Here is a 144,179-nt window from a genome sequence, read left to right as displayed (position 1 = left end):
TCATAAATAAGCTAATATGGAAGTGCTCACCTGTCTCCTATTGACCTATTTGCAGTTGGTCAACCCTGAAACATTGCCACCCCACTCCACTTCTGCCAATATTCTATACCTTTCCTATGATCATCTTCACATAATCTTCAATCCAAATTGGCCTTTTTCCGATTGAGAAGGGTTCCTCCAAGCATGAATTGTAATACCTATACTCAGCGTCAGCAGAACTGGTGCCAGGCATCATACTGATTGCGCAGCACCATAATGTCTTTACATGAACGGAAGAGGCCACCTATCGGTTGCACTCTTCAAATCCAGCGAATAACTTTCCTTAAAACCAATCAGCCTATCTAAAGGCACCGTTTGATTAAACGTTCCATCAATAGGGATCCGGCGCAAGACCGCCATCAACCACTTATGATATGGATATAGCAATTGATGTTTAATGTAGTTGCCAATCTCAACGCAAACTCTTGCATACGTCAGTCTTGACCTCGACATCGTGAGCTCGTCCATATACAACGGTTTGCCGACGGAACTCGCTATAATTCCGATAATCGTCGGAATCCACCAGTTTGAGCCTCGGGTTGGATAGTCTAATCCAAGCCGGAACCGAGCTTAGAAGGTCCTTAACAAGTGGGAAACCCGGGGACCATTGATGAAAAAGAAAAGGATGCTATTTCATAGTGGTAGGGAAAGTCGTCCCAAAGCGCAACCAGACTATTGTTCTTCCTCTTCTACGGCCAAAGTAATAAGCAGTAGCATGATCTGACGAACCGGCCCGTATCGGCCGGTTCGGACCGGTCTGGCCTGTAACCAGTACGCCGGAGCAGTGGAAACTGGCACAGGCCGAACCCAGCCGGAGTCGAGAAAAACGAAGAGAAGGAGAAAGAAAGAGAGCGGGGAAGAGAGGGAGGGCGAAGAGGCCTCCGCCGCCCGGGGAGGGCCGCAGGGGGCCGGCGGAGGCCTCTTCACTTACAATTACAAATCCCTAAATTCTTTTATGCGGCCGCGTTCCCTGTTTCTTTCAAATAAATGAATTTTTGTTCGACGTATATTCTCGTCTAACTCTGGTCATCGAATCAAATTAAACCTTAATGAATAACTAATTGATTTCTCTTCTTTTAGTCATCCTTTACCCCCCGTCAATTAATAACAAAACAGATTATTCCAATATATAAAATAGAAATTTCAATGGCTTTTGCTACTATGACTTTTCCCAACCACGATTTTTTATTCCTTCCAGGCATTTCACTTGGAAATAAGAAATTCTAACGATACCAAATAAAAAAAATAGTGGGTTCCATCGTTTCGAAATAGGAAACGCGGCCGCGGAAAAGAATTTAGGGATTTGTAAGTGAAGTCGGCAAACCCCTGCAGAGGCCGAGGCCCCGTGGCCTCCACCGCACCCTTGCAGGCTCCTCCGCCGCCCCTCGTGGCCTCTCCTCTCTCCCTCCCTCCCCCGCTCACTCTCTCGTTCTCTTCTTCTTCCCCGGCTCCGGCGGAGAAGAGTGTTCCGGTTCGGTACCAATTTAAACCAGTCCGAGCCAGAACTGTGCCGGTCCGGTAGGCGATCAGTACACCTACCGGTACCGGTACCGGTACGGCGAACCATGAGCAGTAGTTTTTTGTAGGAGGTTGCTTCTCTTAGCGAAAAGTGCGGGTCTTGTTGGGAATGAAAGTCAAGGTCTTGTGCTGCCTTAAGCTACTTGTTATTTTGAATTCCTTTTGTGCTGCCTCCGATGTCCAACGTCCTCCTCAGTGGCGACTTGGAGTCTTGCTTCACCGACTACGGCCTCGTCCCCTAGCTCCTCCCCTCCCCCGATGACGACGACCACCTCCCCTCCTCCTCCTCCCTCTTCTACTACGCCTCGGAGACCCGCCATCCCCGCTCCTTCACCCCTCACTCCGACGTCTACAGCTTCGGCATCCTCCTCGAGCTTCCGACTGGCAAGACCCCCTTCCACGACCTCGTCGAAGAGCATGGTGCCTACATCCCCCGGTGGGTCTCCTTGGTGCGCGAGGAGGAGACAGAGCGAGGATCTGGTCTCCTCGGGGAACAAGGCCTCGGAGGAGAAGCGGGCGGCTGGTAGGCCTCCAGATTTAGGGCTGCAGCATGTAGGCCTCCAGATCTAGGGCTACGGCCTGCGGGTCTAAATGGGTAATCCGAGTTAGAGTCGGATCGGATCGGGTCTTCTAGTAAACGATCCAAAATTGACCCTAAAAAACGGGTCAAGTCGGGCTCAGATCGGGTCCGGAATTGGGTTGACCCAGACCCAACCCGAAAAATAGAACGAGTCTAAATTTAGGACATGACCCGACCCCGCGGGTCCTAAAATTCGGATCGGGTCTACATGGGTCGGGTCGGGTCGGGTTGCCGACCCATTTGCAACCTTAAAAATGCCTCAAGGTTGCCTAAATTACTAGATTATCCATACATGTTCTCAAGCATTAGCCCTGAAATTTTGTCCACATTATGGTACTTGCCATTCGTACCTAAAATTTCCACCAGCTGTAATGGGTTACTTTTGAGGAAAATCTAGATCATTCATCATCAAACGAGTGGTAAACAAAAATAAAAGATTTATTATATTTAACAAAAAAGGTCACAGTTTCAGCCAAGCCACCAATATCCATCCTAAAAGGTACCAAACTTGCATACCAATCTTGTGAATTGACTTCAAGCATTTTATTGGAATCATAATGAAAAAGGTAGGTTAAACTTATAACGCGAAAGAAGCCTCAAAGGAAAACAATAAAGTGAGCAATGAAAGACCTATAAAAAAGGAGTATTAAGAGCAATTAGTACTCCAAGTGAGCAACTAACTGATTCCACCGAAAAGGTTCACACAAAACCATATATACTAAAAGATCAGTCTGTTTACAATGTGCTGATTCTGTTCTTAGATTTATCAATTTTAATCTCCAATTTTACAGTTGATCAGCAAACTTAATTATCAAGATTTTGACATGATAGGTCTCGTACAGATGCCATCAAATATTGGAATATGGTTGATGCATTATCAATTCGACTTAGATTTAGCACGATGAAGAAATGAAAACTTAAATTTTGATATTTCTCGGATATGGTCATGACATATAGAAACCTAAAAATTATCTTTTAGAAAATCATTTCTAGTAAATGGCATTTTTTCTAGTGTTGTGTTATCTAAAATCTTGGGATTTGGATCCCTGAGACGCTATTCTTTCTTCTTAATATTTAGTCCTCTTCACTCCATGGGCCAAATTACAAATACTGGCTTCTAAGTCATGAATTCCACCAAGATATGCATTCTTGCAACCTTTCTATCACCATATATGTTAATATTAATATCTTAGTTACGGCAAACAAGTCAATCATCATTAACCTTCACATGACTCCATAATATCGCACTCTCTTAGACCATTGAATAATGAATACGTAGGTTGTCACTCTTCTTGATCATTTCAATAACAGTGACATCATGAAAACAATGAGATTTGCTACTCTGGCGTCAATTTCGATGCAATCGGCTTCAAGACATTATTTTACATCTAGTTCCTCTAAAGTGAAAATGATTCAGTTGTAAAGAGAAGATAATGGTCAAATCAATATAGGCAAGTCCACGCTCGGATCAGGCCTTAGAAGCAGAATAGAAAAATCCAAAGGAAAAATGATTATTTTATTAACGTTCTTGTTAAGGTCTAATAAAAGTTGTGCTGTTTCAAATTAACTTTGAAAAAAGATATATAAATTTCAAGATAAGAATCTTTATATCATGTTACTGCCAAAATGGGTGATTAATTTTAAAAAAAAATGCATCAACTCTAACCAGTGTTTGATTTAGACTCGTCAAAGACTTCTAAAATAGAAGTTAAAGGAAAATGGATGATTTATTAAAAACTTAAATAAAGAAAATCTGAAATCCATCACTAGTCTTAAACTTAGATCATGGTTATATGATCTGACACACAATTGTTTTTTGAGAGAAGCTGATACACAAACATGTAGAAATGTTAAAGCCCAATTAGACTCACCAATTTCCATTTATGGCAGATTTTGCTACAAACCCACATAGCTGAGATGAAAATAAGTGGATATCAAAGGTCCCCTTGTTGGAGGCCCTTGCTATATTGAAAGAAGGTATAAAAACTAAAATGCTATTTAACAAAAAAAATTTTTTTAAAAAAAAAAAGATATTACATGATGAGGCTACTCAACTGATCTACCATTCTACCGAGATCCAACTTTTTCTTATTTCAACAATTTACCACAATTAGATAGATCAAAGTTGTAAAATGCTCTCTCAACATGCACTTTGGACAAACCCAGATTCACTAACCCAAAAATATACATACATACATACATACATACCAAAGTTTACCTTTTTACCAGTGTCACTGCATACACAACTTAAAATTAAAAAAAAATAAATCATTGGCAGTATTTGTTTTTCTAACTTATTCTACATGTGCATACATACATACATACGTAGGTTTACTCTTTTACTGAGTGTCATTGCATACACAACCAAAAAGAATCAGAAGAAATCATTGGTAATATTTGTTTTTTAACTTATTGCACTCTAATTATGACAAAATGGATTTTGCAAAACCAATATACTCATTTTGACAGTTCTGCAAGCTCTACTTAATGGATTAATAGGTTTACAATTCTTGTTAAAGCCTCCTTGTCTTTCAGAATGAGAAAATGGAAGTTAGTTTAAATGGGTTGTAAGACTTTAGAATAGCATTATCTGAAAGTTCCCACAATATCATCTTTCAAAATGTCACTTAATTCAGGCTTTCTATCCATGCAACTTTGGAAACTATGACCATCATTTCCTTCTCCATCTCCCAGGGTCCATCCTGTGTTGTGACTACAACTCCAATAAGTCAAATCCTACCAGTTCATCTTAAAATAATCACTTCTCCTCCCTAGACAAACTATTGTAGTATCCCACCTTTTTTATTTAATGAAGTCTCCTTAACCTTTCTTTTCCCCATCAACGTCGATCTGTCTTACTAACCATCATAAGAGAAACTTCATTCTAATTCTTTTGCTAATGAAATCATTCTTACCTAACTTTTCTTGTATATTATACAATTTAGCATAACTTCTTCTGAGTCTCTGTTTAGTTGCCAACTCCTTTAGGCCAAGGCTCCTAGTTCTGGTTCTCCAAATCAAAGTACTTTTGTACCTTTTGTACTTCATAGTCTTTTAAAAAGTCCTTCTCAAGCCTTTACCCAGCAATCTCAATGATATCATTGATAATTTCATCTTCCACCTATTCTCTGTGGGTTTTTTGTTTTCTTTAAAAACTTGATCCTTAAATTAAGCTAAATATTTGCTGAAAACAGACATTTTTTTCTTTCATGAATACCCTCTTGAATTTTAAATATTTGGTGCCCTAGTTGTCTACAGCTTGGCTCTGGAAAATTTTCTTGGGCAAAAAAAACATAAAAAAAAAAAGAAGAGCTTCTTGTTTCCAAGCGGAGCTCTATAGTGAGCTTGAGAGGAAAACTCTAGCAATAATTAGCAATTTTCAGCCACTTATGCATAAGTGGAAAAAAGATTATCCATAAGACCACTCCTTCGTAAGAGAAAAATTAGGGAGCCATGCCTGATCCCATGCCTTTTAATAGGCTAATCCAATCGTGGAAATCAGTGGGAGATGAGAGGAAACCAGCCTCTCCAATTGCTCCAGAAAATGGGAACAGTCTTTCAGACATACCCACATCTCTTTATCCCAAGTGCCTCTTGCCCAAGTTCCAATCATCATTCCCCATTTAATATGAAAGGAAAAGAAAATCTTAGTTGCCCATCTCACCAACTAACCCTTTGCAATCTCAATCTCCATTAACATATCATTCTACCTTTCCTCCCTCTTCTTCTCTGTCCTTCCCAAGAATCAAGATCGAGATCCACCTTCCAATTCGTCTCATTATAGCATCACTTCCATTTCTTTTCTTGGTAAGGCATCATTTCCATTTCAAGAAACCATCCATCTCCTTCATTCCATATGCAAAATTAAATCCATTTAATCTATCTTCCATGAATAAAATGCTCTTACCACCAAGGAGGAGAGAAGGCCATCTCTTGATTTAAAAGATGTCTGGATGAAGGGAATTCAGTGTGATAAGCCCTAGGGAACCAGGAGAGAGAATGGGAAGACATTGAGAGCAAAGAGATGAGCAAAGTGGAATTAAGGAGGTGGATGCACTGAAAATTGGGGATCTAGGAATCCTATATTTTTGGGAGATTAGGAGTCCTATTCCTCCACAGAAGGTAGAATAAGAAGCAGCAGTCAGAGTCTGTGAGGATTGGGGTGCAGCTAGCATGGTTAATAGCAAGATGGCGAAGTAGAAAACGAGGGAAAGTGGTGCAAGTTTTGAGGAATGGTTCAGGAAAACGACCCTGTTCCACTTTAGGAACTGGAGATAGCCGGTCTCTGAGATACGGTGCTAAGACATGGAAAGCTAGGCATGGCTCCCTAGCTTTCCTCTCTTTCTAATAGCACAAACATATTTCGTAGTTCCTTCCTCGTATTTTTGCTGCCTTCTTCGAATACTGTCTTAAAGGGCACTATCACCTCCTAAACCGAAGCAACCCCCCCCCCCCCCCCCCGCGCCCCGCGCCCCGCGCCCCGCCCCGCGTAGATCAACCTATAATATATTAAATTCTGGCAAATCCTTCCTCAAAATGTGAGGGTGAAGCTGTTTAATTCTAAGTTATCGACCTAAATTCATTCACAACTGAAAACACTCAACATGTGCACACAGCAAACTATCTATTTTTGACTCTGATTATATCCCAACTTTAAATTGCAAATAATGAGAAAAATGAATCAGCAGCGTAGGCAATATTAAGATTTTACAGTATAGGTCCAAGAAACAGAACCAATCAACAATCAATAGCAAATTAACAATGTTCATCCTACATCTGTAAAATAAATAAATAAATAAATACATAACAAGCGAAGAGACTGGTCAGAATTCTTCAAGAAAAAAGAATCTCAAAGCTACAAAAGGAGGAGAACTAGTCTCAATCCCAAAATGATACCTGAATGTTGCTCGTCTCTGCAAGCTTCTTGGCGGCATCGTAGTACGACATCCGCAGCATGTAGTCAACAAGGATGCGCTTCAACCTCGTGTTGCTCCACTCCGTCAAGTTATCGGCATCAATTGAATCCAAGTGGTCCAGCCGAGCCCGGCATCTCTGGGCCTGCAACTTCTCGGTCTTACTCCCCTCTTCCAACTGAAAAAGAAAGTAAATTACTCACAAATCCAATGCAAGAAAGCAATAAATGAATACAGAAAGAAAGAAGAAAGAAGATGGTTCCAGTTAGGAGAGGAAATTGGGCTACCTTGCGCTTGAGGCCCTGGAGGCGGGAGACGAGGGATCTGAGGTGGTCGGCGGCGTCCTCCCGGGACATGGCGTCGGAGCGGTCGGCAGAATCGGCGACGCTGGAGAGCACGGCGGAGATCTCCTTCTCGGCGTAGCGGTGGTGGGAGCGGATCGTCTTCTTGAATTGCTCCAGGGGGGCGCGGAGGAACTGGTGCTCGAGCTTGAGCGACTCAGCGAGCTGGAACATCCTCGAGGAGGGCGGCGCCACCGCCGCCACCACCTCGGCGGGGGTGGAGGCGGCGGAGGAGTCACCGTTGGCCAGCGATGAAGGCGACTCGCCGGCCATGTCCATGTCTCCAAGGAGGGGGTGGGAGGCAAGAAGAAGAAGAAGCGATCGGAGAGAGGGAAAGGATCAGTATTGATGGAAAGGTGGATCGACGGCCATTCCTGCGAGACGGTCGGGGTGGATATCGCGTTCCTCAAATCAGATCTGGCTGAAAGCAATCATTGATTGCGTTTCCTTAAATTGCGTTGGTCCTCTGCAAATTAGGTCCTGTTTGAAGGTGCTTTTGGAGGGCCAAAAAGTACTTTTAAATGAAAAACTGTGTTTGGTAAATTTTTCAAAAAGCTATTTCAGCTTTTGCGGGAAGCTAAAAATAGCTTTTGGGAGGAAGCTCCAATTTGAAGCTTTTGGGAGGAAGCTGTTTCAGCTTTTTCGGAAAGCTGTATTTTTGACAAAAATGCTCATATTAAAATAACATAATTACATAGTTTGTCCTTTTATAAACCTAAAAATCTGCTGGAGCCAAGAACCCTAGCCGTCAGACTCCCTTCCGTAAGAAAAAGTATTTTTCTTTTCAATTTTTGTATGCATCTCTTGAACCACATTTTAGAAGAAAAAAATTTTAATCCTTTTTCATACCTTCCAAAATCAATCTATTGTTTTTTTTTAATCATCAACCTCGCGGCCCACGCTGAGGTCCTCCTCGAGCGTGGACCACGAAGAAGAGCCCCTGGACCGCGAGAAATTATTTTATGGGAAATTATTATGAAAAATTATTTTATACTAATAATTATAATATTTTATATCTTTATTTTTGTATTATACTATAAATATAATATCATATTATATTATATCATAATACATTAATATGTTATGTTAAATAATTTAATATTATGTTATATTATGGAAAATTAATTTATACTAATAATTATAATATTTTATACCTTTATTTTTGTATTATACTATAAATAAAATATCATATTATATTATATCATAATACATTAATATGTTATGTTAAATAATTTAATATTATGTTATATTATGGAAAATTAATTTATACTAATAATTATAATATTTTATACCTTTATTATTGTATTATACTATAAATATTATATTATATTACATTACATTATAATACATTAATATGTTATTTTAAATAATTAAATATTATGTTATATTATGAAAAATTAATTTATAATAATAATTATAATATTTTATACCTTTATTATTGTATTATACTATAAATTTTTTATTATATTACATTACATTATAATACATTAATATGTTATTTTAAATAATTTAATATTATGTTATATTATGAGAAATTAATTTATACTAATAATTATACTATTTTATACTTTATTATTGTATTATACTATAAATATAATATATATTACATTATATCATAATACCTTAATATATTATGTTAAATAATTTAATATTATGTTATATTACCAAATATTAATTTACTCTAATAATTATATTACTAGTATGCTATATTAACATAATATTATTTTATATTACAATAATATTATACTATATCGTATATTTATGTATTAATTTATGTTATGTTTTATTATGTTCTGTTGTATAATACTATGCAATGTCCTTTATGGTAATTTTGTCATATAAAGTACTTTGTCAGTTTGTTTACCAAACACAAAACAAAGTACCACAGCACTTTACGAATGTAGTTACCAAACAGCAAACAACTTTTTATAACAGCTCTACTTCAAACAGCTCTACTTCCAACAGCTCTACTTCTAACAGCTCTACTGCCAACAGCTCCTCCAAACAGGGCCTTAGGCCCTCTTTGGAAAAGCTATTAGTTGTGAATTTTTGAAAGTAGAGCTGTTGGAAGTAAAACTATCTTAAGCAAAACGTTTATAAAAAGCTGTTTGCTGTTTGGTAACTACATTTCTAAAGTGCTGTGGCACTTTAACATATATTTAGTAAACAAACTGAGAAAGTACTTTTGTGTGACAAAATGACTATAAAGGACATTACTAGTATTATACAACAGAACATAATAAAATATAATATGTATTAATATATAAATATATGATATAATATAATATTAATGTAATGTAATATAATATTATTATAATATAGTACTATAACATTATGTATTATAGAATAATAATTTAATATAATATTAAATTATTTAACATAACATATCAATGTATTATGATATAATGTAATATAATATTATATTTATAGTATAATACAATAATAAATATATAAAATATTATAATTATTAGTGTAAATTAATTTTTTATCCTTCTAATGACCATTTATCTCTCTAACAAATTTTCTAGTTAGGTGATAAAATTAGTTAAATAATTACTAATATATTTATTTATTTATTTATTTAGATCAGATTATTTGCCACTCACTCATTATTATGATGATGATGGGTAGTGGCCGGCATGGTAGGTGCCACCGTGGGCAGCCACGAGCTCCTAAAACAAAAAAAAAAGAAAAAAAAAAGAAGAGAAAGAAGAAACAGAAGCGGCGGCGTTGAGAGGAAGAAGAAGATAGATAGGGAGAGGGAGAGGATGGGTGAGAGAGAAAGAGGTGGGATGAGGGCTTTAGGAAAAAAAAAGTGATATTTAAATGGGGATATTTTGGTCCCAAAATAGCTTCCCGACAAAGTTGAAAACAACATTTTCGAAAAGCTCTAAATTGGAGCTTCTCCCCAAAAGCTATTTTCAGCTCCTGCAAAAGCTGAAACAGCTTTCTGAAAATTTTACCAAACACCATTTTATATCTAAAAGTACTTTTGAAGGGCCGAAAAGTGTTTTTTGGCCCTCCAAAAGCTCCCCCAAATAGGGCCTTATTGGATTGACTCCTAACACAACCTGACTCAATTTAGTTGGATGGCTATTTAGACTCGACTCAATTTATTTTAAAAAAATTATAGAGCTGAGTTGGATTCTATAATTGGATCTGTTCTATTTTCTGAGTCGAATTTGAGTTTACTAAATTCAGATTGACCCATCTAACCCGGCCTATTTAAATTTTGGATAATTTTAGATTTCCAATCTTGAAGGTAGCACTAAGTTGATTGACCATATGCGTTCAAAATTGAACTATTCAAATTAAAGTGTGAATTAGTTAAATTGGTTGGTTAAAATTGTTGGATGCTATATATTCTTTTGTAGGGAGCTTTCAGGTCTACTTCAGTAGCAGAAAACTGGTACTCGAAATGCTTCGATGGTATCAATGCACTACAAGTACTGATATCACTAGTGTTATGCCGTCACTCAAAACTCTTGACATGAGGTGTCTAGTTGCCAGATACATAAAGATATAGCATGAAAATTAACAAGAAGATAGGACACAAAAAAGGTCTTCAAGAATAAAAATCTCTAATTCCATTATATTAGAAAAGTTTTGGATCTAACTGCAAAACCAAATATATAAATTTGTGAATCATAATTTGTTGTTTCAAAATTTAAAAACACATCACAACCTGCCTATCTTTGTTCGTCTATAAAAGATGCTAACTAGCATAAGTTTTATTAATTAACTTACTAGCTTTGAAAAGCATTAGCAAATCAGCAACCGAACTATAAAAGTTTCTTGAAAGCTTCTCTTAGCATCTCCAAGATAGAAAAAGAGATTTCTAATACTAACAAATATGAAATTCCACATCTACTTAGATTTTTATATAGTAGTTGTTGTTCTTGTTGTTGCCGTCCTACTCAAAAATTAATGAGTTGAAACATTTCGTTACATTCCTGTTGCCATTTTTTAAGTTCTTCAAATCAAAGCCTTTTTCAATTCTCAAGAGCCAAAAACATGTATTGATAGAAATTTCTTGCACTTTTTATATATAGTATAAATAAAAGTAAAGTAAGTTCTCATTGTTTAAGCGAAAATATGATGATGGATGGTGCTAATACCTCTTCCCCATGTTTGTTAAATGAATAAACAAGTTCTAAAATTTGTTCCTCCTTTTAGAAAAAGTGAAACAAAGTTTCTCTTGCAAGAACCTTGAAAGATCTGTTTAGAGTTTCATGTTCCTACTATGATTCTAAGTCCCAAACTAATGAGAAGTAGGGCTCCTATAGGTTTTAGCACCAAGAAACAGCTCAGATCCAATAGCTTTAAATAGTCCTGACATGGCTTCAAGAAAATAAAAATCCCTCAATCTCAAGATGGAGGAAAGATTGGAATCAAAAGATTTCATACGAGATACTAATGATACTATAAACTCATTATGCAATCAAAAACCTATTCTTTTTATAATTACTTGCAGTAAGTCTTTTTTTTTTGGTAAAAACGGCAATTCATATAGCTCTAACGTGAGTACATCCTGCCAAATCAGAAGAAAACAAAAAATACAAATCAGTCGGAAGCTCTACTGTGGATGTCCAGCAGAGCTCCCCAGAATACCGTGCAACATAGGAGGCAACCCAGTCTGCTATCCTGTTCGCCTTCCGAAAAACGTGTACTGCCTGAAACTCATCCATCTCCATAGCCAGCCTGCGGGTCTTCCGAATAAGTGGGGGACCATCTCCATACTTATCCGCACCCCGGATCCAGGCTATCACAATAGAGGAGTCCCCCTCAAGATACACCCGCCCAGCCCAAAGCACCCGCCTCGCATAGGATATACCGACCCAGGCCGCCCATAGTTCTGCTCCCGCAACCGTAAGACCTGTCGTACCCCGGCCACCCGCTGCAATCAGCCTCCCAAAATGGTCTCTGATAACAAAACCAACCCCTCTTGACCTCCCATCCCTCGCCACACTGCCATCGAAATTCACTTTGAGATAACCAAGGGGTGGGGGCACCCAAGAAACAACGGCAAACCTCGGCGCTGAAACAGCATTACGGGTACCCCAGATGTCCCTAGTCATCCCAAGTGAAAACAAGGCCGTACAAGAGAGAACCTCCTCAGCCTGAAGCACAGCTCTCTCCACAACCATCTCTGCCGAGAGCCTCCTGCCCTCAAACAGTCTAGCATTCCGGTCCAACCAAATATGGTAAGCCAGATATGCTCTAAGTATCCCAGCCTCCGCGAACCTAGGGCTCCGCACCGAGTCTCGCAACAAGTGCAGCAAATCCTATACTGTGTCTACCGAGTGGTGGATAGGCACGGGAGACCGCCTCCAAATCTCCCTCGCCCTATGGCAATGTAGCAGAACATGTCGAATAGTCTCCTCTGCATCCGGGCACACCTCGCACCCCTGAGGGATCCGAATATCCCGCCTGACTAGCACACTCCTGGTGGGGAGGCATCTCCAAGCCACCTTCCAAATAAAAAGCGCCACCCGCGGATGAATCCGCATCCGCCAGATCCAACCTCCCTCAATCTATCTCTCTGGCTTCCCACTGAAAAGAGTCTGTAGATCCCTAGCTCGCACCTGTGATCGGCCCGACGGTGCCCAAACCAGCCTGTCAGGCTCCCCCTGAAAAGGCACCGGGAGGCCCAAATGAAGGAAAAAAAAAATTTTCCGAGTTGTCCGATAAAATCGAACGCCAGGCATGAAAAATCAGTTTTAATTTTTTTATTTTATTTATAATAATTATAAATATTAAATTTAACTTTTATGTAAAATTACCTCAAGCCCGCAGCTGAAGTTGGTCGAGGTAATCTGGATCTGGATCTGGATCTAGATCCCTGAAGGTAGCTTTGCTAGGCCTGGATTTGCAAGCCCTCTACTTCGCACGCACGTCAAGCTTCGCAAGAAGGTTGGATGATGTATTTACCCGTGCAAAACAATCTTTTGCAAAAGGACCCTTGGAAGAAAGAAAATCCAGAAAAAGGACTTTCCCTTTTCTGTTTCTTTCTTTCTTCTCTTTCTTTCTTTCTTCGGTTTCTTTTCTCCCGTTTCTTCACAGCACGCCTAGGCCGAACAGACACCCGTCTCTTGATCCCGATCACAGAGGGAATGGAAGGGAGGAGAGGACACCGGACCTGGGCCGAACTCCAAACCACCAGAGAGAGAGGACTCCTTCCTCACTCTTCTTCTTCTTCACAGAATCAACCTATCTCTCTGTCTCACGTTTTCTTCCCAAGAAAAATTCTCTCTCACCCCATTCGAGAGGAAACGGTGGCCTACAAATAAGCCAACGCTGAGAGGAGTTAAGAGGCGTAAATGGTCTAGCGTTATTGAATTCATTCATTATCAAATATGAATGAATTTGATAACGATTGTTTCAAAAACAACCGTGGAATAAAACAGCGATTAATGTCAATTATTGCCGGATTTCAAAAATCAAACTGAACTGGAATGTTGGCGATTCAAAACCGCACATTCCGGTCCAGTCGGCCGTCTGGCCGGAGGCCGGTTGGCCGCGCAATCGCCGGTCCAAAGGGTCACGGACGCGTGAAACAGAGCTTCTTTGTTTCATGCATCCCAGCCTCCCAGGTGAGAGTCGCGGCTCACAAAAAAGAAAGCTAATGGTCCATGAGGGGAAGCGGTCCACGGGTCCATGAGTACCATTCACGGTCAGTAGCCACTCTAAATGGGAAAAGTCAGCTTGTGATACAAATGGGTTAGCCCATTTGATCATAAGTTAGCCTATTTGGTTCTAAACCAAATTTGCAGCCCATTTGAATGAATTTTTGATCCGGAAAAATTCCACATGAGTCTGACTCATGGGAGATTCAATTGGGTCTAGTTTCGGCTCGATCCAAGTCCGACATATATCAGAACAAATATGAAATTAAATCCCAATTAAATTATGATCGAGCCCAATTACACTAATTTAGACCCAATCAAATCCAATCTCAACAATTGAGTCCTAATCAAGTTCAATTTCATTAATTGAAACTTGATTGACCCGAAATACAGACTTAATTAGTTGTTCATCCATGAAATTTAGCATGTACCTCATGTTCAGTGCTAGCTGAACATAGACAGAACCAAATTCCAAATGACCCACAATTTACACCAAGTTAATTAAATTGAGTCAAGACCTTCCTACTTAACTTGACTAATGTGCGTGACTCCGATAGGTTCGAACACTAAGCCGGTAGTACATGGACTACTCCATGCACTAATCGAGGTGACCATCTAGCAATGATACCCGACGTCCGGATAGGTCGAATATGCGAAGCAACATTCAAGAACCTAGACGTATGGTTGTTGCATAATTCATCCCTATGACCATCGATGCTCAAGATGACCTCAGAGTGGACTGTCGAACTCTGGGTCCGGTCATCCATAGTGTATTTCAATTAATCAAATCAAGTGACCATCACTTGGTTTACCCTGGCCAAGGTTTTACTGAATTGAAATACAGCGAGACATCAACTCCTATAATCTGGAGCGGTCAATCCCATCTTGACTCGTACACAGACTTCGCGAGTACTTGACTGCACCCAGCATCCTTCCGATCCCTGAATTAGAAATTCAGGTCATCTAGTGCCTAAGTACAGTGAGTTGCTTGCAAGTCACCGTGACAGTCTCAGGTCTAAGGGGTACTTATGCCCATACGCTTTGCGAGCTAACTCCCGACAGTGGAGTGCTACGCAGGTGAGTCACTGTTCAGTGATGATGTACTCCTACATCTCACCTGTATGCCATACAGTGTCTCCACACTTCTTGGTTTAAGAGGACAACCAACTAAATGACACACAACGACCTATACTTGACATAGCTATTGTCCAATTGACAGCTCATCATTTGGTCGCGAACTGGTTTAAGGACTAAATGATAAAACCTCTTTGTCCACTAAATTTGTCCTAAGGACTTCATCACAATACACAGGAGTTCAATTTGAAGATGTAACACTTGTGATGAATAGAAAAATTGCCAGAATAAATTTTTATTCATTTTAATAAAATATATACATAATCCAATTTCTAACAATTAAAAATTGGCTTTGGGACACAATTCCAACAACTCCCACTTGGACTAAAGCCAATTTGTACAGTATCTTATACCCATCTTCGATTTGTGATAATCGAACTCCTTTACAGAAAGGACTTTAGTGAATGGGTCAGCTAGGTTCTCCTTTCCATCGATCTTCTGAAGATTGACGTCACCTCGTTCCACGATCTCTCGTACAAGGTGGTAGCGATGCAGAATGTGCTTGGTCCTGTGGTGAGACTTTGGCTCCTTTGCTTGTGCAATGGCTCCAGTATTGTCACAATACAAAAGAACTGGACCGTTGATTGAGGGAGCAACACCAAGTTGATTTACAAATTTCTTGATCCAAACAGCTTCCTTTGCCACATCTGATGCAGCAACATACTCTGCTTCGCATACGGAATCGGCTACTGAATGCTGCTTGGAACTTTTCCAGCAGACTGCTCCTCCATTCAGGGTAAACACAAATCATGACAAACTCTTACTGTCATCATGGTCTGACTGAAAACTAGAGTCCGTAAACCCCACAAGTTTTAAGTCAGATTCTCCATAGATTAACCATTGGTCCTTAGTATTTCTTAATTTCTTAAGGATGGTTTTCACCACCTTCCAATGGTTCTCACCCGGATCAGACTGATACCTACTCGCTACTGCTAGTGAGTAAGCAACATCCGGTCTTGTACATGTCATGGCGTACATGATAGAACCTATTGCAGAAGCATATGGGATTCTACTCATATGCTCTCTCTCTTCGGAAGTTGTCGGACAATCTTTCTTAGAGAGAGAAATTCCTTGGCCTATCGGAAGATAGCCCTTCTTGGAATTCTCCATGTTGAACCGCTTCAATATAGTGTCGATGTACGTGGATTGGGACAATCCAAGCAACCTCTTAGATCTATCTCTATAGATTTTCATCCCTAGGATGTAGGATGCTTCTCCCAGATCCTTCATGGAGAACTATGATGACAGCCAGAGTTTCACATTTTGTAATGCAGGAATGTCATTCCCAATTAAGAGAATGTCATCCACATACAACACAAGAAATGTGATCACTGAACCGTTAACCCACTTGTAGACACAAGGTTCTTCTTCATTCTTAACGAAGCCATATGTTTTGATAGTTTTATCGAAACGTATGTTCCAACTTCGAGAAGCTTGCTTAAGTCCATAAATGGACTTTTGTAGCTTGCATACTTTGGACTCGTCTATGGATGTGAAACCCTCAGGTTGTATCATATACACCTCTTCTTCCAGCTCTCCATTTAGAAAAGCTGTTTTCACATCCATTTGCCAGATTTCATAATCCATATATGCTGCTATAGCTAGCATGATCCGAATAGATTTTAGCATTGCCACAGGGGAAAAGTCTCGTCATAATTGATACCATAACGTTGACGATACCCCTTGGCAACCAGACGGGCTTTATAGGTCTCCACCTTTCCGTCTGTGCCTCTCTTTCTTTTGAAGATCCATTTGCACCCTATGGGTTTTATCCCTTCGGGTGGATCAACTAGTGTCCATACACTATTGATTTCCATGGATTTCATTTCGGATCTCATGGCATTAAGCCATAACTCAGAGTCGGACCTTTGCATAGCATCCATATAGGTAATCGGATCCTCATTGTTCTCATCAAGCTCAATGGGATCTGCGTCTTGGACCAAGAAACCGTAGTATCTGTCCACTTGACGCGGTACTCTACCTGATCGCCATAATGGTGCTTCTACATTGGGCTCCGGGTTTGATCTAATCGAATCCGGTTCTGTGGGTTCAGTAGTTTGTGTTAAATCTTCCATCTGCTGAGCTTCATTAAGTTCAACCTTAGAGGCAACAATTCCTTCACTAAGGAATTCTTTTTCCAAAAAGGTTGCCTTAAGTCCTACGAACACCTTTTGTTCATTAGGAAGGTAGAAGTAATAACCCCTAGTTTCCTTGGGGTACCCTACAAAATAACACTTATCGGATCTAGGACCAAGTTTGTCAGTTTGAGAACGTTTAACATAAGCCGGACATCCCCAAACCTTAAGGTATGAAAGTGTCGGCTTACGTCCAGTCCATATCTCATATGGAGTCTTCTCAACAGACTTACTTGGAACCTTATTTAGTATTATACATGTAGACTCTAAAGCATAACCCCAAAAAGATATAGGCAGACTAGTAAACCCCATCATGGATCAAACCATGTCTAACAGAGTTCGATTCCTCCTTTCGGATACACCATTATGCTGAGGTGTTCCTGGAGGGGTCCATTGTGAAAGAATCCCATTCTCCTCTAGATAAGTCAAGAAATCACCAGAAAGGTATTCTCCTCCTCGGTCTGACCGAAGGATCTTAATACTCTTTCCAGTCTGTTTTTCTACTTCATTACGAAATTGTTTGAACATTTCAAATGATTCCGACTTATGCTTCATCAGTTAGACATACCCACACCTGGATAGGTCATCTGTGAAGGTTATGAAGTAGGCATAACCACCTTTGGCACTTACGTTCATAGGTCCACATACATCAGTATGTATGAGGCCAAGAACATCGCTGGCTCGTTCACCCTTTCCAGAAAAAGGTGACTTGGTCATCTTACCCAGAAGACAGGATTCACAAGTTGGCAATGATTCACAATCATTGATTTCTAAAATGCCCTGTTGGGCTAACCTGTTTATCCTGTTTTTATTTATGTGACCTAACCGGCAATGCCACAAATAGGTTTCATTAACATTATCTAACTTAGGGCGTTTATTAGAGGTGTACATTACATTCACAGGCAGTGATAGAGTATAAATGCCATATTTCAATTGTCCACGAAACATTTTAATACTATTCAAAATGATATCACAAAAATTTTCTTTTATTGATAAACAATAACCATTTTTGGCCAAAAGGCCTACAGAGATGACATTCATTAAAAATGTTGGACAATAATGACAATCATCTAATATGACTACTCTAGATTCAAAAACAAGCTGAATGACTCCTAAAGCTAGGACTGGAACTGATCTTCCATCTCCAACGTTCAGAAATCTCTCGTCATTCTTGAATCTTCTACTAACTTGAAGTCCCTGCAACGAATTGCAAATATTAATTGGACTTCCGGTATCCAATACCCAAGTGGTAGAATCATAAATTGAAAAATTACAAGGAGTTATCATATAATTACCTTGTGCAGCAACTGTTTGCTGCTTTTTCTTCTTAGGCCTGTTTGGATCAAGGGACGCTATGTAAGCCGGACAGTTCCGCTTCCAATGACCCATCTTCTTACAGAAGAAGCACTCTGCCTTGCTCTTATCGGCTTTACGCTTCTTAGTCTGGCTGAGCTTAGAGACCCCAGCACGAGCTTTCTGCACCTTCTTCTTCTTTCCTTTCTTAAAGGAAGAAAGTCCTGCAGAAGTCCCACCTACTACATTCACCGACTCCTTTTTGAGTTGGTGATCCTTCTCATAGGTCTGCAGTAAACCTAGCAAACCATGATAGGATACTTCAGGTTTAGTCATTCTATAATGACTAAGGAAGGTCAGGTAGGACTTGGGAAGTGAATTCAAAATGGCATCCTTGCCTAATTGCTCGTGCAAAGGAAAGCCAAGTTTACTTAGGCGATCGATTTGTTCGACCATGTACAATACATGATCGGTGACCGATGCTCCTTCCCTCATGCGGGCATTGAATATAGCACAGGAGGTCTTATGTCGTTCAACATCATCAGGTGTGCCGAAAGACTCCTTCAACATTTGAAGGATTTCCACTGGCTGCGCTTCCTCGAATTTACGACTAAACTCGTCATTCATCGAGGCCCTCATGATGCAACGCACTGTAGTGCGATCGTTGAGCCACTTCTGATAAGCATCTCTGATTGCACGTGGTGCATTGGCTGCAGGTTCCTCAGGTGCAGGATCCGATATCACATACAGGATCCGCTCACGCTCTAATACTATTTTCATCTTTCGATACCAGCTATCGAAGTTAGGTCCATTAAGCTTATCATTGTCTAACAGTGTTTGGAGGGATAATGAGTTAGCCATATCTGAAAAATAAAGAAAAAACCCAACTAATCAGTATATGATTTATTTAATCCTAAAGACTTGGACTTTATTCTAAAGTTTTCTCCCACTATTTTAATCAAATTAATAGCCTCTACCTTTAATTCGAGGAATTACTTTAATTCCCTAGTGGGTACTAGAATCCGCATAGACTGCATACGGGCCCGAGGAAGGCTCGGCCAACCCATGTGCATCTAAGGGTAGGTACATTACCAATTATTTCTCTAAACAATTTCTAGCAATCAATTTTGCCCCAAGTGGTAATCAGTAGGCGGAGGCCTCCACTGAAAATCCTGGTTAGGTCCAACCATTAATGAACTAACTCGATGACACTACCTAATGTATGATCAGGCCCGAGGAAGGCTCGGCCAACCTAATCACAATTAGATAGCTCAAAAAGCTATCATATAATGAAAGATAATTCCAGTATTCAGAGGAACACCAGACGGAAGCGTCCTGCATGTTCAACTGTAATATTGGACCCATTATCATTCACCTTAATGGGAGGCTATGCTCTAGTTATCTATATAACTTTATCATTTTAGGACCTAATAATTTAGAGGATTTTAATTGATATGTGACACTGACTGATAATACTAAATCCTCCCACTGACTTCACCAAATCATATAGAGGACTAGCTCTTATTGGTCTATTAGACACCTAAATCAGTCACACTGATTTCCCTTAATGGCATGGGTGAGTGCCAAGTCTCAAGGTACCTTAATCAAAACTTGATTGACCAAATTGGCCAGGTAAGAGAGATCATGGGAGGGTTACGCCATTAACCTCTTTCCTAGATACCAACTATGTTGGCCAGGTAAGAGGTAGCCCCAATTAAAAACCATGATCAAATGCCGACTTACCTAAGACACCAATTGGTTGATCAAGTTGATTTAGGTTATCCTTGGGAACTCGGGCTCGACCACTGAGCCATAATCAGATCCAGTTGAAATGTTTGGATATGATAAACTACAACTATTGAGTTTGATCATTTTATAAACCTTAATTTAGTCTAGTTCAACTATTGATTAGATTAAATCATGTTTCTTAAGTTAGTCCATTTCAATTTGATTTCATGATTAGGTCTAACCTAGTCAACTAATCTGTTTATGCTAACCCATGCCCCAAATCTCATGTTCAAATTTAAATTTTAATTCGAATTTCAAATTTTTGAATTTTAAATCTTTATTTGAAATTCAAATTTTAAATTTTAAATTCAACATTTAATTCTTTATTAAATGTATTATGATCATGGATTCAAGGTGTCAATTTATTCCAAATATAAACAATTTATATTTAAACTTTGTGGTCATAATAAATTTAAAACTGAAATTTCATAAACATCAATTATGCATAATTTCACAAAAATAAACTATTTATTTTATGATACAAATTAATCTCAATTTTGTGCTTAGACAACCTTTTCACTATAAGGGGTTAACCTTACAGCAGGACAACCTTATAATTCAGCACAAGATTGATATTTTATGAATAAATCTAGATCTAATCTAAATTTAAAAATTAAATCATGCATAATTCTAGATATTATAGGCCAATTCCATCGGCCAACCTGGCTCTGATACCAGTTGAAGGAAAAAAAAATTTTCCGAGTTGTCCAATAAAATTGAACGCCAGGCATGAAAAATCAGTTTTAATTTTTTTTTATTTTATTTATAACAATTATAAATATTAAATTTATTTTTTATGTAAAATTACCTCAAGCTCGCAGCGGAAGTTGGTCGAGGTGATCTGGATCTGGATCTAGATCCCTGAAGGTAGCTTTGCTAGGCCTGGATTTGCAAGCCCTCTACTTCGCACGCACGTCAAGCTTCGCAAGAAGGTTGGATGATGTATTTACCCGTGCAAAACAATCTTTTGCAAAAGGACCCTTGGAAGAAAGAAAATCCAGAAAAAGGACTTTCCCTTTTCTGTTTCTTTCTTTCTTCTCTTTCTTTCTTTCTTCGGTTTCTTTTCTCCCGTTTCTTCACAGCACGCCTAGGCCGAACCACCCGTCTCTTGATCCTGATCACAGAGGGAATGGAAGGGAGGAGAGGACACCGGACCTGGGCCGAACTCCAAACCACCAGAGAGAGAGGACTCCTTCCTCACTCTTCTTCTTCTTCACAGAATCAACCTATCTCTCTGTCTCACGTTTTCTTCCCAAGAAAAATTCTCTCTCACCCCATTCGAGAGGAAACGGTGGCCTCCAAATAAGCCAATGCTGAGAGGAGTTAAGAGGCGTAAATGGTCTAGCGTTATTGAATTCATTCATTATCAAATATGAATGAATTTGATAACGATTGTTTCAAAAACAACCGTGGAATAAAACAGCGATTAATGTCAATTATTGCCGGATTTCAAAAATCAAACTGAACTGAAATGTTGGCGGTTCAAAACCGCACATTCCGGTCCAGTCGGCCGTCTGGCCGGAGGCCGGTTGGCCGCGCAATCGCCGGTCCAAAGGGTCACAGACGCGTGAAACAGAGCTTCTTTGTTTCATGCATCCCAGCCTCCCAGGTGAGAGTCGCGGCTCACAAAAAAGAAAGCTAATGGTCCATGAGGGGAAGCAGTCCACGGGTCCATGAGTACCATTCACGGTCAGTAGCCACTCTAAATGGGAAAAGTCAGCTTGTGATACAAATGGGTTAGCCCATTTGATCATAAGTTAGCCTATTTGGTTCTAAACCAAATTTGCAGCCCATTTGAATGAATTTTTGATCCGGAAAAATTCCACATGAGTCTGACTCATGGGAGATTCAATTGGGTCTAGTTTCGGCTCGATCCAAGTCCGACATAGATCAGAACAAATACGAAATTAAATCCCAATTAAATTGTGATCGAGCCCAATTACACTAATTTAGACCCAATCAAATCCAATCTCAACAATTGAGTCCTAATCAAGTTCAATTTCATTAATTGAAACTTGATTGACCCGAAATACAGACTTAATTAATTGTTCATCCATAAAATTTAGCATGTACCTCATGTTCAGTGCTAGCTGAACATAGACAGAACCAAATTCCAAATGACCCACAATTTAATTCTTAATTAAATTGAGTCAAGACCTTCCTACTTAACTTGACTAATGTGCGTGACTCCGATAGGTTCGAACACTAAGCCGGTAGTACATGGACTACTCCATGCACTAATCGAGGTGACCATCTAGCAATGATACCCGACGTCCGGATAGGTCGAATATGCGAAGCAACATTCAAGAACCTAGACGTATGGTTGTTGCATAATTCATCCCTATGACCATCGATGCTCAAGATGACCTCAGAGTGGACTGTCGAACTCTGGGTCCGGTCATCCATAGTGTATTTCAATTAATCAAATCAAGTGACCATCACTTGGTTTACCCTGGCCAAGGTTTTACTGAATTGAAATACAGCGAGACATCAACTCCTATAATCTGGAGCGGTCAATCCCATCTTGACTCGTACACAGACTTCGCGAGTACTTGACTGCACCCAGCATCCTTCCGATCTCTGAATTAGAAATTCAGGTCATCTAGTGCCTAAGTACAGTGAGTTGCTTGCAAGTCACCGTGACAGTCTCAGGTCTAAGGGGTACTTATGCCCATACGCTTTGCGAGCTAACTCCCGACAGTGGAGTGCTACGCAGGTGAGTCACTGTTCAGTGATGATGTACTCCTACATCTCACCTGTATGCCATACAGTGTCTCCACACTTCTTGGTTTAAGAGGACAACCAACTAAATGACACACAACGACCTATACTTGACATAGCTATTGTCCAATTGACAGCTCATCATTTGGTCGCGAACTGGTTTAAGGACTAAATGATAAAACCTCTTTATCCACTAAATTAGTCCTAAGGACTTCATCACAATACACAGGAGTTCAATTTGAAGATGTAACACTTGTGATGAATAGAAAAATTGCCAGAATAAATTTTTATTCATTTTAATAAAATATATACATAATCCAATTTCTAACAATTAAAAATTGGCTTTGGGACACAATTCCAACACCAAAACCATCTCAGCCAACTGTACCCCAAACGCCTCACGAATCATCCCCTCCCTCCACCTGCCCTCCTCTGGGTCCAACAGGTCGCTGACCCTCTGGCCTGCTAAGCGCACGGAGTCCACCATAGTCGGCAGACGACTGATCGGCACTGCAGTAACCCAACAGTCCTCCAATACATCAATAGAGCGGCCGTCACTAATAGCCCATCTAATCTCTGGTAGGATCACCCCTGCTCTGGCACACATCTCCCTCCACATCGGAGAGTGGTGGCGGGCAGCTCTCGCTCCGGGCACCAAAGCCCCATACTTGGCTCTCATCAATGAGGACCACATACTGTCGGGCTCTATAACATATCTAGCAACATGGTGGGCCACTAAAGCCTCCCTCCGCACCAGCAAGGACTGCACCCCCAGTCCACCGCATCTGGTAGGCTGGCACACCACCTCCCATGCCAACATATGAATACCACCTCTACCGCCTCGCCTACCCCAGATGAAGTTCCTAACTAGCTGCTCAATCTTCCTCAAGACCGACACTGGAATGAGAGAATGGGAAAGTAAATAAACAGGGATCGAGGAGAGAACTGACTGAACCAGAGTGATCCTCCCCATAATAGATAGAGAATGCATCTGCCAGCCCTCCATCCTCTGCTTGATGCTAGCCTCTAAATAGGAACAATCACTCTCGCGTAACCGCCGACCAGAAAGTGGAACCCCCAAGTATCTCATAGTGCCAACCTGCTCGCCTACCCCTAGGATCACCCTAATAGAATGTCTCACCTCCAGTCTGGTCGACGGGCTGAAGCACACTGCAGATTTCGAGAAATTAACTCGTTGACCAGACATAGCACAGTAATCCCGCAGAACTCTACCAAGAACCAAAGCATCCCGGCAAGTCGCTCGGGCTAGCAGCAAACAGTCATCCGCAAAGAGCAGAAGCGAGATCGACGGGGCATCCAACACCGGCCTGTAAGCCTCCAGCTCCTGAGCGAGCACAGTCTGATGCAAAGCTCGAGATAATGCATCCGCACATATAATAAACAGATAAGGGGATAATGGACACCCCTGTCGTAGCCCTCCCGTAGACATAAAGTAGCGAGAAGGCGAGTCATTCACCAGGATGGCAAAAGAAGGAGCCCTGACACAACCCATGATCCACTGAATCCATGCCCCAGGAAAACCAAACCCCAGCAGAGACTGGCGTACATACTCCCACCGCATTCTATCATAGGCCCGCTCCATATCAAGCTTGATTCCCATCAAGCTTCTCCTCATCGGGGCCCTCCCCAAATCAAACATGAACTCCTGGGCTATCATAATATTGTTGGAGATGCTCCGACCACCTATGAAAGCGCCCTGCTCCGGACTAATCAGCCTCGGAAGAACGTCCCGCAACCTAATGGCTAGGATCTTCGCCGTAGCCTTGTACAAAGTGGTGCACAGGCTAATCGATCGGAAGTGACCCAGCTCAAAGGCATCCTGCCGTTTCGGTATCAAGGTAATGAAGGTCCGCTGCCAATCCGATGACATCACTGCCGTAAAAAAAACTGCTGTATGGCTGCCATCACGTCCCGTCCCACTATCATCCAATACCTCCGAAAGAAAAATGGTGGAAAACCATCTGGTCCTGGCGCCTTGTCCCCCTCAAGGGACCATACCGCCTTCCGAATCTCCTCCACCGAGACCGGCCTGATCAACACTGCAGCCTCCTCCTCCGAAACCCTTGCCCCCGACGTCGGCAGCTCCACTCGGCCCCCCTCTCCACGCTGCTCCGTCCACCTCGCTCTGAAGAAACACTCCACAATCCTCCGGATCAAACCCGGGTCATCTGATAGCTGGCCATCCTCACCCCTGATGACTCTGATCCTGTTCTGGTTCCTCCTGATCACCGTCGACTGATGAAAGAACTTGGTATTCCGGTCCCCCTCCAAAATTCACTGAACCCTGGACTTCTGTCTCCATAATGTTTTCTGATGTCTAAGAAGGGAATCATGAAATGCCAAGTGAGATCTGAGCTGCCTCATCTGCTCCTCCGATAATCCTCCCCTCTGTGCCTCCAGAGTTTGTAAACTAGAGATGGCCTCCTCCTCCTCTTCTGTCCTCCTGAAAATGTTCCTCACTTCCTCCTGTTCCACCTTTTCAACCTCCGCCTAGTCAACTCCAACCTTCGGGATACCCGATACATAGCATCACCCCTAACCAGAGAGCTCCATGCCTCCCTCACCATCTCCCAAGAGCGAGGATAGCTAAGCCAGAACTTCTCAAATCTGAAAGGGGAACGAACGGGAATGTGTGTCTCAGAACTCACCAGCAGTGGATGATGATCCGAGGCAATCCTCGGTAGGTGTCTGACATGATGATCTGGAAAGCACTGGACCCACCCAGCTGTAGCACAGACTCTGTCCAGTCTCTCCCAGACTCGAGCCCGCCCCTGCTGATTATTGCATCATGTGTACCTGGGCCCTGAGAAGCCCAAATCAATCAATCCATTGGCTGTGAGAAAGTCCTGAAACTTCCTGATCTTTCTATTGAGGGTGAAGGGGTTCCCCCCATCTTTTTCCGAGCATCAACAATACAATTGAAATCTCCTGCCACCAGCATGGGGTGACCATGACTAATCAACTGAGAAGCCTCCTCCCATAGGGTCCTCCTGACCCTATAATCAGTGCTAGCATAAACTGCTGTGAGAACCCAAGGACTCCTATTGCCCTCTGAAATCACCATGATCACCTCTTGAGTGCAAACATTAAAACACTCCAATGTACAGCGACCCAAACCCCATGTGACAATTATACCTCCCGACAATCCTCGAGATTCCATCGCATAGAACCCCCACGATCTCGGAATAACCCTTCTCACCTTCTGCAAGCTACTACCACAAAGCCGGGTCTCAAATAACATACAAATATCCGGGTTGTGCTGTTGCACCAACCTACGAAAAGCCGGGGCAAAGGAGGGTTTCCCCGCACCCCGGCAATTCCACAATAAGATCTTCATAAATCACCCAATGGTCCCGCACAGCTCTCAACCCCAGAGCCGTTGCTACCCCTGCCACCTCATCCATACACCCTGCATCTCCTAGTAAATCACTTCGCACCCCCTTTGCCGAAGCCATTAGTTGAAACAAGATTTGAAGATGCTGCCCTCCACTGTGCCATATGGCACACACTGTCCACTGTGCCAGAGCCATTAGAGCCATTCTCTCCACACTTCCTTGTAGATTCAGAAATCTCCTCCCCTCCACCATCAGAGTCCTGAATCCTTGTTTCAGTAACCACTAATTTCCCTTTCCCCTTTGATGACTTTGATTCGCAGCAAACCCGTGCCATTTGGCACGGACTATTCATCATCCAGGTCGCACGCCCATCCGAGCCACACCCAGCGCCACTGTCATCGCCGGCCTGACCCGTCAACACCACCCTCGGCGGTAACTCCTGCACTGCCGTCCTTCCAAGCTTCGGCAGATCCGCCGCCAAGGACAGCAATCGAGTCAACCGATCGCTTGAGTTCACGACTGGATCCGGCCGTTGGTCACTGCCCACCGAAAACTGGTCCACTTGAGGAGGTCGACCACGTGCTGGCGCGAGGGGCGGAGGTGAGCTCCAACTCCTCTACGGAAACCCGCCGCCGGCCGCCGACCTTTCACCTAGGCGGCCGTCTTCCCCCCACCCGAAGTCACCGAGTCGCCCACAGTCGGGCCACCTTCCACAGCACTCTTGGGCGGGCTCCGGAAGCGCTTCAGCAGGCTCTGGCCCGGGCCCCCCGGTCGAAAGCCCCCACTGGAGCTGGGCCGCCCTTCAAACCGGCCCAAACAAGGACTCTCCCGGCCCGGGTCCTGTGACGCCTCTGCACCTGAACCGGTACCCACTCCGAGTTGACTCGGTCCGCCCTTCGACCGGCCCGCACCCGCCTCTGATACATCTTTCTCCGGCGTCCTCCGGCGGGCCACCTTGGTTGGCTTTTGCCACCCTTCAAGATTGATTGGAGAAGCCGGCCCATCCCTCGTCCGGCTCAGACTGGGACCGGACGCCGCACGCCCCGTCGTCTTCCTTGCCTCAGGTCCCGGTTTCTCCTTCTTCCGAAACGCCGACGAGGTTGGCCCGATCCTATTTGTCACAAGCCATGGACCAAAGGCCCCTTCCTCCCAGAGCCGTTCCCCTCCACTCTCCGCTTGCTTCGGGACCTCCGTTGCAGCTATCCCATCACGGGCATCCTCAGAGCCACAATTCACCTCCATCGGATTCGACCTTCCCTCTGCCGGAGGCAGAAACTCACACACCACCACCGTGTGGCCGATCCACCCACATCTGGAGCACGAGACTGGTAGGTTTTCATAAACAAAGCCCTGCCAGAACTTCACCTCTCCATCCGCCGACCTCCCACACACCCACGTTCCGGGCACAAGCGGGGCAGAGACATCCAATTCCACCTTCACCCTTGCGAAGCTGAACCTCCATCTCTGCTCTGTGAAGCCATCCAGAGCCAGGGGGTACCGGCCCTCGCCGCAACCCTAAATATCGACTCCTTCTTCCAGTAATCCATTGGCAGTCTGGGAAGGCGAAGCTATACAACCACCCGCCCAAAACACCCGATCCCCGGAATAAAATTGGGACGCCACCGGTCCATGGCGAGCACCTGTCCAGCCACCATCCACGGACCGATCCGCATCACAGCCTCCCGGTCATTCTCATTAGCAAACCTGATGGCGATGACACCGTCCGACAGGGTGAAGCATTCGACGTCATACTCCAGCTTCCCGACTCGCCGTATTTCCTTCACCACCCAGTCGGCCGGTAAGCTCCTCCCCAGGCTCCTCACGAGGACAGTGGTACTCCTCCACTCTGACCGCACATCCTCCAGTTTTTCTTCCGGCACTTCGACGACCTCCGGGAACCTATTCTGCAATTCTTCCAGTTCAAGGGAGGGGGTCCGATGGCAGGTCCACGCCGGAGGCTTCGGTACACCACCCACCACCTCTGCCCACGAAGGACGTTTGGCCGCATTCCTATTTGTTGGTTTACTTTATTCACCCACCTTCCCCGACACTGGCGGCCCCCCTCCAGCTTCGGCCATAACACCCCGCCAGCAACTGTTTGTCAGAATGCTCGAAAGATCACCCCCCCCAAACACAGATCTCAAAGCACCCACTCACCCGCTCACCCACTCACCCGCTCACCCCGCAACCTTACTACCCATCCCCTCCAAGTGCTCTTTGCTCAGAGCGGTAGTGGGGTTCAGTAAGTCTTTTGTTACACCTCTATTTTCTTAAAACCTTAACGCTAGTTCCAATATTCACTTTGCTTCCATCTACTTAGAAACAATAAGATGTGGCCCCTTTAATTTCTCCTTGAACTTTTTTTACTAGCAATAGTTGTAGACAATGTGGTCATGAAAGAAGAAGATTTGGAAATCAAGAGTGTCACAGGAGAGTTTCCTATTTCTGGCAAGAAGAAAAAGACATTACTTGTGGATTATCAAGAAGAATAAATGTAAACAATTAAGAAGATAAAGAGGATAGTTGTCATAAACATCAACAAACGACAACCATTGACAAAGAAACCTAGGTATTTGACGAGGAGAATAGGTTACTAATAAGGGTTTTGAACTGGTTAACATGGGAATAGCAAATAATCTTCAATTATCTCAAGTTCCACAAAGGCTATCGCATCATCAACCATAGTCAGGAGAGGTTTGTAAAGAGTAATAGAGTGGAGGTTCGCTAGACTTGTTTTTAAGATTTTAGAATGAGGTGGTGTACTTGAAGAGGGTGTTGGTGAGGAGTAGGGGTGGCAATTTATGACCTGACCTGCAAATTAGTTACTTTAAGTGGGTTCGAATTTGATATAAATGAGTTTGAGTTATAAACAGATCAATCTATCTAAATTTATTTGCTAAATAGGTCAAGTTCAATTAGACTTATGAACCATTTAGCTTGTTTTGTTCTGCTTAATAATTAGGTAAGGTAATGAATCAACCTATTTAACTTGTTTAAGACTTGTTTAATTCATTTAAAACTTTCTCAACATGTTGATATCCTATTTGACACGACTTGCTTAAGTTTAAATCTATTTAATATTTTAATGACCCACTTAACCTGTTTAACCCATTTAACCAGACTTGACCTGTTTAATAAACAGGTTATGTGGATCAAGTTGGATTAACTATTTAATAAACAGGTCGGGTTTAGATCTGAATTTTTGACTTATTTAATAAACATGTCAGGTTTGGATTAACGAATTTTTGACCCGATCTATATCCAATCCGATATGTATTCCACTCGATCTGGCCCCATTGCCACCCTTAGCGAAGGGAGGATCAAGAATAGAGAGTCCAAACATGTAATATTAAATTATGAGAAGAAAAATGCTACAACACATGTGTATAGTTAGATGGATTATGAATCGGCATATTTTTGAATATTTTGACTATTATTAAGGAATGTTAAAGAGAATGTTAATGTATTATTGTGTTTGTGTCAAAAAATGCATTTATACCTTTTCAAAAAATTATCATTTTGAATTTTATTGAACTATGATATCTCTAACCATGTAACTATATATATACATATTTTTTCAAGCATGCTTTGGTTATAATGTGTACATCCATTAGCAATACATGTGCATCAACTCAGATGAATGTATATTTTATTTGATGTGGATGACATAATTTTCTAATAAATCCAAGATGAATTATTGTTACAAAAAATGATATTTTTTTCAAATATTAAAATAAAAAAGTCTTTTCCTTACCAATTCTCCTTCTTATTATCCATGTTTATAGTAGGTCCTTGGTTACAATCTCAAAGGGATTTTTTGCCTATAAATATTTATAGATATACTAATTTTCATTAGATGATTAGACAAATATATCTTTATTTTCCTTTTTCTCAGATATCCTAGGTTATAGTGTTTGCTTATTATAACACTTGATTTTAGAAAATACCCTTTATCCTCAAAAATAACAGTATAAATAATAGGTGGATAAATTTTTGGGGTTGTTAATTGAAGATATCAAATGATTTATTATGGTTGACTTTAAAGTAACATGTTACAAATAATGGAATATAAATAGAAAACTTCTAATTTAGTAGTGAAAAGCTATTCTACAAATAAATATGTCTCATAGAAACTATTATTTATTTTATATTTTACTTTTTTTTTAATCATTGTGCCTTGTAGTGAATTACTCATTGAAGTTGTTCGCTATATAAAGTTTATTATTCGTCCTCCTAAGCCCTAGATGATATGTTTTTCTAATAACAGAATTATTTCATGAAGATAAAGATTGATAATTGTATGCTAGTAGTTAATCAATAAATGAATCAAAGAATAAATTGGTACATGTAAGAAAATTATAATTTCTACTCACAGTTTATTTTATCTTAGACTTCAATATGCAACTAAAAAAAATGAAACTCCTTTCACTTAAAAATTGAGCAACTAATCATGTAGGAAAGATATTATATGTATGTGTTGAAGGCTTGGAATCACTAATATGTTAGACCATAAATAGCACATTGAACAACATGTAGTATTATTGTAGGTCACATGTACATAGCAACTTAAACACAATTTTCTTAAAGTATGAAAAACAACCTTATTTGTAATATCTTTAAAAGAAAATGAGAATTAATGAAAAATAATGTCTTATGCCAATCTGTCATATAGGATAGCTAGCTGCACCATAAAATAAGGTAGCTTGGGCATGCTTTATTTTAATTGTTTGTTATATAAACAACTTTTTTTCTTTTTTTTTTTTTTTTTTTTAATTGGCATCAGTTGAGCTTAGATTAGTTGGACTAGTTTTTATCAACCAGGGGCGCAAACTTCTTTATTTAAGTATATTTAGCCTAAAAGCCTACTCGTTGTTATAGTAAGCATCCTACCTCAAACCTAGCATAACTTAAAAGCTTAATCAACCTTATCCTGTAATACATGGTTATTAATTACCCTATCATATGTGCTAATGATAAAGTTGGTAAAGTTTATAAATGCTGAAACCAGACCCGATAATATAAACTGAAACATCTCTAGATTGAGTCTTAACTGTTGGTAAAGCAGTCATGCTTCATCTAAAGGAGAACTTGATTTAGCAACTCCTTTTCAAAAGACACGAATGATGCAGCAACAACAACAACAATAAAAAAAATCCTAGACAAGTTTCACGATCAGGATTCTTGTTAATAGAAATCTGTTGTCATGTTTATGAAAATGGGACATTGCACAACTAGTAACCAACCATCTTTGATCAAATTAATATACATAATGATTAGTGAATACTTCGTCGCTCAAATGTGCACGGGGACCCAACAAACATTCGATGATAGAATAATAACTCATTGGGAATTTTTCTTTCCAGCACCATCTTTACGCAGACACATGGAATTGGATGGTCAAAAGTCTAAACCCAACAAAATGAGATTAAACCAAACCAACTTGGCGCCCAAGGAAAAGGACCAACCAAACCCTGTCCACTGATGCCTATTTTTGTTTCCTTGGCCAACAAGTATCAACCAACGGCCTCCGCCCTGAGGCAGGCCGTTGGACGCTAAGCTTCTCATCTTCTTACCTTAATTTCTAAAATAAAATAACACCGATCAAACCTGCGCCCCTTGGACGGCGCCCTCAAGCTTCAAGTCTTTGACATATGATCCTGGCCCAACTACTAGCCCAACTGATTTTTTTTTTTTTTAGTACAAGGCAGCTCACACCCTACGGATGTGAATACGACCTGTAAGGTCAGAAAACAAAAGGCTATGCAGAGGGTCCAGCACAGGCGCATAGTCTGTTCAGATAAACCCTCCAAAGCAATAAAAAAAGCAACGCAATTAGCGGCACAATTTGTTATCTTGTAAATATGCGGTTCTTGGCTTCTGCATGAATTTACTCACGACTCGTGGCCTAGTGGAAGCTACTCTCTCAATAGGCTACGGATGTCGTGGAGTAACCTTTCCTCAGCAGCGCACCCCAACTCCAAACCCATTTGATCATTGTGGACGAGTCCCTCTCGAGGAGGATATTGTCCATGCCTATTACCTATCTTGCAAAGGAAACACCCTTCTATGCAGCACTAAGCTTGACTCATACAACAAACGTGTTAAAGATCTGCTGCCCCTGCCGCCGCCAGTCTGGTTCAACTTACTAGTCTGGCATCGTGGCCTCTAATGCTCACACCTCTACCTCTATAGCTCCCTAGAAGAATGAGTGCACAACTACTGGCCCAACTGATACTCTAAAAGAAGCGAATCAAAGACAAAAACCCTAGGTGGAAATAAAACCCTGCTCCCCTCGTTGCTCTCGCTCCTCGCGCCGGCCTCCTCCGGACCCCCAGCCATCCAATCCATCCCCAAATCCTCTTGCCCTCCACCATGGACGACGTCTGCGAGGGGAAGGAGTTCTCCTTCCCTCGCCAGGAGGAGCGCATTCTCCAATGGTGGAAGGAAGTCGCCGCCTTCGAGACCCAGCTAAAGCGCACCGAGTCCATGCCCGAGTACATCTTCTACGATGGCCCCCCCTTCGCCACCGGCCTCCCCCACTACGGCCACATTCTCGCTGGCACCATCAAGGACGTCGTCACCCGCTATCAGTCCATGGCCGGCCACCACGTAACCCGCCGCTTCGGCTGGGACTGCCACGGCCTCCCCGTCGAGTTCGAGATCGACACCAAGCTCGGCATCCGCTCCCGCGACGACGTCCTCGCCATGGGCATCGATAAATATAACGAGGAGTGCCGCAGCATCGTCACCAGGTACGTCAAAGAGTGGGAGGAGATCATCACAAGGACCGGGCGGTGGATCGACTTCAAGAATGATTACAAGACCATGGATCCGTGGTTCATGGAGAGCGTCTGGTGGGTCTTTAAACAGCTTCATGATAAGGATCTCGTCTACCGAGGGTTCAAAGTAAGAAAAAGAAGACCTTTTAATGCTTTTGTGGAATGATTGTCGACTTGGTTGTTATCGTCCATCTCATTGTCATGCAGGTTATGCCCTACAGCAGTGGCTGCAAGACTCCGCTTTCGAATTTTGAAGCTGGTTTGAACTACAAGGTGAACCAAGTCCCTTTTTGTTTTGTTTGTTCTCATTGTTTCCATATTTTTCCTGTCGTCTAAACTTCTTTGGTTTGTAGGATGTGCCGGACCCTGCTATCATGGTGTCATTTCCTATAGTTGGTGATCCAGACAATGCGGCTCTAGTTGCATGGACGACGACTCCATGGACGCTTCCCAGCAATCTTGCTCTCTGTGTCAATGCCAATTTTGTTTATGTGAAGGTTGGTTACTTTATTTCTGGATGCTTGATCCAAAAAACACTGATATGGATTTGAAAAGATCGCTTATTGCGCATGCCCATTCCTGGTGCATATATTTGACTAATCAAGGCGTTTCCTATGAAACCAAGTTTAAGTGATGAATTGATTCTAAAGTACCTGCGACCATGCCAAGTTCACAAAGCAAAAAGTGCTTAACGTTTATCTAGGTTGTGAAAAAAACCTAGGGGGGACTATTCGATGGGCCCCGTGTATGGCCTAGGCAGGTTTCTAGGGGATTAGGCAGCTGACTGGGGAGAGAAGGCCTACAAGGCTGTAAAAAAATGCATGCTATGTCTATGTTTGTGAATACGCTCTAAATAAATTCACATTCAAAACAGTCCATATATCATCAAATCTCAGAAAAGCTAACAAAACAAACAAATAGATAAAATGATTTAGCAATGATATTAAGAATGATGCATAAGGCTATAACTACAAGCAAATAGCAATCAAGCATGCAAGACAAAATGGAAGATAGTACCAAATACTGATAAGCCAACACAAAATGAACATAGATCATAATCATGACTGCAAAAGGACCTAGGTCATAGTAGTTGGGGAAACACATGCCACAAAATAGGATGCCACTTAACCAACATCAAATACAACCAAAGGGTCTAAAGCATAGGTATATAATCAAAACCAACAGGTCCAAATTATCTATAGAAAATGATGGTCATCATCAATCCTCCATGTGGATTTTCATCTCTTCTTCCTTCATCCAATTTATGGAAGTTGGTTCCTTGCAACCAACCCAAGGATCATCCCTCAGAATCCTCTTCTTTTTTTTTTAATATGCTTGTTCTCGTGTTTCACTTTCTATAGCAAATTCCCCCCTTCGATTATTGGAGCTGGTCGCCAAGATGAGGAAGATGCAGCTTTTCCTCTTTCACTCCTAATAGCAATTGTAGATGCACTTGACCTTCTAGAGTGCCTTGTATTTTAAAGTGTATTCGAAGACAAGGTTGTTAAAAAGCCTAGGAGGGGCTAGTCGACAAACCTTTTATATGGCCTAGGTAGGTGCTAGGTGGCCGTCTGGAAGAAAAAGCCTACAAAGTTATTAAAAAAATGCATGCCATGTTTCCATTCACATTCAAAACAGTCCAAATATCATCAAATCTTAAAAAAGCTAAGAAAACATGAATTAAATCATGAACTTGTTTGACATTGAAAATTATATTAATACAGCTTGATATAGGTACACAATATTACAACCACTAGCAACTAGCAATCAACCATGTAAGATAAAATGTAGGATAGTATTGAATCCAAATAAACCAACATAAAATGAATATAGATCATTGTCATCATTCCAAAAAGACATAGTCATGTTATTGGTAAAACACATGCCACAAACTAGGATACTACAAACCGAAGCAAAATAAATCGAAAGGTCAAAAACATGTATATAATCAAAATCAAGAGTTGCAAAATGTCTGTAGAAAATAAGCTTGTTGCCTGCAACAGCAACCAGCAGGTTGCTGCATGCAGGGCTTGCTGGCCCAAAAAGTTTGCTGCCTACAACAGCAATGGCACTAAGCAACAGCTTGCTGAATGCAGGGCCTGCTAGGCCCAAAAAATGGCCACAGGTTGCTGCCTGCTGGGCCTGCTGGGCCTGCTGGCAAAAAAAGCCCTAAAAATTATAGTCATGGAGTAAAATTGTATTCATTTAGTCAATTAGACATCTACTATGCAGGAAAAGAAGATTAAGTAGCAGTTGCCAACAGGTAATATTGAATGCCCCTGCTGGCATAATAAAACAACAAACAATGATTTGGATGGGCAGTCATGCAAGAGAAGTAAAACAAGTAGGAACAAAGGAACAACCCATGTTGGGATAAGTAAAACAAGAAACAAAGAGGAAGAGGAAGAAGAATATGAACAAACAGATAGAAAGGGCAGTCAGAGCAGCAGCACAAGAGGAAGAATGAGAGGAAGAAGAAGAAAGAAGATGACGAAAGAGGATGGATTGATGGATGGAAGAATGGAAGGAGTAGTGGCAACGAAAGGAGGAGGAGGAGGAGGAGGAGAGAAAGAATAGGAACAAACAGATAGAAAGGACATTGGGAGCAGCAGAACAAGAAGAAGAATAGGGGGAGAAAGAAGAAGATGATGAAAGAGGACAAATGGAAGACTGGGTGGAGCAGCAGCAAGCGGCACAGGAGGAGAGGAGCAAACAGATAGAAAGGGTACTAGGAGCAATAACGCAAGGAGAAGAATAGGAGGAAGAAGATGATGATGATGAAAGAGAACATATGGAAGATGGAGGTGCAGCGGTAACAAGAGGAGGAGGGGAGGAGGAGGAGGAGGACAAAGAAAAAGAAGAATAGCAACAAACATACAAATGGCACTAGGAGCAGTAGGACAATAAAGAATGGGAAGAGGAGGGAGAAGAAACAAGCTTGGGTTGCTCTAGTGATTTATCCACAACTGCATGAGTTAGTGCTACTCTTTGCTGATTGAATTGGTGGTTGTAGGGGGTATATAAAGAACAAAACAAAGAAAAGAGCTAACAGAAAAGAACGTGCATTGAGGAAACAGTTGGAAAGTGAATTGGGCATCTGAAGTGGTTTGTTGCCTAGATAGGCGCAACCAATAAACGCGCCAATGCAAGCGCCTTTAACAACACTGCTTTAAGCATCCAAAAATACATCAATTGGTGCCCATGTGAGCCCATCCTATGCATCATCACTAGAAACTAGGGGCGTGCACAGTTCAGTTGGGTTGGTTTAAGGATGTTTTTGGAACCGAACTGACCTAAATTGGTTTCGTAAAAGCAAAACCGAAACCGAACCAATGTCATGGGAAAACCAGTTCAAACCGACCCAATTATTGGGTTGAATACTGTTAAAACTCTAATCTATAACCAGAAAACAAAATTTATTGACTGTGGAACAAATATTCTCCAAGGAAACGAATTACCATAGTCTTGCTTTTGGCCAATGCTTGGACCATGGTGACCGCCTTCATTGGCTTGAACACACCGCCGACATCGATCGCCACCTCGATCCACTGGTCCGGCAATTAGAACGCACTGGAGAACAATATCCAACCCAATTTTACAAAGGAAACCCATCATCAGAAAGGTGAAGAAATCTTAAAATAATACATGAGAAAAATAAATCAATCCATCAGACAAACAAATTGAATAATCGAAGAACTAAAGGCCCAAATCAAACCTAATCGTCGAGCATATGAAGCAGTGTGGTCTTCCCGGCATTATCGAGCCTGAGAAGCAAGATCTTGGTCTCCTTCTGCTAGAGCTCGAGTGAGGCGAGCATGCCATAGAACTAATCTATATGGAACATAGCTACTAGAGCCTTGATTCACCCCCGACATGATTAGATTGGTTGAGATCTTGCTGAAATTTGGCTGTAAGAGATCGGATCCGATGATCTTTGGCTGTGCTTCTTCCCAGAGATGATACGATTCAAGGACCATTGAGACATAGTAGTCTTTGGGGTATGTGGCTCGGATCGTTCGAGACTCACCATGGGACAAGCCAAGGTGGTGTAGGAAGTCGAAGTGCTCGAGGAGGAGCACCTTATGGCCGCACTTCGCCACCTCATAAGCTGTGGCCATGTAACTCCCCGTGATCCTGGCACTAAAGACGATCACATCGAACTCATCACCCTAGACCTCCATCATTCTTGCTCCTCTCTTTAAACCAAAGGGGATGGACAACTGAGGGACAGGCGTGAGCACGAGCGTGAAGCCACGAAGGGCAGAAGGGGGTGACTAGGGTTGAAAGGGCCGGCTTAGGTTTTTTTTTTTTGATGATCGATGGTTGTTGATATTTGATTAGAATGATAGGATCCAATAGGGCCGAAGAGTGCTGGTTCTATTTAGTCCTGCATCGACTATTTACACGAAACTTCCTCCTTTTAGAACAAAATCCTTATGAGAGAGGGCAAACCAAGCGAGTTATGCTACTGGGCCAGGTAGGGTTGGCTTTGGGTATTAGGGTGCGATTGGTACACTAGGCTGGCTCACCCATTTCTAGTTGTGTAATATATATATATATATATATATATAGGTCTTTTTGGTTTAAGCCCTTTTTTTTGAAAACTTGAACTGAAACCAAATCGATTTTGTTTTTTTAGTTCCAAACAATTTTGAACCAAAACTAGACTGAATGTGGGAAAATCCGATTGAAACCGAACCGAAAAGACCAGTTTGGGTTGGGTTCGCGGTTCAACCAGTTTTTTGCACACCCCTACGACAAACACATTCTTTCTCCAAATTAGGTTTTGAAACAACCACTTGTTATGCCAATCCAGCTCATCTTAACAAATAGGGTCAAAAGTCCTGATTGATTATTTTTTCTTTCTCCGAATTGATCTTGAAGCTTTTGATTGTTAACAAAACAAGATTGCTCAACTTTTTTTTTTTGGGCTCAAGGTTTTTCTTTTCTTGTATATATCTAGATTCAAAAAAAAATCTGCAACATAGATACTACTTGAAAATAGAATATCCAGAACTTCTATTTATTAACACACTGATATTTTAATATTCAAAAACTAAACAATTATACATAGCAATAGTTTTATTGATATAGCAATAACTAATCAACTAGTTAGGGTGATAGGCCGATAATCTTTTCCTACATGCTCAATACTCCAATAATGCTTGCATTTGGAGGCACTACATTTCACACCAAGAATTTCAGTGCAAATTACCTTAAATTAGTTGTCTCCTTTCCAGCACCATACATATCATACCATTTGGCTACAATTTAAATTTGTAAAGTCAAAATATCATAATTCAGATTTAAAGATAATAGTTGTATAAAACTGAAACTGTTTTAGTTCACTTACTTTGTATTTTGATATCCTTTGGTGAATGTCTATTTCTTCCCTTAACACTCCCAATGCATATGCGTAGAATTTGATCTGTTATCTCATCTTGTAACTATTTATCTGGTACCATCTTCTCCAAACATTCTTTTAACCCATATTCTATATTGCCACATTTTTCTCAGCCTTCCCATGCTCAGCATAATACATGGCATGATAAAGAAAATATGCAGCAATATGCAATGGATGGCTCACATGATCATTCCATCGATCATCAACTATCTTAGGGATAGGACTATAATTCCGTTTATTGTGCCTGAAATTAGAGATAATCATCTGACGGGCGTCCATCATTGACTTGTAAATATAGTCCATAGGAGCTTGATTTGTATGCTCCATCAAAGGACTGACATTGCCTGTGATACTAGTAAAACTCTCTTCACCCTTTCTAAAACATATTAGACATCTCTATTTTCTCTACTTTTTGAACTTCATTTTTCTCTGAGCATTGACTTCTATGCCGCTCATGTGAAACAAAACATCATCTCAAAGAATCTGATTGAGTGCTTTATAATGTACATGATCTCATCTGCTTCAACGCTTTATAATGTAACTGTTACATGGAGATTTATTTTTTGAAAACCACAAATATTTCATTAAGTTGCTTGATAATTAATCCCACTTTTGTGTTTTGGTTATCATGCTTTTTTTGTGCTGTTGGTGCCTCTTTCTATGATAACATTTGTCCTGAAGCAAAAAAGAAATCACTTATGCTAGTGATTCAGCACCATGACTTATAATGTCGTGATGCCAGATTAGTGTAGACCAGACTGGTGGGATCTGGTTAATAGATTTAGATCTCATTCTAAATAAAATTGTAGTTTCTGTGAAGAAACTCAGAGGCCTAACAAATCCATAAGTGAGAGAGGTGGATGTCAAATCCCATTTCCTAATTTATTTGGAAATCAGAGTGCAGGATGCAATGAAGGTGGAAGAGAAGAAATTTTCATTGGAAATTTAGTTCATAACTACAGCATGCTTTTTCTTTTTAGATGTTAGGTCTACCATATATTCTTTAAGCTAGAGATTGAGAAAATCTATTTTTTTAGTTTTGGTGATCTGGTATTCATCGATTAGTAATATCTGCCTTCATAACCATTGTATCACATTAGGTTTGCAAAATGAAATTCTACCGATAATCCACTTTTTGTCCCAAAAAGCTTTTATCTTGTCTGCCCTATCATACCACAATCTCTCCACATATGGCCATTACCTTGTGGGGTGGATTCTCTTGTTAGTTTGCTAGAATAGACTTTACCTTTTGCAAAAGTGTTTTATGCCTCCTGAGTTTGTCATAACTAGTGCACTGCTTTTTGTAAGCCATCAACTGGATTCCCCTCATGTTGACAAAGATTTTATGGTTTGCTTTTGTTTGATTTAGTAATTTAAATACATTAATTTCCTGTCTATTGTTTATACGTTTCGGACAGGAACTCTTGATCTAATATGATGTACCCTATCTATTAAGATAGTGTAAGGACAGAGAGGAGGTTGTACCCGACTGTTCGGAATAAAATTTGTACCTCAACATTTGGAGGGAGGATGTGATTAATCTGTCAACAGATTTAAGCTGTGAATGCAGATTTCATTTGTATATCGGATATCTGAATCTTGCAGATCTTTCAGTCTTGTGGGTCTTTTGAGACCTTCATTGTTAGATGTAAAGGTTGAGAAGTTAACTGTAATCATTTTGAGAGGAGGTCAATTTTACTATAGTGAGATTTTGAGTTTGCTGCATATGATTCCCTGGACTAGCCATTTCAATTATACTTTCTGATGACCATTATGTAAGTTTCTAGCACCTGCGTCTTTATTTAGTAGTCATTATTGGTCACAAACCTATGTTTGCATAATGTGATGCGACATATCATGTTTCTTTGGCATAAACTAGAGATTTGACACACCATCCTATCATTTCATGTGACTTTTGTATGAAAATCCAGTATATGAGATTATCTTTTTTGAATGGATAACAAACATCAGGTTGTTGAGAAAGGAAAATTTTGGGATGAATGGGGAAGCGGTTAGTGGAACCATAAGAAGAAAGGAACAAAAAGCGGAATCCTCTGCAAAAGGATACTTTGACTTCTTAACATCAATAATATTTTCAAATCCAGATTCCAGATCTTAGGCAGAGCAAACCTACGAAACAACATACAAATAATCTGTCTTTATTACTTATGTAATTTGATCAACTCATGACCTATGCTTAAAAACCATATCATATACTCTAAATTGATCTTTTGTCCTTGTCCAAGACCAAATCAAATACGTAGATGGATGTAGATGAGGTATATGTCCTACTCACCCATGACATGCACTGATGGAGTATGAATTGTTGCTATTTTTTGCAATACCATAATGAGCTCATTTGAATATTCCTTATTGATGCTCATCAGCAATATATGATATATGGCTGTATTCTTATTTTTTTCCTTCATTTTTAAGTTGCTTTCTGAAGGTTGTTCTTTATGCATGACATATAGCATATGCAACTGAGCTTTCTTTTACTAGCCTTAAAATGTCATATTGTTGAGTCCACTATGATACTTTTTATATTATCTCCCATGTGCTTTCCCCACACCCTTTCTTTCTTGGGGTTTCACATCGCCTTAAAATCATCAGGTTCGTGACAAGTTTTCCGGGACAGTCTATATTGTTGCGGAGTCTCGATTATCAGAGTTGCCCAAAAGGAAATCAAAAGCAGACGGACTAGTTGCATCCATGCAAGATTTAACCCTCTCAAACTCTAAGAGTAAAGGAACCAAGGATGCTAAAGTTAAGAGTGAACCAGATACTGGGTCATATGAATTGCTTGGGAAAATTGCAGGCTCTTCCCTGGTGGGCTTAAGGTACATATCTGTTTGTGTTCTTGTATCAAGGATTCTATGTGAGTAATCATAATATCTCGCATATCAGTATCTTTTTGTTCATTCATTCTTTTATTTGTTGAAGATCAATATGCTTGATATGAAAATTAGACTACAACTGAATAAAAAATAATTCCAAATGTGGAAGAGAAAAACCCATGTAAATGTAAAGCTCTGATAGGACAAGTAACCTCATCACCCTTTTACTTATAATAGTTACCCATTCATGTTGATCTGTCACAACTTGGAAATGACCTAGCTAGTGGCATCTTCCAATGCCAAAGTTGTTAACAAACGAATCTTGTTTATGCTATCTAGGGAATGAACAGAAATTTTAATTTAGTGTTAGAATAACTTGCTCTCAGAAGAAGCTACACAACCTTTGATGGTTTGGCCTTTGATTTGATGCCGCAATGAACCTTGTAGCACTCATAGTGAGTTATATATGTATGTTGGGAAAGAGACATTCAGCCCTCCTGAGATTTTCTTGTCTCTTTCTCTAAGGATATTACGTTCTCCTAAATATAACCACGACTACTCATCACAAATCTTTGAAGGCCAAATTCTTGTAAATTTCATAATATCTGCTGTGCATCCTATAACTTAGCTACCCTATTGTGTGGCTCTGCAAGCTCCTTGTTAATGAACAAGATGGAAGGCGCCATCTTCTCACTACATCCTTTCACAAATTTTATTTTTTTATTTATATTTGAAGCAATTCTACTTTGTCGTAGAGAGCACAATTTGGATTTGACAAGTGCTATATCGGAGAACGTGGCAAGATTGATTTTCTTTTCTATAAAAAATAGTAGGACCTTTTCAAACTCATGAATCATTTACAAAATTTCACTCACAGAATCCTGATCTTTGTTTCTTTAGTATCTATTCACAGACAAGCTTTTTATTTAGTGCACAAGATATCTGCCCCTTTCAGTTATTAAATCTTATCAAGAGATGTTGCGCGAGTGTCAGTGTCAATCTTCCAAATATTTGGCACCAAAAAATCTTCAGAAATTTGATACTTTTGCATTTCTGAACTTCTTATATATTATAACTATTTGCATATAGACGTGTGTATACTGTTCAATAATTGGAACAGTTGCTGCGGGACTCAAAGATTTGACAACTTGGAGCAATGTATATCTGGTGCTGCTCACAAGAAATTGTAGCATCTACATGGATTATGTTGACATTGTATGATACTGTTAAGCATCAATGAGTGTTGGTGAGTTAAATCGTCTCAAGAGTTAGATGCTTCAAGAGAACCAAAGGTGGAGTGCATCGGCCAGCATGTTTGATAGGTTTATATAATATTTAAGCATGATCAACTAGCAAAATGTTACTTGAATAAACTATAATATGCAAATATCTCTTTTTGCACCTGAAACAACTTTGCATTTGTTTTCAGAGCCCTTGTTCTAGTTGTATGATAATAAATCATTAAAGTTCATGCCTTTCAACTTAATAAGATAATGTATGAATTTCCTAAATAAATTTATGATGCTATCATCCTTTTAATGTTTTTTATAATCTTGTTTCATGTTTATCGTCAATAAAGTAGTATATTGACTTACAAAGAAATTTTAATGCAGATATAAGCCACTGTTTGATTATTTCTTAGAGTTTTCAGAAACAGCATTCCAGGTGGTTGCAGACAATTATGTCACTGATGATAGTGGAACTGGTGTTGTCCATTGTGCTCCTGCATTTGGTGAAGATGATTATCGTGTTTGCGTTGCTTCGGGTATAATTCAAAAGGTTAGATCCTTAGACATTTATGATACATGCCTTGTATTTAGGAATTCATGACATCATTTACTATTTGTCGAAGCATGCATGCTAGTGAACAAGAAAATTCACCCGACATTTTATGCCTTGTAGTAGGGTATCATTATGGGCATCACTCTCCCTCTCTCTTTGGCTACACACACACACACACACACACGTGTATATATGCATGTCTATACGAATGCAGACAAACAGATATACACATAAAAGATTATATATTTGTGCATGTAAAATATGCCTGTACATGATGTTTATGTCTGCACTTTGGTATGTACATATATAAATGTATCTGTGTGTCTGTGTGTGCATACGTTGTGTATATATTTTTTACATACAAGGATTTACTTAAATATCTTTAAGACATGACTAACATGCCTCAGGTGTAAAAATGCATAGTTACTCATCTGTCCAGAATGTTCTTTGGAATCCATGTATCTTCAAACATATATGTTCCAAAGTCAAGTGGTTTGGAGACTCAAACCTCGATTAAAACAAGCCATCAATCCTGTCATTGAAAATTGCCTATTTTTTAACCATCACTTGGTTTTGATTATATGATATATGCTTTTGAAGTTTCCAGAATGCTGTTGAATGTTGGTTGCTGTGGGAAGTATGGATTGGATAGCCAGCCATGCACATCTGACTTGAGAGTAAGCATGCAAAATATGCCTTGGATAAATTACCTGTAGAATGTGAGCTTTGAAAGGAAAGAAGCCTTAGGGGTTGAGATACAATTATTCTTCACACCTTCTGTATGCTTTTGTGTAGGGTACTTGAACTGTGTCTTATTCTTTTCCACATCAACATCTTCTGGTCTTGAATGATACTCATGGAGGCCTCCTCAAAGGTCTTGGCTAGAAGCTTGGATTCTACCTGCAATATGATATTCCTTTGCTATTTTTAGGCCCAACAAGCATTTTTCAGCTTCTGTGACTGGATTTTGTCTTCTTTGCTTTGCCCATGGATTAGAAATGTGGTAGGTTGGTATAGTACCATTACTACCAATACTGTTCCAACACGAAATTGGCACCTGTATGGGTGCCAAAACGTTGAAACCATCAACTTTTAATGCATGTACTGATCCATTCTGGTGTATTTTGATTGTCATTGGTATCGATTTATTTTCAATATTTTTGGTGATGTCAGTTTCATTACATACCATTAGTACCGGTACCGTACGGTTCCAATGAAAAAACAGTACAAGTTTCAGTACCAATGTTTAAACCTAAGCTTTGCCCTTGCTAAGATTTATAATCCTTTTTAACAGTGGATAACACATCACCTGGTTCCTTGCTTTTCCCCCCTTTCTTCTTTTCTTTCCTGCATGGAAGGTAAACAATTACATGGTAGTTACATTGATCATGGGGAAGTGGTGTGGCACCTGAACAATAGCAGCAACCTTAAGAAGTTGAATAGGAAAATTGCCCAGCTTGTCTGCCTTGTCTCCATGGGCTAACCATGTTTGGAGAGTCAATCAACAAGTTGAATGGCCTCCCCATAAGCTTGGCTGACTTAACCGTTGAAGGTTGCCACAAGAGATTACTGAAGTTAGCAATAATGGTATTTGGTGTGGTGGGAGATGCATTGTAAGTCTTGATCTACCTAACTACAGTGCAAAAGTTTTCTTGTACCCAAGGAATGCTAAACCGGCCCGTACCGGCCGGCCGGTTCAGCCTGTACTGAATCGGTACCGGCTCTGACCGGTCCGGTTCGGTGTTAAAAATTTATACTAGACTGTACCGGCCCGTACCAGCTGATCTTATCGGCCCATACCGGTCGATACCGGTCCGAACCGGCTAACTGTACCGGCCTATACCGGTCGGTATCGATCTATACCGGCTTGAACCGGCCAACCATAATGGCCCGTACTGGTTTCAATTTTTTTTGGGACTTTTGGATGTATGAACCAAACCGAACCAGTGCTACCGGTCCGAACTGGTACCAGCACCCACCGGTACATCGATCGGACCGATACCAGCACCCACCGGTATGTCGATACGGTCGGTACGGCGGGCTTGAGTTATACCTACAGTTGCTCGGCCTTGATTTTCATGGTACCTTTTCAACCCATGCAGCACTAGAGACAGGGGAGAGCAACCAACAACAAGGCTCAAGCCATCAACTTCCTGTATAATGTCTTAACCCACCACATTGATCTTGGGGATTCAAGGCACCATCCGACTAAGAGTGCATGATAATCTACAGATTTTCATCTGAAAAAGCTAAGGATATGGTAAGACTGTAAGAGGCAACAAGCACCAACACATCCTAGGTAATTGATCCATGTTACATTGTTTTGTTTTAGTCCCATCCTCGGGGAACTCAAATGCTACTTGGCAAGGATCTTAGCCAGCCTTATAAAAGATGATGGAGAGTCCAGCTTGCCTTGGTATAAGCACTTATACCACACCTTCTGGACCATTCAGACAAAACAGCACATCATGGTTGTGGAAAGGTCAGAAAGGGACAAGTTCCAAAGAAGGCATCTCCGCAGCAAAAGGCATAGCAGCCCAATATCCAAGAGGTTGCTGCATTTGTGACTGGTTGCCTCCCCTAATAGGGTGTTGAACAAAGGGAAGGAGGTCGTGATGACCTTCCTTTCAGGGCTTGCTATAAAACATCTGCACCTGGGTACTGGCTCTTTATTTTCTTGTTGACTGAACACCATTCTGATCTTTCATATTTTCTGGTATCATTCTGCGCTATATCATTTGCAATGTAACTTCTAAAACTAACATCTGTTAAAGGTCTGACTTAAGTATCAACACTTTATTTTATCAATAAGGTCGAAGATAGATCTAAGATAATGAAAATAGAAGATCATTTCGGAGTCTGTCCTCGGCATAAGTTTTGGCTGAAGTCAACATATTTCTCATTTTATTATGATAGGTATGTAAACTTTAATTTCCAAAGCTGTACTTCATATTTCTGAAGTAGCATTTGCTGCTCATCAGTATGTGCTTTCCAGAGAGCACACAAACCTTGTGGTTCTAGATTGAATACTAGCATTCTAATCATCTATAAATATTCTTTATGTCCAATATTTCACCTTATGATCTGGAGAGTTCCTTAATCATATATATTTAAGCCAACAAATAGTTGGGTTAAGGCTGGTTGGTTATAGTTATGGTATCTTGAGAGTTGTTAGTTTGCTCTGAATACATAACTGTCTTTTGCATATTGTTGACAGTTTGTTTCTGTACTAGTTTTATGTTGTAAATGAAGAAGGTAAACTTGTAAACTTTCTACAATGTGCTGGCCATCATCCTACAAGAAAGGTTGTGAAAAACATGTTTTGATGTTATCTCCATTTTTTACAATGAGTTTTTATTACTTATGAGAGATATATTGATGGGCATGTCTTTGTCTTAGTGTTTGTTTTTCCTCTTCAACTATATCCTTGCAGCCAAAAGAGAACTGAACTATATCCTTGCAGCCAAAAGAGAACTGATATTGCTTTGTATTTAAAATTCTGACGATCAGCTTGTGATTTTCATTAATGTTCCATTGTCTGGTCATCCACATATTAGGATGAAGATCGTATTGTGGCAGTTGATGCCGATGGTTGCTTTACTGAGAAGGTTTCTGACTTCCATGGGCACTATGTCAAGGATGCTGATAAGGATATCATAAATGTGGTTAAGGCAAGAACTGCAGCTGACATCCATATACTATCTTATTAAAAATTTCATTTCTGTTTGTTTACATATGCATGTCTCCCTTTTTTTTTGTTGAACTGCAAAATTTACAAAGTAAGATTATATGCAGTATGAGCTATAGCATTACTTGATACATATGCTTCTTTATCTAACTTACAGATATGTTAAATTTTGGATGGTTTGAATTAAGTTTGCCTCAACTAGTAGTAGTGTAGTACAGTGCGTGGTAGCACCATAAATGCTTCTCAGAAACTCTTCTGGAGTAGTAAAAAATATCTCAGGGTTTATGAATTGCGGTTGATAAACTTTTTACATATTTTTGCTATTGTTCTGAATTTTCGGTTAGTTTTTAATTTTGTATTGTTTCATATCTGTTGCAAAAGAAGTCACTTTGCTCTAATTTGATAAATTCTAAAACTAACAACCAAAAACGATGACATGCTTTAATTATACTTGGAGTAATGAAACACATGCAACAGAAAAGTAAATTATCTTCTATAATGGACGTGTTGCAATAGTAACAGATTTTCATCACCTTTTTTAATTTTATTTGTCATGTCTTTTTTGTGCTTATGAAAGTATGGATGTGATGTTCAAATAAAAGAGACTGCAGAAAAGCTATCAATACTTTGCTTTTCATCCTTTCTTGAATGAGATCCAAGTGCAAGAGTTTCACATACAATGAATCTCTTACTATTAGACTACAAAAAACAAATCTTGCTGTGGTTTTTGACCAAGAAGATCTATCATGCATAATGTGAACCATGGATACCCAAGAACATGCAAGGAATACCTCTTTGCGGACAAAAAGTTGCAGCAGAATCCTATCTTAAAGGGTGCTTCCCCTGATTAATACATGAGTGTAATCCCTTTTATGGATAAGAATAGAAATGGTCTTTTTGTAGTTCTTTGCTCTAGCAAACATCATAATAAGTGGATTGTTCAAAACATACATTTTCGAACATGAATAATTACTACTCCACCAAAAATTGTAATGATCAACCTTACACCCTTTAAAAACTTGAATCTAAAATTGAACTCAGGACGTAGCTGTCCATTTCAAAAGTGTTTGCATGAAAGGAAGGATTCATACATAGGAAGAATAAGATCGGCATTCCTAAAGGTTTCTATTTGCGCGGAACATGAAATGAATGAGAAACTTGTAGGCAGTAACGAAAACTATAACTCGGAAAAATCGATTTGAGTTTCTCGGTCTATATAAATTTTCAAATACTAATGTGCATTTTTGGTGGTTGTATCTTTTGTAGGAGTTATTTAGTGTATATTTTTTTGAAATCTTTTAGAATTATTTAACAACCTCCAATCCATGGTCTGTCGTACCAACCTGTACTGTATTGGGAGGAAGCCGGTATGAAACTTAAATTTCAGTTGGTATAAGTCCCGTACCGAGGCGTACTATCTCATATCGAGGTGTACCGATCTATACTGAGGCGTACCGAAGTGCATATCGGCCCGTACCGAGGTGTACCAACCTGTATCAAGGCATACTGAGCTAAAGATTGAGAAAAATGGTTAGAGTGTTATTTCGGTACATAGGTGTACCGTACCAAACCGATAAGGTATCAATATTGCGGATCTTGCTCTAATCTTTATAAAATCTCAACAATTATGACTCTTGTTTGTGTTTTTCAGTACCCATCTTAACCTAGTATTATTTAGGGCTAGTTCATCGATGAATTGACTTATTTCATCATTATTAGATGGAATACTTTACCCATGGGCATAAATCTCCGAATTTTGAACCTGCACCCATTTTCCTAAGCGCTTCTTATTCAAAATCTTTCTAAAATATTTGCTTCCCGCATATCTTCTCCTGATTTTGGTAACTGAGATTTGGTCCTTGAAATCTCTCACATTAGAATTTTGATTCTCTCTTTTTTCACCAAAAAAGTAAATTTTTAGTTTCCTTTGTACCTCATTCCCTCCATTTCCTCATCAATCTTTTGAAGGGCAAAGTTGTGATTTGACTTCTAATTTGTTTGTCCATTCATCTCGAAGAAAACAACCTCAGGGTTCTTGGTAGTGTTTACCCTTTCAAGTCTCGGAGGAAATTGATGCTTGGGTTTTGGCTTTCTAAAATCTTCATCTCTTAAAATGGGGAAAGAAAGGCTTCTCTTATTTGCCTTAATCTAGTTGGCCAAAGGGTGCGTCTTAGTATAGCAGAGTCCTCTAGTTCTTAATCAATCCCTCCATTTTTTTGGGGAGAGGAGATCTTGGCTGCACCTTGTGATCGCTCATTGGAGGTTCATCAACGAACAAGGTTAGATGCAAGAAAATAACTTGGGTTGCTAGTAAATCTGGATTTATGAAAAAGGAGGAGCAAATGGTCCTCATAGTTCATGAGGGGAAAATTAGCACGAAAGTTTCAGCCTTGGTAATTAAAAGTTAGTCGAATGTATTCTTGGAATGTCCATCCCAAATCCGGTAAAGTTAACCTTTAGAGGTATAATGATTTTGCTATTAACCTTTAGAGGTATAATGATTTTGCTATTTCATTTTCAAGATTTAAATGTACCATAAAGCATTCTTGTTAAAGTCTTACAATTCATCATCCAGATCTTACAATCCTGATTAAAACAACTCTAAATGATCTGGGTCCCATCCTTGGATGGGGATTAGTGTATGACCAGAAGATTTAGATCCATACAATGACAATACAATCCTTCGGATCATAGATCCAGCTTGATTGTGCTAATTATATATTTACATATTAAATTATGGGCAGGTTCATTTTTCAGAATTTATGTGACTATGTGGCTTTTAAATTACTTATCACCAGTCGCTGTTGAGAAGTAAAATTAGCAAGTCTATTATTGGAGTTCATAGAGTTAAAACAAGTTGCTAATATTTGTCTTTTTGCTGCAATATGTTAATGATTAGTCCATGTGTTTCCTAAAAGAATCTACCTAAAAGGATAATGAGATTGAGTGCAAATGTATAAATTTCTTGAAAAACTGAACAAAACATTTATTTCATATAGACATGCTATATATGTACATGTATTGGTGAAAAATAAAGTTTTTGTATGTATGGCTTTCTATTCTCCATTCATTTACTTTATAGTTACTCATACTTCAATTTCACATATCTTTTATATTTTAAACATTCTAAAAGAAATCAGAAAAAATCTACGATCTATGATCCGATCGACAATTCTTTTCGATCTAGTCCTCTCTGCGTTTATAACTCCATCCCGATCTTAACAGCACTGCTATAAAGAAGTTGGTGCTCATGCCCTTTTTTTTGGATGTTTCATTATATGTAACTTGGACTTTTCCCTGATTTGGTAAGTCGAGTCAGATCTGTTTTGCCTGTGTATTTCTTGAGAAACTTATCTATGTATGGAACAATTATCTGGTGCCTAATATTCATTCTAAACTGTCTATAAAATTTTAAATATGATTGACTAAAATTTAGTGCACTAAAATGCTTTTGAGCAACTTTGCTGATGTCTCTTTCCCTTTCTTGTGCCATATATTTCTTTGTTCTGCCATTAACTATTGATCTTTTATACTAATTGCTGTAATGCCATGTGGAAGAGAAACATATTGTCTGCATGCTATGATTATCGAGACTAAACAAATAATCAAAACCAATTGGAATGAAGTATATTTGACTTCTAGTGCAATATATTTCTACAAATGAATTCAATAAATATTATTTTTTTATCTTTTTTTTATTATTGATTTATAGTTTGGATTAAATTTAGTTCTAGCTCAAGGGTTTAATAACCAATTATACTGTACTGTACTGTATACCCATTGATAAGCCAGGAGTAGATACAAGGGCATACCGCCATATATACCATACCAAGGCGTGACTGGTACTTCCCTGTTTCGGGTATTTCAAACCTTTTTCAGGATAGAATGCCAAGTAAAATGATCAAAACTATTTAAGTAACAGAATATTAAGTTTAACCATATAGATAATGAGTTTCTGAAAATTAGTTTTTTCGCAGATTAAAATCGTATACTTTATTTGATTTCTTGTTCTTATGGAATACTAAATATTTTTAATTCAACTATACTTTTAGGATGAAAGCACAGTAGCAATCCTCTTTATCACCAATAAGTCATTTGTATTTTGTAAATTTTTGTCTGCTAATTCTCGGCATGTATTGCTATACTAGGTCTATTACATAAAAATTCTTCCCTGAATCAAAATATTGTATAATGTCAGAAATGGTTTTCTTGAAAGAGGAAATATTGTATCTTTTACATTCTGAAAGACACATTTGGTGAAATTTCAACAGGGAAAAGGAAGACTTGTGAGTATAGGGAGTATCACACATGCATATCCTTTCTGCTGGAGATCGGACACTCCTCTCCTTTACAGGGCTGTTCCAAGTTGGTAAGTGAAGGTTCTGGAGCTATGTGTTTTCTTTCATTTCCTCTAGGCTCGGCTTGGTCACTGTAGTTTTATATTTTATGTTGGTCTTACTCCAATCAACAAGGCTCCGTATCTCAGTTGTTCATTGTGTTTAAATGCAATCAAAATGATTTATATTAAGTTATTAACCTTACCTTTTCATTGTTGCTTTGTTCGGAAAATTTCAGTGTCATTGTCTGCTACGGATAACTATAATAGTATCATCCAAGTACATAACTTTTAGTCAGTTCATTTTCAATTTGTCCTAATTTTGGGGGCAGATATGTACTAAACTTATTTTGCACCCAAATTTTTGTTATTACTAGCCATTTTTGGTAAGCTACCAGTTTACAATTATGTAACAACGTGCATTTTTTTTAGTAATTATTTTCTGATATTAATTTTAAAATCAGGTTTAAATTCAAAATTAAATCTTTTCAGCTAGGTTGAAGACTGACCCTTATTGTGTGGAAAATCCAAAATCAATTGTAAGGAATGTGACTAGATTAGCCTTTTTGTTCAGAAATATATTGCTTTTTGGTAGTACTTGGGTGAAATCCATTCCTTCCCATATGTTATTAAACAACACTGTCCATGATTATCAGCTGGCCAAAATTAGTGAGTTCAAGGTATTCTTTATCATAATTTCAAGCATTTAAACTATAAAAAATGACACAATTTTGGTTTTCTCAAAAGATATTGCAAAGATTTTATCAAAAAAAAGATATTGCAAAGAAATTGAAACAAATGTTGTTATCTTTATGTGCTAGCTTGAATCTTTGAGAAAATAAAGTTGTGATTAGCATATGCTTTTCTTCTGCTCTCCAAACCCTCCCCAAGAAAAGAAAAGCTTGGCCTGTACCACATTTTGCTGGTTCTTGTCATGTGTATGGAATTTGTGTGGCCTGATATGTTTGATATGTTTTAATGCAAACCAACACATATAGCACCGCTTCACATTAGAGCTGATCACGGGTCTGGTGGCCCGCCCAGGCCGAAATTTAGTGGGCTTGGGCACTAAAAATAGGCTTGTGGCATGGGCTTGGGCAAAAAAGTATGCCCGATCAAAAAATTGGGCCGAGTCTAGGAAACTTTAAAAAATGACGTAGCTCGGCCTGAGAATATATATATATATACACGCATTTTATATGTTAATTATATTAATTAATTATATATTATAATCAAATAATAATATATTATATATTTAAAAAAAATGATTAATCTCATGATATAAATAGAAGACCGGGCTGGTGGTGGGCCTGGGATTGGCTCTACAATATTATATCGGACTTGGGCAAAAATTTAAACCTGATGTTCGGGCTGGGCCGGACCTGGGGATAGACATCGGGTCTAAATTCTACTGCAGAGCGCGGCCCAAGCTTAGTCTAGCCTGGTGCTTGATCTACTCTATTTCACATGTTTGCATTTTTTGGCCCAATAAATGTGGCCTTTCATTAATCATAAAGTTCAATTTAGTATTTGTATCCATATAATGGCATTTAGCTTAAAGGATTTTTAAAAATAAAATAATACTTTTAGTTAAGAACATAACACTAAGGACTTCAAATTTCATTACCATTTTTTCCTGCATCAAGAAAGATATTGTGCATGTTATAGTATGATGGTTTTTCCCCCTCAAATCGACATTTATCATCTTTCTTAAGGAAGACATTGCAAAAAAATAGTATAGCTGAGCTAGGCAATAGTTTATAATGTTAGTCATTTTCATTTACTACATTTTTTTTTAAATACTCATGACTTACATAAGGGCATATACTGTCAAACCTTTTAATAAAATTGCAGGTAATAATTCGTAAGGTTAGTCATTTTTCATTTGTTACACTCATTTTTCATTTTCCTTCTCTATGCCTGTTCTTTGGATATATGCCCTTTTGAAGCTTTTGACAACTGTGCAATCTGAAAATTGAGCAGTTAGCGAACTTTAACAGGTACATAATGTGGAAATGTTTGGTTATTTCTTCTAAATAATTCTGTAGTATGAATGGTTTGGAACTGATGGGCTTTTACAATTCTCATTGACTAAAATTTTCTAAAAGACCAATGTCAGGTCATGAAGGAACTTCCTATTGCCTCTGGTTCTTTTATCAGAATCCGTCTAATAGATGTTGATCTCTTTTTGCTGTACTAGATGCTGAGTTTGTTAAGAATGTATTTTATAGGTTTGTTGCTGTTGAAAAGATCAAAGAGCAGCTGCTAGAGAGTAACAAACAGACATACTGGGTTCCTGAATATGTCAAGGTTTTAATTTTTGCACTCTTTTATTTCCTGAATATGTCAGGAGTTTGCACGTCAAAGTTGCATTACCAGTTGTATTATTTTAAGGAATCATGGGCAATTCAAAAAGTTCAGAAAATGACTTGAAACTTGGAAAAGTCAAGATTAATTTCTCCTTGCCAAAGTTAAAGATGTAGCAATACAACTTAAAGTGACAGTAGGAGGCATATGCGCATTAAATTCAGCTCTCCTGGTTCTTTGATTTGTTCTTGGAGCTGTTCAAGAATCCAACAATACTCTGGAATTAGGCTGGCTTCCAATTGCTTCTAACCAACACTGGTGCATTTTCGCCCAAAATGTTATGGTTTTAGCTGGTAGTTGGGGCCATTGATTTACCTTTGATTCACCACATGGACGTCGTGAACACAATGGTCATCATATATGTAAGGAACCTCCTTGCTATATATCAATTGGATGCATTCCATGAAGTTAATTCTGTAATGTTTACAGCATTTTTTTTGACGTCAAATATTGATTTTCAATCAAATAACATCACAGAGGATCTCCTCTTCGCTTACCCTAGTTAATCCTATTATTGAAGGCTTTGATGATCCTGGTATCCCCCCCTCCCTTGAACATCTTTCTTCCCTAGCTCTTACTACATTCTCCTGCATATGACTGCAGTAGAGTTTTATATGTTTTGTATCATCTTGTCTAATTTTTAGATCTTTTCACCCTATGGATTTCTTCAATACTTCTTTTTGACATTCATTCAGTGTGAAGCCATATTAATCTTTTCTCTTTACTGAACATTGTGAGTTTGTGACTACCATCTATTGTATATGCCCTGCCCGAGTTGAAGTGATGTATTGCTCCGCTATTATAACCTGGCATTGGCAAGGTAGGCCTCATGCCATGCTAGTACTTTACATACTTAGGACAAAACTTGGGATATAGCTATGCGACATGTTGAGAAGTCACAAACATGGTACATGTTGCTTCATTGCCACTAGGCACAATTGGCATCTTAATCCTTGGCCTTTCCTATCATGTTGCTAGATAATTAGTTCTGTTGGCACCAAAGTATCATACTAGATCTGCATTACTTTTGAATGCAGATTGCCCATCTCAAGGTTCGCCGGACCGATACCATGATCTATATCGATTGGCTATTGGTACAGTACGGTATGGGTCCATACCGCATCATGCCAAAGTGTATCGAAATAGGTAGGAGGGGGAGAGGGAGGAGGAGAGAGAGAGGGAGGAAGAGGGGGAAGGAGATGGAGGGATTGGGACACTGGTGAGAAGAAACCCTTAGGTCGGGAGGGCGAAGATGTGGTCTCTAGCCTCTGAGGAGAAGGCTCGAGACGTTGTGGTCATGGTAGCGGACGCGCGGACCGTGCTCAAGAAAAAGATGGTGGTGTCGAGGAGCCCTTGCCTGACAACATCAGGGGAGAGGGAGGAGGAGGGAGAATGAGAGGGAGGGAGGGGGAGAGAGGATGGGGGAGAGAAAGGGAAGGAGAGATGGGGGGTTGGAGTGCGACATGCATCGGTGTCACTCGGTGAGGGTGAGACAAGTGTGAGGGGATGCTAGAGATGGAGAAACGAGAGCAAATGAGACCGAAAAGGCAAAAACCCTCGAACGTGTCATCGTTTTGATGAGACGAACTGTACTAGTTAGGGATTGGTTTAGTTCTGTACGCCAGAACTGTTTGGTTTGGGACGGTTCGGCAAATCTTGGTCCGAGTAAATTTTTGTTGCACTAGCCTCTCCCATAATCTGTTGTTAACACTTGTCTTTGCTCCCTGTATGTTCGTGTACTAGCACGATGCAAGAAGGGAAATAGTAAGAGAATGGTGCCATTGCTACACATTCTTGGAGAAATTCTTACATTGTTGGAGAAGTACCTCAATTTTTTGAAACCATCCAAATTTACTCTAATCACTCCTGTAAATTAATGAAATGTGGACATCATAGGTGCCTTATTTAGTGTGAGGGAAGGTGTTGGTGCTGCTTACCCTTCTTTCCTGAAGTAGGTTGGTACTTCAGTTTGGCTTGTGCCTGAATAATGCAATGGCTCATCGGTCATCTTCCATGATGGAACATGGTTCACATTGATGGTCAATAGTTGGGATAATCACTAGAAAAGCAAAAGAATGTGATAACAGATGTTTATTATAGTCGTGATCATGTTTTCATTTGCTTGATAGCCTAAGTGGTTTGAAGCAGATTTGAAGTCAGATATCTTTTGCATTTGCTATGCTACGAGCATCATGCCTCTGTTTGCTTTTTGCATGCACAAAACAAATTGCAATTTCTATGTATTTTTGTTTCCTTACCTGACAACTTGACTGCAGGAAAAACGCTTTCATAATTGGCTGGAAAATGCTAGAGATTGGGCTGTTAGTAGAAGTAGATTCTGGGGTACTCCTCTTCCTGTATGGATAAGTGAGGATGGTAAAGAGAAAGTTGTTATTGGTTCCATTGGTGAACTTGAAGAGAAGTCTGGTGTTAAGGTTTGTTCTTACCTATGTTTATTTTTGTGTTTCATTGTTTCCCCCTTCAAGTTTCTCGCATGGAAGCGGCATGTTAAGGTAAATGTGCCTGCTTGATTTACATAAGTTTGATATATCTGGAAGCTCGACATAATTTTTCTTTGTATCTTTTGCTTGTTCTGTCATAAAAAAAATTGAAAATTGAATTATGTTTTTGATGTTAAATTATATTCTGTGTTCCATCTTTCTCCCTTTTAGTATTTCGCTTTTCAGGTTGTATACATGATTTTTCGTACATGGATATCTATATCATACCAATCTTTATTGGTTATGGTTCAGGTTACAGATCTTCATCGTCACTTTATTGACCATATTACAATTCCTGATAGTCGTGGTCCAAAGTATGGTGTGCTTCGCCGTGTCGAGGATGTAAGTTTCTCGAACCTCCGAATATCTGGTAGCATCTTACTATCTCTATTACCAGTTCGTGTGAATTCTAAAGGCAAGCTTCCAGACTCGGATCAGGAGAGCATGTCTCAGTATACCACTTACTTTGAGAAATCACCATGAGATAATCTTTTAAAACTAGGAAGTTCCTTACGGATCCTTTTTTGTTCTAAGTTCTCTGTTAATCAGTGGTAGTGAATGAAGGTGGTTATTGGAGATACAATGGAAAATTTTTTCTTTAATATTAACACACAATCATTTTTATCTGCAAGTGTAAATGTTGGAAATTCTTGATCAATGTGCCATTCTTGAAAATGGTTTTCTTTGAGGTGTTGCCCAGGGTAACATATTCATGCTATGTAATATATAGACAATCAACCCTTTTGAACATGAAAGCTTCTCTTTCCACTGAAACTTCTGATTTAGACATTTTGCCGGTAGGGCTTAGTCCAGAACCATGGTCTCACTGCATGGTTTTTTTTATTTTCTATTTTTTATGAAGACAAAAAGGAGGAGGAAACTTGATCCGCTTCATTCAGACACTGTATAGCATGTTGACTCTTGATTTGTTTCACGTATCGCTGCTCTTGTGAGAGTGGTTTCTGTAATGTATACTTATACACTATGATTCAACTTATATTGTAGTTAATTTTCCCCCTCCTTTTCCTTTCTTTTTTGTTGGATTAAAGTATCATTTGCTATATTTTCTTCTGCATTACTTCCAGAATTCATTGTATATTTCACTTTTGATGCCATCTGTTGTGATAATTTCTTTATGAAAACTGAGGATAGGCTACTTATTTAATTTTGCACAATTTGCATTAAGTGGATCTTCTAAAATTTTCATGAGAATTGGTAACGTCATGTGTAGCCACCCAGGTTTTCTTTTGGTAGGTTCTCATTTGAAGAAGTCCATAACATGGATTTTTGTGATACTCTTAAAATACTGTTATTATAATTTGTAGCTCTTCCTTAGCCTCCCTTCATGGATTGAAGTGTAATTGTAGCTTTGATGCTCATCTTATGGCAACATTCTTGGTGAAAGAAATGGATCTTGAACACATTGAATGTAGCTTCACGTGCCTCTGCTGTATAATTTGGTAGCCTTCTTTGTTTTATTTATCATGCTCTGTAGTAATCCCTCAATCCCGGATGGATATCTCAGCTGAGATCATTGTTTTCTCTATACTTGATTTCTCAACTCATTAATAAATTGCAGCACCTAAAGTTTGTTTGTTCTGCATAATTTGAAAATCATCCTTTTAGTGGTTTGCATATACAAGTAAGTCTAGCACATTAAATTTTAATTACCTACATCAGAAATTATGAAAAAGGATTTGAAAAAGCTTCCAGTAACACTAGATTAGCCCTTGATAAAATGATTGCAAAGAGAAGTCATAAAGCAGACGTCTATATAGGGGACAAGGACTAATAAATACTTGGTTATGGTTATGTGTATTATTTCATTTTTGCATTTGATTTATCTCTCTTATTCTTTTTTATTGGGTGTAAATTGATGCAAGAGATGGTTGCTTATGCCTTTTCAGGTATTTGATTGCTGGTTTGAGAGTGGGTCCATGCCGTATGCTTATATTCATTACCCATTTGAGAATGCTGAACTCTTTGAAAATAATTTTCCAGGACATTTTGTGGCCGAGGGCCTCGACCAGACTCGTGGATGGTTGGTTTCTTTTCCTTTCAAGTTTGACATAAAAAATCTATCTCCAATTGGGATAGTGATTTTAAATGTGTCTGTCATGGTTCCCCTTGTCATCTATGTTGTTGCAAGTCTTCTATTTCATCTATTACTGCAGCAGTTTCCGTAGGTTGTATTTATTATTCTAACATGTTTCTAAGATTCTGGTTTCTTAGTCCTAAATTAATGAATTTGAAAATTTGGCTTGTTCCTTAGTTCATTATAGCATGCCTTATCTATGTTTTTGATGGTTCCCCTCCATATGGCCTTTTTCTTTAGTTTTGAGTTGTATCAGAAATTGTTACTAAGATGATTCCTAGTGTTGTGGCTTTTATACATGATCACATATAAGCGCTATTTTCGCTAGCAATTTTTCTTGTAGTGAAATTATAAAAAATTGTCAAATAAATAAATTAATTATTAACACTTTCTAATTTGCTGCATATATATTTGCCAGATTGTTGATTATGGCCAACTATCTAGCCTTCATACTGTGATGTGGCAAGTTGGTTGGTCTGGAGCCTTATTGGCAAACTATGGTTCAAAATTTCCTTGTGTTGCAATTTGTTATATGTTGAACAAAGCCCAAGTATCAATATTCAATCCATGTATATCAAGTAGTAAAGGTCGCAATTAGGCCAGATATAGGTCGGCTCAGATACAAGTGGATTCAGATACAGGTTGGTTTAGATACAGGTCGGGATGAAAAAAATATAAACCCTTACTTGAGCCGTTTAGCATTACAATCTGAACCTGATATATTTATTAGGAAAGTAATCCATCCCAACATTCATGACCTTTTAAAAAAATAGATTGGGTGGGGTTCGACTGTCCTAATCTGTTCCCCGATCTAGTTTCTCACCTCCCCCTTCATCTCTCTAACTCTAAATTTCATCCTCCCAAACCCTAATTCTAGAATTTATGGGATTTGAGTGGTAGCATACCTTGAGTTGATTCCATCTTGGGAAAGATCTAATCCTTGCTCTAGGTGCCAGACTCGGTAGGGCCACGTGGTGCAGCCAGTGGGGAGGGTGGTGGGAAACCAAAGTGAATGAACCAAGGTTCACCGTGCCACCCCGAATCGCCCAGCTCGGGTCGTGGTGTACCGGACCGGAGGTGGACTGACACGGTTCCACTCAACATTTTGAGACCACCAAGGGAGATGGAGAGGAAGGAGAGAGAGTAAAAAAGAGAGAGGGAGGAAGGGAGGGAGAGGAGGAAGGGAGAGACCGAGGGAGAGAGAGAGGCTGAGAGAGTGAGAGGGAGGGGGCTTTCAAGCTCCCTCTCCTCTAGTGGTGGGTAACACGGGTGGATCATTTGAAAAATTTCGAAAAATAAAAAGTGAAGTCAGTAGCAACAGCTGCTAACTTCGCTTAAATTTTTTTGAGAAGGAATATAATGGGGACGAAGCCCCTATTACAAATTACTGGAGGAGAGGGGGCTCAAAAGCCCTCTCCCTCTCCCTCCCTCTCTCCCTCCCTCTCCCTCCCTCTCTCTCTTTTCCTCTCTCCAAACGAAACAGGGGCAGACATCCTATTACGTAGCGCAAGAGCCTCCCTCTCTCAGCCTCTCTCTCCCCCCTCCCTCTCCCTCCCTTCCTTTGCCTCTCCATCCCTCCCCCTATCTCTCTCTCTCTTTTCCTGTCTCCCCCCTTTGGTTTCTCTTGGTCGGTACATGTCGGAACGACACGTCACAGTATTGTACCATATCGTTGGCCTACCAGGTTCTAGTTTCGGTACTATGGATCTTGAAATGAACCATGTAAAGAAGCCATTAGCAAAGGCAATGAGGTCATTGTGGGTGGCCCTCTTGCAAATCTTCTCATAGGTGGGGTCTTGGAGATCCGACGAAGTAGGAGAGGAAGGGAGCGATGAGGAAGTAGGAGATCCAGTGAGGATACTCAGAGGAGGGGGTTGGGAGGTGAGGGTTTGGAGAGATTGGGTGGGTCTAGAAGGTGAGGGTTTGGGAGGATGGGATTTGAGAGGCAAGCATTTGGGTGGAAAAGAGAGGGAGGGAGAGGAGGAAGGGAGGGAGAGGGAGGGAGACTTAGGAGGAGAGAGAGAGGCTGAGAGAGTGAGAGGGAGAGGGCTTTCAAGCCCCCTCTCCTCTGGTGGTGGGTAATAGGGGTGAATCACATGAAAAATTTCAAAAAATAAGAGGTGAAGTTAGCAACAGCTGCTAACTTTGCTTAAAATTTTTTGAAAAGGAATATAATGGGAACAAAGCCCCTCCCTCTCATTGCTGGAGGAGAGGGGGCTCGAAAGCTCCCTCCCTCTCCCTCTCCCCCTCCCTCCCTCCCTCTCACTCTTTTCCTCTTTTCTAAGAAAATAGGGGCAGGCATCCTATTACGCAGCGCTAGAGCCTCCCTCTCCCTCCCTTTCTCTCTCCATCCCTCCCTCTCCCTCCCTTCCTTTCTCTCTCCATCCCTCCCTCTATCTTTTTCTCTCTTTTCCTCTCTCCCCCTTTGGTTTCTCTTAGTCGGTACATGTTAGAACGGCATGTCACAGTACTGTACCATACCACTGGCCTACCGGCATGGGTTCCAGTTTCGGTGCTATGGACCTTGAAATGAAATATGTAAAAAAGCCATTAGCAAAGGCAATGAGGTCATTGTGGGTGGCCCTCTTGCAAATCTTCTCATAGGCGGGGTCTTGGAGATCCGGCGAAGTAGGAGAGGAAGGGAGCGATGAGGAAGTAGGAGATCCAATGAGTATACTCAGGGGAGGGGATTGGGAGGTGAGTGTTTGGAGAGATTGGGCGGGTCTAGAAGGTGAGGGTTTGGGAGGATGGGATTTGAGAGGCAAGCATTTGGGTGGAATTTAAGGGGCTTTGGAGGGGTTGGAGAGGTTTTGGGTTTGCAGTTTTGTGAGGGATGGGTGGTGAGGCAAGGGTTTGAGAGGCGAGTTGAGATGGGAGGGTTTTGGGAGAGGGATGTGAGAAAAATGAGACTAGAGATGTGGGACCATGGGAGGCAAAATTGTGAGGGATGGGCTGCCTTAGACCATCTTGTCTTGAACACTGAATGGGCCAGATGTTGAACTAATGGGCTAGGGTTGAATCAACTTAGATATTAAACGAGTCTAGCTGGGTTAGACGTGTCAGAACCCTTAATGTGAACTTGACCTTTTTAAAAAAACAAGTAAAACGGGTTTACCTATTCAGGACACAAACCTGTTTAAACCAAACCCAAACCTATTTATCTTATCAGTTGCAGGTTGGGTTGACAGGTCAGGTATGGATTGTGCTACCCCTATCGGCAAGAACTTTGGAGCCTGTTAGCAACAAAGTTTACAGTAACTTTAGCAACTCCAAATAACAAAAATTTGCTTCCTTATAATGCTTTAACTAGGCTTAAAACTGAAAACTGTTGTTTAGCTTCAATTATAACTAGCCAAAACCAAGGAACATGCTTTTTTAAAAAGAAACCAATGTAATTTTTAAAGAATTTATAATATTACTGATAATTCTTGAACAAAATGAATGAAAGATTGGAAATATTTCGAAAATGCTTAAACATCATGCCATCATAAATCATGATTTTAAATGTTAGTTGTTTTTATCAATTACTGTTGTCCAATATACGGAGAATCAGGTTTATATGACTTCATAAATTCCAAAATGCATAACATGGATGCATATATAGAGTTAATGTTATATACTTCTTCAGAACTCGTAAGCAATTCATGTTACTCTGTTAATGCCATCAGGTACGTTACTGTACAGCACTATGATTATGTATGTGCATGCCATCAGTTTCTTGATTGTCCTATGCATCTTGATACTCATGTTGGAGGCAGTGATAATAGCATATTGACCTGAATGTAACGCTTCGATTCCCTTCCCCACTGAATTCTGACCATAACAATCCCTCCCTCCCTCCCTCCCTCCCCCCCTCCCTCTCTCTCTATCTCTCTCTATCTCCACAACTGATTGTGGTTCACACCATGCCTCCCTTTTTGCTCATCCCCCTAGTTTTGTGCTTGGCCTGTAGGTGCCTGGGATGGATGCCTGTGAAAATTCCACATCCTTCCGCATAGAGACATCGTCGGATCTCTGATGTAGCAAAGTTAGAAGATCAAGCTTTGTTACTGAAAGCATAGCACCTGATGGAAGAGAATAAATTTTAAAGTTTCCATTTTTAGTTTTAGTTTAGTTTGCTTTATTTTCAGTTTGATAGGGTTTTAAGACTCTTACGGAGTCCTTTTATCAACCTTGGTTTCTTGGTGGACCAGGGTTCAAACTAGATTTTTTAGATGCTCGGTGCATGGTGAGCCTTCATCAATCCCAAAATGTTGCAAGCTAATCACCATCTATAGATCTATCAAGTTTCTAGGGCCAGCGTGGAATAAGAGATGGTTTAATGGTTCTTGAAACTTGTATGGTGAGACTCAGGCATGGTATGCTGAACTGATATCGGTAGGCATACCGGTCGCCTACTGGACCGGTTTGGAACTGGTTTGGACCGGTTTGGGACTGGTCATAACACAATGCGCGCTGTGGCGAACCGGTGCGAACCGATCAAACTGGTCATAACACAACGCACGCTGTGGCGAACCGGTGCGAACCGGTGAACCGGATGGAACTGTCCGGTTTCGTCGGGTACGCATCTAGTACCAGTCGATTCGGGCCGGTTTTGTCTTGGTACCACTTGGTTTTGGCCCAATAGGGCTCAGAATCATTTTTTAAGGCTGAACTGGACCGGTCAGAGACCGGACCGGTTTGGTACGAGCTGAACCGGCCGGTATGGGCCGGTTCAGTATACCTTGGACTCAGATTTCCTAAATTTGATAGTCAGGATCTTTTAAGATGGGTTTTCTAAGCAGAACAATTCAAGGAAGTCAACAATGTTCCAAAGGATCACATGGTATCTTGGGCTTGCATTCCTTGGGGATGCCATCCTGTAGAGAATTGTGACAGGACTATTTTTGCCACAGTTCACTGCGCTTTTTATGACTAATTTGGCCATCTTGATTATGCAAGTTCGAGGAGCACTCAAAGCTGCACCAATTTGGAATTCTTTCGGAATGCCAAACACAATTTGAGGGAGAGTTGCCAATTGGGTACCTGAATTTTTTTGTGGGAAGTCTCCAAGATGAAATCAAGGTTGGAATGAAGGTCCTTCAAGCAATAACTCTCCAACTAGCATTTTTCTTGGATTGTCTTCAAGAGGAATATGTGTAAAGATTGTGCCCTTCCAGTAGAGAATTTGACTTTTGCCAATGTGCACCAAAGGAGAAAGGGCTATCGTTTAACTATGATGGAAAGTTTAGCTTTGGACACCAATGCTTGGAACTTTGGTATTAATCGGAGCAATCTGGATGAAGCTAGTAATGTATGTCGGCAATGGATGTTTTTGACAATGCTTGAGGGAGAATGTTGTTTAAGGGCATGGGGATGTCACATTATCTATCCTTTCCCTTTTTGATGTAATTTATTTTTCAATAATCATGTTTTTTGGCCTGGTTATTCCATAAGAATATATGGCGTGATCTGATCCCATTTCCTTAAGATATGGTTGGATGGGATTCTGTAGAGTATCAAATGTCTAGTTTGCATATTTTAGTGAGTCAATCGCCTCTATTTAAATAATTATGTGCTCTATTTTGAGAAGAATAAAGAGAAACAATGTTTTAATGGAGGTTAACTACACTTGAAATCATCACTACGAGATCCAAATCCCTTGCAAGTGATCCATCTTCTTCCCCCTGTATGATTTCCATTTGCCACAATGATTATATGAATGTACATACCTGAGATTGTAGTGTACATGGACTTGGTTGCTGATCATCTCCACTAACTGGTACAGTGGGCATGCAAGGTTGAAGTTTCCATGCTTGATCTCTTGCTCATTGGTCTTCTCCTATTATTATTGTTATTGTTGTTCATTATACATACACAATATCATGGCCATTATTATCCAATCATACATGCAATATTTTGAAATTGATGTTTTCAGTTATTTCTAGAAGGTCTGGGTTGATAAATTTTAGTCCGTGCAAGATTAATGGTGTCCTTCAAGCATTGACGCACGATGTGTTACCTCTTGATACTTATTTATGCATGATCTTGCAGGTTCTATACTCTCATGGTATTGTCTACTGCATTGTTTGGAAAACCTGCATTTAGGAATCTAATATGCAATGGTCTTGTCCTTGCTGAGGACGGGAAGAAAATGAGCAAAAGGTTGAAGAATTATCCCTCGCCTATGGAAGTCATAGGTGATTATGGAGCGGTACGCCTATGTCAGCAACATAGTACTTCCAAAAGATTTGTTTGTAGTTATATTTCTTTTGTTTCATCTTGCATGTTGCTTGTTTTAGATGTAGAAAAACTTAGGGGTAATATCTTTTTTCTGCAATTATATTTCTTGTAGTTTTACATTTGTTTCATACAGGATGCTCTGCGATTATACCTCATAAATTCACCAGTTGTGCGTGCAGAACCTTTGAGGTTCAAAAAAGATGGCGTATATGGTGTTGTAAGTGTTGCCATATATTCTTCATTTCATTACAATTCTTTTCATGAAACTGTCATGCCTTTAAGTTACTATGTTTTTCTTCATCTGTTATTAAAACTTTCAGATATTTGCTCTGTTTTTCTCCATTCTTTGGTTCAAGCAGGTGAAAGATGTCTTCCTTCCGTGGTATAATGCATATAGATTTCTTGTTCAAAATGCAAAAAGACTGGAAGTTGAGGGTTTTGAACCATTTATTCCTATTGATTATAATACTCTTCAAAAATCTTCAAATGTGCTTGACCAGTGGATCAACTCTGCTACTGAAAGTCTTGTTCACTTTGTCCGCCAAGAGATGGATGCATATCGGTTGTACACGGTTTGTATGCATGCCTTAGTTAAATTATTGACTGTAACACATAGTCTCTTTTATTTTTTAGCTAATGCTTTTGATTTTGTGCATTGTGCAGGTTGTACCATATCTTCTAAAATTTATCGATAATCTTACAAATATATATGTGCGTTTTAACCGTAAGAGGCTAAAAGGGCGTACTGGAGAGGAGGATGGCAGGATTTCACTTTCCACTCTTCATCATGTAAGAAAATTCTCCCTTTTTCTTCTCTGTATTGTTTGGACGTGCATACTCATGGCTTGCAATCATTTAGAAACTTATGTATGGTATAATGTACTGCTAGTTGTTCCTTTTGAATTCTGCACCTTATTAGGTGTTTTGTTTTGTTTTTTTTTAGAGTTTGCAAATTTAAAAATTTGCCTAAGTCTGTGTTATAATAGATTATCTGTTAAATTGTAAGATTTACTGCATTGACACGTGGGTAGGATGATTTTTTGCCAACAGCATTCATGGTATAATGTGATTTTCCAAAATAATGTTGCCAATCTGTAGGCATATGATCTTTTGACATGTTCTCTTGTCAGTTGCTGTGTCCAATCCAATCCAATTATATGATCTCGAGCCTCAACTTTATGAATCTCACTGTTATGTAATGCTTCTTAGTAATGAATTAGATTTATGACGTCTCATACCAAATAGCAATGGGAAGTGCTATGCCAATACCCAACTTGGTTCATTTCATTCTTGTTTATTCTTTCTAGTAGATTCTGTTGTTTTATATGCTTGTTATGTATGCCACAAAGACATTCCATCTTTACCCTTAAGATCACTTCTCGTGTAACATGTTATATTACAATTTACAAGGCAACCAGCTTTAGTGATCTTAGCTTATGATTGTGTGCAACAGGTGCTTTTAACTACTTGTAAAGCAATGGCTCCATTTACACCATTCTTCACTGAGGTTCTTTATCAAAATTTGCGCAAGGTTTCTGTCGGATCCGAGGAAAGCATTCATTACTGTAGTTTCCCTTCAACAAGAGGGAAGGTGATAATGCTCTTCCATAGTCTTCCTGTCGATTATTCATCTATCACTGTCGATTTTTTGCCCTTTATCTTATTATGCATTTGAACAATTATACTGCGACATTGTCAGAGAGAGGAACGCATTGAACAAAGTGTTACAAGGATGATGACTGTCATCGATCTTGCCCGTAACATTCGGGAGCGTCATAACAAGCCTCTTAAAACACCACTCAAGTACGATTGCTTGTGCTCATATTTACTCTAATACCAACCATCTCTTGTTTGTTTTAAGACTAACCTTTATATATTTACTCAAATTCAGAGAGATGGTGGTTGTTCATCCTGACAGTGACTTTCTTGAAGACATCGCAGGGAAACTAAGAGCGGTTTGTAGAAATAGTAACCCATTTTTTTATAAATTAAATAGTGTTTTCTTTTAAATTGCTCTTTTGTTTTGACTTTTGGACATAAGGCTGTTATTATTCTCTAGAGATGGTGTATGTAAATTTTCTCTTTAACAGTCATGCATAATAGTCTGTTTTCTTTCAAAGGTCTAGATTTCATATTAACCAACATTTTTGGCTTTGATGAAGCTTCACATTTGTATGCACTGCACCTGCTGGCCATTTGCCCCCAATTCCCTTAATACATATCAATTGTTAAAATGAATTTCATTGAGAAAGTAGGCAGTAATAATAAAAATATATAGCATGTGTCATATACCCTTGCTCTAAGAAACTAAGTAGATTGTTTTTAACTCTAGTAACATCCTCTAAAATTGTTTCTCTTGTGATCTCTTATCTCCTTGTCCTTCCAAGTCCTCTTTGGTCCTCTCTTCTGTTATGTTGGTGTAGGAAACACCAAACCCATCACAGTCATGCTCTGATTTGCTCATTTCAATCTTCTTTATATTTTTAAATCCACCTGAACACCCTATTCATTGTTCCATTCATCTAGTGCTTATGTACCTTTGCATTTCCTAACTTTCATTGATGTAGTAATTTTGTTATTGTGACTCTGTGCTATACTGCTTATTACTAGTAGAAATATAGGAATTTAATAAAGCAAAAAGTGAAAACAGGTTGTTTATATTGGAAGTTGGTTTTCATGTTGGAAATTCCTATCCTCCAGTGTCTTCATTATCATTGTAAGATGTACCCCCTATTATGCAATTTCTTAGAATATGCAATTTCTTAGAATATGCAATTTCTTCATTATCAGGCATTGTAAGATGTACCCCCTATTATGAGTAACAACTATTACGGTTCCTTCTTGACCATCAAAAAACCGTTTAGTTAGTTTAATAAACAAGAAAAGACTTATCTTTCACTTATTTTTAAATAAGTAGCTTCTTTGCTCCTGAGATAAGGTGATATATTTGGTAGTATATGCAGATATGTAGTTGTATGTACAACTCTGTGCAGCTCTATTTGCTTATTTTGTAAATTTTCTATATCCTATGTAACTTCTGCATTCTTGAATCTTTATGATGTTTTCATGTTATTTTTTTTTAGATTGAACTCTTATTTTATCGGAAATCTGGTTTCTTTTGTAGTATGTGATGGAAGAACTCAATATAAAATCAGTGGTCCCATGCAATGATCCTTTGAAATATGCTTCTTTACGTGCGGAGCCTGATTACAGGTATGTTATGGATTCTCTAGTAATTCCATGCTCTTTCCATTATTTATTATATTATTTTAATTTCTTCTATGTTTTCTCTTAGTGTACTTGGTAAACGACTTGGAAAAGCCATGGGAACTGTTGCCAAGGAGGTTAAGGCAATGTCACAGGCCGACATCTTAGCATTTGAAAGATCTGGAGAAGTTACCTTCTCTGGGCACTGTTTGAAGTTGACTGATATCAAGGTCCTTCCTCATATACTTGCAATCATAATACATTACTTTTCAATTTCCATTCATTTAGACATTGTATCTGTATGGAAAACATTCTTTGAGATTTTTGAGAGATAACCTTCTTTTTTTGTCTTTTGAGAACTGGGTTATAAGTATTTTTCATCCAGTAGCTACATGATTTGGTAAGTGTTAATGGTCGTATGGTATATGTTGTTGGAGGAACATTATGATACTGCAGGAAGTTGATTTTGTAGTTACAAGTCCCAAATGTGAAGCTCAAAAGATTTTGTAAACCACTTATATCCGATTAAAGTTTGCCTTAAAGATTTGGATCTTTTCTTGCAATTGTTTTTGAGCAGTAGACAAGCCTCACACATTTCAATTAATACTACTTTACGATTCTTCATGGTCATCATTGGACCATTTTTTTTTTGCCCAAATACCATTTATATTTAGCATGTCCAATAAATGGCTTTTTTATATGCTGCTTCTTTCTCTGTGTTATGCTTTTTCCCTTGTAAAAGTTTTATAGCTTCTATGTATTTAAAAGATGTTGTTTGACATTATTATATAACTAAAAACTTGTTAATGTTGAAATCCTATTTTACTACTATGATATCAATAATTGTGTTTGCGATGCTTACTGCACTATAAAGTGTTTTTTATTTTTTTTGAGATCGATAGTCTTTTCGTATAAGGGGCCATTTCTTGGGGCATTGGTAAAAGGCCTGTTCTGACAAGTGCAATGTGCAGTGGTAGGCATTTGTGTCCTGGGGCAGCTACTTTGTACCCCCCCCCCCCCCCCCCCCCCCCCCCCAAAAAAAAAAAAAGAAAAAAAAAAGAAGAAAAAGCCAAAGGTTGAATCTGTCCCCAGTCTGCCTCTCCTAGAACCCTGAATTGCCCAGATTCTGGGTAATGACCCTTTTTTTTGATAATCTTTTCATGTATTAAGAAGTTTATACTTTATTCATTTCTCATCTCTATCTTGGATTTGGAAATAAATGTAATAATGAACCAACACTCTAAGAAATTCAATCTGCTCATTTTTAATATTAACACCTGTTATTTATGTTTGCCAAGCATGTATTGTTATGGAATTATTGGTTAATGGAGATATTGCTTAAATTTGAGTTTACCACAACATATTTATTATGTCTTATTGTTGATGGTTTCCATTTGTCATTGTTTGGTTTCCTTTTGCCTAGATAGTGAGGCCATCGTATATTTTCACTGGAACATAAAAAACATCGACATTGTGCTCCTTGTTGGAATAAATAGTGCAGCGATCAGAAAATTCATGGATCTCCAAGATGCTTAATTACATTTTGTCTCATTTGTAATGTGGAAACTTCATGAAAAGCTAATGGAAAATTTTATTACACTTTCAGATAGTGAGGGAATTCAAGTGTCCTGCCAATGTAAAGGAGAAAGAAATAGATGCTTCTGGCGATGGTACGAGATGATTCCTCTTCTTTTAACAACCTACTGTAACTTAAGGTGCTAAGTAATTTATTCTGTTCTGTTTAGGTGATGTTTTGGTTGTATTGGATTTACAAGCTGACGAGTCATTGTTTGAGGCAGGGGTTGCTCGCGAGGTAAAATATGGCAATTTTGGGTGCAGTTAGTTTTATTTGAAAATAGTCTAATAAGTCCTGTAAATTATTATCTCATTATTTCGTTCTTCCAGAAGAGCACAGTTTTTGGTCCACAACAGTGTCATGGGCAACTTATTGATAGATTTGAAATGAATTTGTCTGCATGGTGCAAATAAAAAAACCAGTCTAATCTACATTAAATGTAAAATTTGGGAAAGCTATAATCTTACACTGGCATAAGCCTTATGTCTAATTGCTGGTTGGATCATTCTTAGTAGTGAGTGAGAGAGAGAGTACTGATTTTCAGAACACAAAAATATGGTAAATAGCCAAAAGGATCTGAATTTCTTATATCTACATACTTAGGTACATAAAGGTCTTTTATATATGAATGTTTCACTTATGAAATCTTTCATGATAGTGAGATCAACATCAAAGCTTAAATTTGTAATCTTGGAACAGGGCAAACTGACTTGAGATGTTGGTCGAATGATTGGAAAATAATTCCTTTGAGTTTATGGATTTTTGGTTTAAACAATCCTAGTCTTCTAAAAGATTGATCATGAACCTAGTTGGGGATGCAAACAAGCCAAACCAAGCTGGGTAGTAAGCTGCTTTTGTTAGGGTCATTATATGTTTGGAGTTAATCGAGCTTGAGCTGTGTTCTAGCCGAGCTTGATAACACATGTTCAAGCTTGGCTTGTTTCATAATCTGAACTAGCTTTCTATTGAGGCAAGCGAACCTGCTGTTTTTTTTTCTTTGGTATATGCTTTAAAAAAGGCTTCAGCTTGGCCGTCTCCTAGCTGAATGAACTTAGCTCCACATCCACCTTTAAAGTTCTGTTTTGGGGTTTTTTTCACTAATCAGAGGCCACTTTTCATCTCCTGCCTTCTCATCTTCCATTACAGGTCCTCCCATGTCCTCACCTTGCTACTCTATCACTTTAATTTTTTATACATTTTAATTGTCTGTGATTATGAGTTTTTAATTTGTTTATTGACATCATAAGGATTTGTGAATCTGTGTGGAGTCTGAACGAACTGTTAATGCCCCCCCCCCCTCTCTCTCTCTCTTCCTGTTTAGAAATCTGTTTGGATTTTAATTTTTACATTGTTAAAGTCCACATTACAGCTTTCCAGCCACTTGTTTGGAACCTGTTGGGTAGTTTATTATTGAAATATTAATGTATATTGTCTAATTTGTCAATATTATGTATCATTAACACTATTAGTTGGTGCAGTTATTTATCATAATTAGCTCAAAAAATTGATCCCTCATACTTACGGATTGTGAAAAGGAAGTACTCAGGCGAGTGAGGTGACAAGGCTAAAATGTCATTTACACTGTCCTAATCCTAAAATAGGTCTTATTCCAACCTTCAACCATACGGTATATTCAACTAATCAAACAACATGGTGCCTCTAACTTGCTAACGACATAAAATGAGAATGTAAAGGCACTATATTTTTAAATGATTACTTGTCATATGATGATATTCCCTTGGCAAGTCCGTGGGATACTTTGTTCATTATCTTGATTGCTAGGATGACCTAGCCTTTTCTTCTTCACCTTTGGGTTGCAAATTAGAATAAAGGTGTTTCAACAAAACACCCATTGAAGTCATCAGTGGAGATGTTTAGCTATGCTCTGCATCAAAATTCTGCTTTCAGAAGAATGCCCAAGATGACTACGTACTTGTTTATTGTAGTAACTTCCATTTCTATTAATATGTTTTGGCAGAAACTTTAGCATTTGTTCATTTTATTGTCCTGTTATCAATGTATACTTTTATATTGTTTGAGGTTGGACATCTAAAGGATCTTCATGCCATTATGATTACTATATGCTGTGCATGATAGAATAAATTTCTGATTCTTGACTAGCCTGTAAATTTCCTTATCCCAGGTTGTTAACAGAGTCCAGAAGTTACGAAAGAAAGCTGGACTGGAACTGACTGATATTGTGGAGGTTTACTACAAACCTCTAGACAATGACAAAAATATTCTGGAGAATGTTGTAAACTCACAGGTATGACCTTGGTAATTTTGAGTAACATCCTGCAGGTTCTTTGTTGCAACTTGGTAATTGTTTAGTAGTGAACCAGAAAAGTTTCTCACTTTCTGTTCCTCTTTGTGCAGGAGCAATACATTAGGGAAGCATTGGGTTCTCCTTTACTTCATCATTCTTGGACTCCATCAGATGCTGTGAGTGTTAGAAACAGAAGCTTTTTTGATGGCTAAGAGCTTTTCTGATGATCAAAATTATGCTAATGTATCTTGAATCAACATTCACCAACTTCTTAGTATCCTTAATTTTCATAGCTTTTTTTTCCTTTGATGAGTGAGTGATACTGGGACTTTTTAAGTTTGCTTTTTGTTCAAACAAAAATAGCGGTGCAGAAATCTTAATGCCAGCTTGTGAAATCCAAAGAATGCTCGTGTAATATTAAACTGCTTGTGAATTTTGAAATATGGGCCGCCAAACCTAACTTACTGTAAATTTGCAACTATTACCTGCAAAGCCCTTTGATATTATAATTAAACTGCTTAAAACTTGACTTCGCTATTATCTTCTTGGCTCCAGTACCTGTTGTGTTTTCTTAAATTTGGATGAGGATTATTATTACATTCAAAATGAACCTATCACCAGTGAAGTTATGGTTACTTGCAGGTCATATTTTGCCAGGAAGAATTTCGTGGGGTATCTGGGGCATCGTTTGTCATCAGCTTTGCAAAGCCTACTCTGGTGTTTGATTCTGATGCTATTCTTGCATTATTTTCAGGTCCTTTATTGGAGTTCTACTATTCCTGTATTCAAACACTCTTGACGCAAAGCTTTAAGATTGTTACTCTTCTTATATATTTCTCCTCTCCTTCTCAGGAAACAAAAAGCATGCTGATGCTTTACAGATATATCTATCATCAAGGGATCTTTTCAATTTGAAGTTGGAGTTTCAAGTCGGGAATGGAAAGGTTAGCATCTCCCTTATCCATCATATTGCTTTTTTTTGTCATATACAGATATGAAGTTGGGATTTGTTTACCCCGTTTTGTTTGCATAAAATTTAACTGTCACAAATGGGTGGTTATTTACTTGGCCCATGCAGATCAAGATAGATTGTGTGAAGGATCAGCCAGCAGTTGATTTGGAATTGGGAAAACATATCTTTTTGAGCGTTGGGGATTACTTCTTGAGCAGAAAACAGTAATTTATTTCAAGAAAACAGTAATTTATTTCAAAGGTTGAGCTCATTTAGTCTATACATTCTGCACAATTATTTTGACTCCGCAGGAGAGGCCGTATTGTTATGATTTTCTCTATAATCTCTACAACTACTTTCAAGGCATGATAGAGGGTTTTGCCTGTGTCATGCACTGCTGCAACCAATGCTCAAGTCTCCTGCAATTCTGCAACAATTTTTTATAGTGCAATTTGTATAGCATTTTCTGTCACCGTTCTTATATGCATGTGTTTGATTTGTGAGGCGCCAATTATCATCAGTTTTGAATTCTCTATGATCCTGTACTCAATAATGGTTTAGTTGGATGTATGGATGAGGACTATATTAGTGAATACATGTTCATCCCAAGGTTTCTGATGCACTGCTATTTCCAATTCTCAAATGACCTGCAAAGTTTTTTTATAGTGCAATTTATGTAACATTTTCTTTGTTGCAAGCATATGAATACACGTGAGGTTGATTTGTCAAATGCCATATTTGCTCGGATTGATTACGTTGACAGGTCTGTTTGGGAAAACCAACTAATCAATGAACTGTCTTTTCTCAAAAAATCAATGAGTGTTGGATGACGAGGCAAGCTTATTAGTATTAGCAGAAAAATTTGGTATGTTCTTGCTGTTCCAATGAATATTGTTAGCACGAATGATGAACACAGCATGTCCATTCATTGAACATGTGTTGTAACGGACCATCCTAGAAAATCTGAGATTAATGGATGTCTCTAGTTGTCTAGTTTTTATGTTGCATGCAAGCAAATGTATATCGGATATGCTATTTGCACATTTGCATATCATGAAAAATATGTAGTGGGGATGATCCCACTTATGGCTATGCTGTTATCTAAGATTGGTTTACGCACTTGGGATTTTTGGTTAAGTGCGGATTTCTATATTAGCAGACTGATCAATAGTTCATGTGATTGCTTAAAAAGATCTGAACTAGTCTCCATTTAGATGACCTAAATGCTACATAGCATTATCTCTTGCCTTGTATTTCTGGCACAACATTGCATTTCACCTTGTAAATTGGTTTGTAGACCCTTGCGGCTTTTTTGATTGCCTGCAATTGATTAAATAACTTGTTCCTTTTTTGGGTACTTCTTTGTCACAATCTTCTCCCCATATCTTTATAGTTACATAATTAATGTGTTTTTATTTGAAAATATTACCTTGTTGAAAAGTATTGGGATTTGTAAGTGATGTTATAGCCAATTTCTCCCCTTCAAGGTTATTTTCCCTCTTGAAGAAGTGTGGCCTGTGGGGAGTTCTACCCTGTTGGTGGATATAATGGTGATGGTTCTTTTCTCATCGGAGATGTCCAACTGATTTTCTTTTGAATATTGAACGCCTCCTCACCAGGACTAAAATCAGATTACTACCAAACTTTAGTATTGTATGCATGGTCTGTCGTACCGGTCCGTACTGGCCGGTATGGGCCGGTCCGGTCTGGGACCGGTACCGGATCAGCGTGGAATCCGGTACCGGTAGTTTATTGTTGAAGAACCGGTACGGAATCGGTATGGACCGGTTCGGGCCGCCGACCGGTACCAGTACGGTGGATCTTGATTGTATGACTTATCTATTCATATTCCTTGTTATTGTAGCCAACAAGGATGTGTTTCACTTTGTTCACCTAGTTTATCTTTTCATGTCAATAAATATACAATTCATGGCCACATCCTGCATGAGGCCTTGTAGTGGTCTCCTCCTCCACAGCGAAGCCAAACCCTTGCTTTGAATAGATGGAGGTGAGGTTTTGGAGGACCCGAGAGGTTGTAGGATGAGATGGTGGTCAGTATGGCTGGGGTTGCAGCAAGTAGTCCGCGGCCATACCTGAGCAGTTTCTCAGATTTCAATGCGACATGCCCAGGGAGGTGGCAGTGTCTTCGTGATGGCTTTTTGACTACTTCGGCAAAGGAGCTTCGCTTCTGGAGTGGTGGTGGGTGGGATGGTAAGGATGCCTAGTCTTTCTATAGTCATTACTTTTCAGATACGTCCTTCGATTTCTTATTAAGGTTTCTTAGAAAAATCAAAACTACAATCAGAGTCTGTCGCAGCTAACTAATGGAGACAATATTCTTTGGAAGAGAACTGTTGATCTGGTTCATAATTTATTGGGAAAAAGAAAATCAACAATCAGCAATTTCTCCATCTATCAAGATGCAAGTTGGATTTGAGGGGGTGCTTTGATACAAATAATTTTTTATAGTTGTTGCTCTGTGTCTTTTATGATAGACATAAATTTGCTTGCTTGAGTCTGTCGAGAACATTATGCCTATGTTGCAAGACTTCGTTCTCAATATAAGTTTCCATTTCTGAAGATAGGGTCTTGTTAATGAATGACCTGGGGCATTTGTTAAGAATCAGTTATGATACATGCATGGTAACTAGAAATATTAGATTTGGAATAATTGAACTCAATTTTGTTCTAGAAAATCTGAAAATAGTTTTTTTTTTATCAAGATTTTTCTATTTCATTAAATCTTGGTCTATTAAACATTAAGAGGTGCCAATTGTGTCAAGTGTAAAGTTATTGTGGATTGGTTACTGTACCTGTAATTTGGGTTTATAGTAAGGCACCATTTCATTGCCAGTGATTCAATTGCCTAAAATTAAATTATAATTAGAATTGCAGCCATAGAAATGGGCTTTGTTTAGTTGACTATAATTGAAAACTGCATATGCAATAATAGCTCTCGAAAGAGATACCCTTACCCTGTTATTGAGGTAATAATATTACCTCTTGAGAAATGACGAACTGTTCATATTTTCATTACAATATGATACAATATTATAGGATAAAATGGAGAAGTAAATGAAGATAAAGTGGATGCATGCAAGAATGTTCATGGCTTGAGATTATAATCAATTGTAACATATGATCTAAGATCAGAGGTGTGACTAAATGAGAACTCATTTTGACTGGGGCCTGAAAATAAAAATGCACGAAGTCAAGAAATGCTACATTATTTCTTGACGCAATCACAATTAGTTCAAACAAGTTGTTCACTAAGATAATGACTTTGGATTAGATCAACAATTCTACATTATTTTTTGTTTTTAAATTGTGTCCAGTTTATTCACCATCAAACTACATTCTTGAGCTGAGTAGCTTGCAACGAAGCCATTGATTTTAGACCTTCAGAGAAATGTTTTACTCAACGGGTAGACGACGGAGCTTTGCCAGCAAGAAAGGCAGTGAAGAAAGCCAAGGAACTGCTTGGTTTGAACGTTGGCACATCATGGCCAGCTCCTCTAAATGTTGCAAAAGTTAGCCCCTCGTACTCTTGTAGCCATCCAGCCACCTGGGGACGAAATGTACCAGATTTTTGTTAGCACATCGGTTTACGTAGAATCGAAGTATGTGGTTTCATGCATGCGTGCACCTGTCGGCACTCGTATGCATGAATATGTCAGTGCATCATAAATCAAGTGATGTATGATTCACTGCAGCACCTGTTTCTTATGGTACCATGGCCTCCAGGGACCAACTGTAGGCAATCCTAGGGTGTCCAAACAGTATCTTGTTGACAGCACTGGGACTCTTCCATCTGTGTCACCACTGGACAAGCAAACAAGGATTTCATGGATGTCATGATCATGGAAATATTAACATAGTAAGCTGATGGATCATGGGATGTCAGCTTCGAGATCATACCTATAGACCCATATCCTGAGCCCTCCTGCAATCAGCTTCTTGTATATGGGGAGAACAGAGGGCATCGAGTCCTTCCACTCGTTAAAAATTTGTTTGCTGTGCTCAGTTTAAACATTTCTATAAGCACAATCACCAAAAATAAGAAAAACACACTCACACATAGAAAGAGAGAGAGAGAGAGAGTTACTTGCAGATGCTCCAGTTCCTGATGTTGTGGCCATCACTAGCATGGAGGGCCTTCTGAACATCTGGTCTGTTGTAGAAAGATGTTGTGTAACCATCAAGGCATGGATCGTAGCTACCCATGATCCCCGGTATCTAATCAATCATGTTAATCATAGTCAATCATTGTAGGCGCAGTAAAAAAATCCGATTTTTGGGTTATTATTATGCAGTAAACTCCTGAGATATTTAAAACAATTTTGCTTCTCTCACATTTTATATGGGAAATTCTTGAATTAAAATTGTATAGGATACCTAGTATCATAGCTCATAAAAATTTAAAAATCTCGATAAACATTGAAATGATCAAGCACTTTGCATATATTTCCATAAAATCATTATGATAACTTGGTATTTATTATTGAAATTGATACTGTTTATTTGATCACCATAATGTGTCCGCACTTCATAATGAAGAAGAATTATATATTTTATATGACTAAAAATAATCTTGTTTTGGTAGGTAATTTCAAATAATCATTCTTATTTGGAAATTTTCCCTTCAAAATAATTATCAATATTGCTCAGGCATTAGTCTTTTTTGTGAACTCTCAGAAAAATGTCAGATCCTTGTGGAAAACGGAGTGGTCTGTTGCAATATTTATAGGTAATTGGTGGTGGCAACTAAAACTGCAATCAACAAGTCTCTTACCATCTTGGAGGTGGACTTGAACATGAGTAGTCTTCTTCCACCATTGTTGGAACCTGATGAGTTCTGGATGCAGGTTGGAGTGTATAGACTGTAGATATCAATTTCACCATATTGTTTAAGGACCTCATCGACAGCATCCCGACATTTAGTGTTGTTCCATGGGTCATCACTGTCAAATTTGCAGTTATCTCTGGTGATGTCATGTGTTGCATCCGAGACGATGGCATGGCTCCAAGCATAATCCACCAAACCTTGCCAGTCATGACTATCAGAGGTTTCAGGATTACCCAACTACAAAAAACAGGAACAAGAATAGTGAACTCGAGTTAATGAGATCATGAGACATCCATCCATCAGACTACTTGTGTGTGAAAATTACCGCAGACATAACATACAAGGAGACAATCAAGAAAACCTTACAGCCTTGTTAGTTTCGGTATCCTTGACTATGAGAAACATGCGCCATTGACTCTTATCAGTCAAGCTATGTATGCTTCATAAAAATTTGGTAAGCAAGACATGTCACTGCTCAGTCTTGCAGGACTAATGACAGATGCTTGTTGAACATATGATTAACTTATTTAAGCAGTAAACCGGTGTTGTCCACTAATCAACATCCATAGAAGAAATAAAGGAATTTTAATTGCTGTTATGGGCTGAAATCAGACTGGAGATTATAGATAATAAAACACAAGAGGGAGGAATACCAAGAAACCCTTGAGGTCTATAAACAATGAAGGATTCTTGTTCATGTCATAGATGAGCTCAGCCAACTCCGGAACATACTTTCCTGGCAGTGCAGTACCAGAGAATATTAGACTTATGAAGCAACAAATTAAACACCAAAAGAGTCCAGAGCTGAAGCATACCTGCATAGCTCTCTCCTGCCATGTAAAAGGTTCGGTTTCTGTAGGATGGGAACTTTTCGAACCAGTTGTGCAGAAAAGTGTATGTATCATTTGCTAATCAACAATGGTTCCATAGAAATAACAACGAAGCAAGGTAAGAACTCCAAAAAGCTAAAAATGATTATAACTAGGTGAAGTCATATTGACAAATTAAGTGCATCTCTAGCTAGTGAGTACACATGCACACGCTCACCCAACATATACTACTAATAATATTCTCGTAATTATTGACATGTTCTCGAATTACTCATGATTTCTGTACATATTTTTCACTAAAAGCTTACTGATTACAACTTAATGATATTACTCGTTGCTGTTAGTGCTGATTTTGTTTGCAACTGTTTGGTACTCTTAGTTCTCCCTTTTTTTTTTCTTGCACGAGCAAAACATTTAATGTTCATATTACATGTACCTTGTCTTCTTCTACTTTGTTTTTCTAACCTTTAAGTATCCCAATTCCTTCCAGATATTGCTAAGTTACAACATTAACATCCAAATTCTGAATCTTTCCCCAAACCAAATTGTTGTTATACCAAACTTGTGACTCTAAGGCATGCAAAAGTTACCTAGTTATAGAGACTTCTACCTCATCCATCACATGGATGATGAAGTCTATATAATAGAGCAAATGAAGATGTCATGGGTAAGAATTCAAATTACAACTGCACATTTTTAAAATTGGATACGAAGAAAATAAACAAAACTTTGTTTAAATCAACAAATCTTGGCACAGAAAGGAAACTCCCAAGAAATTTGAAACATGCTATATTTTTCTGCAGTTTAACAAAGAACAAAAAATTAAAATTTATCATAGATCACCTGTATTGCTGCATATGCCTAGTAAATTTGTAAACATTAAAGAAATTAACTATGTTAGCGTATTTCCATAATGCTTTCATGATAATTTGTTAAAATTATTAAAATAATATGTATGTTTTATTTAAGAATATATTTATAATGAATAGATCAGACAAATTACACACCCATATTATGTTTTAATTAAAGAGTATATTTTACTCTCTATATTTCTCATGTTTTAATCATTTCTTAAATCTCGAAATAGAGTGGAATATTTTTAGAAAAACCAGTGAGATGTGCGTGCGCTGCACAGGTATGTTGATGCAAAGAAGTAACCTTGTTTGAAGTATTGAAGGTTGGGCTCTTCTGATGCCATATCCTTTGTATATGGGAAGGTTTGGTGGGAGGTGACTGTTATTTTCAAGGACCAAGCATCTTCGGTACTAGACAACAATGGCTACTAGAGGGTGATCACTGCAAAAGAATGGGCTGCTATATTTTTAGAGGTGAAAAATTTTCTATTCCACTTAAGACCTAAGGCTAAACCAGATCGGATACGGATTGGATACCGGCATATCCATATCCATATTTGTTTTATTTGATGAATACATATACGAATATGAATGTTAGTCGGATGCAAAAATTTATATCAATATTTTTCTATATAGATACTGATATAAATCCGATACTAAAAGTATGAATATAAATATGGATATAAGTCAGAAAATTAAAAATTTATGACTATAAAATCAAAGAAATTACTAAGTAAAAGGTAAAACAAGTTAAGGTCATTCATTTTCTTTAAAAGTTCATTAGTGCTACAAAAATTAAATAGAACCACAAACTAATTTGCATGAACATGTTGTCTCGCTGCAATGCTTGTCTCTCGCCTTCAACCTATGACAATCTCCAACATCAGATTATAATTATATAACTCTTCCTTTCAGTGGGTAACTTTTTTTATTTGATGATATTTTGTTGTGAAAAAGGGTGCTAAATGTGCTATACTTCAAATTCCATAAAAGAAGCATGACAAAAATGTAAGTAATATGTAAATCAAACTAAAAAACTCAGGCAAACATGAATAGTGGTATTAATTCTTAGATGCTTGTGGTATAAGAAGAGCGTAAGTAGGTATTTCAATAAGCATAGTTCACATAGTTCACCTGTAAAGGAATCTCCAAGAATCTCATAGTCGCTGGTTGTGTTTGAGTAGGAAAAGCCTACACCTACTGGAGACTCAAGGAACAGTAAGTTGGCCTCTGCAAAATTAGTTAACAATTATTAGCGCATTTATTTTGGTTAACCAAAGACAGTTTATGTGTATTGAATTGTTACTGCTCTTGGTTATGTTAATGTGAATGACTGTTATGCAGGTAAAGTACATATTCTGGTATATTTTATATCCTTACATTCTTTTTATCCATTTTTATGAATGTAGATGCTTATTTTGGTGGTATAAGATTACATGGTGTTAGTAATTTTGTTAAAAAGCGGTTTGGATTAGTTAATTACATAATTTAAAGTAATCAAATCTAGTTTATATATTGATGTTTTAAATGAAGTCCTATGTGAAGTTCTTAGAATCATTGAAGAATTAAGTTGGCTTACCACTTTTTTTATAACAACGAAGGAAACTAGGAATTATATGATATGTTGGTCATTCAAATTAAGGATGACAAAAACACACTTATCTTCTGCTACTTATGGGATGCAAACAGCAAGTGGTGGTCCTAAAATATTTTTATTGGATTGCTGGCCAAGAATTAAAATTATTAGATCTATGTTATGGAGCAACCACAAATGTTTTGTACCTTCATGCATTGCAAAGAGCTAAACATTGCATAGCTAACGGAACAGTGGAGGCTACACCAAAAATAGTCTATAGCGATGGAATTTTAGTAATGTTCGGCAAAATGTGTTTCTATGAAAGTTTTCTTGTAATAGATTTTAAAAAAATATAATAAAAGATATATAATATTGTAGCAGCTTGTCAGAAGTGTTACTGAAAAGTTATTATATAATGATGGTATATATACCATAAAATCGCCACATATTCTATAGTAACAGTTATAAATTTTTTTTTAAAAGACCTATATAATATTATAATGGCTATTTATAGATATTGCAATATTTTTTTATGTTGTGATATTATCTTGTAAGGATAATTTTTTTCTAGTTAAATAAAACTTAATTAGCATTATATACAATTTTGTTGCATGATATTGACTATTTATTGATGAAATAAATTTTGCTCCCCATACATCATTGTATAACTAATAGTTTTGATTGCTAATTTTCTATAATTTATTTTTTATGATAAATTAGTATCATTGCAAACTAATTTGGATTCTTTGTGATGATAGTATTTCATCACTAAATATATTACATTTGCCTAATGATGTTTAGAAGTAATGAGGTTTTAAATACATATATTGATCAACTATTATATGTTCTATTTGTACTTAACAAATTTTAGCAGGTTAAATATGCTATTTTCAACTTCATTTGGCCAAACCTACTACCTGAATGGGTTACATGATCAGTCAAGTTGGATAAATAGTTGGAGAAATGTAGGTTTGCTTTAGCTTGGGATTTTTAATCTATTTTATAATAATTTTACAAACATTCATAACTATTAATTTAGTAAAGATGTGTTATAAATAATTTATTAATATAGAGGGTGCATAACGTACCTACTTTTAAGATAGGTAATCTTTAATGCTTATTGAATATTAGAAGCATAGTAAATTTAAAGAAATTGATTATGTATTATATTTTCACCTAAATTTTTTTATGGGTTAAATATATTATTGTCAACTTGATTTGACCAGAACCATTTAATGGACAAATTACATGAGTCGAGTCAGTTTAATAAATAGACAAAAATAGTTCTCGGTATAAAATTCACTATCAATATTGCAGATGACACACCATAACTAGGTACTGATCCAATATATAATTATTAAAAACTTGCATGGAGACCGATCTAACCAAGGATTTAGATTAAAATATGTAAAAAATTAAAACTACTTAGATAAAATATGTAATATAATGTATTAAAAATATTCTATATTAAATACCATTACTTTTTAATTATAACATGGATAAAAAGAACCATATGCATTATCTATTTTTAAAGGACTTTAGAAAAAAATTAAATGATTATATAAATATATTGAAATTATTAGTATTTTTAAATATTTTAAATAAAAATATTTTCAAGATATTATAAAGAAGAAAATAGAGTTATTTATTTTACTAAAAGGAAGAGGATTGAATTTTTACAAGAACAATTAATTATTAACAAATAAAATACCATAATATAATTGGAATAAGTTTATTTTATAATTTAAACAAGTTTTGAATAAGTATAATAAACTATAACTTCATACTAGAAGTTTATGTTGTTGGCTACTATAAACTTTTTTAATGGTAGTCAATACAAATAGATCTTAACCAAGGTGAGTGGAAGACTATTGTGAAAACTAGATAATTAAGCTAGCTAGAGCAGCAAAGATCCTTTGGATTTCGTTTTGTAAAATCATCCTGAATGAGTTTCAACACACTAATTATTATATTCTTTTTCTATACATAAAATGGAGAACTACTAAATATTAAATTCAAGACATAAATGTTTAGTTTTTAAACCATATTTTGGCCAATAGACCTTCGGATATATCGTTGAATTGATGTAGTCCTCCTCTTGTATCTAGAAAGAGCAAATCTTGGCTCATTGATCTCCAAGACCAAATCTCGGATAATGTCTCTTTATCACCAAGAATCAGCTTTCTTCTCGTTAGAACAAAATTATTATATATGCATACTATTATATATGCATGCATGCATATGTGTATATATGTACGCCATTTTATTTCTAGCAATACCTGTGTTTCAAGAGAATGGATTGAACTTGAGCTTACTCCCATCTTTTTCAACAAAAAAGGAAGAAAACGGGGGTTGAAAGGCTCTTTCTTCGCGTGAAACTGTGATATTGGATGGAGGTAGGAGAGGTGGGGCTGGATTCGTCATCGGAGGTCCGAGTTCTGGTGCGGTGGCAGCGGGTGGCTGTTAGATTTTCGACATTTCGGTTTCTGGGGCAGAGATGCGGGTGGCTTGGATGGGTATGAGTTACACACGGCGAGTACTTCAGGCGAGTTCAATCCTACTGGAGAGAGATTCGGCCACAGTGATCAGCTGGGTCTGAAAGGGCTTGAGCAGTTATGGAGTAGTTCATCCCCTGCTCCATGACATTTAAGAGATGGCGAGGGAAGGTGTCACATTCCAGGCTATGCATGTATATCGTGAGGCCAATGGGGCGGCCAATTGGGTGGCGGCATATGTTGCAAGCCACTTAGAAGGTATCCTATGGACTGGAGAGAGAAAGATGCCCGGAGTACTTCAGGACGTTTTGTTTTTCGATTCTATTAGGTGTATTCGTACCCGTGATGTATGAAATGTCCGTTTTAGCTATAAAAAAATGAAAATGAGAGGACCCTCTCTTTCCCTCTTGGTGTGGCCCTTTTTAGGCTTCACCTAAAGAAACATTGGTCTCTATTCAAGAAGGTTTTGATAACCGGTTGAGTTTTTTCAACACGCAAATCATTCAAGTTGATAACGGCCGTTCATTAAGTTCTTCAACGGGCAAATTTCAGTTTAAATTTCAAAAAACCTCTTACATATATGTATATATATGTATGTTATATATACGTATGTCATTTTATTTCAAGCAGTACCTTTGTTCCAAGAGAATGGATTGAACTTGAGCTTACTCCCATCTTTTTCAACCAGGAAAGGACCAATCTCCTGCGCTGCACCATAGCCAACGGAGGAACACCCGGGACCTACACCAAAATTTAAACAGCTCAGTAGGATGGTTGTAATCCCCATCATATCACGAACAAGCAAGGATCCTTACCTCCATTGAGCCACAAGACTAGAGGCTTCTCATCAGCATGAGATGCAGCCTCGAAGAACCAATAGAAGAGGGCCCTCCCATTCTTCTTGTTCACCGTCACGTATCCGGCGTAATGCCGGAACTGGACTACTGGTTGGCCAGGCAAATCGGTGACAAGGTCTCCATTCTCAACGAACCTATTTCCTAGACCACCACAAGATACTGGGTGTAGTTCATGAACAAGAAGAATGGCTGAAGCAGCCCATATGAAGAGACCCAAACCCTTAAACAATCTCATTTCTTTATAGAGCATCAAACTAACACCCTTGAGATGAAAATAAAACTTGCCATCAACCTGCTGGTATTTATAGCACTTTTAGCATGGGACTAGATCTTTCAACATATACCAAGAAAATGGTCTTGGACATGGATGCTCAGTATCTCAAGACTGACTTCTCTCTCTCTCTCTCTCTCTCTCTATGAGTTTGTTACTCTATCGATCTATCTCCCAATGAAAGGATGGCTAAACTAAGGTGGCCAAAATAAATAAATGTTGTATACTAAAATTGAACGGACGAGGATGGCAACTATAACACAAATATTGGGTAATAAAGTTTTTCCAAATTTGATGCCCACCATGGTTAAATGCATGCAGGAGAGATAATAGCAACTGAAAAGAAATATTTACCTTTAATATTGAATAACATATCTATTTTAATTAACATTAATATTTGTTTACCTTTTTTACAACTGAAAAGAAATATGACTATAAATTCAAAGAGCATATCTGTTACCCAAGGTGACAACCCAAGAGGGGGAGGGGGGGGGTGAATTGGATTTTTCTAAATTTTTAGTGCTTTAAAAAACTTCCTTAGTTGAGTGCGGTGGATACTTTCTTAAATTACTTTAATGAATTAAACTATAGCAAAGATGAAGGATAATGCAAGAATTATCACAAGTGAAGCCACAGCCCAAACACCACGATGTATAGTGGTTCGGTGCACCCCAAGGCACCTACGTCCACTCCCCAACCGTCCCCTTGAAACTTTTATTATAATCCCTCGGATTACAGTAGGATTGTTTTCCGGGCTCACAATTTAAAACCTTTACAATTGGTTTTTCGGGCTCACCAATAAACCTCAATATTGGTTTTGCAGGCTCACGAACAACCTACATGTTGTTTTATGGGCTTACCAACAAACCTTACAACAAGAGTCACTACAACAAAATAGGGTTTTGCCGACTCTTTTTTGCCGACGCTAACAGAAAGCGTCGGCAAATTTCGAAACAGCGCTGACATACTACGATGCTTTTTTATAGCGTTGGATGAAATTAAAATAAGACGACGCTTCAAAGCGTCGTCGGAAGGAAAAGGCCACCAAACCCACGGATCTCCTGCCTTTTTCCCGATCCCCTGCCTTTTCCCTCTGTCTCTTTCTCTCTCTCGTGCGGAGGAAAAAACCCTAACCCTTTCATCCCTAGCCGCCATCATTCCCCCCCTCCTTCCTCCCCGATCATCTCCCCCCAAACCCCCCACCGAGCTTCGGATCCCCCTCCCCCTCCGGATCCCCCTCCCCCTTCGAGCTTCGAGGACGACCCCGCGCCGTCGAGAAAGGTGTTCTACCCCTCCGAGCTGAGGATACGGCGGTGGTGGCGGGCGGGATGTGATTCGACGACAACATACTCTTGAAGGAGGTGTTTGATAATCTGAGATGCACGCGGGAGGGGATGTGTTCTTTCCCACACCACTTCAACTGATATAGATTTGTGAGACAACCCTCTTGTATGTGCTTTTTGTTTTTTAATCTAGCTGTTGATTTATTTATTTATTTTTTGAATTTGTTTGTGGTTGCAGGAGAGCAAGTTTCTGAAATTCTTAGGGTTCATGTGGAATCCGCTGTCGTGGGTGATGGAGGCGGCGGCCATCATGGCCATCGCCCTCGCGAACGGAGGGGTGAGTCCTGGAAACACCATAATCTAATTGTTTTCTCTGGTGCATTTCTTCTTCTTTTTTAATTTTTTTTTCTGTGACGAACCCATATGGGTTCTTGATTCCGTTCAACAGGGGAAGCCCCCAGACTGGTAGGATTTCGTGGGGATTAAAAAATTATATGGCAGGAACCCATATGGTGCATTTCTGCTTCTGATCAACTTGACGATCAGCTTCATCGAGGAGAACAACGCTGGATTTGTTTAGATTTATTGTAGATTTTATTGCAAGTTATTTGAAATCTTTTCTGTCCGAATGTTGGATGTTAAGTTGCTCTGATCATCAGAGGGACACTTTAAGATTTAAATGAATGAATATTTTGTGCCCACACTCCCCTTTAATTTCCTCTTATTTTGAATATAGAGCCCACATTTTTTTTTTTGCTCATAGCAAAGGAGTCTTGCACATAATTAATTTTTGTTATGTGATTTCCAAGTTAATAAATCAAGAGGTTTGATATCAAAGCTTCAAACATACAACTTGAAAAAGTAACGTATTAGTCATTCTTATTCCTATTTTTTTTAGAAAAAATTATATGGCCTGTATAGGCTTCCAACTGGACTGCTTTTAAAAACTACAACTAATACCTGCAATATGTTCTTTTTTTGATTTTGATCGTTAGTATCTAGTTTGATGTTTTTTCCCAGATTAGGTACTTATGCCATTTATTAGTTTCTCTTTGTGTATTTGTTCAATTCTAACTTTCAAATTCAGAAATTTTCTTTGATATCTATTGGGCCTTTTCTTACCATTCTATTTAGTTGCTAATGTACTTTGGTAACTCCTGATGTATGGTTTAATATGTTTATTTCAGCCTTTCAATGATACTGCCCTCTTGTTTATAAAAATTCATTCAATTGTGCTGGAATATGTATATCAAGTTCTTTGTGACAGTGGTTTAGGATGATTTAAATTCTGGATTGCAGTTTTCTTATGTTCCTTTCAGTGCATGATTATTAAATAGCTTGGTTTTTTATTATAACGATATTGCAGTAAAAGCAAGAAGCGTGCAACATCTCTTAGGACTTGCAATATCTGTGGAACTGAGAGATGCCTCTTAATAATGTAAAGGCTTATGACAGGCAACCCTTTAGCAACAAATATTCAGAGAGTAGTTTTGTCCGTTCAGCATCAAATTGTGTAGCCAATTGTTTTACCATTTTTTACTTTTTCCTCTTATTATGTACTTACTTTAGAAGAACATTACTTGACAAAATCCTGACTAAATGCCTAATGCAATCTTAGAGATGATCAATGGTACAAAATATGTTCTTCAAGTTTTGATCTGGGGAGTTCTCACGATATAAAGAAGTTTTGCGGCCAATTTATTGGCAATAAGCTGGCAGCTTGGCAGTCATTATTATTTATTCAATTGTGAATGGTATTCTAAGTCACTGATTTGACCTTGTGTGCATATATAAGGTGGTAATTGTTGTCAAATATATTTTTTTGAAACCTATATCTTAGGCTTTCTTTGTTTTCGCAATGTAATGAGGTCTGCCATTGTGCCACCAGATGTAAGCCATCTGATGTTGGGTGTTTTTTTTTCCCACTTAGGTAATGCTAATACATGTGGAAAGCGGGTTGAGGGTCACATGAACTCAGGTTTATCTCTGGGGACTCCAGAAGCTGCCTTTGTACCTCCAAGACCCGATTATAGCCGGCCTTTTGTAAGTTGATGCCATATTCTTGAAATTTTAAGTGGTCTTGACTGCTTTAGACCGTTTGTAACCACATATTTCTGTGTTCATGTGTATGCTTCTGTATATGCTTGATGGTTATTGCGGTGTTTCTGTAACAGGCTTGCGTTCCTTACCCTTATGCTGATCCAAGCTTCGTTGGCATGCTGGCTGCGTATAGGTCACATGCAATTGTATGTATTATTGAGCATGTTCTTCCTTTCAGTTGTCTAATTTTTTTTTATATTAGTTGCAGCTCAATCAGTATTTTAATAGAATGGATAAAAGTTGGATAAATAAGTCGAAATCCAGTGCCGAACCAAGAAAAATTGCAGTCCCAGCTTACGAATATTTCATCTTTGTTACAACGATTTCTCCCTTCTCAGGTAACTAACTATATATTTTTGAATACTTTACATATTATCAATTATGATGTATAAGTTAATGTATCCCATTTTTACAAATATCTAAGGTTTCTTTTTTTTTTTTAGATTCCTGATACTTCAAATGCTCGCAGAGATGATGATGATGGAGCTGAATCCCGTCCCTGATACTTTGTAGATTATTTTTTTATGGAGTTTGATATGTATATTGTTACGGGGGAACTCAGCCACCATGCCCCACGTGACCGGCACGCGCGCCCAAGAAGACTACAGCTGCCCCTTGATCCAGTAACCCGACCCCGAGTCGGATATCTTCGGCTTCGCAACCCGACCCCGAGTCGGCTGCCCCTTGATCCAGCAGTCCGACCCCGAGTCGGATATCTTCGGCTTCGCAGCCCGACCCCGAGTCGGCTGCCCCTTGATCCAGCAGTCCGACCCCGAGTCGGATATCTTCGGCTTCGCAGCCCGACCCCGAGTCGGCTGCCCCTTGATCCAGCAGTCCGACCCCGAGTCGGCAATCTCTCGACAACGACAGGCTGTTCCCCTGAAGCACGCCGCGACCCCCTGCTCCACTACTCCCTGCAACGGTCGTATCCGGCGCTGCTCCACGATCTCCTGTAACAGCCGTACAAAGCGGAGCTCCACTACGCCCTGTCATGGCCGTACCCAGCGCTACCCCACGACGCCCTGTAACGGCCATGTCAGTGGCAACTCCATCGTGCCACACGATGACCAACCCCCCAGAAGGACCCCCCAGCCTGGTATATATGCGGCTGGGGGGAGAAGGGGGGGGAAAAAAAGCAAGAACTTCCAGTGCATTCTCTTACTTGCTACTATTATCTCTCCTTCTCCTCCAATCTCCTCTGACTTGATCGTCGGAGGGCCCCCACTACCCCAGTGGTGGTGCGAGGCTTGCTTGCAGGTTTCCCGGTGGAAGGTGGAGCGCAATCAACACCAACCAAGACAACTCAGACGGAATCCCGTTCACACCGTTGTGCCAATCGTTCTTGGTTTGGACCACCAGCAACAGTTGGCGCTAGAAGGAGGGCCCGAATCTCAGAGCGATCGTAATGGCACGGCGAGGTGGTCGTGGAGCTTCCAATGCCTCCGGTCGCGGGGCCTCTCGCGCCTCCGGCCGGGAGGCCGCTGCGTCTCCAACACATTCTCAGCAATACTCCACCGCTCCACCTCCCATTCAGATGGTCGAAGCCGCTCAGTTCGACCAGTTAGCCCAGCAGGTTCGCACCCTCGTGGAGGCAGTGCAGAACCTGCAGGGTGTGATGTCTCGGGCGCCGCAGCGGGCCCAGGAGCCGCTGCTCCCTGAGCGCTCACCTGTCCTCCTCAACCCGCGCTCCTTCCTCTCCCATGGGGAGGAGCGCCGGCGCGAGGAAGATTCTCGAGCACGGTCCATTCTGCCGGGACCTTCCCATCGGAGCTGCGCGGGGTACGAGAGGCGGGCCCGGGCGCGTTCCCAGACCCCCCAGTCCTCAAGGAACCCGCGCTCCAGTCGGTCCCCCTCTCGATGCTCCTTGTCTCCCACCCATCGGTCGCGCTCCCTGGACCGGCGGGTGGACGATCTCCACCGACAACTCCAGGTCCTGAAGGGCCACTCCAAAGATCCCTTCGCCGACTTGGAGATCTCCTCCCAGCCGGCGCTTGCCTCGAGGATCCTGCGGACCCCGAATCCGCCGGGGTTTAAAATGCCGGCGATCGAGCCCTATGACGGGGCGGCGGACCCGCGGGATCACGTCGAGAGTTTCAGGACCCTTATGCTCCTCCACGGAGCATCAGATCCTCTCCTCTGCAAGGCCTTCCCGGCGACCCTCCGTGGCCCGGCAAGGGCGTGGTTCGCCGGCTTGGAGGCTAACTCAATCCAGTCCTTCGACCAGTTTACTCGCCTCTTCATCACCCATTTCGCCGTCAGTAGCCGGCGGCGACTGGTCTCCGACTCCCTCTTTGATGTCCGGCAAAACGAGGGAGAAAGCTTGCGGGATTATCTTACCCGCTTCAACAAGGCTACGCTGGAAGTCCGGAACCTGAGCCAGGAGGTAGCTCTTTCAGCCCTGAAGCGTGGCTTCCGAAAGGGCAGACTCACCTTCTCCCTGGACAAACACCTGCCGCGGAGCTTCCCGGAGCTGTTGTCCCGGACGAACCAGTATGCGGACGCCGAGGAGGCGGCCGCCCACCGGAGCAAGGAGGCCGCCGAGATCCCTCCAAAGCTCGGGAAGAAAAGGCGAAAAGAGGCACGCTAGAGGAGGAGCCCGACGCCTCAACGTCGGCGCAGAAGCCTGTCGCCGGCGAGGAACCACGGCGCCTTACGCCCTCGTTCTCCGCCCCGACGTTTCAACCGGTACACTCCTCTCCTGACTCCCCGAGCCCAGATCCTCATGGAAATCAAGGGGCGGGAGGACCTCCCGGTCCCGAGACAGATGAAGAAGATTCCTGGGAGGAGGCCCTCTCGGGCGTACTGTGAGTACCACCGGGACCACGGCCACGACACCGAAGACTGCTTCCAGCTTCGGGACGAGATCGAGGCTCTCATCCGCCGAGGGCGTCTCGGTCGATATGTGAACGATCGACGTCCCCCCGCAGACTCGCGTCCGGCCGACCCGGCCCCTCAGGAGCCTCGGGAGCAGAATCGACCCGTCGCGGGCGTGATCCACACTATCACTGGGGGCTGCCCCCGGCCCGAGAGGAACGCAGGGGGCTCGACTGAAGCGTCAGGGGCAGCCGTCGCGAAGAGGCAGAGGGTCGGTAATGTAATCACTTTTTGTGATGAAGATGTAAAGGGGGTTCAGACCCCCCACGATGACGCCATGATGAAGGGCGCGCCTCCCTCACTAGTTGGCGGAAGTCGCGAAGGGCGCGCCTCCCGTTCCTTCGGTAGGGGTCTCTCAACCATGCGCCGGAGAGGAGGCCCACGATCCATGGCAACCTGAACAGCTCCGGCTTGGCAGGCTCCATCGCACCTGCACCTATATTTATAGCCAAACTGCGGCCCCCCGGTCGTTCCGATGCGGGTGGCTCCAATAAATGCGGGCGCATCGAATCCAGAGCCGATCCAGCTCTCGAGGCGTATCTTCCCGCGATTTCCTAAGCGTTATTCTCCTTAATCGCATTCTTTGTGCAGGACACTCCGGGTGGCCTGTACCCCTAGGTCCACATATCTCCGCTCGCGCCCAGGCCGCATCCGCCTCGAAGAACGTGCGTATCGCGGCCACTTAACTGACACTCCTCGCAAGCAGCAACTGGCGATCCGATTTTCCAGGTAACCCCTCAATTAGTATTTAATGCCCATCTGGTGTTCCCCAGGCGACGCTTGGAGAGGAGGAGAAACATGATCGCAGCTGGCCACGGAGAAATCCCGTCGGGCGGCAAGCGACAGGCGCACGACCAGCGAGCGGAATCTCCCGAGGCTCGACCCTCGGATGCCAGGCTAGCCCGATGATCATCCCGGGAGCAGACTAGCCTGAAGCCCCGACCGGTCGCCTCGGCTTGCGCCAGCCTTGGCCGACCAACGAGCGGAGTCTCCCGAGGCTCGGCCCTCGGATGCCAGGCTAACCTGATGATCATCCCGGGAGCAGACTAGCCTGAAGCCCCGACCGGTCGCCTCGGCTTGCGCCAGCCTTGGCCGACCAACGAGCGGAATTTCCCGAGGCTCGGCCCTCGGATGCCAGGCTAACCCGATGATCATCCCGGGAGCAGACTAGCCTGAAGCCCCGACCGGTCGCCTCGGCTTGCGCCAGCCTTGGCCGACCAACGAGCGAAATTTCCCGAGGCTCGGCCCTCGGATGCCAGGCTAACCCGATGATCATCCCGGGAGCAGACTAGCCTGAAGCCCCGACCGGTCGCCTCGGCTTGCGCCAGCCTTGGCCGACCAACGAGCGGAATCTCCCGAGGCTCGGCCCTCGGATGCCAGGCTAACCCGATGATCATCCCGGGAGCAGACTAGCCTGAAGCCCCGACCGGTCGCCTCGGCTTGCGCCAGCCTTGGCCGACCAACGAGCGGAATTTCCCGAGGCTCGGCCCTCGGATGCCAGGCTAACCCGATGATCATCCCGGGAGCAGACTAGCCTGAAGCCCCGACCGGTCGCCTCGGCTTGCGCCAGCCTTGGCCGACCAACGAGCGGAATTTTCCGAGGCTCGGCCCTCGGATGCCAGGCTAACCCGATGGTCATCCCGGGAGCAGACTAGCCTGAAGCCCCGACCGGTCGCCTCGGCTTGCGCCAGCCTTGGCCGACCAACGAGCGGAATTTCCCGAGGCTCAGCCCTCGGATGCCAGGCTAACCCGATGATCATCCCGGGAGCAGACTAGCCTGAAGCCCCGACCGGTCGCCTCGGCTTGCGCCAGCCTTGGCCGACCAACGAGCGAAATTTTCTGAGGCCTGACAACCCTCGGATGCCAGGCTAGCCCGATGATCATCCCGGGAGCAGACTAGCCTGAAGCCCCGACCGGTCGCCTTGGCTTGCGCCAGCCCTGGCCGACCAACGAGCGGAATTTTCTGAGGCCTGACAACCCTCGGATGCCAGGCTAGCCCGATGATCATCCCGGGAGCAGACTAGCCTGAAGCCCTGACCGGTCGCCTTGGCTTGCGCCAGCCTTGGCCGACCAACGAGCGGAATCTCCCGAGGCTTGGCCCTCGGATGCCAGGCTAACCCGATGATCATCCCGGGAGCAAACTAGCCTGAAGCCCCGACCGGTCGCCTCGGCTTGCGCCAGCCTTGGCCGACCAACGAGCGGAAGTTCCTGAGGCCTAACCCTCGGATGCCTGGCCTAGTGCCGGAAGAATTTTCTGAGGCCTAACCCTCGGATGCCTGGCTTAGCGCCGGAAGAATTTCCTGAGGCCTAACCCTCGGATGCCTGGCTTAGCGCCGGAAGAATTTCTTGAGGCCTAACCCTCGGATGCCTGGCTTAGCGCCGGAAGAATTTCCTGAGGCCTAACCCTCGGATGCCTGGCTTAGCGCCGGAAGAATTTCCTGAGGCCTAACCCTCGGATGCCTAGCTTAGCGCCGGAAGAATTTCCTGAGGCCTAACCCTCGGATGCCTGGCTTAGCGCCGGAAGAATTTCCTGGGGCCTAACCCTCGGATGCCTGGCTTAGCGCCGGAAGAATTTCCTGAGGCCTAACCCTCGGATGCCTGGCTTAGCGCCGGAAGAATTTCCTGGGGCCTAACCCTCGGATGCCTGGCTTAGCGCCGGAAGAATTTCCTGAGGCCTAACCCTCGGATGCCTGGCTTAGCGCCGGAAGAATTTCCTGAGGCCTAACCCTCGGATGCCTGGCTTAGTGCCGGAAGAATTTCCTGAGGCCTAACCCTCGGATGCCTGGCTTAGTGCTGGAAGAATTTCCTGAGGCCTAACCCTCGGATGCCTGGTTCAGCGCCGGAAGAATTTCCTGAGGCCTAACCCTCGGACGCCTGGCTGCCGAAGGGTCGCTCGCGCCCCAAAGGCGAATCGACGCCATTAAGGAAGGATGTCCGCCGAAATCCTCAGACTGCCAGGTCAGCAACAACCGCCATACGCCATAAAGAAGGCGGGGAGCTCGAAGCGCGCGCGCCTCTCCGAGGGATGGCGGCAATCTCGAAGCATCACTTCCTTCACCCGTTCCCCTTCTGGTTCCAGGCTCGGAAGTGGGGGGCTACTGTTACGGGGGAACTCAGCCACCATGCCCCACGTGACCGGCACGCGCGCCCAAGAAGACTACAGCTGCCCCGAGTCGGATATCTTCGGCTTCGCAGCCCGACCCCGAGTCGGCTGCCCCTTGATCCAGCAGTCCGACCCCGAGTCGGATATCTTCGGCTTCGCAGCCCGACCCCGAGTCGGCTGCCCCTTGATCCAGCAGTCCGACCCCGAGTCGGATATCTTCGGCTTCGCATCCCGACCCCGAGTCGGCTGCCCCTTGATCCAGCAGTCCGACCCCGAGTCGGATATCTTCGGCTTCGCAGCCCGACCCCGAGTCGGCTGCCCCTTGATCCAGCAGTCCGACCCCGAGTCGGCAATCTCTCGACAACGACAGGCTGTTCCCCTGAAGCACGCCGCGACCCCCTGCTCCACTACTCCCTGCAATGGTCGTATCCGGCGCTGCTCCACGATCTCCTGTAACAGCCGTACAAAGCGGAGCTCCACTACGCCCTGTCATGGCCGTACCCAGCGCTACCCCACGACGCCCTGTAACGGCCATGTCAGTGGCAACTCCATCGTGCCACACGATGACCAACCCCCCAGAAGGACCCCCCAGCCTGGTATATATGCGGCTGGGGGGAGAAGGGGGGGGGGGGGGAAAAAGCAAGAACTTCCAGTGCATTCTCTTACTTGCTACTATTATCTCTCCTTCTCCTCCAATCTCCTCTGACTTGATCGTCGGAGGGCCCCCACTACCCCAGTGGTGGTGCGAGGCTTGCTTGCAGGTTTCCCGGTGGAAGGTGGAGCGCAATCAACACCAACCAAGACAACTCAGACGGAATCCCGTTCACACCGCTGTGCCAATCGTTCTCGGTTTGGACCACCAGCAACAGTTGCGGGATTTTCACCCCGGCAACAGCCTTAGTCCCAACCGAGCCGAGCAGAAAGAGACCGCGTCCCCCACGAGGTATTGTCCGCTTTGGGCGCTCCGGTCCGCGCGTCCAGCGCTGACGGAGGGAGACGTTTCCGGCCCGCGCGTCCAGCGCTGACGGGGGGATTGCCCTCACGGTTTTGTCCCACAAAAGGGCCCTCGTGAGGAAAGGATTTCCACCCCCCATTTAAGGCACAGAACCTTTCCGCTACTAGCCGATGTGGGACTAAATTCGGGTGTACCCCCCCACAACATAGCCCCCCCAGCGGAAAGGTTCCTGTGGCGCCTCCCAGTCCTAGGGGGTAGTCTGCGGCAAGGGGCGCGTCCCTTCCTCTAGCGCCAATCTGTTGCGGGATTTTCACCCCGGCAACAGCCTTAGTCCCAACCGAGCCGAGCAGAAAGAGACCGCGTCCCCCACGAGGTATTGTCCGCTTTGGGCGCTCCGGTCCGCGCGTCCAGCGCTGACGGAGGGAGACGTTTCCGGCCCGCGCGTCCAGCGCTGACGGGGGGATTGCCCTCACGGTTTTGTCCCACAAAAGGGCCCTCCTGAGGAAAGGATTTCCACCCCCCATTTAAGGCACAGAACCTTTCCGCTACTAGCCGATGTGGGACTAAATTCGGGTGCACCCCCCCCCACAACATATATATTTTTTATATTTTCAAAGTACATTGTAATTCATAACTTTTTATGTAAATTTAATCAGATATGACAATATAAATATTTCGAATGATCTGAATGTTTGTATCAATATCAATGTAATTTGAATGTTTGGTTCATATTGTATAATGTGTGTTTTATGATATATGTAAATATATGGAGTTTGATATTTTTATTTTTTTTTAAAATAATTACATTTCCCGACGCTTTAAAGCGTCGGTAAAAACCGTCGGCCTAGGCGTAACCCGCGTGCCATGATGGTTTTTTCCGACGCTTTATAGCGTCGGAAAACAATATTTGCCGACGCTTTAAAGCGTCGGCAAAAAGCGTCGGCAAATCCCGATTTTTGTCGACGCTTTTAATTAGCGTCGGCAAAAAATTTTTCCACTCCGGTATCGCCGACGTTTCTGCGACGCTTTGATTAGCGTCGCCGGATGTTTAGCCGACGCTTATAAGCGTCGCTAAAGGCCCTAAATAGTGTCGGAAAAGATAAGTTCTCCTGTAGTGAGTAATAAGCAAAGAATGAAAGCTCCTAAAAAAGTAAATAAAGCAATTATAAACTACAAAGAAGAGTTTAGAGAATGTTTATCGCTTTGGAGGAGCTATTCTCTTCTTTGTCAAGTTTGCTTCACTTCACAAGGGTTGGTGGAGCTATTGATGACTCTTTAACACTGCTCAACCACTTTCTTTGGGCTCTTGAGATGAAGCAATTGAATGAGGCTTGCTTGTCTAGGGTTTTCTCTTGAATGTGCTTCTTGATTTTCAAAAGATGCCTTCCTTTGATGAATAGCGCCTCTTAAATACTTTTCCAACCTCTAAAGAACACTTTCCTACCGTTGGAATGGAGAAAGTAGCCATTTATAGCCTTTGGGGACTTAAAAAATAATTCTGCAGAACTAGCCGTTGGGCTGTCACCCATGCTGGGGTCGGCTCAAGTCACTGTTCATCAGGCTGAGGTCGGCTCAAGTTTTTCTGGGGTCGGCTCTTGTTACAGTAGGGTCGGCCCCTGCTATATTGGGGTCAGCCCTCTCAGAAAATCAAGAAGCTTGTTTTTCCGACTTTTCAGGTTGAGGTTGACTCATGCTTTCTTGGGGTCGACCCAAGCTACAGTGGGGTCGGCCCTCTCAGGGATTCCAGAGACATGTATTTTGAGTTCTCATCTTGGGGTCGGCTCCACTGGGGTTGGCTCAAGGCTTCCTGGGGTCGGCTCCACCTGGGGTCGGCTCAAGAAAGCTTAGGGTTGACCCTCTCAGTAATTTTCAGAAAGCTATTTTTTTTTGCAGTGGCTGAATCTGGGGTCGGCTCAAGGAAACTTGGGGTCGGCCCCATTTACTGTTCATCTGTGCCATATGTGTCAGAACGTGCCAAAACGTGCCGGGTCGACTCAATCTCTTCTAGGGTTGACTCATACTTTGTGCCAAGTGTTTCAAAAGCATGCCACTTCGTTCCCAGGCGTGCCAAATATATCGGGGTTGACTCGAAACTAATTGGGGTCGACTCTAATCATGATTGTCTGCATATTAGAGTTAGACTAGCATATAGGATCAATAAAACATATTCCAAGTAAATTAGAATATATGGCACATTAGAGTTTCATACCCTTAATAATGAAAATTATAGTTTTGCCCTTTAGAATATACTCTACTTGAAACTTTGCCGAAATGAATTTAAAAGTTTTCTATCATTCTCTACTACAAATCTATCGAGGGTGTGCCATTCCTTAATGATGTATCGAGTTAATTTGCATTTCTAATTTGATATGGCCTCAATGGTTGTATTAATCATCAAAATAATATTATCATCCTCAATCTTCCTCTTTTGATGATTACAAAACATTGAGTATACCGAAGTTGGCGTTTATATTTGAATTGAGGTTTAAAGTTTAGAAAATGCTTTAAAAGCTGAAAATTCAGAATTTTTTAAATTAAAGGGTGTGCCAACCAAAATCTTCCTCGATCTAATCTAAATTTATGCCAATTAAACTCTAGTTTTGCTCCCCCTTATTCTTGTGTTTTATTGAAGATAAGACTCCAAAAATTTGTGTCACAATAAGAGTTTCAAGTTATGTATCGAGACAAGAGAAGTATGTGCCACATTTAGAATTTTTGATTAAACTCCAGATTTTCTTGTTTTGAAGTTTTAGAGTGCAGAATTTTTTATTGTTACACATATCTCTATACAATTGCTTTCTTATATTTTCTTCCAACTTAGCTTTGCTTAAGGATGTATATATATACTCCCCTTTTATATCTTAGGTATGAAGAATTTCTCTAACTTCTCTTATAACTTATTCTACTTCTCTTACTTCTCCCCCTATATTGCAATTTCTCCCTTCTCTGAGGATGATAGTGTTATTTTGATGATTAACAAGCAATAATCAAGAGTATGTTACAAGTTAATTCGATACTTCATTTATAAGTCTGTTACTCTCATTATATTCGTATAATAAGATAAAGATGCATTTCATTGTTTATATGGATGAATCTAACCTTGAGTTGCAGCAAAGTGTGGATTGAGTCGACCCCAAAGTTGATTGGGTCGACCCCGACACATAAAGAAAGCATCTGGCACACTTCTGCAAAAATGGCACGGATGAACAGTAGTTGGGTCGACCCAAGGAAAGCATGAGTCGACCCAAATCTCAAGCCTCTCAAGCCTCAAGAAAACAGTTCTCTGGAAACACTGAGAGGGTCGACCCAAGAGGAAGTTGAGTCGACCCAAGCTTGAGTCGACCCAAACACTGAGAGGGTCGACCCAAAGGCAGTGACAGAATACATTGACAGAATAGGTTCTCTGGAAACCCTGAGAGGGTCGACCCAAGTGAAAGTTGAGTCGACCTAACTGAACCTTGAGTCGACCCAAAGAAATGTTGAGTCGACCCAAGTGAAGGAAGGCTGAATTATAAGTTTCTGTGGTTCTGAGAGGGTCGACCCAAGGAAAGGTTGAGTCGACCCAAGTGAAAGTTGGGTCGACCCAAGGAAAGGTTGAGTCGACCCAAGCACGGGCAGAAGCATAACGGCTAGTTCTGCAGAAGTACTTTTTATCCTTCCAACAGTGAGTAATGGCTAGTTTTTGAATTCTAACCATTGGGGCTTGTCCAATGGATGAAGGAAACTATTTAAAGTGGCACTATTCATCAGAGAAAACATCCTTTTGCAAAATATCAAAGAGTACACAAGAAAGACAAAGTGCCCTAATCTTCTTCATTCAAGTGCTTCATTCAAGAGTCAAAAGAAAGTGGTTGAGCAGATTCCAAGAGTCATTAAGAGCTCCATCCACCCTTGAAGAGTGAAGCATCCTTGACAAGGAAGAGAGAAGTCACATCAAGCGATAACTATTCTCTAAACTCTTCTTTGTAGATTATATTGTTATATTTGCTCATCTAGGAGCTTAAATCTTCTTACTTCATTTATTAAACTCCTTGTAAAGGTTAGTTGGTAAGCCCGCAAAACCAACGGTGTAGGTTGATTGGTGAACCCGTAAAACCAATTGTAAAGGTTCGTTGGTGAGCCCGAAAAACCAACATAGGTTCGTTGGTGAGCCCGTAAAACTAACATAGGTTTTTGGTGAACCCGGAAAACCAAAGTGTAAGGGTTTTTGGATTGTGAGCCCGGAAAACAATCCAACTGTAATCCGCGGGATTATAGTGAATTTCCAAGGGGTCGCTTGGGGAGTGGACGTAGGTGCTTAGGAGAGCACCGAACCACTATACTTTTTGTTGTTTGTATTGTGCTTTGTTTAATTCCACTAACTCATCAATTGACATAAGTAAGATAATTAAAATTAAGAGAAACCAATTCACCCCCCCTCTTGGTTTGTCACCTTGGACAACAAGTGGTATCAGAGTAAGGTGCTCCAATAGTACTTATTGATCTCACAATCAAGAGTTAAAGATCATGACAACCCAAGTGGGATGTTCTATGAGTGAGGGGCAATCCACAAATAGACCTCCTCTATTTAATGGCACAAATTACACATGCTGGAAAGCTAGGATGAGGATATTCATTCAAGCTTTAGACTATGAATTGTGGTATATCATTACTAGAGGACCTCACACACCTACAATTAGTATAGAGGGCACTATCATACCCAAACCAGAAATGGATTGGAATGAAAGTGATAGAAGATTAGCACAATTAAATGCAAAAGCAATTAATGTACTTTACTGTTCATTAGATGTAAGTGAATTCAATAGAATATCTACATGCATCTCTGCAAAAGAAATTTGGGACAAACTTGAGGTCACACATGAAGGGACTAATCAAGTTAAGGAGTCAAAAATAAACATATTAGTACATAAGTATGAATTGTTTAAAATGGAATCCACTGAGTCTATAACTGATATGTTTACTCGTTTTACTGAAATTATAAATGGGCTAAAGTGTTTAGGAAAATCTTATACTAACTCTGAATTGGTGCGAAAAATTCTCAGGTCTCTACCAAGAGTTTGGGAGGCCAAGGTAACTGCAATTCAGGAAGGTAAGGACCTCAATACACTGCAATTAGAGGAACTTCTAGGATCACTCATGACCCATGAGTTGACCATGAGGCAAAATTCAGAAGATGAGGTCAAGAGAAGAAAGACCATTGCCCTAAAGTCAATCACTCCAAAACAACAAACTGAGTCGGAAGATTCAGATGATGATGATGAATTTGATGAAGAAGGAATGGCTATGCTTGGAAGAAAATTCAGAAAATTTATGAGAGGTAAGAATAGATTTCATAAAAAGAAACCCTTCTTCAAAGGTAGCTCAAGCAAAGAAAAGGGTAAGGACAAAAAAAAGGAAAAAGAATCACCTATTTGTTATGAGTGTAACAAGCCCGGGCATTATAAGATAGATTGTCCGGAATTAAAGTGGATGGCAAGAAAACTGAAAAAGAAGAACTTTATGGCTGAATGGAGTGAAAGTGAGGAGTCAAGTTCGGAAGAGGAAGATCATCAAGAGACGGCCCAAATATGTTATATGGCCAATGACGATGAGGTAGATTCTGAACTTGAATGTGATTTTACTGTTGATGAATTACATGATGCATTTTTAGAACTTATGGAAGAACATAAAAAACTAATCAATAAAAATAAAGTTCTAAAAGAAGAAAATCAATCTCTTATCAAAGATAAGTTAAAACTATCTCATAAAGATAAGTTAAAACTATCTCATAACTATGAAACATTAAGTAGGAAACTCACAAATGAAACCAAGAATCTAATTGCTGAAAATGTCAAGTTAAAAGAAGATGCTGAAAAATATAAATTCTTAGTAGATAAGTTTACACTTAGTTCTACCAAATTAAATATGATTCTTGATAGTCAAAAAGCTGTATATGATAAGGCTAGATTAGGATATAAAATAAATAGAAAACAAAAATACTTAAATAACATTTTTATAAAAGCTAAAAATGAAAATATTACTTGTCATTGCTGCAATAAATTAGGACATAAAGCATATGAATGTAACTATAGAAAGTCCAGTCAAAACAAATTGAGTAATAATCATAAGCTTAAATTCAAGAAAGTTTGGGTTCCAAAAGGAATATCAAGTACTAACCCTAAAGGACCCAACATAGTTTGGGTACCTAAAGCTCTTTCTTGATCTTTATTGCAGGGGTGTCTTGCAACTAATAAAGTGGAAAAACGATGGTATCTAGATAGCGGCTGTTCAAGATACATGACCGGTGACGTAGATCAATTTGTCACCTTGGAATTTAAGAAGGGTGGAGTAGTAACCTATGGAGACAATGGAAAAGGGTATATCATTGGAAAGGATAAAATTTTCATTACTCCATCTACTTTCATAGAAAATGTCTTATTAGTTAAGGGTTTGAAACATAACCTACTTAGCATAAGTCAATTTTGTGATAAAGGGTTTAAAGTCACATTTGAAGCATCAGTATGCACAATCACAAATTCTAAAGATAATAGCATTGTACTTGTAGGACAAAGGCAAACAAATATTTACATGGTAGATCTTCATGATTTAGGCAAGAAAAATGGATTATGCTTAATTACTAATGAAGAAAAGAAAAATGAAACAAGTTGGCTTAGGCATCGTAGACTAGGACATGCTAGTATGGAATTAATATCAAAACTAGTCAAGAAGGAATTAATAAAAGATGTGCCAAAATTGATTTTTAAAAAGGACAAAATCTGTGGACCATGCTCATTAGGAAAACAAACTAAATCATCCTTCAAATCAAAGAATATAGTATCAACAACTAGGCCTTTTGAACTCATACACATGGATCTATTTGGACCCACTAGAACTGCGAGTCTAGGAGGAAAGAAGTATGGACTAGTTATTGTAGATGATCTTTCAAGATATACATGGGTTTCATTTTTGGCACATAAGAATGAAGCATTTTTAGAATTCTTGAAACTTTATAATAATATCATAAATGAAAAGAAGCTCACCTTAGTAGCAATTCGAAGTGATCATGGTACTGAATTTGAAAATCAATACTTTGAAGAATTTTGTAATAAAAATGGTATCTCACATCAATTTTCAGCACCTAGAACGCCTCAACAAAATGGGGTTGTTGAAAGAAAAAACAGGACATTGGCAGAAATGGCACGCACGATGTTGTGCGAATCAAATCTTCCAAAGTACTTTTGGGCTGAAGCTATAAGCACTGCTTGCCATATTCTAAATCGGGTATTAATACGACCAATAACCAAGAAAACTCCTTATGAACTTTGGAAGAACAAGAAACCAACTGCTAAATATCTTAGAGTATTTGGATGTAGATATTTCATTTTAAACAATGGCAAGGAGGATCTAAGTAAATTTGATGCCAAGTTAGATAAAGGTATCTTCTTAGGATACTCCACATCTAGCAGGGTATACAGAGTATTCAATAAAAGAACTCTTGTAGTCGAAGAGTCAGTTAATATCATATTTGATGAGTCTGATAGTGAGTCTGCTAGGAAAGAGAATATTCTTGATGATGATACAGGAATTATTAACTTTAAAAAGTTGAATATTGATAACGTGCCAATTCAAGATAAGGGAGATGATTGCGTGCCACCACAATCTCAAAACTTGCCAAAGGAATGGAGGTATGCATATGGACACCCTAAAGACTTAATCATTGGTGATCCATCTCAAGGGGTAAGAACTCGATCCTCTCTTAGAAATTTAAATGATTATCTTGCTTTTGTTTCACAGTTAGAACCTAAGACTTATGAAGAAGCTGAAAAAGATACCAATTGGATAAATGCCATGCAAGAAGAATTAAATCAATTCAAAAGAAGTAATGTATGGACATTAACTGAAAAACCAAAGCATAACTCTGTAATTGGAACAAAATGGATCTTTAGAAATAAATTAGATGAAAATGGGTTAGTTATAAGAAATAAAGCTAGACTTGTAGCTAAGGGATACAATCAAGAAGAAGGGATAAATTTTGATGAAACATTTGCTCCTGTAGCTAGATTAGAGGCTATTAGATTACTTCTAGCTTTCGCATGTTTCATGGATTTCAAATTGTATCAAATAGATGTAAAAAGTGCATTCTTAAACGGTTTTATAGAGGAAGAAGTATATGTAGAGCAACCTCCTAGTTTTGAGAATCATGAATTGCCAAATCATGTGTTTAGACTACATAAGGCATTATATGGATTGAAGCAAGCACCTAGGGCTTGGTATGATCGATTAAACAAATTTCTACTAAATAATGACTTTAGTAGAGGAAATGTAGATAAAACACTGTTTCTCAAAAGAAAGGACAAAAATCTATTAGTGGTACAAATATATGTAGATGACATAATCTTTGGTGCCACAAATGATACTCTTTGCAAAGAATTTGCTGATTTAATGCACGGAGAATTCGAAATGAGTTTGATGGGAGAACTAAGTTTCTTTCTAGGATTACAAATCAAACAAACAAAAAAAGGTATCTTCATTCATCAAACTAAGTATACAAAGGAAATACTAAAGAAGTTTGGGAATGAAAATCATAAGGGAGTAGGCACTCCAATGAATCCTACTAGTAAGCTTGACAAAGATGAGAAAGGAAAGAGTATTGATATTAAGCTTTATAGAGGACTAATTGGATCCTTGCTCTACCTTACTGCTAGTAGACCAGACATCGTGTTTAGTGTAGGAATATGTGCTAGATACCAATCAGATCCTAAGGAGTCACATTTAAGTGCTGTTAAAAGAATCCTTAGATATTTAAGAGGAACTACGAACATAGGATTATGGTACTCAAGAGACTCCTGTCTAGATTTGCTTGCATACTCAGATGCTGATTTTGCTGGATGCAAATTAGATAGAAAGAGCACTAGTGGAACATGTCAATTCTTAGGAAACAACTTAGTATCATGGTTTAGCAAAAAGCAGAATTCAGTGGCACTGTCAACAGCTGAAGCTGAATATATAGTTGCTGGCAGTTGTTGTGCTCAAGTACTATGGCTTAAGCAACAACTAGAGGACTATGGAGTTAAGCTAGATAACATTCCTATTAAGTGTGATAATACTAGTGCCATCAACCTCACTAAAAATCCGGTTCAGCATTCTAAAGCCAAACACATAGAAATAAGATATCATTTTATTAGGGATTATGTGCAAAATGGAAACATATGTATTGAGCATATATGCACTGAAAAACAATTAGCTGGCATATTCACAAAATCCTTGAGTGAAGATAGATTCTGCATGCGAAGGAGGGAATTAGGCATATGTGATCCTTTTTATTGAAGAGATATAGAAGGGAGCAAGCAGTCTCATGATACATTCCTCCCATTTCTAAAAACCCATAAAACATGAGTCAAACTTGTCATCTATAGATTCCTTACTCATGTATCATTGTCCCAGAAAGAATTTGTACGGATTGGAAGCGAGAAAAATTTTTAGAAGCGAAAAGGAAGAGAAAAGAAAAATTTCTGAACTTGGGTCGACCCAATTTTGGGTTGGGTCGACCCAACGTTGAGTCGACCCAAGAAAATTCTTGAGTCGACCCAACGTCGGGACCCCACTGTTAAAAGGGGGACCCGTGAGCTATCTAGGGCACTGTTTACACTTTGTCCTCTTCCGAAAACCTATTCTCCACTCTCCAATCTCCTCCAATCATATCCAAACAGTAGATTACTTCACAATCTTGGAGAAATGGGACCCAAGAGAGCCATAGCCAAGCGATCCGGAAGAGTCTCACGGATCCAACGTGCGGAAAGGGAAGCTACAGAGCCGTCTACAGTGTCTCCACAAGGTGAGACACGTGTAGAGCGACCTCCTCCTCCCTCCCCTTCAGTACAACTTGCAAAGTTTGTGGGGAGACCGGTTACAACGGGGAGAAGGATCCATTCCGAGTTCTTGGATCAAGAAGGGTTCCATTTGGGGGGATGGATCCGAAGGCAAGGATGGGAGTATCTCTGCTCCCTAGATGTGGTGATATACCCGGGACTAGTCCGGGAGTTTTATGCCTTCCTCAAAACTGGGATGGGAGGGCTCATATCGGAAGTTCGAGGAGTTAGGGTTCGAGTTTCCGAAGAGAGTTTGAGTGAGTTGCTTCATCTCCCCTGCGAAGGAGCAACTCCAAAAAAGCCAGAAAACAAGTTGAGAGCCCTGCAGTTAATTCTTGAGAATGAAGACTTCGACTTCTCGGAGCAGGTTATAGCGAGCTCTCTTTTTGCAAAGATGAGGTTGTTGCACAACATCATTGATAGGATTCTATTTCCGAAGAGCGGAAGATTTGATCTCATTTCAGAACGAGATCTAGTTGTGATGGAGTATATTATTCAGGGTATTCCCCTGAATCTCCCGGCCATGATACTGAGGCAGATGAGGAAGGTGATCTACAACTCCAGAGTATCCCTGCCTTATGGTATGATACTCACCTTGATCTTTCGACAGCACGACATATCAGTAGAGGGAGAGATCTCCAGGCATCTACTCCATACTGACACGTACACTGCACGATCCCTTATTCGCATGGGTTATGAGAAGGTGAACGGGCAGTGGGTACGTACTGGAGCAGGGATTCAGGGTGATGCACCAGAGGGTGATGCACCAGATTTTGGAGACCCTATCCCTGAGGATGAGGAGCATACGGATCATCCTACTGCACCTTCAGAGGCTGCACCATCGTCATCTGTTCCTGCGGGAGACACAGATGAGTTCTGGAGTAGGATGACTGAGCTTATGTCAGCTCAGGCGAGGACTATCACTGATGGGCTGACGAGCAGACTAGATATCATGTCTGCTGAGATCAGTGATCTGAGAGAGCAGATAGGAGCTCTACGGCGAGAGAGAGAGACTCATGGACCATCTGTGCCACAGGCAGCTGAGTCAGAGATTTCGACATAGAGTCATCTAGCTCACCGTGCTCCACGCCATACTCAGTCTCATCAGGCTCGACCTCCCCTCGCCACTTATACTAGGAGGATGAGGACTAGATCACAGCCATTAGATACTCCCTAGGCTGATATTAGCATTATGATTAGAGCCTAGGATATGTATCTAGTTCTCATATGTATTTTGTATTGATCATGTACTTTGAACTTTGATTGAGGAACATTGTATTTGTTTTTGTTTTTGGCATTAATTGTACTAAAATGTTCCTATTTTGATCAATGAAGTTTAAATGTTTGTTAATTATTGTGTATATTCCCATGCACCTATTTGATGATAACAAAAAGGGAGAGAAGTAAGGAAAGACAAATAAGTTGTATAAGAAAGAGAAATAAGTTGTCAAACAAGTTGAAAATTATAATAGGAAAGCATATACATTTAAGGGGGAGCAATTTGTAACAATAAAAATGATCAAATCTAAAATTTCTATTGAATTTCAGAATTTGGCACATAGAATTTCAGAATTTGGCACATACCTTTCACACCTCGATACATAATCTGAAACTCATGCTTTATCTCAAATTTTTGAAGTTTTATCTTTAATGAAATATAAATGAAAGGGGGAGCAATTCAAAAAGTCAAATTGGAAACATTTGGATGAAATAGGGGGAGACTTCACTCTCATATTTGAAAAGCTGAAATTCAGCAACTTGAGCCCTTTTAAAACTGATTTTAAGATAAGTATCAATAGGCTCATACTTTATATTTTGTAATCATCAAAAAGGGGAGATTGAGGATGATAGTGTTATTTTGATGATTAACAAGCAATAATCAAGAGGATGTTACAAGTTAATTCGATACTTCATTTATAAGTCTGTTACTCTCATTATATTCGTATAATAAGATAAAGATGCATTTCATTATTTATATGGATGAATCTAATCTTGAGTTGCAGCAAAGTGTGGATTGAGTCGACCCCGACACATAAAGAAAGCATCTGGCACACTTCTGCAAAAATGGCACGGATGAACAGTAGTTGGGTCGACTCAAGGAAAGCATGAGTCGACCCAAACCTCAAGCCTCTCAAGCTTCAAGAAAACAGTTCTCTGGAAACACTGAGAGGGTCGACCCAAGAGGAAGTTGAGTCGACCCAAGCTTGAGTCGACCCAAACACTGAGAGGGTCGACCCAAAGGCAGTGACAGAATACATTGACAGAATAGGTTCTCTGGAAACCCTGAGAGGGTCGACCCAAGTGAAAGTTGAGTCGACCCAACTGAACCTTGAGTCGACCCAAAGAAATGTTGAGTCGACCCAAGTGAAGGAAGGCTGAATTATAAGTTTCTGTGGTTCTAAGAGGGTCGACCCAAGGAAAGGTTGAGTCGACCCTCGACTCAAGTGAAAGTTGGGTCGACCCAAGGAAAGGTTGAGTCGACCCAAGCACGGGCAGAAGCATAACGGCTAGTTCTGCAGAAGTACTTTTTGTCCTTCCAACAGTAAGTAACGGCTAGTTTTTGAATTCTAACCATTGGGGCTTGTCCAATGGATGAAGGAAACTATTTAAGTGGCACTATTCATCAGAGAAAACATCCTTTTGCAAAATATCAAAGAGTACACAAGAAAGACAAAGTGCCCTAATCTTCTTCATTCAAGTGCTTCATTCAAGAGTCAAAAGAAAGTGGTTGAGCAGATTCCAAGAGTCATTAAGAGCTCCATCCATCCTTGAAGAGTGAAGCATCCTTGACAAAGAAGAGAGAAGTCACATCAAGCAATAACTATTCTCTAAACTCTTCTTTGTAGATTATATTGTTATATTTGCTCATCTAGGAGCTTAAATCTTCTTACTTCATTTATTAAACTCCTTGTAAAGGTTAGTTGGTAAGCCCGCAAAACTAACGGTGTAGGTTGATTGGTGAACCCGTAAAACCAATTGTAAAGGTTCGTTGGTGAGCCCGGAAAACCAACATAGGTTCGTTGGTGAGCCCGTAAAACCAACATAGGTTTTTAGTGAACCTGGAAAACCAAAGTGTAAAGGTTTTTGGATTGTGAGCCCGGAAAATAATCCAACTGTAATCCGTGGGATTATAGTGAATTCCCAAGGGGTCGCTTGGGGAGTGGACGTAGGTGCTTAGGAGAGCACCGAACCACTATACTTCTTGTTGTTTGTATTGTGCTTTGTTTAATTCCACTAACTCATCAATTGACATAAGTAAGATAGTTAAAATTAAGAGAAACCAATTCACCCCCCCCCCCTCTTAGCTTGTCACCTTGGGCAACATTCTCTTACTTCTCTCCCTTTTTGTCATCATCAAAAAGATATGTAATACATGGGTGAAAAGTATTTCAATGACAAAGATTATAAAACCGGATAAGACATCACATTTCATAGGAGCCAAAATTACAATGTTCTAATAAGCCAAGATGCCATATAAGATAACATCATTTACAATCAACAAAAAGCAAAATACATAGATAGCTAGAGTAACTCTATGCACTAGTCTAAACAAGCTCCTGCAGTGCTATCAGTAGGCCTAGAGGCATCCAAAGGCTGGGATCTGGCTCTAGATCTCCTAGTATAGGTGGCGAGAGGAGGTCTGGGCTGATATGACTGTGAGGGTCTGTGAGCCCTATGAACTGGCTGGCTCTATGCCGAGACCTCTGACTCAGCTGCTCGAGCTCCCTGAGGACCATGAAACTCTCTCTCTAAAGCTGTCATCCGGTCCATGAGACTCGTCACCTGAGCAGAAACTCCCCTGACCTCAGCCGTGATACTGTTTATCCGACTCATCATACTATCGGAGAGACTCGTCATCCTATCAAAGAGACTCATCACCTGAGCTGATACAATTCAGTCATCCTACTCCAATACTCCTCTGTATATCTAGTAGGTGTGGATGATGAAAGTCCTGCCTCTGCATGTGCCGAAGGATGGTCGACAGGTACCTCAGGCTCGAGAATAGAGTCTCCAGGCTCTGGTACATCAGGCTCTGGTGCCTGTACCCCTGTACCTCCCCGCACCCAGTGACCGTCTACCTTCTCGTAGCCCATGCGAATAAGTGATCGTGCAGTGTAGGTGTCGGTTTATAATAAATCTCTGGAGATCTCTCCAACCAGACATATGTCATGATGTCTAAATATCAGTGTGAGTACCATACCATATGGTAAAGAGGCTCTCGCTCTAGATACGGCCTCACACATCTGTCTGATCATCATGGCCTGAATAACATGCTCCATAATCGCCTGATCATGCTTAGACATATAGTCGAATCTTCCGCTCTTCGGAAACAATATCCGACCTATAAAGTTATGAAGCAGTCTCATCTCAGCAGGAAAAGAGCTAGCTACCAAATTATTTGAATAATCTAGCTCATCTCTCTCCATAATCAGCTGTAGAGCTCTAATCTTGTGCTCTGGTCTGTCTGATATGGCACCCTCACATGGGAGATGAAGTAACTATCTTAGGTTCTCCTCAGAAACACGGATTCGAACTTCTCGAACCTTGAACACAAGCCCTCCTGGACCGACCCGTAGGAAAGCATAAAACTCACGAACTAATCCCGGGTAGGTCTGTAAATCTAGGGAGTAAAGATACTCCTATCCCTGTTGTCGGATCCAACCACCCAACCTGAACCCCTCTTGATCCAAAAATTCAGAATGAATTCTTCTACCTGTAGTAACCGGTCTCCCCGCATACCTAGCAAGTAGAACTAAAGGGGAAGGAGGTGGAGGAGGCTCTACATGTGGCTCAGCTTGTGGAGGCACTGAAGATGACTCTCTAGGATGCTCCTCTACAGTAGATGGGCGTGTCACTCTCTTAGCATGCTTGGCCACTGCTTGTTTGGGTCCCATTTTCACCAAACCCTTTCCTAGAACTTGATCTAATGGCTTGGGAGAGGGATCTACTATTGTTTGGAAGTGATTAGAGGGGATTGGAGAGGAGGAAATAGGGTTTTTGGAGGTTAGAAGTGATAAAAGCGCTCACGGCTCCCCCCTTAAAAATGGGGGTCCCGCCGTCGGGTCGACCCCAGCTTGTGCTTTGGGTCGACTCAAGGTGGGGTTGACCCCACTCTGGGCTCGGGTCGGCCCCAGTTCAGGTTCCCAATTTTTTTTTTTTTTATAATCTTTCTTCTTTCTGATCCTTACCAAATTTTTATGAGACCTTGATATACATGTGAAGAATTTATAAATCAATAATTTGATCAATGTTTCATAGGATTTACGAAATAAGAGGAGCGTATCGAGAGACAATTTTCCTATTCTAAGCAAAGGGGTCATATATGCCTAATTCTTTCTTAAGCATGCAAAATCTATCTTCACTAAGAGGTTTTGTAAATATATCAGCTAATTGTTTCTCGGTACACATATGCTCAATACTTACATTCCCATTTTGCACATGATCTCTAATGAAGTGATACCTAATTTTAATGTGCTTTGCCTTAGAGTGCTGAACCGAATTTTTAGTGAGATTGATTGCGCTAGTGTTATCACATTTTATAGAAATTTTATCAAGCTTAATTCCATAGTCCTCTAGTTGTTGCTTGAGCCATAGTACTTGGGCACAACAACTTCCGGCTGTGATGTATTCGGTCTCAGCTGTCGACAGTGCCACTGAATTCTGCTTTTTACTAAACCATAACACTAAATTGTCTCCTAAGAATTGACATGTCCCACTAGTGCTCTTCCTATCTAACTTGCATCAAGCAAAATCCGCATCTAAAAATGCAAGCAAATCAAGACAAGAATCTCTAGGATACCATAATACTATATTTGAAGTCCCTCTTAGATATCTAAGAATTCTTTTGACAGCACCTAGATGTGATTCCTTAAGGTCTGACTGATATCTAGTACATATTCCTACACTAAATACTATGTCAGGCCTACTAGCAGTAAGGTAGAGCAAAGATCCAATTAAGCTTCTATAGAGTTTCATGTCTATGCTCTTCCCTTTTTCATCTTTATTTAGCTTACTAGTGGGGCTCATCGGAGTGCCTATTTTCTTGTGATTTTCATTTCCGAACTTCTTTAGTGTTTCCTTTGGATACTTAGTTTGATGGATGGAATTTTTTTCCTTAGTTTGCTTGATTTGTAATCCGAGAAAAAAATTGAGTTTTTCCATTATACTCATCTCGAATTCTTCTTGCATTAATTTAGCAAATTCTGTACAAAGAATATCATTAGTGGCACCAAATATGATGTCATTTACGTATATTTGTACCACTAGCAGATTTTTATCTTTTCTCTTAATGAAAAGTGTTTTATCTACATTTTCTCTACTAAAATTATTATTTAACAAAAATTTACTTAGTCGATCATACCATGCCCTAGGTGCTTGTTTCAACCCATGTAGTGCCTTATGTAATCTAAATACATGATCAGAAAATTCATGGCTTTCAAAACCAGGAGGTTACTCTATATAAACTTTATCTTCTATATAACCATTTAGAAAGATACTTTTTACATCCATTTGATATAGTTTGAAATCAATAAAGCATGCAAATACTAGTAGTAGTCTAATAGCTTCTAATCTAGCTACGGGAGCAAACATTTCTTCAAAATCTATCCCTTCTTTCTGATTGTATTCCTTAGCTACAAGTCTAACTTTATTTCTTGTAACTACTCCATTTTCATCTAACTTATTCCTAAAGACCCATTTGGTTCCAATTATTGTATTATGCTTTGGTCTTTCAGTTAGTATCCATACATTGCTTCTTTTCAATTGATTTAATTCTTCTTGCATGGCATTAATCCAATGTATGTTATGTTCTGCTTCTTCATAAGTTTTAGGTTCTATTTGTGCAAAAAAACAAGATAATTATTCCAATTTCTTAGAGAGGATCGAGTTCTTACCCCTTGTGATGGATCACTAATAATTAAATCTTTAGGATGCCCATATGCATACCTCCATTTCTTTGGCAAGTCTTGAGATTGTGGTGGATTATGATCATCTTCTTTTTTCTCTTCATCTTCCTTTTTTTGATTTGGAACGTCATTAAGGTTTAGCTTTTCAAACTCAATTATCCCTGCATCATCATCAAGAATACTTTCTCTCCTAAGGGACTCACTATCAGACTCATCAAAAATAACATTAATTGATTCTTCAACAACAAAAGTTCTTTTGTTGAAGACTCTGTAAGCCCTGCTAGAAGTAGAGTATTCTAAGAAAATACCCTCATCTGACTGGGCATTAAATTTGCTTAGATATTCCTTGCTATTGTTTAAAATAAAACATCGACAACCAAATACTTTAAAATATTTGACAGTTGGTTTCTTATTCTTCCAAGGTTCATAAGGAGTTTTCTTTGTAATAGGACGAATTAAAACACGGTTTAAAATATGGCAAGCAGTATTTATAGCTTCAACCCAAAAGTACTTTGAAAGATTTAACTCACATAACATAGTGCGAGCAATTTCTGCCAAAGTTCTATTTTTCTTTTCAACAATCCTATTTTGTTGAGGTATTCTAGGTGCTGAAAATTGATGAGGAATATCGTTTTCATTACAGAATTCTTCAAAGTGTTGATTTTGAAATTCGGTCCCATGATCACTTCAAATTGCAATTAAGGTGAAATTCTTTTCAGTTATAACATTTTTATAATATTTCAACAATGCTGAAATGCTTTATTTTTATGTGCAAGAAATGAAATCCATGTATATCTTGAGAAATCATCCACAATTACTAGTCCATACTTTTTTCCTCCTAGACTTGTAGTTCTAGTAGGTCCAAATAAATCCATGTGGATGAGTTCAAAAGGCCTTGTGGTTGACACTACATTCTTTGATTTGAAAGATGATCTTGTTTGCTTTCCTAATTGACATGGACCACAAATTTTATCTTTTTCAAAATTTAATTTTGGCAAATCTTTTATTAAATCTTTTTTGATCAGTTTTGAGATTAAGTCCATACTAGCATGTCCTAGTCTATGATGCTATAGCCAACTTGTTTTATTTTTCTTTTCTTTATTAGTGATTAAGCATAATCCATTTTTCTTGGGTAAGTCATCAAGATCTACTATATAAATATTTCCATACCTATGTCCCATAAGTACAATGCTATTATCTTTAGAATTTATGATTATGCACACTGAAGCTTCAAAGGAAATTGATTATGCATACTGAAGCTTCAAAGGAAACTTTAAGATCTTTATCACAAAACTGACTAATACAAAGTAAGTTATGTTTAAAACCATTAACTAACAAAATATTTTCTATAAAAATAGATGGAGTGATACGGATTTTACCCTTTCCAATGATGTGTCCTTTTTCATTGTCCCCATAGATTACTGATGACCCAAAGATTGATTTAAAGATTGATTTTGATGATCACAAAACCTTGAAGTATAAATACTAACGTTTGTGTTGCAAGGAGAAAGATAGTTATTTTGCAAGGAATATAGCAAGTTGGAAGAACACAAGAAGGCCTCCAAAGCTCTCAAGAAAAGTTGGAAGAAAGCTACAATTTATTGACCCAAGTTTCAAGTTCAAAGGACTCAAGTTGGAAGAGCAAATTCAAAGGAAAATCCAAAAGAATAGTCCTCGAGTCGACTCCTGGATAGTACGAGTCGACTCCAGGGAGTAACAAGGCAGAAACACAGAGAAGCTATTTTGGACCCTGAGAGCCGAGTCGACTCCTGAGGAACTCAAGTCGACTCCGATGGTTGGCAGGTCGACTCCAAAGAAAGCTAGAGTCGACTCCCAGAGGAAAACAAGCAAAAAGTCAGAGAGCCAATTTCAGACACTGAGAGCCGAGTCGACTCAGAGACAGTTCGAGTCGACTCCGAGACAGCACGAGCCAAAAGACAGAAGCTCGGGAGTTCGGACTCTGAGCACCGAGTCGACTCCCAGAATTTTCGAGTCGACTCGAGTAAGCAAAGTTGAAAAATGCATCCATGGATTCCTTGGGATGAGCCGACTCCAAAAGTGCAAGGTCAGCTCCAGATTTTGGCGAGTCGACTCCGGGTTAAGTCGAGTCGACTCCCAGTCGAGAAGACCACTTTAATTCAAATCTGGAACAGTTGCCGAGCCGACTCCAGAAAAGCATGAGTCGACTCCTGCTACAGTCGAGTCGACTCCAGATCGCGCGAGTCGACTCCGATCCCAACGGGAACTTTGTCAGGAGTTGCAGACTGTGGACAACGGCTCTATTTTTGTCTCTAACGGCTAGATTTCTGGTTCCACGACATGTAAAGCTATAAAATCAAGAGGAGAGCTAGGGGAGACAGTATGGAAGTGGGAGAAAATATTTAGGGAAGAGATTTCAAAGAGATTACAAGAAAAATCTCCCAAAAGCACAAAAGGGCCATTCAAAGAAAAATAGAGAGAAGAAGAGCATCCGAGTGAATCCCAAAGCTTCCTCTCCAACTGTGTGCTGCCTCAGTGATCCTCTACCTCGTGCGAAATCAGAAGAGGGTCAAGTAAAGAAGAAGCCGAGTTTCCTCATCTACACAACTTGTTTGAGGGCTTCTCTTTACCTATTTGTTTATATTGTTATATTTGCTTGTTTAAGAAGCTTTGATTTGTTTTAAACCTTTGTTTTAATATCTTGTAACTTGATTCAATCAAGGGATTGAATCAAGGGGTTAAGGTTTGTTGGTGAGCCAAAGGGGAAAACCAACGGTGTAAGGTTGTGGTTGGTGAGCCTTTGAGAAAACCAACTGGGTTGGATTGTGAGCCCGTGAAAACAATCGGTTGGTTCTAGTCGGTGAGCCTGTGAAAACCGACCGAGTTCGTTGTGATCTCGCAAAACAACAAGTTGGGTTGTGAGCTTGTAAAACAACCGGCTGTAATCTGTAGGATTATAGTAAAATTTCTAAGAGGTCTTGGGGAGTGGATGTAGGTGCTGGGGTGCACCGAACCACTATATGTTTGTTGTGTTTGTGATGCTTTTTGTCATTGTCTATCTTGCTCACTTATTTATCTAGATAAATTGCCTGCTTAACTCTTATCCGTGCATCCTTTAGTTGCAAGCATATTCAATTTACTTAATCAAGTCTCATTCGATAAATCAACGTATTGCTAAGTTTAAATTCTACTGTGCAACTATACAACTTAGCATAATTAATTGAAAAGTGTTAGAAGTAGCTTAAAAGTTTTAAAAGACCCAATTCACCCCCCCTCTTGGGTTGTATCTACTGGGCAACAGTTACCACTCCACCATCTTTAGATTCTAAGATGATAAATTGCTCTATGTCACCTGTCATGTGTCTTGAACATCCACTATCTAGATACCAACGTCTATTCTTCTTATTGGCTGTAAGACATACCTGCAATCAAAATCAAGGATACGGTCCTTTAGGGTTAGTGTTTGATGTTCTTTTTGGAACCCAGATTTTCTTGTATTTCAGCTTGCTCTTTTCACTCAATCTATTATAGCTGAATTTTCTAAAATTACATTCATATGCTTTGAATCCAAATTTGTTGCAGCAATAACAGATAGTATGTTTATTTTTGACTTTAACAAATATATTCTTTAAGTATTTTTATTTTCTATTTGTTTTATATCCTAAACCTACTTTATCATATACAGTTTTTTGACTATCAAGAATCATGTTTAATTTAGTTGAGCTAAGTATAAATTTATACACTAAGAATTTATATTTTTCTGTATCTCCTTTTAGTTTAATGTTTTCGGTAATTAGATTTTTGGTTTTATTAGTGAACTTCTTACTTAATGTTTCATAGTCGTTAGATAGTTTCAGCTTATCTTTCATAAGAAATTGATTTTCATCCTTTAAAACTTTATTTTTATAAATTAGTTTCTTGTGCTCTTCCATAAGATCTAAAAATGCATCATATAATTCCTCTACTGTAAAATCACAATCAAGTTCAGCATCTACCTCATTTTCATTAGCCATGTAGCAGATTTGAGCCGTATTTTGCTGATCTTCCTCTTCTAAGCTTGACTCCTCATTCTCACTCCATTCAGCCATGAGAGCCTTCTTCTTGAGCTTCCTTGCCATCCATAAACTTTTGGGCAATCTATCTTGAAATGCCCGAGCTTGTTACACTCATAGCAGATTGGCGCTTCTTTTTCTTTTTCTTTGTCCTTTTTCTTTTCTTTGCTTGAGCTGCCTTTGAAGAGGGGCTTTCTTTTGTGGAACTCCTTCTTTCCTCTCATGAATTTTTTGAACTTCCTCGCGAGCATTGTCATTCCCTCTTCGTCATAGTCTTCTGATTCATTGCCTTATTTTGGAGTTGTGGACTTTAGGGCAATGGTTTTCTTTTTCTTGACCTCTTCTTCTGAATTTTACTTCATGGTCAACTCATGGGTCATGAGTAATTCTAGAAGCTCTTCTAACTGCAGCGTGTTGAGGTCCTTTGCCTCTTGAATTGCAGTTATCTTGGCCTCCCACACTCTTGGTAGAGACCTAAGAATTTTTCGAACCAATTCAGAGTTAGTATAGGATTTGCCTAAACTCTTTAGTCCATTTATGATGTCTGTGAATCTAGTGAACATTTTAGTTATAGACTTAGTGGATTCCATTTTAAACAGTTCATATTTATGTACAAACGTATTTATTTTAGACTCCTTAACTTGATTAGTCCCTTTATGTGTGACTTCTAGCCTATCCCAAATTTCTTTGGCTGAGGTACATATGGATATTCTATTGAATTCATTTATATCTAGAAAGCAGTAAAGTTCATTAATGGCTTTAGCATTTAGTTGCGCTAGCCTCTTATCACTGTCATCCCAATCCATTTTAGGTTTAGGAATGATTGTGCCATCTATGCTAATTGTGGGTGTATGTGGTCCTTTAGTTATGATACTCCACAAATCATAATCTAGAGATTGAATAAAATTCTCATCCTAGCTTTTCAATATGTGTAGTTCATACCATTAAACAAGGAAGATCTATTTGTGGATTGCCCCTCACTCATAGAACTTCCTACATGGGCTGCCATGATCTTTTGCTCTTGATCGTGAGATCAACAAATACTATTAGAGCATCTGCTCTGATACCACTTGTTGCCCAAGGTAACAACCCAAGAGGGGGGGGGGGGGTGAATTAGATTTTTCTAAATTTTTAGTGCTTTATAAAACTTTCTTAGTTGAGTGCGGTGGATGCTTTCTTAAATTACTTCAATGAATTAAACTATAGCAAAGATGAAAGATAATGCAAGAAATATCACAAATGAAGCCACAACACAAACACCATGATGTATAGTGGTTCGGTGCACCCCAAGGCACCTACATCCACTTTCCAAGCGTCCTCTTGAAAATTTTACTATAATTTCTCGAATTACAGTAGGATTGTTTTTCGGGCTCACAATCAAAACCTTTACAATTGGTTTTTCGGGCTCACCAATAAACCTCAATGTTGGTTTTGCGGGCTTACCAACAACCTACAATGTTGGTTTTACGGGCTTACTAATAAACCTTACAACAAGAGTAATAAGTAATGAATGAAAGCTCCTAAAAAAGCAAATAAAGCAATTATAAATTACAAAGAAGAGTTTAGAGAATGTTTATCGCTTTAGAGGAGCTATTTTCTTCTTTGTCAAGCTTGCTTCACTTCATAAGGGTTGGTGGAGCTATTGATGACTCTTTAAAACTGCTCAACCACTTTCTTTTGGCTCTTGAGATGAAGCAATTGAATGAGGCTTGCTTTTCTAGGATTTTCTCTTAAATGTGCTTCTTTATTTTCAAAAGATGCCTTCCTCTGATGAATAGTGCCTCTTAAATACTTTCCCAATCTCTAAAGAACACTTTTCTACCGTTGAAATGGAGAAAGTAGCCGTTTATAGCTATTGGGGACTTAAAAAATAATTCTGCAGAACTAGTCGTTGGGCTGTTACCCGTGCTGGGGTCGGCTCAAGTCACTGTTCATCAGGCTGGGATCGGCTCCTGCTACAGTGAGGTCGGCCCCTGCTACAGTGGGTTCAGCCCTCTCAGAAAATCCAGAAGCTTGTTTTTTCAACTTTTCAGGTTGGGGTTGACTCATACTTTCTTGGGGTTGACCTAATTCTACAGTGGGGTCGGCTCTCTCAGGGATTCCAGAGTCATGTATTTTGAGTTCTCATGCTAGGGTCGGCTCATGCTCTCTTGGGGTCGGCTCAAGGCTTCCTGGGGTCGGCTCAAGAATGCTTGGGGTCGGCCCTCTCAGTAATTTTCAGAAAGCTTTTTTTTTTTGCAGTGGTTGAATCTGGGGCCGGCTCATGGTTTCCTTGGATCGGCTCAAGGAATCTTGGGATCGGCTTCATTTACTGTTCATCTGTGCTATATGTGCCAGAACGTGCCAAAACGTGCCAGGGTCGACTCCATCTCTTCTGTTCATTGCACTTGTAACATTTGAACTCTTTCTTACCTTTTCTGGACTTTGATCGTCCCCTTTGCTTGCTCCGTTCCTTCCCTCTTCTAGGCCTCTCTTCGACAGTAAGACCTTCCTGAGGAACTCCATCCTTTGTTAATCTTTCCCTTTGCTCATTGGACCTTAGCACATAAATTATTTCTTCATAATTCAGCGTCTCCTTCCCATACAGCAAAGTAGTAACCAAAGGATCATAAGAACCTGGCAACGAGCAAAGCAAGAGTAGAGATCTATCCTCCTCTTCCATCTTCACGCCAAGAGTCTGCAAGTCATTGCAAACCTGGTCAAACCTTTGAATATGAAGAACAATATCTCCACCTTCATGCATCCGAAGGCTGTGCAATTGTTTCTTCAACATCAACTTGTTGCACATATTCTTTCCCATATACATGGTATGCAACTTTGTCCATAATCCCCTGGGTGTCTTCTCCTCTAGGACGCTGTACAAGGCTGAATCTGCCAAGCATCCTCTGATGGTAGCGCAAGTCCTTTTCTCCAATGAAAATTATTCCTTATCTGTCATACCCTCCGGCCTATTTTCTAAGGCCGAATCCAAATAGTTCTGCACCAAGAGATTGTTTCACCCAGACCTTCCACATAGAGAAGCTTCCCTTCCCATTAAACTTCTCAAACTCCACCTTCATGTTATTGTTCATGGTTGGCCAGACCACAATCACAAATAAATACAAATCTGATTTGAGAAATCACCTTGAAGGGAGATGAGCGAATGCTTTCTTCTTGATGTCTTTCCTTCGTTTCTTCTTTCTCATGCCAAAACCTCGCTCTGATACCAATTGTTGGCGCTGTGCGGAAGTGTGTGGATCCCTGATAACCGCTAACCTAGGGCGTTAGGCCGCGTGGAGAAAGAAGGAAGAAGAGATGAAGAACCACAATCACAAACTAGGATTTTCGTGGAGAAGAAGAGGAAGAGAAGAGAGAATGTGGGAGAAAGTTTTCTGGCGACTCTTATTTCTTCAGGAAATAATAAAAGTGATAACCCTAAAACTGATTACATCAAGCCTTCATATAGGCTCTCAATTTTAGTCTAATCCTAAGCCAACTCAATCTCCCCCTAAGCCACATTAGAAAGCACTCAACTCAAGTCCATGACTTACATGCTCTCTCCCCTTGAGTCTAAACCTAGCCTAAGAATGACTTAGACCCTTAGGAGCATAAATCACGAAGTCCCTAAGCCAGTCAAAGACCAAAAATTTTCGTCATTGACTGAATGGCATGCCTGGCATAGCGCTGGAGTCGACCCCTGCAGATCAAGGATCGACCCCAATACTTCAAGGGTCGACCCCCTCCTGAGATGACAGAGAACAGCTCTTTGTCGTCTCTCTGTGACTTCTTGGAGTCGACCCCACCTGAGACCGATAGAAAAGTGCTCTCTGTCGTCTCCCTGTAACTTCTTGGGGTTGACCCTTCCTTCACTGGAGTCGACCCTGTTGGGAACCCGCCCATGCCGCAGAAAATTCAAAAAATTCAGATGCAGCGGAAGAGGCATGTGCGGGATCAACCGTTTATCGCATGAACGTTGTTTAAAAACCGTTCGTAGATAGATAAGGATTAAAAACTTTTAAATAGCATTAGCAAGATCAGATCTTCACCTTTGTGCGGGTAGATGATCACCGCAAACTGATGATCGTGGTTTAGGATGAAGGTTCGCTTGAAGCCGTTCAAGTGCCCGGCCTCTACGGGTATCCACACGAAGCAGAAAACCGATCCAAGCTTTCTATCTCCCCGGGGTGCTAGCTCCCTTGCAGAGATAACTTTGATGGCTGATATCCTCCCTTTCAATCAATCCTTGATTGTGCTTGGAAGGAGGAAGAAGAAGGATGAAGAGAAGAAGAGGAACGAAGCCCTGCAGCCTTCTTTTTCTTCCTTGCGTTGGAACCAAACGGTGGAGGAAGAAGGAGGCCACCAAGATCCTTTTCTTCCCTTTGTTGTTGGTGGCTGAAAAGAGAGGAGAGGATGGTGGCCACGTGATGGAGAGGAGGAGGGCTTCACTTATCATTAGGGCACCTCCTTTCAAAGCCTTATAAAGGCATCTAGGGCTCCTATTTGGTTTAGTCCAAATCATGAATCAATTGGGTTCAATCTATGCTAGTCCTAATCCAATTAGAACTTGAATGAACCATGACTCAATTGAACTCTTCAATCCTAATCCAATTAGGAGTCATGTTGATTCATTAGATTAATAATTAATTAGGACTTAAGAAATCCTAATCCAATTAGGACTTGTTTAATTCTAGTCCTAATCCAATTAGGACTCTAATTTGAATTCGAAGTCCTAATCCGATTAGGACTCTAGGAATCCTACTCTAAGTAGGAATCCAAATTTAATTCAAAACTCTTAATCTAATTAGGATTGTAGGAATCCTACTCCAAGTAGGAATCCCAGTCCTACTCCAAATAGGATTCCCAGTCCAAGTAGGAATCCCAGTCCAAGTTGGAATCTCAGTCCAAGTAGGATTCCTAGTCCTAATCCAATTAGGACTCTAGAAATCCTACTCCAAGTAAGACTCTTGTTTTAAGTCTAATTAATTAATTCTCTTTGTTCCTTCTTCAGCTTATTATCAATCGAATTGATTACTTGTGATTCCTAATCACGATTCAACCATCGGATCGGTCAATGCCTCTAGTGTGTGTGACCCCATAGGTTCTACTCTGACTGGTAGTGAGATATATTGTGATCTCTATCACAATATCATTGAAAACTCCTTTCAATGGGTCGGAACGATTCCAACTCTACTCATTAGGGCTTATCGATCATCGAGATAATCCCTATGAGTACCACCATCCACTAGTGACACCTAGCAGCATGTAGTGGCTACCCAGCAGAATAGAATGATGAACCTCTAGGTGCAGTTATCATGTGATACAGTCCTTCTATCGTGGATCCCTACAGGACGGAGGTCATGGATAACTCGTCAAACCCCTTCGTCTGTCATATGTCAAGATTTATTTGACTCGAGTTCGATAGTGAAAAACTCTTTCTCCACTTTATATTACTGCCCTGGCCAAGGTCTTAGAACTTAGTCTAACAAATCACATAGGATCACTCCTCTTCTATCAAGGTTGATAGATTCCATGTAAATGCATACCCTACTCCTACAGTGAACTTATTGCAGCCAATCTACACTACAAGGACCCATATGACTAGAGACCATGTATACGTGTAGTCAAACTACAATAACCTCACTGTGAATAGCCGAAGCACCGCAGGTCAAAGGACCAGTCATACTACTGCAACATCAAGCAAGTCACTGACGAGTGGATAGACGTCCAAGTAACTTCTTGTCTTGGTCACGCTCAGTACCCTTGTTCTCTAACAAGCACCTGCACTATCACTTCAGTGTCCCTACACTGTGGACTCAAGTCTCGTCCATCCAGAAGGAAAGTGATCTGTGCACTGATCGGATCAATCACCGTCCTCGTGATGATCCATTGATCAGGAGCATTTAGAAATTAATCACCAATGATACATGGCTCAAATTCTCAACTCTTGAGAATATGCATCATCATTTTATTAATTTCTTGGACGATTCATAGACACATAATTAATATGAATGAAAAGATGCCTTTTATTTATTCAATAATAAATAGTCAAGTACAAAATTATGTTCCTAGAATTAACAATGTGTCAGCCAGATTGGCTTCTAGGGCATACATCTAACAATCTCCCACTTGCACTAAAGCCAATCAGTCATATATCTAAGCTCCATCTTCTCAAGGTGGGCTTCAGTCTTTTGCTGACTTAGCTGCTTAGTGAACGGGTCTGCCATGTTATCCGCGGAGTCTACTCTCTACACCTCTACATATTTCTTCTCAATATAGTCGCGTATGAGGTGGAAGCGCCGCTCTATGTGCTTGGACTTCTGATGAGACCTTGGCTCCATAGCTAGTGCTATGGTGCCAATGTTATCGCAGTAAAGTGTTATGACATCTAATGACATTACACCTAACTCTGCAATGAACTTTTAACTAGAAGATTTCCACTGCACCCTTAGATACGGCTTAACATTCAGCTTCTAAGGTAGAATCTATAATGATTGGTTGTTTGGAACTCTTCCAACTTACTGAACCACCATTGCACATATCTTGATTGTTGGGAACCCGCCCATGCCGCTGATATTTCAAAAATTTTTCAGATGGCAGCGGAATCGGCATGCACGGGTTCGACGTTCATCGCATGAACGCTTGTTTCGAGACCTTTCGTAATTAGGTAAGAATTAAAACTTTTAGAAATAATAGGAAGATCAAATCTTCACCTTGCGCGGGTAGATGATCACCGCGAATCTGAATTCGTGGTTTTGGAAGAGGGTTCGTTTGAAGCCGTTCAAACGTCCGGCCTCTACGGGTATCCACACGAAGTAGAGAACCGATCAAAGCTTTCTTGTCTTCCCGGGGTGCTAGCTCCCTTGCAAAGACTCCTTTGATGGCTGATCTCTTCTCTTTCTTTCAACTCTTGAAAGTGCTTGAGAGGAGGAAGAAGAAGGTTGAAGAAGAGGAAGAAGAAGAATCCCCACGCAGCCTTCTTTCTTTTCCCTGCGTTGGAAGGAAGAAGGGAGGAAGAGGATGCCGCCAACCTTTGGCCTTGGTCTTCCTTGCTTGCGGCTGATCACAAGAAGAGAGGAGAGGGAGGCTCACGGCAAGGAGAAGGAGGAGTTCTTCTATGCTTAGGGCGCCGGCCTCACACCTCCTTTTATAGCCATCTAGGGTTCCTACTAAGTAGGAGCCCTAGACATCTTTCCAAAGAGGGGGCGCCGGCCCCCTCTCTTGTGCCGCACCAATGGATCAAGGGGGAGGGGCTTGCGCCCCTCCCTCTTGGTAAACCCTAGTCCACATTAGGGTTTGCATTGCCCTAATGTGGTCAAGCCCTAATCCTATTAGGTTTAGCCCAAGGGTGAACCAATGGATCCAATCTAGGTAAGTCCTAATCCAATTAGAACTTGAATCAATTTTGACTCAATTGAACTCTTCAATCCTAATCCAATTAGGAGTCTTATTGATTCATTAGATTAATAATTAATTGTGACTTAAGAAACCCTAATCCATATTAGGATGTATTTAGTCCTAATCCAATTAGGATTAGATTTGAATCCGAAGTCCTAATCCAATTAGGATTCCTAGGAATCCTACTCCAAGGTAGGATTCTTGTTTCAAGTCCAATTAATTAATTCCTTTTTCCTTCTTCAACCTTTTATCAATCAAATTGATTTCTTGTGATTCCTAATCACGATTTCAACCATCGGATCGGTCAATACTTCTAGTGTGTGTGACCCCATAGGTTCTATTCTGACTGGTAGTGAGATATATTGTGATCTCTATCACTATATCATTGAAAACTCCTTTCAATGGGTTGGAACGATTCCAACTCAACTCATTAGGGTTTATCGATCATCAAGATAATCCCTATGAGTCCCACCATCCACCAGTGACACCTAGCAGCATGTAGTGGCTACCCAGCAGAATAGAATGATGAACCTCTAGGTGCAGTTAAACATGTGATACAGTCCTACTATCGTGGATCCCTACAGGACGGAGGTCATGGACAACTCGTCAAACCCCATCGTCTGTCATATGTCAAGATTTATTCGACTCGAGTTCGATAGTGAAAAACTCTTTCTCCACTGTGCATACTGCCCCGGCCGAGGTCTTACGAACTCAGTCTTATAAATCACATAGGATCTCTCCTTATCTATCAAGGTCGATAGATTCCATATAGGTGCATACCCTTACTCCTACAGTGAACTTACTGCAGCCAATCTACACTGCATGGACCCATATGGCTAGAGACCATGTATGTGTGCAGTCAAACTACAATAACCTCACTGTGAGTAGCCGAAGCGCCGCAGGTCAAAGGACCAGTCACACTACTGCAACATCAAGCAAGTCACTGACGAGTGGATAGACATCCAAGTGACTTCTTGTATTGGTCACGCTCAGTACCCTTGTTCTCTAACAAGCACCTGCACTATCACTTCAGTGTCCCTACACTGTGGACTCAAGTCTCGTCCATCCAGAAGGAGAGTGATCTGTGCACTGATCAGATCGATCACCGTCCTCGTGATGATCCTTTGATCAGGAGCATTTAGAAATTAATCACCAATGATACATGGCTCAAATTCTCAACTCTTGAGAATATGTATCATCATCTTATTAATTTCTTGGACGATTCATAGACACATAAACAATATGAATGAAAAAGATGCCTTTTATTTATTCAATGATAAATAGTCAAGTACAAAATTATGTCCCTAGAATCAACAATGTGTCAGCCAAATTGGCTTCTAGGGCATACATCTAACAATCTCCCACTTGCACTAAAGCCAATTGGTCATATATCTTAGGCCCATCTTCTCAAGGTGGGCTTCAGTCTTTTGCTGACTCAGCTGCTTAGTGAACGGGTCTGCCACGTTATCCGCGGAGTCTACTCTCTGCACCTCTACATATTTCTTCTCCACATAGTCGCGTATGAGGTGAAAGCGCCGCTCTATATGCTTAGACTTCTGATGAGACCTTGGCTCCTTAGCAAGGGCTATGGCGCCATTATTATCGCAGTAGAGTGTTATGGCATCTGATGTCATCACATCCAACTCTGCAATGAATTTCTTGAACCAGAAGCCTTCCTTAGCAGCTTCAGAGGCGGCGATGTATTCGGCTTCCATAGTAGAATCAGCAATGATCGGTTGTTTAGAACTCTTCCAATTTACCGCACCACCATTGCACAAGAACACATATCCAGATGTTGACTTCCTGTCATCGACATCAGTCATGAAGTCTGAATCTGTGTACCCTTCTACCTTTAACTCTGATGATCCTCCAAAAACCAAGAATAAATCTTTAGTTCTTCTCAAGTACTTAAGAATATTCTTCACAGCTGTCCAGTGTTCTTCACCTGGATTCGACTGATATCTGCTTGTGACACTCACAGCAAGAGCTATATCAGGTCGTGTACATAACATGGCATACATGAGGCTTCCTATTGCCGATGCATAAGGAATCTTGCTCATGCGTTGAATTTCCTCAGATGTGTTGGGGCACATCTTCTTGGAGAGATGAATTCCATGCCTTAGGGGTAAGAGACCCCTCTTGGAGTTTTCCATGCTGAACCTCTTCAGCACCTCCTCTATGTACATTTTCTGTGACAGGCCAAGCATCCTTTTAGATCTATCTCTATAGACCTTTATTCCCAAAATATAGGATGCTTCCCCAAGGTCTTTCATGGAGAATTCTTTTGACAACCAGACCTTGACCGAGGTTAGCATGGGAATATCATTCCCAATCAGGAGAATGTCATCTACGTACAGTACGAGAAAAACGACAGCACTCCCACTAACCTTTTTATAAACACATGGTTCCTCCTCGTTTTTGATGAAATCAAACGTTTTGATTGCATCATCGAAACGAGTGTTCCAACTCCGAGAGGCTTGCTTTAGTCCATAGATGGACCTTTGCAGCTTGCAGACCTTGTGATCTCCATCACTAGAAGTGAAACCCAAAGGTTGTTTCATATAGATATCTTCATCAAGATATCCATTCAGGAAAGCAGTTTTCACATCCATCTGCCAGATTTCATAATCATGAAATGCTGCAATGGCAAGCAATGCTCGGATGGATTTTAGCATGGCTACAGGTGAAAAGGTCTCCTGATAGTCAATGCCTTCGCGCTGACTATACCCTTTCGCCACAAGCCTTGCCTTATAGGTCTCTACCTCTCCATCCGAACCTATCTTCCTTTTGTAGATCCATTTGCATCCAATAGGTACAATACCTTCTGGTGGATCTACTAAGGTCCAGACTTGGTTGGAATGCATGGAGTCTATATCTGACTTCATAGCTTCCAGCCATTTCTCGGAATCGATATCAGATATCGCCTCGTTGTATGTTTTGGGATCCTGTATGTGATCCCTATCTCCCACTAGGAACATTTCCTCAGTATCCTCTTCAAGTATACCTAAGTATCTATCGGGAGGATGGGAGACTCTACTAGATCTACGAGGTGGTTGAGGGACATCGTGTACTGGCTCCTTATGAATAGGTTCTATAGGATCCATGACTCGTTGCTTTTCAGAGACTTTCTCTTCAAGCTCAATTTTCCTCCCACTGCCTCTATCAAGGATAAACTGATTTTCCAAGAAGATGGCATGACGGCTCACAAACACATTGTGATCCTCTGAGACGTAAAAATTGTATCCTAATAACTCTTTAGGATATCTTATAAAACGAGCACTTATGGTCCTAGCCTCTAACTTGTCCGCCTGTAGTCGCTTGACGTGGGCCGGACATCCCCAAATCTTGAGATGACCCAGACTTGGTTTCTTACCATGCCATATCTCATACGGTGTGGTAGGAATGGATTTAGAGGGAACTCTATTCAATAAATAAATCGCTGTGAGTAAGGCATCTCCCCAAAGGAACATAGGTAAATCAGTGAAGCTCATCATGGACCTGACCATATCCAATAGGGTCCGATTTCTCCTCTCTGACACCCCGTTGAGTTGAGGTGTTTCCGGAGGTGTCCATTGTGAGACTATGCCGTTTTCTTTGAGATAGTCCCGGAATTCCCCACTAAGGTATTCTCCTCCTCGATCTGATCGAAGAGCCTTAAGAGGTTTTCCAGTTTGTTTTTCTACTTCATTCTTGAACTCTTTGAACTTTTCAAAGGATTCAGACTTGTGTCTCATAAGATACACATACCCATACCGTGAATAATCATCGGTAAAGGTAATGAAGTAAGAATAACGTCCCCTGGCTAGCACATCGAATGGGCCACATACATCTGTATGTACTAGGGTAAGTATTTCAGTGGTCCTCTCCCCATGTCCTACAAAGGGCAGTCTAGCCATTTTTCCTTGAAGACAGGACTCGCAAACTGGATATGACTCGGAAGTCAATGAGCCTAAGAGCCCATCTTTATCCATTTTGTTCATTCTATCTTCTCCAATATGGCCAAGTCTGAGGTGCCACAAATATCTTTGGTTTATCTCATCTCTGGATCTTTTGGATCCTTTGGCACTCACATCTTGCTCGGTAACATTCACAGATACATCCATATGTAAATGATAGAGACTGTCAATCATAAAACCACGTGCGACTATTTTATTTCTCAAATAAATAGAACAGCAGTCTTTGTCAAATGTAAAAACATGACCTTCCTGTGCTAGACATGAAACAGAAATCAAATTTCTGCTAGCAACAGGTACATAATAGCAGTCTCTAAGTATTAAACTAAATCCAGACGGTAGTCGCAGATGGTAGGTGCCCACAGCCACAGCAGCAACTTTTGCCCCGTTGCCAACCCGAAGGGTTACCGCACCTTCTGCCAGCCTTCTACTTTCCTTTAGACCCTGCATGGTAGTGCACAAATGAGCACTAGAACCAGAATCTATAACCCAACTGGAAGTAGAAGAAACCGTTAGATTAGTTTCAATTATGAGCAAGTCTATACCTTCTGAAGGTGTGTCACCTTTCTTGTTATTCAGGCTCTCGAGGTATGAAGGACAGTTTCTCTTCCAGTGGCATTCGACATTACAGTGGAAACATTTTCTTTTGTCGTTAGCCTTTTTCTTTTGAACTTCCTTCTTTGGCTTCTTGTCTTTCTTCTGCTTCTTAGCAGGCTTCTTTTTCTTCCAAGTAGACTTTCTCTTGGAACCAGAAGTCAACTCAGCAGCGAGGACATTGCCCCTTGAACCTTTCAAGGCTCCCTCAGCAGTTACCAACATGTTGATTAGTTCAGTCTTAGTGCATTCAATCTTATTCATGTGGTAGTTTACTATAAACTGACCAAATGAATCAGGAAGTGACTGTAGGATCAAATCCACTTGCAATTCCTTGTGCATGTCCATACCGAGCTTCTCAAGCTCCTCTAGGTCCTTGATCATGGTCAGACCGTGATCATGGACAGACTGCCCTTCGCGCATCTTCGCTTTGAAAAGCCTCTTGGACACTTCAAAACGAGCTGTGCGACTCTGCTCACCATACAACTCTTGTAGGTGTGCCAGTATGTCCCTAGCAGTCTTTATATTTTCATGCTGGCATTGGAGTTCATTAGACATAGATGCCATCATATAGCATTTTACTCTAATGTCATCGTCCAACCACTTTTTATGCATCTCACGCTGAACATCAGTGGGACGTGCTGGTAATGTGGGGATATCTGAATCGAGTATATAGCCTATCTTCTCACAGTCCAAAACTATTTTGAGATTTCTAAGCCAGTCCTTGTAATTGGTTCCGGTCAGTCGGTTGGTCTCAAGAATACGGGTCAAAGGGTTTGAAGCCGACATTGTATCTGCAGAGAGTAAAGATTCTAGTTAGACTTTTGTACTTGATCCTAATCTGTCCTAAGGTCTTTTAGAACAAATTGTGACTCCCACTATTTTCTCGAATTCCTCACACTCCCCTGGTAGGAAAACGGAAATCCCACACGACTAGGGTTTCTAGTGGGTACTGCGGTCCCACCAATTTACATGCCACCTCACCTAACAGTTATTGGTGACACATAGATGGATGAGTGTACAACTCTTGTACAATGCTTCTCAAGCATGTTGCAGTGCAACTTGGTCTCTAAGCCATGAAGACCTCACCTAACAGTTATTGGTCTCATTTCTTAGTTAAGTCAGACCCACTGTATAACCGTAGGAATAAAGTCGTCATTGGGTCCTCACCTAACAGTTATTGGTGCCCAACCCCACCTTTACCCTACAACATCTCATGTCTATAGAGAGGTCCAGCCCCCCAATGCAACTTGACCACTGTATCCAGCCGAGACAAGTCAACATCAGAAAGGCCTTAGCAGCTCTACTACAGTGGAAGACCTATTGACTTAATATTGGTTAATCAGGTCTTAGTGTTTGCAACTTGAGCCTTTCATAAGAGGTAATCGAACAATTGGCCAGGTAAGCAGGTGGGAGGCTCCCCTTACTCAGAGAGTAAGGTCCTAATTAAGTAACCACCTTTCATGCTTTTCTAGACACCAATTAGATCAATTAATCTAATATGACTTGCTCATGTCGGTTCACTCTCGACTTGATTGAGGAGGTTTTGATTTAGGTCTCAATTGGGTTTGCTACATCACATGTAGACCTATCTACCCGACTCTCATTCACATCACATGCAAACGGCGCATTGCAGGCAGTTATAATCGCGGCAATAATTAAAGCTAAACTTTAACTAGGTGATGATCATGGATTCTAATTAGGTCGTATTACAAGCACATGCACATCAATCGATCAAGTGGTCTTCAACTCTTGAATTGGATCCAAGCTTCCTTGATTCGATCCTTGATCAACTCTTGATCCCATCGCCATCAACCGCTTAGACCCCTGTTCATCTCATGCATCGTCTTCGACTTGATCGTTGATGTACATCACATCACAGAAATACAACCAGATGTAAAATAAAAATAAAAATAATTTACATCTCCTTTTAGGAGGCACGCAGGCCTCTCAAAACATCAAATAAGATGCATGCAAGCATCTGAAAAATTACATGACATCGCAGATCACATCGCAGGTCATTACATTTGATACCAAAAGGGGTTGAATCCTATGATCATCACCGTATGCTACAATTATAATTTTCAGATCTGAAACTTAACTGATTATATCATGACATAGGTCGCTGATCATGCTAATCATGATTCTAAACTTTGTAATCCCATTAACAATGCAATTAGAATCATCTTTTTATCACATAAAAATCAGCATGTAAAAATCAGCACCCCTGAAAAAATCTGCATGCAGAATTTTTCAGCATGCATGATCATTTAATTTTCAGATCTAATATGCCTTTAGATATTTAATTCTTACCTTAATCTACGAAGCCTAGGCTCTGATACCACTGTTGGGAACCCGCCCATGCCGCTGATATTTCAAAAATTTTTCAGATGGCAGCGGAATCGGCATGCACGGGTTCGACGTTCATCGCATGAACGCTTGTTTCGAGACCTTTCGTAATTAGGTAAGAATTAAAACTTTTAGAAATAATAGGAAGATCAAATCTTCACCTTGCGCGGGTAGATGATCACCGCGAATCTGAATTCGTGGTTTTGGAAGAGGGTTCGTTTGAAGCCGTTCAAACGTCCGGCCTCTACGGGTATCCACACGAAGTAGAGAACCGATCAAAGCTTTCTTGTCTTCCCGGGGTGCTAGCTCCCTTGCAAAGACTCCTTTGATGGCTGATCTTTTCTCTTTCTTTCAACTCTTGAAAGTGCTTGAGAGGAGGAAGAAGAAGGTTGAAGAAGAGGAAGAAGAAGAATCCCCACGCAGCCTTCTTTCTTTTCCCTGCGTTGGAAGGAAGAAGGGAGGAAGAGGATGCCGCCAACCTTTGGCCTTGGTCTTCCTTGCTTGCGGCTGATCACAAGAAGAGAGGAGAGGGAGGCTCACGGCAAGGAGAAGGAGGAGTTCTTCTATGCTTAGGGCGCCGGCCTCACACCTCCTTTTATAGCCATCTAGGGTTCCTACTAAGTAGGAGCCCTAGACATCTTTCCAAAGAGGGGGCGCCGGCCCCCTCTCTTGTGCCGCACCAATGGATCAAGGGGGAGGGGCTTGCGCCCCTCCCTCTTGGTAAACCCTAGTCCACATTAGGGTTTGCATTGCCCTAATGTGGTCAAGCCCTAATCCTATTAGGTTTAGCCCAAGGGTGAACCAATGGATCCAATCTAGGTAAGTCCTAATCCAATTAGAACTTGAATCAATTTTGACTCAATTGAACTCTTCAATCCTAATCCAATTAGGAGTCTTATTGATTCATTAGATTAATAATTAATTGTGACTTAAGAAACCCTAATCCATATTAGGATGTATTTAGTCCTAATCCAATTAGGATTAGATTTGAATCCGAAGTCCTAATCCAATTAGGATTCCTAGGAATCCTACTCCAAGGTAGGATTCTTGTTTCAAGTCCAATTAATTAATTCCTTTTTCCTTCTTCAACCTTTTATCAATCAAATTGATTTCTTGTGATTCCTAATCACGATTTCAACCATCGGATCGGTCAATACTTCTAGTGTGTGTGACCCCATAGGTTCTATTCTGACTGGTAGTGAGATATATTGTGATCTCTATCACTATATCATTGAAAACTCCTTTCAATGGGTTGGAACGATTCCAACTCAACTCATTAGGGTTTATCGATCATCAAGATAATCCCTATGAGTCCCACCATCCACCAGTGACACCTAGCAGCATGTAGTGGCTACCCAGCAGAATAGAATGATGAACCTCTAGGTGCAGTTAAACATGTGATACAGTCCTACTATCGTGGATCCCTACAGGACGGAGGTCATGGACAACTCGTCAAACCCCATCGTCTGTCATATGTCAAGATTTATTCGACTCGAGTTCGATAGTGAAAAACTCTTTCTCCACTGTGCATACTGCCCCGGCCGAGGTCTTACGAACTCAGTCTTATAAATCACATAGGATCTCTCCTTATCTATCAAGGTCGATAGATTCCATATAGGTGCATACCCTTACTCCTACAGTGAACTTACTGCAGCCAATCTACACTGCATGGACCCATATGGCTAGAGACCATGTATGTGTGCAGTCAAACTACAATAACCTCACTGTGAGTAGCCGAAGCGCCGCAGGTCAAAGGACCAGTCACACTACTGCAACATCAAGCAAGTCACTGACGAGTGGATAGACATCCAAGTGACTTCTTGTATTGGTCACGCTCAGTACCCTTGTTCTCTAACAAGCACCTGCACTATCACTTCAGTGTCCCTACACTGTGGACTCAAGTCTCGTCCATCCAGAAGGAGAGTGATCTGTGCACTGATCAGATCGATCACCGTCCTCGTGATGATCCTTTGATCAGGAGCATTTAGAAATTAATCACCAATGATACATGGCTCAAATTCTCAACTCTTGAGAATATGTATCATCATCTTATTAATTTCTTGGACGATTCATAGACACATAAACAATATGAATGAAAAAGATGCCTTTTATTTATTCAATGATAAATAGTCAAGTACAAAATTATGTCCCTAGAATCAACAATGTGTCAGCCAAATTGGCTTCTAGGGCATACATCTAACATTGATGTAGACTTTCTATCATCAATATGTGTGCATCCTTCTACCTTCAACTCTGATCTTCTCCTAAAGACCAAGAACATGTCCTTAGTTCTTCTCAAGTACTTAAGACTGTTCTTCACAGCTATCCAATGCTTTTTGCCTGGATCTGATTGACATATGCTCGTGACACTCACAGCATGTACTATATCAAGTCATGTACATAGCATGGCATACATGAGGCTCCCTATTGCTGATGCATAGGGGATCTTGCTCATGCGTTGAATCTCTTCAGATGTGTTGGGGCACATCTTCTTGGAGAGATTAATTCCATGCCTTAGGGGTAAGAGACCCCTTTTAGAGTTTTTCATGCTGAACCTTTTCAGCACTTCCTCTATGTACATCTTCTGTGATAGGCCAAGCATCCTTTTAGATCTATCTCTATAGACCTTTATTCCCAAAATATAGGATGCTTCCCCAAGGTCTTTCATGGAGAACCTTTTTGACAACCTGACCTTGACCGAGGTTAGCATGGGAATATCATTCCCTATCAGGAGGATGTCGTCCACGTACAGTACGAGAAATACAACAGCACTCCCACTAACCCTTTTGTAAACACATGGTTCCTCTTCGTTTTTGATGAAATCAAACGTTTTGATTGCGTCATCGAAACGAGTGTTCCAACTCCGAGATGCTTGCTTTAGTCCATAGATGGACTTTTGCAGCTTGCAGACCTTGTGATCTCCATCACTGGAAGTGAAACCCAAAGGCTGTTCCATATAGATGTCTTCATCAAGATATCCATTCAGGAAAGCTGTTTTCACATCCATCTGCCAGATTTCATAATCATGAAATGCTGCAATGGCAAGCAATGTTCGGATGGATTTCAGCATGGCTACAGGTGAAAAGGTCTCCTGATAGTCAATGCCCTCGTGCTGACTATACCCTTTCACCACAAGCTTTGCCTTATAGGTCTCTACCTCTCCATCCGAACCTATCTTCCTTTTGTAGATCCATTTGCATCCAATAGGTACAATACCTTCTGGTGGATCTACTAAGGTCCAAACTTGGTTGGAATGCATGGAGTCTAACTCCAATTATTTCTCGGAATCGATATCAGATATCGCCTCGTCGTAGGTTTTGGGATCCTGCGTGTGATCCCTATCTCCCACTAGGAACATTTCCTCGGTGTCCTCTTCTAGTATGCCTAAGTATCTATCGGGAGGATGGGAGACCCTACTTGATCTGCGAGGTGGTTGAGGGACATCGTGTACTGGCTCTATATTAATGGGTTCGATAGGATCCATGACTCGTTGCTTTTCAGAGACTTTCTCTTCAAGCTCAATTTTCCTCCCACTGCCTCTATCAAGGATAAACTGGTTTTTCAAGAAGATGGCATGACGGCTCACAAACACATTGTGATCCTCTGAGACGTAAAAATTGTATCCTAATGACTCTTTAGGATATCCTATAAGACGAGCACTTATGGTCCTAGCCTCTAGTTTGTCCGCCTGTAGTCTTTTGATGTGGGCCGGACATCCCCAAATCTTGAGATGACCAAGACTTGGTTTCTTACCATGCTATATCTCATACGGTGTGGTAGGAACGGATTTAGAGGAAACTCTATTCAACAAGTAAATAGCTGAAAATAGGGCATCTATCTAAAGAAACAAGGGTAAATCAGTGAAGCTCATCATGGACTGGACCATATCAATAGAGTCCGATTCCTCCTCTCTGACACTCCATTGAGCTTGAGGTGTACCAGGAGGAGTCCATTATGAAACTATACCATTCTCCTTGAGATAATCACGGAACTCTCCATTAAGGTATTCACTTCCTCGATCTGATCGAAGAACCTTAATGAGTTTTTGTGCTTATTTTTCTACTTCATATCTAAGCTTTTTGAACCTTTCAAAAGTTTCATATTTGTGTCTCATACACATATCCATACCGTGAGTAATCATCGGTAAAATGAAGTAAAAAATTACAACCCCTAGCCTGCACATCGAATGGGCCACACACATCAGTGTGTACTAGGGTAAGTATTTTAGTGGACCTCCCTGTGTCCTACAAAGGATAATTTGGCCATCTTTCCTTGAAGGCAGAATTCACAAATCAAATATGACTCGAAAGTCAATGAGCCCAAAAGCTCATGTTTCTCCAATTTATTTATTCTGTCTTCTCCTATATTGCCAAGCCTGAGGGGCCACAAATACTTTAGATTTATCTCATTTTTGGATCTATTAGATCCTATGGTATTCACTATTTGCTCAGATATATTCACAGATACATCCATATATATGTGATAGAGACTGTCAATCATAAAACCATGTTGAATCAATTTATTTTTCAAATAAAAATTTTTCTGTGCTAAATAAAATACAGAAATCAAATTTCTGCTAGCAATAGGTAACAGTCCCTAAGTATCCTGAGCATTTCTGACATATCTTCTGAAGGTCTGTCACCCTTTATGTTCTTTATGCTTTCCCATGTATGTAGGACAGTTCCTCTTTCAATGGCCGTCCATGATGCAATGGAAACATTTTTCCTTACAATTGGCCTTTTCTTGGAACTTCCTCATTTGGCATTTTCTCGGTCTTCTGTTTCTTCACAGGCTTTTTCTTCTTCCAAATAGACTCTCTCTTGGAAGTAGAAATCAACTCAACAGTGAGAACGATGCCCCTTGAACTCTTCAGCGTCCCTAAGGTAGTTACCAATTTTTTTAACAATTCTGTTTTGGTGCATACAATCTTGTTCATATGGTAATTTACTATAAATTGTTCATATGAAGCTAGAAGGGATTACGGGATCAAATCTATTTGCAGTTCTTTGTGCATGGTCATGCCGAGCTTCTCAAGCTTCTTTAAGTCCTTTATCATGGTCAAACCATGATCATGGACATACTGCCCATCGTGTATCTTGGCTTTGAAGAGCCTCTTGGACACTTCAAACCGAGCTGCGTGACTCTGATCATTATACAACTCTTGCAGGTGATTTAATATGTCTCTGGCAGTCTTCATGTTCTCATGCTGGCATTGTAATGCATTGGACATGGATACCATTGTGCAGCACCTAACTTTATTGTCATTGTTCGTCCACTTAACAAGTGTCTTACGCCGATCAGTGATCGGACGGATTGGTAACATAGGGATTCCATGGTCTAGCATGTACCCGAATTTCTCATAATTCAAAATAATTTTTGAAATTTGCTGAGCCAATCTTTATAATTGGGTTTGGTCAAACGGTTGTTCTATAGGATATGAGTTAAGAGTTTAGAAGCTGATTTTATAATCCTCAGAGAGTAAAGATTCTAGTTAGACTTTTGTACTTGATCCTAATCTGTTCTAAGGTCTTTTAGAACAAATGTAACTCCCACTATTTTCTCGAATTCCTCACACTCCCCTGGTAGGAAAACGAAAATTCCACACGACTAGGATTTCTAGTGGGTACTGCGGTCCCACCGATTTACATGCCACCTCACCTAACAGTTATTGGTGACACATAGATTGATGAATGTACAACTCTTGTACAATGCTTCTCAAGCATGTTGCAGTGTAACTTGGTCTCTAAGCCATGAAAACCTCACCTAACAGTTATTGGTCTCATTTCTTAGTTAAGTCAGACCCACCGTATAACCGTAGGAATAAAGTCGTCATTGGGTCCTCACCTAACAGTTATTGGTGCCCAACCCCACCTTTACCCTACAACATCTCATGTCTATAGAGAGGTCCACCCCCCCGATGCAACTTGACCACTGTATCCAGCCGAGACAAATCAACATCAGAAAGGCCTTAGCAGCTCTACTACAGTGGAAGACCTATTGACTTAATATTGGTTAATCAGGTCTTAGTGTTTGCAACTTGAGCTTTTCATAAGAGGTAATCGAACAATTGGCCAGGTAAGCAGGTGGGAGGCTCCCCTTACTCAGAGAGTAAGGTCCTAATTAAGTAACCTCCTTTCATGCTTTCCTAGACACCAATTAGATCAATTAATCTAATATGACTCGCTCATGTCGGTTCACTCTCGACTTGATTGAGGAGGTTTTAATTTAGGTCTCAATTGGGTTTGCTACATCACATGTAAACCTATCTACCCCGCTCTCATTCACATCATATGCAAACGGCACATCACAGGCAGTTATAATCGCAGCATCAAAATAAAGCTAAACTTTAAATAGGTGATGATCATGGATTCTAATTAGGTCGTATTACAAGCACATGCACGTCAATCGATCAATTGGTCTTCAACTCTTGAATTGGTTCCAAGCCTCCTTGATTCGATCCTTGACCAACTCTTGATCCAATCGCCATCAACCGCTTAGACCCCTGTTCATCTCATGCCTTGTCTTCAACTTGATCGTTGACGTACATCACATCACAGAAATACAACCAGATGTAAAATAAAAATAATAATAAATTACATCTTCTTTTAGGAGGCACGCAGGCCTCTCAAAACATCAAATAAGATGCAAGCAAGCATCTAAAAAATTACATGACATTGCAGATCACATCGCAGGTCTTTACATTTAATACCAAAAGGGTTTTAATCCTATGATCATCACCACATGCAGCAATTATAATTTTCAGATCTGAAAACTAATTGATTATCTCATGACATAGGTTGCTGATCATGCTAATCATAATTCTAAACTTTGTAATCTCATTAATAATGTAATTAGAATCATCATCTTATCACATAAAAATCAGCATGCAAAAATCAGCACCCTAGAAAAAATCTGCATGCAGAAAATTTTCAGCATGCATAATCTTTCAATTTTCAGATCTAATAAGCCTATTAATAATTAATCCTTATCTTAATCTACGATGCCTAGGCTCTGATACCACTGTTGGGAACCCGCCCATGCCGCAGAAAATTCAAAAAATTCAGATGCAGCGGAAGAGGCATGTGCGGGATCAACCGTTTATCGCATGAACGTTGTTTAAAAACCGTTCGTAGATAGATAAGGATTAAAAACTTTTAAATAGCATTAGCAAGATCAGATCTTCACCTTTGTGCGGGTAGATGATCACCGCAAACTGATGATCGTGGTTTAGGATGAAGGTTCGCTTGAAGCCGTTCAAGTGCCCGGCCTCTACGGGTATCCACACGAAGCAGAAAACCGATCCAAGCTTTCTATCTCTCCGGGGTGCTAGCTCCCTTGCAGAGATAACTTTGATGGCTGATATCCTCCCTTTCAATCAATCCTTGATTGTGCTTGGAAGGAGGAAGAAGAAGGATGAAGAGAAGAAGAGGAACGAAGCCCTGCAGCCTTCTTTTTCTTCCTTGCGTTGGAACCAAACGGTGGAGGAAGAAGGAGGCCACCAAGATCCTTTTCTTCCCTTTGTTGTTGGTGGCTGAAAAGAGAGGAGAGGAGGGTGGCCACGTGATGGAGAGGAGGAGGGCTTCACTTATCATTAGGGCACCTCCTTTCAAAGCCTTATAAAGGCATCTAGGGCTCCTATTTGGTTTAGTCCAAATCATGAATCAATTGGGTTCAATCTATGCTAGTCCTAATCCAATTAGAACTTGAATGAACCATGACTCAATTGAACTCTTCAATCCTAATCCAATTAGGAGTCATGTTGATTCATTAGATTAATAATTAATTAGGACTTAAGAAATCCTAATCCAATTAGGACTTGTTTAATTCTAGTCCTAATCCAATTAGGACTCTAATTTGAATTCGAAGTCCTAATCCGATTAGGACTCTAGGAATCCAAATTTAATTCAAAACTCCTAATCTAATTAGGATTGTAGGAATCCTACTCCAAGTAGGAATCCCAGTCCTACTCCAAATAGGATTTCCAGTCCAAGTAGGAATCCCAGTCCAAGTTGGAATCTCAGTCCAAGTAGGATTCCTAGTCCTAATCCAATTAGGACTCTAGGAATCCTACTCCAAGTAGGACTCTTGTTTTAAGTCTAATTAATTAATTCTCTTTGTTCCTTCTTCAGCTTATTATCAATCGAATTGATTACTTGTGATTCCTAATCACGATTCAACCATCGGATCGGTCAATGCCTCTAGTGTGTGTGACCCCATAGGTTCTACTCTGACTGGTAGTGAGATATATTGTGATCTCTATCACAATATCATTGAAAACTCCTTTCAATGGGTCGGAACGATTCCAACTCTACTCATTAGGGCTTATCGATCATCGAGATAATCCCTATGAGTACCACCATCCACTAGTGACACCTAGCAGCATGTAGTGGCTACCCAGCAGAATAGAATGATGAACCTCTAGGTGCAGTTATCATGTGATACAGTCCTTCTATCGTGGATCCCTACAGGACGGAGGTCATGGATAACTCGTCAAACCCCTTCGTCTGTCATATGTCAAGATTTATTTGACTCGAGTTCGATAGTGAAAAACTCTTTCTCCACTTTATATTACTGCCCTGGCCAAGGTCTTAGAACTCAGTCTAACAAATCACATAGGATCACTCCTCTTCTATCAAGGTCGATAGATTCCATGTAAGTGCATACCCTACTCCTACAGTGAACTTACTGCAGCCAATCTACACTACAAGGACCCATATGACTAGAGACCATGTATACGTGTAGTCAAACTACAATAACCTCACTGTGAGTAGCCGAAGCACCACAGGTCAAAGGACCAGTCATACTACTGCAACATCAAGCAAGTCACTGACGAGTGGATAGACGTCCAAGTAACTTCTTGTCTTGGTCACGCTCAGTACCCTTGTTCTCTAACAAGCACCTGCACTATCACTTTGGTGCTAAAATAAAACTGTTCTCCCAAGTGCAGGAGAATCGCACAAGTAATATAACTCGGGAGTCCGAGGTCGATTCCTCAGGGAACGAAATATGGATTATTAGCGTAATCTCAGATTAATAATTTGTTGATTAAGATGGTGTTTTGCAAATAGAAAACAAATCAATGCACAGAGAATCAAAGTATGGATAGATTAAGATGGAGTAGGGATCTGGAATCCCCCTTGATAATTTTGCATTCAAGAAATAAATCTTCGATTCTTGATTAAAGATATCAATGTAAGATAGATCAAAGCATGGGATATATTTTAGGGACATATGAACTCTATTTCTAAGCATTTATCGTGCCTATTAAATCAACGACAAATCAAATACTAAAGCGGTCCACATGTCGATCAACATAAACCATTAAAGAACTATCTATAAAATAATTATGCAAGAATCTATAATATATTGGAAATATAAATCTATAAGAATTAAAGGTTTAGAATTTACTTCAATGATAGCAATACATCAAGGGTTCCTCCATCACCCTTCACCTAAGGGATTAGCCAGCCATCACAAACATCAACATCCTTCCCTTTCTCTCTCTCTATTTTTTTTTCTCTCTTTTTATTTTCGGAAACAGGGCATCCCCTGTTTCCCTTTCTCTCTTTTTTTTTTTCGTTTGCAACCAAGGGGGCCGCCTCCTCTGTTTTCGTCAATGAGAGCCCCCTCCCTTGTTCTTCCTCCACCCCTTCTTATAGATTGCCGGAGCATGGAGTGGAGGGGAAGCGGGTGCAGGATCTCGGGAGGTAGATCCGTGAACGTTGGAGGTCGCCACGGGATTGACGGGAGGAAGCTGTGGAGGTGATTGCGGGCGGAGGCGGACGGCCGGGCGGTGATCGCGGGCTCGCGGGAGCTGTGGAGGTCCGGGAGATGATCGTGAACCGCTGTGGAGGAGGCGGATGCTTGGGAGGACTGATGCGGAGCTGGAAGGAGGCGCACGCGGAGAAGACGTGGGAGGATCAGTCGGACGATGGAGGAGATGCGGGAAGGGATCATGAAATCTGGGAGAAAACGGTCATCAGGGAGGTGGATCCCGGCTGGCCGCGGGTTGCTCGGATGCTGTTTCCGGTTATGATGCTGGGAGAATGTTGAAACGGAAGTTGGACGGGCGGAAGAGGCGGGCGGACGATGTGGATCTGAGAAAATTGCTGGAAGCCGCGGACGAAGACGGGAGTTGATCGCGGGTGCTTCGCGGACGCTGGGACCATTCACGGGATGCTGGGGACGGCTGGATCCGACGCTGGTGAAAGGAGGAGATGATTACGGGCTGAAGCATGGGAGCGTTGATCGCGGGCTGGAGATGGAAATGGTTGCATCGCTGGGGAGAAGCTCGGACGGACGCTGTGATTGTGCACGGGAGCTGTTCACGGGCTGCTGGGAGGCGATCGCGGGCGGACGAAATTTGGGTGAGCGGAAACAGGGGATGCACGCGTGAGAGGAGCTGGAGATTGGGTGCGGGAGATCAGATCACATATCCTGATTTGGGGGAAAGATCACAGTTCTTTGGACTCGTGAATGGTTGAGGTGGGTGAAATCTGGTTGAGGGGATGCGGCTTGCACGTGGAGATGCTTGCGAGATGATGGGCTCGACTAGGCCATGGCGAGATCGGGTCGCACAGCTTGGGCTATGCATCTTCCTGAACCAAATTTGTATCAAATATGCATTTTATTTCTGATTTACGATAACCTATATGAAACAAAAGTATAATATTAACTCGACGAAATTATCATCATCTGTTAACAATAAGACTAATTTAAGTGATATATAGATCGCACTTTTGTGCTCTCATCACACCCCCCAACTAGCTTATTGCTAGTCTCTAGCAATTCAGAGTAAATAATAACATGAGAGTACAAAAAGTGTTGGTCAATTCTTTGACTTTTTATTAAAGCTAAAGACATAAAACTAAGATATGTACCCATTTTCGTAGGGCATCACGATTGCACTTAGCATGTGCAACAAGCCGTTAAACCCCTAGGTTACCCTAGTGGACGAGTGTTGTCTCGTGAGGGTTTTCAGGGATGTTACCCACAAACATCATGAATGATATGACATGCGGTCCTAAATTCTAAGCTAATACCCATGTAATTAATATATATTTTCAAGCATGGCAACTATCAAAGCAAGGGGAAATATGAAAGTGTAGTGTGCATAAAATAATATGACTTTCTCAGAGTACTAATACCTCCACCACAACATGGTACCGCTTGAATTTTAGGTGTACTACTCAAGTTCACAAGTGTTTACTACAGTTTATTAGGACCTGATCCATCAAATTTTCGGAATATCTCATGTTGTCTAAAATTGTCAAGAATGGTTCGCATAAAAAGAAGGAGCTATCAATCCCAACTAAATATCCAAAGTACACAGAGTTCCAAGTTAATGGAGTCAAACCAGCCATTACCACATGTCACTGGGTTCAGTCCAACCAACCTTATTCATGCTTATTTTTATTTTTAAACAAATATGACGATTACAATAGTCCAACCCCCTTAGGCTCTAGTAAGATCCATGTAACGAGTTTTCGGCCAATGACTCCTGATCCAGTTGGCTCAAGGCATTAGGTGAAACACCCCTCGGGCTTAATTACTCGAACCAGACTACACCACGAGGTTAGACTTGTCATCTCCTCATTTATTTATTTATTTATTTATTTATTATTTTTTTTTTTCAAAATAGAGAAGGTAAACTGAACCATATAACGTGACTGCATCGTGACTATAGGTCAACCAAGGTCGGAACATAAGGCACTTAGGTGATCTAGCCAGGGTATTCAACCTCTATCTTTATGTGAAAACCAAATCATGAACCTTATAGTATGGACAAGGATACTCGTACTTCTTTTATAGATACGGCTTAATAAAAATGCATTAAACAAATATGAACTCCTGAGGCCTTCCTATAATCATTAAGTACATGTGCGGGGATCTAATAATAGGTCTCTGATCAGTCATAATATGCATGTGTTCCTTGCCGTAATAGTTGCACAAACTCAATATGAAAATACATGTGCATTTGCTTAGAAAAGAATGCAATTTTTTTTTTTTTCAAAATACTTCCCTCCCCCCAACTTAAACATTGCATTGTCCTCAATGTAATAGATACAAGAAAGCTATAATGAAAGACAGTAGAGAAAATAATATTGAAGAGAAGAGGAATACCTTGAGCTGTTGATATCCAGAAAATAAAACCTACAAAACTAGAAAAATAATCCTAACTAATATACACGTACCTTTGCCTTCATGCTCAGTCATAAGAAGGCTCCCCCAAGAAAAAGGAGTCCTCTTCATCTGCAAAATTCTCAAGAAAAGGTTTTAACCTATGTCCATTTACCTTAAAAATTCTACCATCCCGTGGATTCTCAATCTCTATCGCCCCATGTGGAAAAACAGTTTTTACAATGAAAGGACCTGTCCACCTTGATCGTAACTTACCAGGAAACAGATGTAAGCGGAAATCATATAAAAGAACTTTTTGCAAAGGTTCAAAAGATTTTTTTAAAATTGATTTATCATGTAAGATCTTCATTCGTTCTTTGCAAATTTTAGCATTGTCATAAGCATCTCTGCGAATCTCATTAAGCTCGTTTAATTGCAATTTTCTAGCTAGACCGGCATCTTGTAAATCAAAATTCAATTTTCTAATTGCCCAATACGATTTATGTTCTATTTCTACGGGCAAATGACACGCTTTTCCGTAGACTAGCCGGTAGGGAGACATGCCAAGATTGGTTTTGTATGCAGTACGATAGGCCCATAATGCATCTGATAGTTTTAAGGACCAATCTTTTCGTGATGGATTTACCGTTTTTTCTAAAATACGCTTGATTTCCCTATTGGCTAATTCTACTTGGCCACTAGTTTGCGGGTGATATGGGGTAGCAACTCTGTGGGTGACACCATACTTTTTTAATAATGTCTCAAAAGGCTTATTACAAAAGTGTTTTCCACCGTCACTAATTATGACCTTAGGCATCTCAAATCGTGAAAAAATATTTTCTTTTAAAAACTTTAGGACAGGTTTGTGATCATTGGTCTTACAAGCGACAGCTTCTACCCATTTGGACACATACTCGACCCCAACTAAAATGTACTCATATCCAAAAGATGGTGGGAATGGGCCCATAAAATCGATGCCCCAACAATCGAAAATTTCGATAATAGTAATGGGTTGAAGAGGCATCATTTGCCTACGAGTTAGGCTTCCAATACATTGACATGGATCACATGTCCTGCAGAACTCGTGGGCATCTTTGAACATAGTAGGCCAATAGAAACCACATTGCAAGACCTTTGCAACAGTTTTCTTAGAGGCAAAATGTCCACCGCAAGCATCAGTGTGGCAGAAAGAAAGTACGCTTTGTATATCATGATCCGGTATGCATCGTCTAAGGATTTGATCGTTGCAATATTTAAATAAATAGGGATCGTCATAGTAATAATTTTTTACTTCGCGCAAGAAAATTTTTCTATCTGTCGACCCCCAATGCTCTGGCATCCGGTTTGTAACAAGAAAATTTACAATATCTGCATACCATGGTATACTAGAAAGTGCAAACAACTGCTCTTCAGGGAATGAGTCCTTGATGGAAAACTGTGGCACTGAATCATGAAAAACTAATCGTGATAAATGGTCAGCAACCACATTTTCTACTCCTTTTTTATCTTTGATAGTGATGTCAAATTCTTGGAGTAGAAGTATCCATCGTATTAAGCGTGGTTTGGCCTCTTTCTTATCCAACAAATATTTTAGTGCCGCATGGTCCGTGAAGATAACAATAGGAGCACCAAGGATATAAGAGCGAAATTTATCTAAGGCAAATACTACTGCAAGCAATTCCTTCTCGGTGGTGGTGTAATGCATTTGAGCATCGTTTAAGGTTTTGCTTGCATAGTAAATTACATATGGCTTATTATCCTTGCATTGTCCTAAGACAGCTCCTATCGCATAGTCGCTAGCGTCGCACATAATCTCAAATGGTAATGACCAATCGGGTGGTCGCACGATGGGTGCAGTGCTAAGCATAGACTTCAACTTTTCAAATGCCTCCTGACAGGTTTCAGTCCAATTGAACGGTGTATCAAGGGATAGGAGGTTACATAATGGTCGAGCTATGACACTAAAGTCCTTGATGAACCTCCTATAGAATCCGGCATGACCCAAAAATGATCTGACATCTCTAACTGTCTTGGGTGCAGGTAGCTTAGCAATTAAATCAGTCTTAGCTCTATCTACTTCCATGCCCTTCGATGAAACAATATGTCCTAAGACAATTCCTTTTGGCACCATGAAGTGGCATTTCTCCCAATTCAATATCAAATTCTTTTCTATACATCGAGCTAAGACTGCTTGTAAATGTGACAAGCAATCATCAAATGAGTCACCAAAAATGGAGAAGTCATCCATGAACACTTCCAAAAATTTTTCGTTCATGTCTTCAAAAATGCTGAGCATGCATCTTTGAAATGTTGCGGGTGCATTACACAACCCAAATGGCATTCGTCGGAAAGCAAATGTGCCAAAAGGACAAGTGAAGGTGGTCTTCTCTTGATCTTCTGGTGAAATTTTAATTTGATAATATCCCGAATAGCCATCAAGAAAACAATAGAAAGCATGCCCTGCAACTCTCTCCAATACTTGGTCTAGGAAGGGTAGAGGAAAGT

The 144,179-nt window shown here is 40.4% G+C and overlaps 3 protein-coding genes and 1 long non-coding RNA gene across 5 annotated transcripts in view; 2 read left to right on the top strand and 2 right to left on the bottom strand.

Moving 5' to 3' along the window:
* LOC103723006 (protein MAEA homolog) overlaps positions 1-7,771 on the bottom strand; it is a 17,446-nt gene extending 9,675 nt beyond the window's left edge. The window contains exons 1-2 of the mRNA XM_039123237.2: positions 7,338-7,771; positions 7,034-7,228 (exon numbers count right to left, since the gene is read on the bottom strand). Coding sequence (XP_038979165.1) covers positions 7,034-7,228; positions 7,338-7,670 — 528 coding nt within the window. The 5' untranslated portion in view covers positions 7,671-7,771. The remainder of the gene's footprint in view (positions 1-7,033; positions 7,229-7,337) is intronic.
* Positions 7,772-32,366: 24,595 nt separating this feature from the next.
* LOC103697015 (isoleucine--tRNA ligase, cytoplasmic-like) lies at positions 32,367-73,078 on the top strand. 2 transcript variants are annotated; one of them, XM_088703093.2, is made up of 27 exons: positions 32,367-33,350; positions 33,431-33,496; positions 33,577-33,720; positions 41,241-41,467; positions 43,078-43,243; positions 46,804-46,917; positions 51,206-51,303; positions 53,502-53,580; positions 55,914-56,072; positions 56,391-56,480; positions 58,046-58,179; positions 64,267-64,426; positions 64,589-64,672; positions 64,815-65,027; positions 65,119-65,244; positions 65,909-66,046; positions 66,155-66,258; positions 66,347-66,410; positions 67,580-67,668; positions 67,751-67,892; positions 69,269-69,332; positions 69,408-69,475; positions 71,382-71,504; positions 71,615-71,680; positions 72,147-72,258; positions 72,357-72,448; positions 72,583-73,078. In XM_088703093.2, the coding sequence occupies exons 1-27, from the start codon at positions 32,817-32,819 to the stop codon at positions 72,682-72,684; spliced, it is 3,558 nt and encodes a 1,185-aa protein (XP_088559219.2). In that variant the 5' UTR covers positions 32,367-32,816; the 3' UTR covers positions 72,685-73,078. The 2 variants fall into 2 exon arrangements, with proteins under 2 accessions (XP_088559219.2, XP_088559220.2); XM_088703094.2 differs by lacking the exons at positions 72,357-72,448; positions 72,583-73,078 and having other exon boundaries at positions 71,615-71,747; positions 72,147-72,259.
* A 2,440-nt stretch (positions 73,079-75,518) lies between these two features.
* On the bottom strand, positions 75,519-84,180 carry LOC120110106 (serine carboxypeptidase-like 31). Its single transcript, XM_089924924.1, has 9 exons — positions 83,691-84,180; positions 80,121-80,216; positions 78,118-78,210; positions 77,956-78,038; positions 77,249-77,539; positions 76,562-76,692; positions 76,375-76,470; positions 76,173-76,278; positions 75,519-76,021 (listed from the first exon to the last, which is right to left on the bottom strand). The coding sequence occupies exons 1-9, from the start codon at positions 83,845-83,847 to the stop codon at positions 75,875-75,877; spliced, it is 1,200 nt and encodes a 399-aa protein (XP_089781050.1). The 5' UTR covers positions 83,848-84,180; the 3' UTR covers positions 75,519-75,874.
* A 1,088-nt stretch (positions 84,181-85,268) lies between these two features.
* Positions 85,269-86,963, top strand: LOC148702756 (uncharacterized). Its single transcript, XR_016396231.1, has 3 exons — positions 85,269-85,618; positions 85,707-85,805; positions 85,917-86,963. It is a non-coding gene; the product is annotated as an uncharacterized LOC148702756 (long non-coding RNA).
* The last annotated feature ends 57,216 nt before the right edge of the window (positions 86,964-144,179 follow it).

This window comes from Phoenix dactylifera, chromosome 8 (assembly GCF_051530095.1).
Source record: "Phoenix dactylifera cultivar Ajwa chromosome 8, Ajwa_hap1_PhDact_Kaust_v1.1, whole genome shotgun sequence".
Lineage (NCBI taxonomy): Eukaryota > Viridiplantae > Streptophyta > Magnoliopsida > Arecales > Arecaceae > Phoenix > Phoenix dactylifera.
This window is presented reverse-complemented; position numbering and strand designations above follow the sequence as displayed.

Coding starts and splice junctions, on each gene's coding strand:
- LOC103697015 (XM_088703093.2), top strand. CDS start 32,817: ATGGACGACGTCTGCGAGGGGAAGGAGTTCTCCTTCCCTCGCCAGGAG. Junction 33,497..33,576: donor AAGCTGGTTTGAACTACAAG/GTGAACCAAGTC, acceptor TTTGGTTTGTAG/GATGTGCCGGACCCTGCTAT. Junction 33,721..41,240: donor CCAATTTTGTTTATGTGAAG/GTTGGTTACTTT, acceptor TAAAATCATCAG/GTTCGTGACAAGTTTTCCGG.
- LOC120110106 (XM_089924924.1), bottom strand. CDS start 83,847: ATGATGGGGATTACAACCATCCTACTGAGCTGTTTAAATTTTGGTGTA. Junction 76,693..77,248: donor TCAAGTCCACCTCCAAGATG/GTAAGAGACTTG, acceptor ATGATTGATTAG/ATACCGGGGATCATGGGTAG. Junction 76,279..76,374: donor CTCAGGATATGGGTCTATAG/GTATGATCTCGA, acceptor TTGCTTGTCCAG/TGGTGACACAGATGGAAGAG.